This window comes from Poecilia reticulata, chromosome 12, assembly GCF_904066995.2.
Source record: "Poecilia reticulata chromosome 12, P_reticulata-male-v2, whole genome shotgun sequence".
NCBI classification, from domain to species: domain Eukaryota; kingdom Metazoa; phylum Chordata; class Actinopteri; order Cyprinodontiformes; family Poeciliidae; genus Poecilia; species Poecilia reticulata.
Window position 1 is genome coordinate 19,517,063 of NC_088841.1, and position 144,179 is coordinate 19,661,241.

The following is a 144,179-nucleotide window of genomic DNA, read 5'->3' on the forward strand; positions in this document are numbered from 1 at the left end:
CTATCAAGGCTGGATTATCCAATGATCATTGTGGGCACAGGTAGGGCGGTAGGGAAGCTTTAGTATGTTACTTTTATTAAAAAAAGAATGTTTCTTTCATATTTGTTAAAATTATCATTATGCCTGACAGTATAAGAGATAACCTGTGAAAAAAAAATAAATAAAAATAATAAAAAAAATTTGATCCTCTGTCTTTTCCCAGTGTTAACTTCGCCTTGACAACACCCTGAAATATTAGCTTGAGCTCTAAAAGCACAGCACATTTATTAGCGGGCTGCCGAATATGATTGCCCCCACGAGTAGTTAACTCGTGGGGGCAATCACAACACTCTCTGAAAGCTTTCACAGTTTAGCTTAGGTGTGTGAGCAGTTCTAAATGTGATTCTTATAAATTGCTTTATTTATGCATGAACTTCCTGAACCCGCTGCAGGAAGTTCATTGATGTTCTGTGGAGACAGGAGGCCAGAAGCTCATTTGCAGTAAAACCGGAAAACTCCTGACCTTTCTTGAGTTCCTCTAACACACACACACACACACAGATTATGGAACCACTTGCTGCCGTAAGTGATAGTGAACTTGTTTTTTGGTGGAGTGCTTCTGAGGGGTTCCTGGTGAATCTGGGCAGCTGCGCAGGCAGAACTCAGCAGCTCAGGGAAGATGAATGAGACAATTAAACAGAGCTTGATGGCACTTCTGTGACTAATGGTTTCCTTTGCTGCCTGTCTGAGCACAGACTAACATTAAATAAGGAGCAAAGCAGTATTTTTGTGTCCTTTGAGGTTTTTTTTTTTAATGAATTCATTGCATACACAGGGGGACTTTTCTTTGTTAGTAGGTCACAGAAGTAAGAAAAACAGATTTTTATGTTGTGACTTGTCTCACTGCAGTAACTGGTAAACTATATAAAGTACTCACCCCCATTTATGTTTTACTTATTTTATTGCTTTCGGTATAAATTAGTTTTTGAGCACAATTTATACCGGAAACAATCTTTTTATACCTTTTTTCAAAATCAGGTTAATTTATTGAATTTATCAAAACATCCTGTGCTTAATGAAATTTGAAGAATTTTTTTTCTTTTTTAGGCAGAACAGAGGTTCCCAACCTGCGACTCCACATGCGACTCTTTGGACCTAATGGCACTTAGTACCTTTGGCTAAAATTTAAAAGGAACTAGTTCGCATTTTTAAGTACAGATATAATAATAAATACAGGTTTTAACCGTTTTAATTTCTTTTCCTGCAATACCTATGTGATTTAAAAAAAAATCATCCTCTTATTTTTATCTTTATTTTAAACTAGGCCTTAACACATTTTTAGAGACAATAAATTTCACCAGTTATTGATGAACATCAACTGTTACCAGTTTACAGTCATATTTTCATATTGGCTTGAAAATATGATGCAAGTTGCCTTCTCAAAGACTCATAAACTTTCATTTTGTAAAGAGTACTTCACTCTGGACCTGGGAGATATTTTAAATATCCAAAATAAAACCAAAAATAGCAAACAAAATGGAAATAAAAGCTACTTGCAACCGAAACCATAAATGAAATAGAAATCTATAAACACAATTGCTCTTCAAAAAATATTATAGATCAGAAAGGAAATTATTGACCTCATTTTAATTTATAATGCTTATTGCGACAGATTTATTTTAAATCCTTGAAAATAGAAATAAAACGCTGGCTCTTTAAATATTACAAGAAATTTTGCGAGAGTATACTTCATCTGAAAATATCTCTTTTTCAGAAAGTTGTGATATTTAAATACGTTTTGACCTTCCTAAAAGTAAAATGACTCTTTAAGTTGTAAAGTTTAAAGAGTCTGGATTTCTCCATGTTATCTAAACTCAACACAGCTTATATAACATGATAGCATATTTCTGCACCCGTTATTGTACAGAAATATGCATCAATTGACACAGTGAAGGGGCATCTCTCTGCTGCACCTCCTGTTGTGAATACTCCGTCTGTTTTGAGGGCCTCGTTTACCTTGACTGCATGTTGGAGTTTGTTAGCTGAACAGGGGTACCTGCTGTTTTTCTGTCCAAACATGTGTCGCACTTGCAGGGGGTATGGTGCACTTCGTTCGCTTCCTGTTGTACACACCATAACGGTCTATCAGTCCACTGCGAGTGGACCGACAGAGCGGTCATGTGGTAATTAACTTTGCTCATTAAACCCGACCTCAGGCTTTGTTCTGCCATCTGGATCCAGCATTCGTCCTCCTGTGTGCGAGACTGACTGACAAACTCTTGTTTTTCTCAAATATAAAGGACAGAAAATGACCCCTGGTGCATTATTCTGTTTATTTTTTCAGCTTTTCCGACATTTAATTAGAGATGTGGGATTTTATAAATAATCATGCTGCTGAAAAACAATGAGTCCTTAGTTTTTACCTCTGCACATTTAGCCTAATGCATTTTTTTTCTGCTGTAGCCTCCTACACACTACTTACATACGAATGACGCACACAGTGCAATGTATTACAGGATCCCTATCTACATAATGAATGCCATAATGAATGCTAAGGCTTTAGCCTACTTCTCAATGAGTTGCACTTCATTGTAATCTGCACACACTTCTGCTCAGCACATTCCTAAAATGCACTCAATGCGAAATTCAAAAGGATATTGTTAAGACCGCACAGGCGTCTTATTTACAAATGCGGCTGATTATGTGAAGAGGTGGTCTGGCATGCTCATTCCAAGTCAACTAAATTCCTATGTAATTATGTGAAAAGGCTCAAGGATAATAAAAATGATTTGAAGCCATTACCAAGTACAGGTACTTCTTATTCCTTCTCTGCAGAAATCAAAAAGCGAAAAAAAAAAAAAAAGGATATAGCCAAATAAAACAGAGCCATGTGCTCCTATGCATAAGATTCACTATGAGTCATTTTGCCTGTCCCAAACAGTTGCTAACAGAAGCTTTAGCTGACAGCCAAGTCCAGGAGGAACAATGAGTCATACCAGCCTCGCTCACAAGAACCCCATTTTCTGCCAGATCCTATGTGATGTATGTCCGCGAGTGTGTGCACACGAGAAACAGAGACACACTGACAACTCAGAGATGCGAGCAAGGCAGGCATGGATACAGTCTTTACCGTGGAGTGTGTGTGCTGCAGAGAGAACAGGGGGTTTGTTGTGTGGTGGACCGCGTGACAAATAAAATGTTCCTGAGATCGATAAGGGATCACACCGCCTACAGAGATCAACATGAACATACCGTTACAGCTCTTCATTGTGAAATAACATGGCATCTAATAGCTTAAGGAATATCAAAGTTATGTTATTAGTATTTTTCTAGATTGTACTTCTTACTCATGCAAAATTTAGGACAGTCTATGAAAACCTGCATGCTTTTCTGATATACGGTGGAAATTTGAACAATTGCAGATTTCTGCAAATCAAAGGGAGTTGTGGTCACATTTTGTGGCGAATAGCTGCGAAAATCAACTCTAATGGAAACAGGAATTCTGCTCTCTACCGGAAGAACCTCAAAACTAATTCACTGGACTGCCTTAACCTTAAGTTTAGACTCACAGAAGACAAGAGTGGTATACTCAAACACTCAAACATCTGATTGAAGACAAATCTAAATAAGATGATGTGAAACATCATTAAGCCGGTTGCTGAAGCTCAAAAACTTTTAAATATGGCTGAAATAAAACAACTGTGCATAAAAGAGTGGGCCAAAATCTTTTCAAAGCAATGTAAAAAAAAACATCCATTTTTGATAAGTGTTGTACAGCCAAGGTTTAGGGGATAAAAAATGTTTCCTATAGAGTTGAGTTACTTCAGATAGCTTTTTCCCCCATTTGATAAATAAAATAATCATTAAAGAGCTACATTTTCTATTCACCCAGGTTATTTGCTACTAAATTGAGTTTGATCTGAAACAATTAAGAGCAAAAAAAAAGAATAGAAAATAAAAGAAATGCCTAAACAGTATATTCTTTTATTTTTTCAGGCAATTCAAAATATAAGCAAGAATAGTGTGTGCGCGCGCGTGTGTGCGTGTGTGTGTGTGTATTTGTGTGAGACATGCATACTAAAAGGAAGCAAGATAGGATCTGTATGATGAACTGTTGCTAAGCAGTGGTTGTTGCTAGGTGGGGTGGAGGGGTAAGAAGTGGGTTCAGGTTTGCAGGCAGTGATGGAATCTGAGGGTTTACCCATGTTCCCGTGTGACACATGACGTGCGATCCTCTGGAATGAAGCGACATGAATACTAATGCTACAGAGTTTCTGCTTCAGACACGCACACCTCCACTCAGAAACATCAAGGCTTATCCCAAACTGAACAGCAATCGAGGCAGATTGCAGTTTTTAAAAACAAGACTTGCATCTGAGTGAATTCGTAGTTTAAAAAATATATCTATAACATTTCTGAGTCTGTTTCAGATTCCACAATAGAAGAATGACTCATCTGTACTGCCTTCGCTTGCAGAGCAATCAAGGAACGCTGCAGAATATCTGGCAGAGGAACAGATAAAGCACAACCAGCACCCCCCCCAGCTTTCCCTGGCACGATTACAAGGTTATGCACAGGAGGGGGAAAGCCTTGCAGTTTGCCGGCATCCCTCCTTCACATCTCCAGACATTCCCCCAGCATGCAAGGCACACATGTTTGTTCAATAAAACACAGCCGGAGGCTACGTGTCCCCGGCGTAATCTCATTCTGATACGGTTTGATCCAATCGGGTGAAGGACACACTGGGAAGGTTGGCGGGGCGGGACACAGGCAGCCATTTGTACTGAAAGTCCTGCGACGGAGGATCCAAACACCAGTCGTATTTCTTTAGCAGGTATCTGCAAACTTCCTGAAATATAAAAGCAGAGAGTGTTTTCTATTTTCAGTGTGTGTTTACTGCTGAGCGAAAACAAAGAGTTTAACCGAGCCAAAGCTTTTTAGGTTTTCGACGTGCAAAACAACAGCCCCCCACAATACTTTGATTCCAAGTCTGAAATACCAAAGTGGCCCCTTTTAGCTGCCACGCTTTAACACGTCAACTGTTTTGGACTGAGAAGGTAGCAACAAACCTCATATTTGAATACAGACCCATCATTTTCGTATCTACTTTAGTTTTCAAGCCTCCTCGGATTCTGATGTCATTCCCAGCATTTCTCATTGGCTTATCCTGCGGCTGCTGAGCCGACCAATCGCGTCTCCCCTACCCTTCACTTTATGAATGAGGATTTTCCTGATGTTGGGGGAGGAGCAGGATGAATGAATGGGGAGGAAAGTGATGAGGGAACCGAGGAAAGATGCTGAGGGCGGGGAGGGGGGAGTTGGGGCAGGAGGAGCGCAGGGGGGAAGGATGAAGGAAAAGAGCGATGAGTCACATCTCTGACCTAGATCCCCACAGACTCCTTGTTACTCTGATTATATCCTCCTCAGTGTGTGAGCAGAAAATGGTCATCCTGTTAAAAACCAGTCAAATGCAACGGATTACCAGTCAGATCTGCATTCGTAATAAAACAAAATTGTTGCTTTTCTCTTGAGCTAAGTTGAATACGTTTCTGGGTGTTGCCTGCAGGAGAACCTCCACAGTTATTGGCTCCACTGTAGCAGATCTGTAAACAGTCTTAAAATTAGCCATTCTTTTACTGCAGAAGCATAATTTTAACAATTACTGGGGGTTGAATATTTATTTACCTCGCTGTGAACTTGTCTTGCTTGTTATGGATCTTTAATAGAAACTGTTTGGTCGGATCACAAACATTGCAAGGTTTGGCATAAAACAAACAAAAAAAAGAATGACGTGAAAGAGCAATACATGTCCTCTGTCGGGTACGGTAGAGCAGTGGTCCCCAACCCCCGGTCCATGGACTGGTACCGGTCTGTGGACCAATTGGTACCGGGCCGCGCAAGAAATAGTGAAATATTTCCGTTTTATGTATTATTTGAGTCTGGAGGATCTTTTATTTTGAAAATCCTTTAACCGGATTCTCTCGGTTACTTGCGCGCCATTACTGAAGCCAGCAGCAAAATGAGTAAGAAACGGATCAGATGTCTTTGGAAAGTTTCTTTGCGAAGGGAAAAAGGCCAGACAAGAGACAGGAGAATGGATTTATCCCAGTCCGGTAGGTGAGTCCCACATTACAAGCCCGCTCTGCATAACATGCGGCGAGCGGCTGCTAATGAGGCAACGAAGCCTTCAAGCTGCTTCGCCACGTAGAGACCAAGCAGGCTGTGGATATAAGCAACACTTCGGGTGTCATTGTCTCTCATCACTCCCAGATGGGACCGTCTGGTTGCAGAGAAACAAGCTCAGGACTTCCGTTAGTCAGTATCGGGAGTTAAAATTTTCACAAAAGTAAAATGTTCATTTTTGTGGCACTTCTGTTGTGGCGCTTCTGTATCTTATTTTGAAGGGATATATAAATGTTACCATAGCGACCAGAGTCAGAGCATTTGGGCTGCGGTCGTGAGTCTTAAGTCTGGTTTAGACGGAAAGATTTAAGAATGTCGGCCGATTCTCCAAACCCCTGTGACCACAGAGCTGATAAAAGAACAACAGGTTTGATCGGTTTGTGTGTCCAAGGCAGGAGCAACACGACCCGATTCCAGTCACGAATATCCCCATTCCAGAGGATAATCCAGTAAAACCCCCAACATAGCGGGAATTTAGAATAACCAAACACGGATGACGATGTAGAAGCAATAGTGATATTTGTGGAGTCATTTTAAGAGATAAAAGATGTAACAAAAAGAAAAGGCGGTGGATAAAAGACGATGGGAGCAGCCGCTCTATTTGCTGCACTATGATTTGGAGGTGAATATGTTTGTTCATAGTTAACATTTTTAACTGAATAAACATAATAATGACCTTTAGATTTAATAATAAACATTTCCACATATCATCTCCGATATCCACCAGACTCTCAGTTGCGCGATATGTCAGCTGTTTGGGATTCCCCTCTGTTCTTACGTCACCGCGCTTTTTGATTGGCTACCCGTCACATTCAGGAGGTTGTATATTCTCATTCCCAGACAGGAAAAACCCCACAGGTTGCGATAAAAACTCCAAGACAACCCAAATTAGGTATATTCAGGATTTAGCGGGAACACCAACACCGGGACCACTGCGTTAGAGGATCGGAGATGTTGTGGGCCTGTACATGGCATCATGAATATGAGGGCAATTTATATGAAAAAAGTCAACATGGAAAAGTAACCAGATCTAAACTGTATAGAAAGCCTGTGAAGTCATTACGCATGAGGAGACCCAGGAGAGAGCTCCAAAGGATCAACAGAGACTGTTTAAACAGAAAAGGTCAAAGGTCTCTCTAACCTCTGCTAAAGGAAAATTTTTCAGATTAATTCCAGCAGAGTGTCAATAAATGTAGCAATTTTGATTATTAAAACAACTACTTTTAGTCCCCTTTTGGGATTATAAGCTTGTTTGTGAAAACTTATGAGTTCAGATCCAATTTTCTTAATGGGGACAAAAATGTTCAGAAAGCAGGTTATCCTGCTCCAACTAAAAATATTATGTGTTTAGGCTTTCAGGATTGGCAGCTTGTTTCTTTAATTAGTGTTTAAAATTAAATGATATACTTCCAAGCTGTCCAAATATTTTTCCATATCCAAAAAAGAAAGTATGACTTCAGAGGAAATCGCATGTTTGTGAAGGCAAAAATTATATACATCTAAAAAAAAATACCAAAAAAGGTGTGTTTAAATTGCATAAGTTAATTTGTGCAATTAATTCAATAATTTAAATCATTTGTAAATTAAGTAAGTCCTATAAAAGGAAAAATATACATTTCAATAAGAATGTTTTGTTGTTTTTTTTGTTCTTCATTATTTGATCCAAATTTACAAGAATGCACATATTATAAACTTATAGAGGTGTTAAGATTTTTCTGCCAACCTGGGACCAGTTTCAAGAAATAAATGGATAAATGGCAGGTGAAGCAGACATTACTTTAAAATACACCTTTTCTTCTGATTTATGTTTCATGACGAATAAGGAAAACTAACAAATTACCAAAATAGAAATGAAATGACAAATGGCTAACATTTCTTTGATTTCTGTTTAGTGAGAAGAGATCTCTGGTAATGACATCATAATTTTAAGCCAGCCAATAGATGAGAAGGTTGCATTTACTGCTGCCATGTTGATGTATTGACAAGTTATAAAAGAAAACATTGAAGCATGAGTTTTTTTAGCAGAAGTTTTATCTCGACTCAAAGACTAAAGCTGATGTTGGGGGGGGGGAGAAACTCTCTATGTGGACATCCCTATATCCGGCTTGATTGACTCATATGTGATATATATGTGTGTGCAGGGTGTAGGTGTGTTGAGTCACTTCTTGGAGCTGCATTTCAGACAGCTTGAGATACCACCCACCAGCGAGTTGCATTTTTTAATGTAGGACATGTCAGTTCTGTCAAGGTAAATATAATCTACTTACGCACGTCAAATAACACGCTTTAATTGTATTAGTTAAAAATTATATACATTAGATGTGCATTTCAGCACCTGGAAAACATTTTAGTTTGTTTAGTCATAAGCACAAGTCAAGCTGCATGAATTTATTCTTCTTGTTATTCCCATACAGATTGTTGTAAAGAAGGACTGATGTGCTAGAAGTTATTGTCTTTGTGTGTTTGTTGAGGTTACTTTCACTCACTCATTGCAAAACTGGTTGATTGTATGAATAAACAACGGATTAAAACAGTAACACAGCAGAAGAGATGACTTGTCTAAGAAAATAAACGTCGCATGCACTTCCTTTTCTTGAACGCTCCCCAGCCTGACTGCGTGCGTGTGAGCTTTGTGGCTATGGTGAGTGCTGCTTTGGCGACTGGGCTGCCGTGGTTACGGCTCTGTGTTCTTCTTTAGGTAAATCGAACAAGCAGCCAGGTATTCCCATGACCATTGATCTGTTTACAGGATGACTGGTGGTGGTTTTAATGTTGCACAGAACCTTCCTGACAACAGCCACTACAGTTTTAATATGTGCATTTTTTTCAGAGTACAAAATATCTAACGAGAGAATTACAAAAATATCACAATCCATTATTAGCTGCACAAAAACCTTAAATATAATGTCTTCAATTGAATGGGGGTAAAACCTAAATATACACAAGGCAGAATAAGCTACTCCTATTGGTCCAATTCAAACTCAAGCTACTGTGATCTTTATTTTTGTTGGTTTGTGTATCTTGAAACCCTTTTTGTGTGTCCTAATGTAATAAAATGAGAAACACACGATAAACCACCTTTATGACATGGAGCCTCATCATCTATGTTGGTGAGCTACTTAGAATTGCAAAACAAATTAGTAAGACACATTAGTAAACATCTAATGTTTACTAATGTGCCAAGATCCAGGATCAGCTACCTGTCTGCTCATATAGATGTTTTAACTAAAAAAAAACAATAAAAAATTCTAAATGAATTATATATTTTTCAGTTTTATAACTTCTCACTTCTTTGTTCTACCTATTTTCTTGTTTTTGTTGTTTGTCCTTTTTTTTTTTTTTTACAAATAGGTTTATCACTCATCAGGAACTACACAAGACAACTTTAATAGGACCTTTAATGAAAAGCAGTCATATTAAAACTAAGGATGTGGCTGAAGGTTTTGAGCTCACCTTAATAAAGATCTCAGTAAGAGTCGAACCAATGCAGCTTCTGGGCCCATTGCCAAAAGAACACAGCAAATGCTCCTGGCCTGCATTCCTGAAGAAAACCAGAGAATACAAGAAATTTCAAAGAAAATGTTGAGTATTCTCAAATTTTCTATTTCAGGTTTCACAGATATTCAGGGAAGTTTCTCTCTTACTAATAAAAGCCAGTAGAAAACTGCGAGGTGAGTTACAGACGGTGCCAAAAGAAAAAAAATAACAACCTGAAAATAGACATTAATTGTCCAAAGTTGTTTGTCTGTCTCCCTCTGTCGTACCTGGAAATGTCCAAAAGAGAAATACATGCTGGTAGTTTTCCATCCTCTAGTCAATAACCTGTCCATTCAGGCCATCTCCTGTGTCTAATGTATCCTGTCTTCCTGAAACCTGAGCTCTGATTAAAGGCAAACAGGAAGCATTAGAGATGTGCAGAGTCTGGAAGCAGTTTGCCAGATGGTTGGTGTGTGTGTGAGCGGGGAGATTATTAGTGTTCTCGCTGCTATATTTCTAACAATTTAATGTACTATTAGGGAACATCCTAGAACATTAAAATGATTGCCGCACAGCGGAGTCCTGTAATGCTGAGAGCCGGAGAGAGAAGAAGCGCTACAGCAAAAGAACATGTCAAATATGATGAATGGAAGGAAAATGAGTCCAATCTTGAGTGTAATACGGTGGACAATATAATTCATTTAACTGCGTAAAAGTACAATGAGCGAGAAGTCCAGGACTCCATGACCCAGACTCCAAATGTACGAACATAATGTCATATTGGTAATAGATATATTAGATATAAATTGTTAGAAAAGAAACCAGTTCATGAAAAATGCTTTTAGATTAGGGAAGCTGTGATCACATTCAAAATATCGGTTCCCAGTCAAGTTTTTTTTTTTTAATAATTCACCTAGAAGTCCATTAATAAACTCAACTCAATACTTGTTGACAGTCAACTGACTTTGATTTTATGTTCGCTCAACCCATTGTGTTTGTTGTGTGGATGAGGTATCCACGTTTTGTTTTTAAAATGATTTATTATACCAATTGTTTCGTTGATGGAACACATCTGGGTTTTCCCTAATAACCTTTAAATCATGTTCACATGAAAACAGAGTGTGCTGGCTGCTGCAGTTCACAGTTTGAATCAAGTTACTGGATCTTTGCACAGAGTTGAGAGAGCAGCTGAAACACCAGTTACCAGTTATGACGTTCCAAGAAAAAGGGGGGACATTTTAGAACAGGAGAACAACTCTTTTCTTAAATTATTTTTACAAATGATTATGTTTGCTCCCTGATGGATCTGTTTTGCTTGAAATGTTTTGTCACACCTAAACATTTTAGACCACCAAACAATTTTTTTAAATTTTTTATTTGCACCATTGCATTGGCATTTGCACGTTCTGAGCAGTGCAAAAATAATTACATTTCCCTTAGCAGTTCTGTGTTTTAAAAGGCTACATCTACAATAAAAAGATTTAGATTTACATTACAACCCTTAAGAAAAACATCTTCTGAAATAATTCAGGAGTTGAGTTTAATGCAAAAGCCAGATAAGCTATAAAGCCGCTCTGCTCCCAAATTCGAACTCACTCCCACCTGATCTCCGTAACATCGAATCTTTGCAATATTTTAAGTCCAAACACAAAACCCATTTGTTTGAACTAGCATACAACCTTTAATTGTCTTTGTACTGTCTTATAAATCTTGTTTTGTTTTTTTTTGTTGTTGGTTTTTGTTGTTGTTGTTGTTTTTATTACCGGTATGTATTTTATAATTCGCTTGCTTTTATGTCAAGGTGGCCTTGGGTGTCCAGAAAGGCGCCTACAAACAAAATGTATTATTATTATTATTATTATTATTATTATAAATACTAACAAATGTTTTCATAGACAAGAAAAAATGTTCCTGATCTAAAATTCCTATAAAAGCCGCTCTAATATCTGCTGCCGTCGCTGAGATTCCTATCTGACTTGGTAACATTTCCGATTATTTGGGGTCGAAGCATGTGTGGGCGTTTGGCGAATGGGATGTTAGCTTGCCTGTTCACTTCCTTCCGAAAGAGCAAAGACACATGAATGCATAAATGTACACCATGACAATATACAGTGGGACCATGTCCAAAAGAAATACACAAAAAAAACAAGGACAGATGAAACTGTGATGATTGTAGGTGGGCTTGTTATATAACAGGACTGCAGTCATTAAATTAAAGAGCCAGGTGGCTTGAAAATAAGGCTGGAAACTATCACGGCAGACAGTAAAGCAGTTTCCGGATAAGCTGACAGATGGAGAAGCAAGGTGAGAGGCAGATAGAAGAAAGGGGAAAACAGACTGGATGATGAAGGAAACCTAAGAGAAAAAAAACAGCAAAAGGCACAAGCAGACACACGGTCAGCAATCTTTGTGAATCTTGTTGCAGAAACTCAGTAGCAAGGAGGAAATAATGTTTAATTGTTTACCTCCATTTTTTTCAGCCCTACTAGTTTCTGCAAAAGACAAAAACCTTAAGTTCTAAATAGTGTAATGTATAGGGAAGGTCACAAAATATCAATGAAGGCAGGAAAATGCAAGATGCAAGTTTTTTAATAAATCATGTGGCTGAGATGTTTTCCCAGTATCTCTATGGAAGCCTCAAAATCTGGAAACAATGGTCACAATTAAGGCAAATTGAAAAAAAAAGTAAAACTGTGTTGTAAAGTATGTGTTTATTTAGTGCATGTAACACATTCATTGTGATATTTACCAACATTTTACATATTGCATATATAACTGATATGGTTGAGTTTAAATAATAACGGTTTTTAAATGATGTCATTAGTGCAGGACACAACAATTTGGTAATGAAAAAGCTAAGAAAAATGTGGCAGGTTGTTGTATAATTATAGATGAAAATAATGACAAAAGTCAACTGTTGTTCCTATTTATGTACAAACTAGCAATAGCAGCTTAGCTAGCGGCAGGTTGCCAATGTTTTTATCCACCTTGCTACTCTGCCTTTATACACTAGTATGTTTTTTTTATTTATTGTAAAGTGTGATTAAGGTACATGTGTTAGCAGGAAATGTTTTTTTTGAGCAACTATTCATCAATCTATGGTTTACAGAAACTCACACATACATTATTTAAATATTGTACTGCATAAATACGCCTGTAAAAAGGCAACTCTGTACCAACAATGTTTGATGAAAAACGATTTTCTTGCATTTGTTGCATGTGCCAAACATACTGACTAATGTCTTAAGGTCTTGCTTGCCCAAAGCTGGGAATCATTCAACGATTGAATGCATTTTTAGACAGAAAACAGACGCATTTACAAATTAGTTGCAATGACATTTATAGATGATAAAGACAGTATAATACTCCATCTTTTGTCAAACCCCAGGTATTTAATCAGTCTGGGTGACTCACCACATAGATTCATACCCCATTTTCTTTCATCTGTTTTTTTTAGCTTTATTTATTTATTTATTTATTTTGCACCTTTTACGTCACTGTTGCAAGGAAAATCTCTTCTGACTCATTCTTTAACCCTGCCCCAATCTGCACGATGCACGAAGGAAATCCCTGTTGGTAAAAATAGGTGTGGAGGCAGAGGGACAGTTACTAAGGTAGCAGCTTCCTGTCTGCTCATATAGATGTTTTTTTTCTTAGTTCAATTGTCAAAATACATTCTTGAAATGACAATAATAAATCAAATGAAGTTGAATTATTCATTCATTTAAAACTGAATTCAATACATCTAGTTAAGCATATTATCAAGAACTACATTGATCAAGCAGGTGTAAGATATCTTTGAACTACTTGGTTTTTTTGGGGGGGGTTGGACCTGCCTATTTCTCCCTGTCCAATGATTTCTGATGAAACTGACAAAATGTAATAAAGCATCAAGGTTTTGTCTGAAAACCTAAATCTTTTCCCACAAAAATCCTGCAGTTGCAAGTCAACCCTCTCCAGTCACTTCATTAGAAACACCTGTTCAGATGATTGTCAACACAAATAGCAAATTGTCCAATCCGATTCCAGCATCAGAACGAGCGTCAAAATGGGGAAGAAATGTGGCATTGTTGTTGGAACCCGGCGGGTTTCTCTGAGTGGCAGAAAGCTCACACATAGAAAAAAAAAACAACAAAAAAAAACAACTCCTGGCTTTACAGGAAATGGTCTAAGAAAATTGAAAAATAACAGGAAAGAGGCTGCAATTCACAGAGGCTGAGAAAAAATAATAGCTTGGAAACAATTTTTTATGTCTGATGAGAACCAATTTCAGCAGCCATTTTCAGATGGGCACACGTTGGCTCCATTAGTACCTTTAGTAACTTTTTCCGCAATCAGCATTTACTAATTCGTCCTTCCCAAAAGGTGCCAACTAATTTACATTATTTGAAAGTCAAAATGATGGCAATAAGTATGAAGCTATTTTTTGGCTTTGAACAAAGTAAGAGTCGTTATTACGCCATCGACGCAAACTGCGTCAGTATTGTGAACGACAGCTAATGTTCCAGTGTTGAACTGCTGAGGGGGGAGACTGTGTGTTTGCAGCTCCGCAGCACTGCTGTGAAAAGCTCCAAGTCAACAAGCGGAGGTGAAAATGGCTTTGCCAGAATCAGTGCTGCAACTAATGAGCTTCTAATCAGATAGTTTTAGTACAGATTACAACCTGAATATTGATATTCTTCTCTTTTGGATACCCGACAGTGTATATTAAGGCATGCAGAGAATGCTTAAAGACAAAGATAGGTGAATAGTTTCCATAGCAACGGATGCATACATTACCAGGGCATTAATAAGCATGAATGAGAATAAACATGTGAATTGAGCAGGTGAATGAAAACAGAAAAGGGTCGACTGGGAGAGGAAACAGGTGAATGGCCCCAGATGAGGTTTTATTTGTCCAGAGAAGTTGCTAACATTTTTTTTAGGCTCACATTTCAACACTACTCAGTTATTCTCAATACTGAGAATACTCTGCATCCATTAAACATAATGGATGCAGAGTATAAATACTATAATATAATATTTATAATATATAATATACTCCAGCTTCCTCCCATAGTCCAAAAACATGACTGTCAGGTTAATTGGCCTCTCCAAATTGCCCCTAGGTGTGAGTGTGTGTGCATGGTTGTGTGTCTCTGTGTTGCCCTGCAACAGACTGGCGACCTGTCCAGAGTGACCCCCGCCTCTCGCCCGGAACGTTAGCTGGGGATAGGCACCAGCACCCCTCCCGACCCCATTAAGGGACAAGGGTGTAAAGAAAATGGATAGATGGATGGAATATAATATTTAAAGAAGACCTCCACAGTAATGTTTGGGGTGTTTTTGACAAATGTTCGTTTTTTCACATCACAATCTTCTCCTCAAACCATCTGGCCTTCTGTTAGTCTTTCAAGTACTGAAATGCAATTTCACAGCTTATTCAGTTTTTCCAACCAAAAGTGATGCCCTTGATTACAACAACAACAACAATAAAAAAAAACCTTGTTGCTGAAAGAAATAATTCTTTAATTTCCTTTCCTTTGTAAATGTTTTCCGGAGCGTGAAAAAAAAAAGACTATGTGCTGAAAGAATACCTAGACAAAACTGCAACCTTTTATTCTCTTGCCATTTTAATGAAAAAAGCTCATTATGACACATTTCCTCAACATCCTTAATGTGTTACAATAACGGAAAGCTTCCTGTCTCTTTCTGCTCTAATGGTCAGTAAATGTGAGGAAGTGGTTGTTACAGCATTAAGCCACAGCAGATTAGCACTGGAATCAAACTTTGAGTGATGGTGCAATAGGTAATGCTCTGTATGGTTCTTGAACACAGGTGAATGTATAAACTTCACCTATTCTGGTAAAATACAAATCATTCAGAGTAAATACTCATATACTGGTATAACTATTCTGGAAGTAAACCTAAGAAAACTGTGTCACCTGTCAAACAAGATGCCGTTTGTACAAAGTTGATGAAATAACGAAGAACAAGGACTAGCTTCTCATTCTTCACAAATCAACAACTTGGCAATTGAAAGTGTGATATCATAGTGCTTCAGCATCACTGCATTCAGGACAACGATTCTGAATGCACAGGAAAACTGCTTTTAGAGGATAAAGCGTTCTGAAATTACTTTCCCAAAGCTCAATCTTCAACTGCACTGAAAATCATGGAATATATTTAAAATCCAAGTCTGTAAACCAACTAATTTAAATGCAATTTAATAATTAAATGTCAAAGAAGCAGTCATAATTATGTTTATTTTTAAACTGTTTTTACTTAAGAAAACATTCACAACTAATTGATTCCCTTTAATAAATCACTAAAGACCAAAATGATTATGCTAATTAATTTTATTATTATATGCTGAAAAAAACGATGTGCTTGATTGAACCTCTAAGATTTCAAAGCTCATAATAAAAAGAACATGCGCCTTGAAAATACATATCTTAACACCATGTGTGCGATGCACTGGTCAAATCTGGTTTTAAATTCAAATTGTCCTCAAATTGCATCAGATTAGAAGTATTCAGCTCTGATGTATCAACAAAGCGACTGAACGTCTCCATGCCACCCCTGTTGATGGATATGCAAAGTGGTCTAAATCTACTACGGTGAAAGTCAACTAGGAGAACTAAAGACTTTACCTCCCACTCCATCTTTCTGGCAGGAAGCTATCGGGCTGCTGGAACACCTCTGGGTCACGGTGGATGAAGTAGCTGACATACACTGCGCCATAATCTTTAGGAACACAGAAGTCTGCGAGGGTGGATTCCTGGAAACATAAGAGCTTTTAAAATATTGAATGGAGATCTTTCCATGAGTCTCTATAGAAGCTCCGTGTTAAAAGAAACAATTATACATTTTAAAAGGGCTTGATGTTTTTCTCTTACATCTTAGGTTTGACGACTTTTACTTCTCGACTCAAATTTGCTCAGCAGTAACTCGTTTTCAGAGTATAAATGTAAAGTTGATCATAAATGGAGTTTCCCAAACCATCTTACTACAGGTGTATGGAAGCACATCTAGTTCTTGATGGAAGATACCTTTGCCCTCCCTGACTAACCCAATTAGGTAGCATATTTTAGTTCCACCTGATGGAGTCCCCAGTTTTTTTTTCCACCTGACCGTGAATATCAATGAGTTCCAGCACACTTTTCCACAAGCATAAACATCCTGCCACATCATTTTTAGAACAAACTCATTATTATCTATGCTCAAAGTTGCTATGTATTTTTATTTTATACATATAGAACATATTTTTTTTTTATCTTGTCAAATGGAAAACAGTTGAGAAAAGATTAAGTCTATTTTTATGCTTTTGCTAAACTAAGAAGACTTATAAAAAATACATTTTGACCTGTGTGTGGTGACACCGATTTTATACTTTACTCATTTATTAAATACAAACTTGGACAGGATGGAAGGCTGTGAGTAAAAAAACAGAAAGCTAAACTTTTTTACTCCCATGTGGGAAAGTACCAGTCAGGTGATACTATTCATTACCATGAAGTACAACCACTTCTGTTTTAAACACCCATATATCATAAAGAGCTCTAAGATCCCCTTTGTACCAAAAATAGAATTTTACAATTCAACCAGACATACCAGAGACTCTCCCCTGATAACAGCAAATATATCACCCTAAATATGTCACTTCCTTCTAATATTATCTAAGACTTCCCCACATCATGAACCCACCAAGGCCACCAGGATCAGAATGTTCTGCTGCACAACCTAATAGAATCAAAATTTTCCACTTCAAAGCATCACTGGCACACATCTGCCCCACCGGAGACCCTGACCTCCCCCACTTGCTTCCTTCCGGGTCAGCCAATCAATCACACAGACAGATCAATGCCTCCCATCGGCCTGTTGCATAACACTGTTTGATGAGGTCATAACGATCATGGAGAGCTGTAGCGGGAAGAGGCTGGGAGGAGTGTCCTTGCGCTTTGCACATTAATGTACTTTAAAAATTGAGCTAAAAAGTGACAAGTCATTAAATAGGCACATTTATTGAGTTTTAGAAAATAAGAAACTGGTGTTTATAATCTTACTGAAGTCCTATGTGACATCTCAAAAGCAGAAATCTTTCCATAACTTGTAATTTTTTGCCGTTTCTCTACACTTTAAGTGGAAAATTCAACAACGCCCCACTTTGCTGACCCAGATTCCCAATGCCAGATGACTCTCACTCCAAGTCGCTGCATCTAGCGGTCCTAGCCCCGATATTTTAAAGCAGAGCGTTCTGCTCAACTCTAAGCAGCATGTAGGCCACATTAGAAAGGACACGAGTCGTTTTCTCTCTCGTCACCTGGCGCCATCTGGTGGAAGAAAGAGCTGCACAAAAGCTCTAGTTTTTAGATTCAAAGCTTACCACGTGAACTTATGCAGCTCACCTTTTCAGCTATTCTGCGTCCACCAATGAAGGGCGGCCACAGTCTCTGCACCTCCAGGAGAACTCTGTGAAGGTGGTCAGGGTTACGGATGGCTTCTTGACGACTTTCCCTCTGAGTTGTGAAGCATAACTGCTTTTATTTTCAGATGGAATTTATTTTACATGTCGTACTATTAACAGTATTAACATCACATGCTTTATGCTGCCAACATCTGGAAGGTTTAACAACAAACATTTACAGAAATCTCTGCTTCTTTTTCGTCTTTCTGGCTAACAGGATACTTGCATTCCTCTTTTGTTTCAAGTGCCTGTCTTTGCGTACCTGTTCAGGTCCTCCAAGAGCCAGAGTGAAGGAGGTGAGCAGCGATGCCAGAGCTTTAGGAATGAGAGCTGAGATGAGCAGGAGGAGATGTTGAGCAGCAGAACCAGCGTTGGGAAATGGCAGGGAACCCAAAGCGCCGACAAAACTGGATTTACATTGAAGTCATGATCAGGATAGTTACAAAAAATCTTTTGTTTTATTTTTTTGTTGGGAAACAGCAGAGGCCTCAATTAGGCTCCAATTCTTTCATTTTGAGATTTTGGGTGCATAAATTGTTAGATGCCAATTAATCTAACAAACATGCTCAACATTTTGGAAAATTTGTTATTGCTGAATATCTCTAAATGGAAAAGAAATTACATTAGAAAGCTAGAGAAAGAAGTGAAAAGAAGCAGAAGAGGCCTTTTTTCACTCCTTCTACCACATCGAGGTAACCTGAGCAGCCTCACCCCTCTGTATCATTCTCTAATTTGTCTTTGATGATCTCCATCAGTTTGCTTCTGGCATCCAGAGCTTTGGCGAAACCCGATGTCCACAAAGGTACCTTCACAGTTACTGGAACCGAGATCAAACCTGCCAGCACAACGATACCCAGTGTCTAAAGCAGGCAAAATGAAGCAGTGAGCTAATCTAAAAAGAGGAGAAGAATGCATTTGTGTTGTAAATACATTTTTAAGAATAATCTGTTTGGGAAAAAAAATCTGACATTAGATGCAATCCTTTCACGGTTGCTTTTAAAAAATTGCTTGTGTTTTGTTTGGTTGAAGACTGCTTAAGAAATAGTTATCCATCTAATTTTTATAAATGTCAAGAAAGAAGAAAATCACATATACAGTGGGGCAAAAAAGTATTTAGTCAGCCACCAATTGTGCAAGTTCTCCCACTTAAAAAGATGAGAGAGGCCTGTAATTTTCATCATAGATATATACCTCAACTATGAGACAAAAGGAGAAAAAAAATCCAGAAAATCACATTTTCTGATTTTTAAAGAATTTATTGGCAATATATGGTGGAAAATAAGTATTTGGTCAGCTACAAACAAGCAAGATTTCAGGCTCTCACAGCCATGTAACTTCTTCTGTATGAGGCTCCTCTGGCCTCCACTTGTTATCTGTATTAATGGCACCTATTTGAACTCGTTATCAGTATAAAACACACCTATCCACAACCTCAAACAGTCACACTCTAAACTCCACCATGGCCAAAACTAGAGAGCTGTCAAAGGACACCCGAAACAAAATTATAAACCTGCACCTAGCTGGGAATACTGAATCTGCAATAGGTAAACATCTTGGTGTAAAGAAATCAACTGTGGGATCAATTATTAGAAAATGGAACACATACAAGACCACTGATAATCTCCCTCGATCTGGGGCTCCACGCAAGATCACACCCCGTGGGGTCAAAATGATCACAAGAACGGTGAGCAAAAATCCAGAACCACACGGGGGAACCTAGTGAATGACCTGCAGAGAGCTGGGACCAAAGTAACAAAGGCTACCATCAGTAACACACTACGCCGCCAGGGACTCAAACCTGCAGTGCCAGACGTGTCCCCCTGCTTAAGACAGTACATCTCAAGGCCCGTCTCAAGTTTGCTAGAGAGCATTTGGATGATCCAGAAGATGACTGGGAGAATATCATATGGTCAGATGAAACCAAAGTAGAACTTTTTGGTCAAAACTCTATTCGTCGTGTTTGGAGGAGAATGAATGCTGAGTTGCATCCAAAGAACACCATGCCTACTGTGAAGCATGGGGGTGGAAACATCATGCTTTAGGGCTGTTTTTCTGCTAAGGGACCAGGACGACTAATCCGTGTAAAGGAAAGAATGAATGGGGCCATGCATCGTCACATTTTGAGTGAAAACCTCCTTCCATCAACAAGGGCATTGAAGGTGAAACGTGGCTGGGTCTTTCAGCAGGACGATGATCCCAAACACACCACCCGGGTAACGAAGGAGTGGCTTCGTAAGAAGCATTTCAAGGTCCTGGAGTGGCCTAACCAGTCTCCAGATGTCAACCTCATAGAAAATCTGTGGAGGGAGTTGAAAGTCTGTGTTGCCCAGCGACAGCCCCAGAACATCACAGCTCTAGAGAAGATCTGCATGGAGGAATGGGCCAAAATACCACCAACAGTGTGTGAGAACCTTGTGAAGACTTACAGAAAACGTTTGATCTCTGTCATTGCCAACAAAGGGTATATAGCAAAGTATTGAGATGAACTTTTGTTATTGACCAAATACTTATTTTCCACCATATTTTGCAAATAAATTCTTTAAAAATCAGAAAATGTGATTTTCTGGATTTTTTTTCTCCTTTTGTCTCTCATAGTTGAGGTACATCTATGATGAAAATTACAGGCCTCTCTCATCTTTTTAAGTGGGAGAACTTGCACAATTGGTGGCTGACTAAATACTTTTTTGCCCCACTGTATACTCAAATGGAAGTTAGATTTTTCACATTTTTGAAGCATGACGTTATGTTATTGCAATAGAACCTTAATTTATTTTAAGATATTTTGCACATCTTCGCCGCAGGTGCCAATATGTGCCTTTTTCTTACACCTCCTACTAACTTCTTATGCACACCTCCAACCTCACTCCCCCCACGTCGCCCTGGGCAGGTGCCCAGGTTGCCCATATAAAGACACTGGTGCCAATAAATGTTGATGATGCTTTATCTGTGTGAATCTACCGTGCCAATGTTCTGTGCAGAGCTCCATGATTTCCTGGAAAACCTCAGGCTGATCCTCGGCTCGTACATTCAGGAAAAGACCCAACACCAACTCCGCCCCCAGACGTTTAAAGATGGAGTAAACAGACTGTGGCTGCTCACTAAACACACATAAACACACATTTGGTTAGATCAAACTGAAAATTAAACAGAGAATTCCTGCATCCATGTGATATACAATTGGGGGAAAAAATTGGTGCTTGTTTCCTTAGCTTATTGTGTTGATGTCACTTAAGGAAACTGAAATACATTTTGGTAAAATATGGAATTTGCACAACTTCAAGGTGTTAAATAGCTAATAGTGTTAACAATAGCACACAGGGTTTACATAACCTGATTGAGAGATTCTTTAAGCAGTGATCACATACACTGTGAAGAAAAAGAGTATATGTCATTTTAAAATTTCACAAAAAAAATTTTTTTCTTAATTGAAACTTCTGAGTGCATAACAGATCAATTAAAGGCCAACACTGTTCTTACCTGGACATGTAGTTACTTGAGGATTCCAGACATGTTCCTGTAAACAAGTGGTTGAGAGACAGACGGAGGAGGCAGGCCTCCTCACCTGAAACATAAACACAACCGGAGGTTCATTTCAGCACATGTACAAAGTACATGGACGGCATCGACATGAGGGACTGTATCTACATGCTTACCATTCATGGTGACAACAGTGTCTCCATATACGTTTGTCATAAAATCAGTTGGGTCCTTCAGAAATATGTTAGACTTTTCTAAAACACATCACATAACCATATAACTTTAACAACGAAGCTTAGAACATCAAGACAGCATTTGGGGATGTGCAAAAGACAAAGCATATAACCAGGAAAGTCACTTTATTGTAACAGGAGTCAAGTACAATAATAGGTATATAAATATCAGTATCATCTTTGTTTAAATATAGCCTCAAGAGTCCAGATTCACAATACTGTACATTCAAAGCAACCTATGTTGAACTGAAAATATTTATTTTATAAGAATTCATAAAATAAATATTTATTTTATACAGTCACATTTGTAATGAAAATCAGCAATTAGAAATGTGGCAAATTATAGTTCAAAAATGCATTTTGCAAGACAAAAAATAATTATTAAACTACATTTAGTTATTTATTTATTTTTGGTCAGGGAAAGCATCCTAGCGTCTAATGCGTTTTTTTTTAAATATGTATAACGTATTTTGATCACAGCTAGGTCTCCAGCACCAAGTCTTAGGTTATTGATTAATTTTGTTTGTTGTGTAGCCTAGGATAATTTGCAGTTTTTATCTAGAGAGGGCTAACACGCCATTCGACTAAAAAGAGAAAACACCTGTGCCTAAAAACCGTCATTTCCTGTGAGGAACACCTACAAACATACCACAGAGCAGCTCTCGCATCCCCTCGACAGAGCAGATAAAGACGGTCGGTTTGTTTATTAAGCGGCATAGGAACACTCTGCTGCTGTGTTTTTCAATTCTCTGCCGGCAGAAGATCACCGGATCCCGGTAGAAGTCCAAGGTCTTGTCACCAAGCAACGAGACACCTGCATTTCCTGGTAGTTTAGACATTCTGGACCGAGACCTATGCGCTTTTATCTCTAAAGTGTAAACTGAATACGTTCCTCAAAAAAAGAAATTGCAGTTAGACCGCATTCAGCCTGCTAGTGATAATACGAAGTTTTAACTAAACAGAACCGACTTCTGTATCAAGTTAGTAGAAACCAGCTAGCAATGAATGTTCGCCTGACCGACGTCCGACGCGTCAAAATGAATCGGGAGCGCGCACTGTTTTACCGAGTAACCAGACCTGCCTCTCTGGCTGCAGTGCGCACTCCCGACACGGGGGGCGTAGAGGGAGCTGGGGTGGGGTGGGGGAGGGAACATATTTTCTCAAGGGAACAAAATTTCGCACAACGTGAGCAGACAAACGTCGGTCAAATTTCGAAGGGACTTATATTAATGGCATTAAAGACTACAGAGTCAAAAGTAATGATTAAAAGTCCCACCTCTACTATATGAATATAAGAAACAGTATCAATAATAATTTCATTTGAAAAATGTAGTACAGCGCATTAATTTTTATGTATTTTTTTTAATCTGCGAAAACGTCAGTATTTTAAAATATCCAATTCTTAGAAGAATATAGGATCAAAAGTGTAGAGCACCCAAAATTTGTACTCAAGTAACAGTAGAACTACTTCAATATATTTTTACATAGAGAATAGAGAATTTTCACTGAGAATAGCGGCGATGTAACAACTAAATAAATTATTCTATTTCATTACATTTTGAGGCCACTAGATGGCAGCACCGACCACATTCTCCCTGTCCAGGTGTGCCCTCTCTCTCTCCGCGGCACGAGACGCTCTATCACAGCGTATGCCTCTCAGTGTCACTCATCTGCAGCTCGTGCGGATCAGGCTCCATGGGCACGCGGCAGTTTAGTAATTTCTACACTGAAGTGGGAATATGAGAGGGAACTAAATCCTATTTGCTCCTGTTTTATCTGGATTTAAAAGGCGACGAGCCTTTAGCAGGTGGGGTAAGATTTTAAAAAGTTGGACATGTATTTTGTATTGTTTTTTTTTTTGTTTTTTTACAGTACTAGTTTGAATTCACTAAAGACGTGTTGTAATTTGTGTGACTTAATTTGTCATGGGTGCAGGATTATTAGTGTGTGAATGGCTGTAAATTGTTTATAATAATTATTATAATTCGTCCTTTAGTGCAATTTCAAAATTTTCTTTAATTTTTTATTAGGGATAGGTTGTTCACTGTAGAGGTGGTGACCTGAAAGCTGGAACTAGAGCTTTGAAACTTTCATTGAAACCTCCTGTAGTTCTGAAGTTCAGTCATTTTACGATATGGCTACTCATATATTATTTGAGCTTGAGGTGTGTCTACTTCACAATATGGATTCTTAAACACACGGTAGTCATAGCTGACCTGTGATAGGACTGGTAATAAGAGGGGATCCACAGGCATCCGGTCATTCTTTTGCTTGAGAAACATGCAGTAAAATACAAGTGCGTCAGTAGGCATTTACTGCCTGTAGTGTAGCCATTTGTTTAGACAAACAGAACAATGTCAGTAATATGTCATTGCACACATGTGGCTGTTTCACTGCTTTTCCCTGAAGCTTTGTCTGTTTTGCTGGTCTGTAGTTTCACACAGCATCAGGATGTCTGCAATTTCTTACTCAAGTTTAGAGAAAAAGTGTAACATGTAGCAAAGACACTTTCACTATAAATCAGTTAGTCTCACAATCTATCAACGATTTAATTTGAAGGATTTATTGCACAACTTGCTACTAAGTGACCTACATTGCCTCTTTAGGAAGGCACAGATTTCTGTACATTTGAATTTAAGATTCAAGACTTAGTCAATCAGATATAAATATCTATAAAACACAGGAAAAAACAAAAGGAAATCTTGTTATGGCTTTGTATAACAATAGACCAACATAGTCTAGAGCAGTGGTCCCCAACCCCCGGTCCGTGGACCGGTACCGGTCCGTGGACCAATTGGTACATCAAACATCAAAAACATTGGTACATCAAAAAACAAAGAACACTACTAATACCTTATTATTTAAGTGTTGCATTTCATGCTATACTTTTATCTAGCTAGCTTTTGTAAAAACAACCAAGGCCAACACATATGTCAACAATAGATGGTGGTTATTGAATTCGAAGTACATCTGAGTGGTGATGCAGTTTTGGCTTTGATGCAACGGCCCAGATCTAACACTCTGAAGCTACAATAAGTATTTAACTCATTTATTTCTTGTTTATGTCAATTGACATATTTATTTAGCCATAATAACACACTCATGTGATAGTGCATTGCTTTTGAGTCTTTTTTTGGGGGGTGGGGTGAGGGGGGGCAAGTTGGAGTCTGCTGTGTCTTTAGAGTTTCTGATAGATTGTAATTTTTTCCAAGTTATAACTATTTTTTCATCAGTTTATTAGTTGTGGTATGAGTACATATTTTGATGAATTGTGGATATAAACACCAATAAAAATGCTAAAATCTCACCATTTATGTGTATTATTTATTTTCTAAAAGTTTGAAATTGCTTGCCATTTACTGATGGTGGTCCCGGTCCCTTTTATGTTCAGCTATCTAACAAAATATGACTGATTTTGACCCCTGATCAAGGCAAAATAACTCTGTAGCCTTCAGGGAGTAGATATTATTCATTTAAGTCACCTTTATGCTCCAATATGACAAAAGGTGATGAGCATAGAAAAGCACTTCAAATGATTGGTCAGCAAAACTAAAGTGAAATGCTGCCCTCCTAAAATGTTAACAGAGAGTTGGTACAAAACATCCTCTGAAAAATCATGGCCTTTCAGAACTGAAAAATGGACAAGAGGCAAAATTGCCAGTACACGATTGGTTCCTACATATGATAGTTTTATGTTTCAGTCGGTTTGTCTGTGGTGCTATTTGTCTAATCTTCCCTGACCTGCCTTTTCTGTTTTCTCTTTTGGGTCCTTCCTCAATTTTCCTTCACCATATTCATAATGTATAGATTCTATAAAATGTGTGTGTTTTGAATATAATGGGTATTAGATCCTAATAAAGTGGTTTCATCAATCTGGACTTTGCACAATATTGTCAATTACTGTAAGCCTGAATTGGATGGAATATTTTAAAATTCTTATCTAAAAACCCTTTTTTTATTTAAAAAAACTTTATAGTTACATGACTGTACCATGTTAGTCTGTTTTTTTTATTATTAGCAATTTTCTCCTTGATCAGCTCTGATCATTGTTCAGACGGTCAACTACTGAAAAATTGGATTTTCCTCACTGAAACAAAACTTAAAATTCTCTCTTCATGTACGTTCTGTTTTGAACTTTTTAAAGTTAGAAAAAGACTAAGGACATGCAGTGCGCTCAACAATAATTATCTTTATGAGGTGTAAGCACTCTTATAAATGTATCTGTTGTGTTAGACACATATATTGAAACATTAAGAAAAGTTTAACATTTAAGTTTGAGTGAAATAGTTGGCTTTACATACAAAGTTTTAAACTTCTGCATCATATGTATCATCAACCAATAAGTAAATAAAAAGTGGTTTATAGGTGCTGAAAGTGTCTAGGAACTTTTCAATGGATTCCTTTATTTATTGTTTTTCTAGCATATAAATATTGTACGACTGACAATTTCCCTTAGGCAATCTTCAAAATGGGAACACCAACAAACATTGTCATTGAAGTAACTCATGTATGTGTTGATTTTGATGCTCTAAACTTGGCCACAGCAACAATAGAGCAATATTTTTTTTTTTAACTGAAAATGCAAACTGCAACCAACAAGACTGAACATGTTTTCTAGCCACGGCCACACAAAGAGAAGGCTGGTAAGGGAGGAGCAAACGTGTTCTAAAGTTGACTGGTAGAAAACTGCAGCATAAAGATGAATATTCAGGTCAACCAGTCTCCATAAAGTCATTTATTTTAAGGCCTTTGTATGGCTCTTCACTGGGGCAGACAGTCATTTTGTAGGTCGCTGCATGCAAAAAAGAAGGAATGCAATGGACCTCTATCATTTGCAGTTCTGTATTTGCGGATTCACCTGTCCAAGGACTTCCTTGTGGAATATAACTCAAAAGTATTCATGAAAATGTGTCAATTTCCGCATTTCTTTCAAAAATATGCCACACAAAATATCACATTTGTTTTTTAGAAGTTTTCTAAGAAGTTGGAAAACAAATGTGCTACTTGACCCACGTTGTTTACAAGGCAGCCAATCCACGAGTCATTTTCCTTTGCACTGATAGGCTGTACCCCTAAGGGCAGAGGTGGACTGTCAATGTTAACTTCTGCAGTAGTGCTATGACTTCCATAGTGCTTGGGAAAGCATGTTAAAATGTATTTATTGCTTGAGCTAATAAAACAGAGACTTTTTATAGAGTTTCAAGTATTCATTTTGACTTTGGGTCCACTATATGTTAAATTAATGAGTTTGTAGATGGTAAAGTCAAAGTAAAGCAAGGAATAAGCTAAACTCAAAATCAGACTTTTAAAAAAATTAAATTTCTATTAAGCTTAATCAGAAAACCCACCTATCTGGATTTTGACATGGAAATTTGAAGGAACATGAGCCACAATGAACTCCATATTCAATATGACAGCCTGTGCATATAAAATGGTGGCCAAGTTGCAGGTATTAAGTATTAACTTTCTGTTTACATTTCTACTAGTTGGCATCAATTTAACCCACTGACACACATGATGTTAACTTAGTATTTATATCAATAGAGGATCCAGTTGACATTTCGGGGGCTTTTGATCAAAAAACAAATATTTTGCCTAGAAATTTGTTGAACATTTATAATTTTGTGTTGTCAGGCAGGTCAACACAAAATGGGCAGCTGGATTAAAAACACAAACATGAAGGCTTACATTTTTATTTGCTACTCGCATAAAACTGGTCACACCAAAACCTCAGTGAGGCGTTTTTATTGTAGATGCGCCATCTTTTTTACTGTGGGAAAATCCGTGTCAACAATAGATTTTAAGTGTAGTTTTGTAAATCATTGGAGGACTTAATGAGACCCACATTTTATTTTTTATGACGCAAGAATTAAACTAGAAAGAGTTTCTGAAATCCTTTTTAATGGTCTAAGTTAAAACTTCTTCCTGTTTTAAAAAACAGTTCTGAATTTTAAAACGTAGTGAGATCTCGCTCATCTTCTTAAGATTTTAACCTGAAAAGAAATCAAGCAGCGTTGCTCCTCTGGTAATAAATCCTGGTTGCTGCCTTCCAGGAAAACTTATATAAACCAGCTTTACATTGCCAAGATATTTGTCCTTATCCACATGGGTGAAACATTTTACAGAGTCAAATCCATGAACACATTGGACTGATCCAGTTCTGATGACGTGAGCCACTAGATCCTCATCTTTTCGTGTATCCTCTTATTTTTCCAAGAAAAGAGCAGTATTATTCCCTTTCTTAAGTTCTTATGTGAATTTATCATCTTAGATTATAATAATCCCTCCGTGCATCATGAAGAAATTGAAAGCCTAAGAATGGCATGCATCCAGTTCTGGACAGCAGCTAGCAGAATTCAAACCCTGTAAAAGTTCCCAAGTATCTGGAGATGAACCGGTCAACCAGGTAAAATAAGGGAATTTTGTGAACAGCTGAGTATAATACAGTAACCTCACCTGCTATAAAACAGAAATAAAGAGTTAAAGTGGCTGTTTCAGGCATCAGGCTCTTTGCCGTCCTTTTTTAGCCATTCCCTGCAGACGTTTAAGAGAGACAAACTGCCTTCAGGCTAATTTTGAGCCATCTGTACCAACGCCAACTCATTAGCCTGATTTTTTCCGAGCCAGCCAGAACTTATTCATTATCATCGTCACCTCACCCACATATGTCTACTCAGTTAATGGCAGCAACGTCTTTAAAAGCTCTTTGTTTTCTTGTCTTGATGCAGAAAGACAGATTAGGTAATCACTGCACCCACTGTTTTGTCTTCAATGTGGAGAATATATTATGTCATCACAAGTCCCACCTCCACCTTTTAACTCCCAAACTTAACACCACTTTACACTTAAATCTCCATTCATCTGGTGGATTAGGCAGTCTTACTTAGAAACATTCACTCATTATGAGTGGTATCCCATCAAGCCAAAGGATTTTTCCATCTATTGATACCTAATGAGAAGAAACCTAAAATATCACATTTCCAGTAAATTCAGCCTTGTTGATTCCATTGGAGTAATAAAATTACACGTTAGCTGACCATTAGCAAAACGGGATTTGTGGTAGTTTGCTGGTCTGGAGCACACAGGTGTGTGCGTTGGCGTAGCAGAGTTTTATTTTAACAACATTATTGATGTGAAGTTCGTCAAAATGTGTTTATTTTTCAATTTGATTTTGTTTAGTCAAGAAGTTGTTTCTCCAGACATTTGTGGTGCGTTCACACCAGACGCGTCTTGAGCGTCAGGTGCGCCTGGTTTACATTCAAAGTCTTTGTCGACGCACGTCGAGGGCCGTTACAGCGCGTTTCGAGCGCCTAGCGCGGCGCGATTTGAACCGTTTGGACCGTTAGACGCGTCGAGAGCGTCCAACGGTCCACATAGACTCTGAATGTAAACCAGACGCGCCTGACGTTCAAAAAGCGTTTGGTGTTGAACGCACCGTTGTTATTATTAAGGTATTAAGTTCTGTTATTTTGCTCTTAACAGTCGGTGGTTACCACAGCAACCAGTATCTGACCGCTCATCCGCTTTTTCTGTTGCCGTCTGTAACTCTGGTATTAGCTCAGTGTTTTCATTACAAGTACTATATTTAACACATTTTTCACAAATCTAATCATATACAGTGTTTTATGTGTAAGTTTGTATACGTTTTTAACTGTTATTATTAACGTTGTGCGCATTTTAGCTATGTTTAAACTGTTAACTGCTGCTAACTGCTGCCATCTGCCCATTGGGATCTATTGCTCTGTAGTTTGTTTCGGTTTTTTTATTGTATTTTATTTCATCTTTAGGGGAAGAAGTTGCTGGACGGATGTTAACCACCAACTGGATTTCCTCTTTTGTAAGGTATGTTTTAATTTTTGATGTGAAGTAATGTTTCAGTTATCAATTGTCTGATAAGTTACAAGTGCATTATGCGAGTGAGCAGATCTATGGCATTGCCCCTCAGATCAAGACCAACTTTCATTATGAGCTTGTTGAGCTTTTCCAAGTCGCTGATTCTGATGCGGTTACTCCAGTAGATGCTGGCAGAAGATATTGCACCCTAGACAGGAGACATAGATGACATGTAGTGTTTTGTAGCAATCCAACTAGGGAATAACTGAAAATGATAGCAATCTGATGCAATGGCCTATTCAAAGTGAAAACCTTTGCCTGATGGACATGATGTTGCTGCAGGGTCTTTGCAAATTTTTTGCAAACCTCATTAGGCTGAACAAACAAGTACGGGAAAGCTGACCGAAGTCCCTCCACAATGACTTGAGAGGGTGGCTAGATGAGACAGGACACATCTATTTATCTCTAAGTGATTTCTGCAAAAGATGGCAACTGAATTATGCAGTATACATATTTATTCAACAACTGGATTTCATTGAAATTCTTTTATCTCTGATGAAAGTAGCTTTTTATTATGAGAAAGCATGATATGATGGTATGATATGTGGACTTGAATTTCAAATTCTCCAATTTAAGAAAAATGAGTCAAGCTGACTAATTCTGTTGGCACCCACCCAATACGTCCAATATAAGGTACATCAGCTGTCGAGCAGCATAATATGAGCCTTTCCAGTATTACACTTGTATCATTGATCAGTGTTTATATTACACTTGTATCATTGATCAGTGTTTATATTACACTTGTATCATTGATCAGTGTTTATATTACACTTGTATCATTGATCAGTGTTTATATTTGGTTACATATGTCGTTGTCCAACAGATAAGCTGAATGAGTGCATTTATCTTGTGCAACTAACTGAAAGTTAGTTTGTAACGCTTGATGACCAATAACAAATTTTGGTTAAATATTATCAGTAAAAAAAATTCAGGAACAGGAACTCTTTGCAGAGTTACTGGTTCGGTTTGAATAAACTGACCTTCTTTGTAGAAACATGCAAAACATTAAGTGAAACATTATGTTCCTGACTTAAAGAAGGATTCACATTTGAAGCATTTGTTGCTTTTTAATCAGGCTTATTACAACATGCATATTTTATTAAGTTAAGCACAATTTAAGGAACAGTTGACGGCGTGTTTTGACATGTGCAACTGTGCTAAGATAAAGTGTGAACCACAACAGAATTAACTTAATCCACAGGGAGGCACACAAAAGGCCAAGGCTGTAGCCTTTCCTGTTTTCTGCTTTTATCCATACATGGCTTTGTATGAAAGTGTGCACAAAGGTTTTGTGTAGAGCCAGATACTGGGAGTGATTTCAGATCTAGATGCAGGGCTGTGAAATGTTAAGTTCCAGAATTTGGTGGTAGAATTGATAGGTTTAGATTCTGTGCTAAATTCACAGATTAATTTTGCTGAGCCATTCATTATGCATATATAAAAGCTTTTCAGAATGGAAAAATTTTGATTTAAATCCTGAAATGCCTCACTATCAGTCAGTCTGAGAATATGTCTTGCCTTCCTACAAGTGGCACTTTTTCTGGCATTCTTGACTAAGCCTAAGTTGTTTTGCTTTCACGCTGGATGTTTGAATAATTTAGTAATATCCTGTTTTATTTGAGCCGCCAAATAGCATCTTTTAGCAATAAAAAAGGACACAAAATATTGCCTAAATGCCAAGAGGCTATTTAAGGGTTTACTGCACTGACCTTTCCATAATTTGCATGCCATATTCACCACAATAAGATAAGGGGTAATATCGGAAACATCCTGTTTTGCAGCAATTAGATTTTTCTGAGCCAACCCTATCTATCCAATCAGAATTAAGCTATTTAATTTTTGCAATTAACTGAAGTTCAGCTGAATGTCAAACTGAGATTTTTTGCTGCTTAGAAATCCTTTGTTTTTGGGAAAAGTTTTCAAATGTATAAAAGTGTAAAACCAAAAGAGGATTACATATATTCTTATCACTTTCATTGAAGTCAATATAGATTCACATTTTGTATATCTAATAGTATTTAAATAATCCAAATGAATTAAAAATATAATATTTAAATTCATTGATCGTACTCATGTTGACTTTGTCTATGTTAGCTATTTTGTGTGCTTGGCTATTAAGAATATTTAAAGTCTTGAATTTTAATTAAGTCTTCAGATTTTTTAAAATTTATTTAAAAATCACAGAAAAGTTCAAAATATTGATACCAAAACAAAAGCTACAGTTACACAATAATGGCTTAGTTATAACCCAACAATAAACACTGAAATGCAAATGTGTGTTCAAAATATGTGTTCTGGTTTTAGTATCAGTTTGATATTCTGCAGTGAGATTCTTACTTTGAACCAACAAATGACAATTTAAAGACAATCTCACAGAACCTGTAGGCTGCAATGTAATGGACTACTGTGGTGAAGCTAGCTGTATTAGCTGGATTCAGTTTGGTTCTATGATGGTACTTTCACAAATGGATATTTTTGATTTTTTTTTTAGAAAAAATCTAATAAAAAAAATGTTTGAATGTTGAACTCTAACACGTGTTTTTTGAATGCATTAAAGTTTGCACTCACAGCATTTGTTGCTTTGGGTGCAACAAATGCTTGCAAATGGTGCAGAGTATTTGCACCATTGTTTGCTTTATTCAGACTTAGCCTGATAAGTATGAACACACCCTTTATAAAAAGCTATTTATAAGTTCTTATGACTTCCTGTTAGTTTGTTACAGTTTGAGGTTTGGCTTATTGGTGTTCTACTCAGAAGTTGGAGGTATGGGCTGGGAACCTCTACTACAATAAGCTTTTTATAACTTTCCCCTGTTCAGTTTTTTTCACAAAGTGCAGAAATCCAAATGTATTTGTGAAAAGCCGCAACCACTCTTTCATGTTTTTAATTTAAATTAGAATATCCAGGAAATACCTCCCAATTATTGGCGCTTTTATGTCCAGCTTTGTTTCCTACAGTATTTAGTAGAGAATGTTGGATAATATGTGACTTTCCCTTACTCAGTATAAAGATCATCATTTACTGTGGAAATGATAGAGCTAAAGACAAAAACATTGAGCTTTTAGGATTACCTCTACCACAAGAGGGTTTCTGGCCTTTCTTACCAAACTCTAGTTCTGAACAAGGCTTCTGTGCTGCATAATTTTATTCTGAGACTGCTGTGCGTACCAAACAAGTGTCTCTTCCCATCATTTCCTGCTGTTTCTGTCACTTGACATAACACAGTAAAAGCTTCATTGTAAAACGGGCTAGTTTTTTTTTTTTTTTTTTAAGTTTTGGCAAATCTCCATCCATCCATCCATTTTCTTCCGCTTATCCGGGGTCGGGTCGCGGGGGCAGCAGCTTCAGAAGGGAGGCCCAGACTTCCCTCTCCCCAGCCACTTCTTCCAGCTCCTCCGGGGGAATCCCAAGGTGTTCCCAGGCCAGCCGAGAGACGTAATCCCTCCAGCGTGTCCTGGGTCTTCGCCGAGGCCTCCTCCCGGTGGGACGTGCCCAGAACACCTCACCAGGGAGGCGTCCAGGAGGCATCCTTACCAGATGCCCGAGCCACCTCAACTGGCTCCTCTCGACGTGGAGGAGCAGCGGCTCTACTCTGAGTCCCTCCCGGATGACCGAGCTTCTCACCCTATCTCTAAGGGAGAGCCCAGCCACCCTGCGGAGGAAACCCATTTCGGCCGCTTGTACCCGTGATCTCGTTTTTTCGGTCATGACCCAAAGCTCATGACCATAGATGAGGGTGGGAACGTAGATCGACCGGTAAATCGAGAGCTTCGCTTTTTGGCTCAGCTCTCTCTTCACCACGACGGACCGGTACAGTGCCCGCTTCACAGTAGACGCTGCCCCAATCCGCCTGTCGATCTCCTGTTCCCTTCTTCCCTCATTCGTGAACAAGATCCCCAGATACTTAAACTCCTCCACTTGAGGCAGGACGACCCCCCCTGACCCGGAGAAGGCAAATTTTGGCAAATCTTTGCAGAGTTAAACTGACAGAAGGTCTGCTTTGTGTTTGACATGCCTAAGCGCGTTTAAGATTCTGCTTTTACATCATAATCAGACTTTTTCCACCAGCAATGAGTTGGGTGAGATTTAGAGCTTTGTAACTCTAGAGCAGGGGATCATAAAGTCTTCATAATGTTGCAGCACAAGTTCTTTGTTTTGGACGTGTTCTGTGTGTTTTTGGATAATTGTGGGTGACGTTGCTAAGATCACAGCATGCCAATGATTTTCATAATTGGTTTAAATGTCAACTGTTTTGTGAACATATAAAACAATCGGGTTTCAGAGCACTCGTACGAAGCCTGGATGATGTCTTTACTCTTGTATGTTCTTGTTTTAGAGACAACCTTGCTGATTTTATTCAGGATTTAAGCTGAGCTCTTTTATCACACTTACATCTCCATCTCTCCACGGGTTGACTTCTCTCTGCAGAAACAGTCAGCCAGGCCGCCTTGCAGGCTCCTGCCATCAATCACAGTGATTGCTCTGGAGCAATTGTCATAAAAGCCTGGAACCTAATAACCGACTTGAGTCCAGATAAGGCTTCAGATGAGTCTGGATCCAGACTGTGAAAGACACAGACCACATTAGCGTTATTATGCATATTCCTAAAGAGGACGGTTGACTGAGAATGAGGTTGAAATTTTAGATCTGTTTAAGTTCTCATTTTTATTAATATTGATGCAAGATGTTGAACCCATGTCTGCTCTTGTTAAGTAACTTCATGCCATCTATCTGTTGGTCCGTCCATCCCTTTTTCCAGTCTGTGGTTTCTGGATGTCCATTTTTAAAGCTTCACTCACTATTGTGTAAATATCTGCAATATTTTTTTCCTGTTTTGTACTCCTGAAATGTCTAAAAAGTCTCGAAATCTGTAGAACTTGGAGAAAAAAAAAAAGGTGTAGGAACCCTAAATTACCTGCAGAATCTTTTTTTTTTTTTAATTTGCAACAATTATCACTCATAGCTTTTTTATATTTTTGTGTTGCCTATATGAACTCACTTAAAAATGATATTATTAACAAGAGCAAACCCTAATAAATGGCATCCTAAAATGCCCATTACTAACTTTAGAAACTAACACAGATCCAAGTTCACTTTCTCCAGGCCGGAGATGACTCTTCGTTGAGTTTGATAAGCAAAAGAAATTCCCTTCAATAACCTTCGCAGACGTTACCAGTGCAGGACCTAATCTGAAGAGTGCATTTTTGGGAGCTATTTTAAGCCTCTGATTTGGGGCATCATCGTGATCTACACGGGACTGAGTCAAAGTCAACTCTCTGTGTTTATGATGTGGTGGGAACATGTAATCCGGTGCAGCTGCACGGTTTATTAATGACATAGAATCTGTTGATGCTCTTGGTTTCTTTTTGAGGCTAACAGTAAGAAGTCGGGTCAGACATTACACACAGTGTGCAGCGAAGCTTCAGGTGAGCCCATCTGTCTGCAAGGTAGTTATTGCTTTGCTAAGTATTTGAAATTAGCAGAGGATAGAATGGAAATTATGATTTATCCCTTTGGCAACAGTATCCTCCTCCTGCAGCCAGTCCACACACAATCTCACACAAACACACAGATCAGCCTGCTCATAATCTGAGGTGTGAGAATATGTGAGTGAGAAGTATTTATTTACGTCCTACGTAGCCAGAAAGCAAGTGAATGTTGGAGCCGTTTAATTAGCTGCAGTTTTCAGCAGCACAGTGGCCACAAGACAGAGTATGTAGTTTTCTGTGTTGCTGCTTCATGCTTTAGAATAAATCTTTGTAAGCTCATTCAGGCAGTGTGAAGCATCACCGGGTTTTAAGAATACTCAGTTATAGGTTGCGCATTCAAGATGGAAGATTCAAATGTGGTGTAAAGGACAGGAGTTGAGTCACACGTGAAAAAATGTATTAATTATAAAGGAGGGAAGCAATTTTACAAAGGCTTGTAAAGCATGTATGCAGTTTCTGTGTGACAGTTAATCTATTATCTTTTCCTTTATCTTTTTTACAGTCATAGTTAGATAAATGCTTCAAAATAGATTCAAACTGGATTGCAAAAATCCCTGCTAACGGTACAGTTTTTGGTTATTCTTTATTTTGGACAGCTTGACTGAGAAGCATCTTGTTATCCCCACAAAGTCAGCAGCAGTAGCAGTTTCTGCCATGCTGCAGTTGTTTCTTAGGATTAAGTGACCCCCCACTGATAATCTGAACAACTCCACTCCTCTCCACCTCACTGCTCCACTGATGTGTCTGTTAAACGTTGTTTGTACAGGTTATATTTATGTACACAGGGGCGGGACATGAAACAGTGTTGCACAATAAAAAAGCACCTATTGCTGTTCAAGTACAGGCAACGTAAGAAGCATAGATTATGGTTTAGGTCATATTCAAAACATTGATTTTTTTTTATTGGGGGAAGATATTTTTCTCTATATTTGCCAGTCTAGCAAACACCTGAAAGTTTTCAGATAAAATTGACTTGGAACTTTTCATTTCCATCACTTTTACTAAAAGTAAGCCTGTAGTATGATACTGCCACTACTAAGGCAGCACAATACAAATATACGTCTATGGTAAGCAAGGATAGTTGGGAATCCTGCAATGATGATAAATAAACAAATAGTAGTGTTAAAGTCTTTCTGATTTCCGTTTAGACCCGAGATAATGAGCATCGCAGCCCGAGCCACCAACATGTTTTTGTGTGGGTAGTAATTTGGAAAAGTGTCCAGTTCTTGAAATTTCACACTTTAAAAAAAAAAATAAAATTATAACTGTGTGATTTCAATTACTTAAAGCAAATTGTCACACAGATGTCTATTAAATATTTGCTTGGCATGTATACCACTTTGAAAACATGCATTTACTTTGTAATTTCTGTCAACTTATGCATCTTCTGGCCCATCAAAAAGCAACGTTCACATGAATTGTGCAGCTTTGCTTTGAAAAGTCAGTGCAAGAAACAGTGGCTGATACAGGAGAGAAGGAGGAGAAGCAACAGTGGCACCCTACCTGGGATTAATTGCCACATTATTTACCAAAAACTGCAAAGGGGCAAGATGTTCTGCACATGTGGCAGGAAACAAAAAAGGAAACTTAATGTCAAATGTATTTATATAGCTCTTTAATACAGGTATAAAACTGCACCAAAGTGCTGTACAAGAACAACAACACAAATGACAAAACAGAGCACAAAACAATACATAAATGAAATGCCAAAGAGTGAAAATGAGTTTTAAGAAGCGATTTAAAATGATCCAGGCTGTTGGCAGTTCTAATCTGGAAAGGTACGTTATTCCATAAAACAGGAGCAGCAACAGAAAAAGCTCGATCTCCTTTCCTCTTGAGTCGAGTCCGAGGAACTGTCAGTATTAACTGATTATTTGATCGTAGGGTTCTGGACACAGACCGGAAATTTAAAAGGTCCCAAAGATAAGGGGGGGGCTAACCCATTTAAAATTTTATAAGTTAACAAAAGAATCTTAAAATCTATTCGATAAAAGACAGGCAGCCAGTGTAAAGATGCCAGAGTTGGCCTTATAGGATATGGAGTCAGAATCCAAATTATTCCCACACAAACTAACAGACATGAATAAAAAACACATTATGTCCAAAACTTGCTACTCAGCGGACTCTGCGACACAACAAATCTGTTCAGCCACAGAGTTGAACAGATTTATTGCTTCGTTATTCAGAGTGCTAATTATGCATCTAATACAGATTGTTCAAAGCAACTCCCAGTTCTTCAAGTGCTGTAAATGCACCGTTTTCCTGAACTCAATGAATAATTTCCTATAATCAACCTGCTCTACATACAACTTTACAATACTGTAAAGTTTGATGGCTGTGTTTTATTCAAAATGAAAAGTTTTGGATATTTTGAATCCTTCTCCTGAGTGATATTTTTGTACAATGAGATTTTTTCCCCCATGTCTTTACAAACTCTTTGCAAACTTAAGCTTTATTCCAACTTTGAAATTTTATTGAAAAATATAGCTTAAATTAGAGTTTTAACCCTCCACTTGGTAAAAAAAAAAAAAAAGCTCATTTTTATAAGTGAGATTTGCAAAAAAAAAAAACTGGTAGCAGTGTTACTCAGTTTCCTCCCTAATTAGTAACTTTGAAACTGCCAATTAAATGTAAAGTTTAACCTGCGATTGTATTGTGCTTGAGTGCAGACGTGCAAAGAAGCAATTAGTTTCCCACACCTCCACTAAAGCAAATTTATCCAGTCAAAATAACTGCAATGAAGTGCATTTATTTGTAGACGTAAAAGCAGCATTAACGTATGTTTAAAGTTAGGTATTCAGTGTCTGTTGGCAGTGATGGTATTAATAATAAAAACTGTTTGCCGTACAGCCAATACAAAACAGACATAAAAATCTGCCTAACCTTTTCCTGCCCCTGCTTTACAAAGTTTATTTTGTTCAGCTCAGCTCTGTGTCAGTCAGTTGTGAAATGAAATCGGTGAGCTGTGAAAACACGCCTCCTTGGATGGAAATCACACACAAAAAAATTGCAGCCGCCACTCAGAAATTCTTTTCCTTCCTTTCCTCAGCCTCTGGATTCTCTCTGTCCTTTGTCCTTACTTCAAATTTTCTTATTTATATCTTTATAATTTAGTTTAGTGAGAGTAAATGAGTAATCGAGAAGCAGGAAGACAAAACGACAAATTAGCAATTTTCAAAAAGAATTGCAGATGAAGGGACTGTGTAGGGATTTTTAAGCTTGAAGTGAAAATCTTATGAATAGTATTCAGAGCTTTTTATATAATTAATGTTTTCAGATGATTGTGCTGCTATTCCTCTTCACTGCAATGATTAAATTATGACCGTTAGTTAAAAAAGGAAAGAAGGACACAGTCTCTGAAGGGATTTTACCTCAGAGATCTCAGCGAGACATTCTAAAAATATATTACCTCAATCTAGGAAAATACAACCCAGATTTCCAGTGTGTTCCCTTAGCTTAGCTTATGATAAACGTATGCATTCTGTTTGAGAAGGAATATATTTGTATTCAGTAATGGTAAAAACATTTAAAATAAGTTATGATCAAGTCACCCAAAGTTCATACAAACCTGCCAGCACTAGAAAGAAGAGAATCCAATAGATAACCTAATTACAGAAAATAAATTGGAAACAAAACACATGACTTAAAATTCACCAACATTTTTCAACTATGAACTTTTCTGAATTTTCTATGATGCAAAATGTTTGATTAGATTTTGGTGACAAATTGAACTGTGCAATATCTGGAAAAGGGTAAGAATAACACTAATAACTAACTAATAACTCTGTTTCTTGTCGGTCGGTGTATCACTCTGCTTGCTACAGACAGCAGATAAAATATAGAATATACTACTTATTATACGAATAAGCTATTCCTAAAATAAATTGATAAAAAAAAAACAAATCTTACCCTAGTAAATAGCAGAAGAGCTGGTAAATGCTTGTGTTGCAGATTTTTCAGATTGCACTACGACTCATTGTTCTGCTTTAAGGCTGCGAAGATGATGTAAAAAAAAAAAGTTTTAAAAATTTTTAGTAAAATTAAGATTCAATGTACTGTTTTTGAGTTTGCTGCATGCTCCTTATTATCCATCCAGTGTTTTCCCTTAGCATGGAGCCAATCCCCTTTTATCCTTCGCCCAGACAAGGCTGTGCAGGAAGTATGTGATCATCCCTTTTGTCTTATGAAAGCTAGAGCATTTTCTTTTCCTGACAGATTTAGAGTGCAAAAGAGCCGTTTATGCTGTTTGTATTTTTAAAAAATACTCCGTGGGCGCTTGATTGAAAGATTAGGTCACTGAGGATCACAGGATGAAAAGAAGCTCCTCTCTAATCCTCACATGGTCTTCATGTGTTCAGAGAACTGTCTCTTAAGTACTGCTGGTATGTAGTGTGCAGTGGGAGTGTACTCAAGCCAAACACAGGGCGACTGTGGTGCATCCTGGGTCAAGTTATTTCATTGCTCTCCTCCATCTGATCATTTGACAAAAAAGATACGTCAGAAAGTGATGCAAGTCTGCGATATTTGTGCTATGAAAGCTACCCATATGATTTCCTTGCCTTTTAAAATCCTATTTATATGTCTACATAAAAACATATTCAGAAACATCCTCAGTTCGTTCTCTCATAGCAGTGTTGACACAAGAGTCTTAAGCCTGCAGATGAGCCCTAGAGAAATGAAACTTAGATAATGTGTCTTCAGGAAGTAGGTGTTGTTGACAAGGTCGCCTCCTTCCAGTCCATCAGGTGTCGATACGGACCCTCGAGCGAGATAAAACCAGAGAGTCGCCATAAAACGGGAGAGACAATGATGTTGTAATAGGTGCTTAAAGCTGATAAGATTCCCACAAGCCAGTCAAACAAGCCCTCGCTGCTGTTCCTCACGAACAGACGCTTAATGTAACATGATAATCCTTTCTACAAAGGATGCTATTATAGCTTTAGTATTTTTCCAATATGGATATAAGTGATGAGGCATTTTTTGAAATGTTGCAGGAGACAAATTTTACAGGAAACAAAAGTTGCTGCTGTCACAATATTTCTGTTGCTGATAATTTGACACAAAATATAATGAAAATGTTGAAGGGTTTTAAATATATGTTACATTTTATGGCAGGTTTACTGTTGGCATAAACATGTAATTACTGTGTACCTTGTAAGTTAGACTCAAGGGATGTTATGCATCATAATTATTCTTTACAAATTAAACACAGTTATTAAGATTTGTATGGTATGTAAAAATAAGTAACAAGTGGACATCATTACAGTGGAGTTATTACTATTATCACATTTATTTTCTCACAGTGTACATATTTTTTTCCAGTGAAAGTCTTAAAATATGTTTCACTCTGTCAAACTGAATCTTTGAATGCTTTCTCTAGTGTCGTGTGTATTTTAAGGCATCCAAATTATGAACTTGCACAACATTTAGTCAATAAATGGATCAAAAACAGTATCCAGCCTCCGCACTTATTTTGAGTTTATTTAAAAAAAAAATAAAAAAATAAAAAATCAGACAAATGTTATCTTATACTTTGTACATAAATGAGGGTTGTCTGAAAAGATATCAGATATCAGATAACTCATAGATTTTATTGATTGTTTGATTTTGGTATGTTTTACATATCCCAAAGCACATTTCACCTTGTGCTTTTGGTCTGGTTAGCACGTTTTGTTTCTTTCTTTTAGAATTTTGCTTTTATTTTTGGTTAGAAACAGATCAATAAGCTAAACTAATGTTCGATTTAAAAACACACAGTGGCAAATCGCTAGACAAAACCAAGATTTGTACTGATAAATGAGGTCAGCGTCAGTGAAAAGTAGAACAAAAATAAAAGCTGCTTCTTTAAAACACATTCAGGTTTGACCTCAGGTTTATAAATACATCCTGACCTCAGCTACTTTTGAATCAACTAAATGACTTCTCGTCATGCTTAAATTAATTTTTAAAGCCTGAATAAATAGTTACGAGACTCATTGCCATATTATTCCTTTATGGGAAAAAGTCCTGGACTGTAGATGAAGTCTGGTGATCTACAGCAAATCTATTTGAGAAAAATAAACTGTTTCCAGGTGAGAGATGATATAGATACTCTGTGTCTAAACATATGTTGTTATAAGCTGTTAAAATTCCCCATTTGTGGCAGATTTCTGACTTTTGACCTTTGGTGGCACAGGAATGAGGAAGGAAGGATTTTTTCCTTCATGACACTTTTTAAAGCACTGCCCTATTAAATTATCAGGCTATTAATATGACCTCTAAAGAGAAGCTAACAGGTTGATTTATTCTGGCGGACACAGCTGCTGCTTTTCACAGTCTAAATACCCTATAAACATCACACATTATAAAGCTGTGATCCCGCTTCTTATTTTTAGCTGCAAATGTTACATTTTTAACTTCTTTATGCTGCCACAAGACGGACACACAAGAAGAGCAAGACATTCAGCCAGTTTACAGATGCACGCTGGCTGCTATTTGCAGGAAAAATGCAGACCTGTAGCAGGAGCCAACACAATTACTGTCTGGCTGTGTGTGTGTATGGTGTGTGTACCATCAGGGCCGTAGCATGGGGTGATGAGGACTCTCCTCGGCTGACCTCGGTGCAGATGACTAGGGATGGCCACAGCATCACCTCAGCAGTAAGTCTAAAAAGATCCAACTGGATCCAGTGGATTTTGATTATTTCACACACACATTTATTGATTCACATGACTAATTATTGCTAACTTATCAGTTAGATTTGCTTTACATATTTTCAGGTTAAGAACAAAACTTAGCTGTATTTTATCGGCTCACGATTAGATTGGGATTGTAAAGTGAAAGAATAATGAGATAGGTTTTATTTAACTATTTTTTTACGGATTAAAATCTGAAAAGTGTGTCACAGATATGCATTCAGCTTCCTCGAGCCAATACTTTCACAAAGCACATGCAGTAACAGCAGCAGGTTTTTTTTTAGTGGATGCCTCCATATGCGTCAAACATCCATAGAATAAGATTTGGTTCCATTCTTCTTGTGCGTGAACATCGGTTTTTCAAGTCTTGCCACAGATTCTCTAATTAGATTTCAGTCTAGATTGCCTGGGAAATTCAATCACATGAAAATACTTAGCACTAATCCATCCTTGTGGATCACATTTATTGGAACTATTGGAATGCTTGTTGTTAATACTTTTTACTCGCTCCTTTTACCAAAATCCACGTCGTACAATCCAATTCTGTCATTGTAGAGAAATTTTTTTTTGTTACAAATCATGCTGATGCTTCATCCTGATGCGTCTGCATTTTAAAATGTTTTATTTTGTCACTTCTTATTCCTCTCGCAGTTTTTTGGACGACGTGATAAATAATGGACAGCAGGAGCAGCAAGGATTCCTGAGCTCTTGGGAGACCATTTTTCTCACCATCTTCCTTTCCGTCATCATTATTTTGACTGTGTTTGGCAACCTGTTGGTTATGGTTGCTCTCTGCAAGGACAGGCACCTGAGGTGAGGTTGTTTTGGGTTGTTGTTTGGTTCCTGAAGTGGAAGAAGCGTTGAAGTTCTCAAGTAAATAAGTAAAGTCAGCCTGCAGCTGGTAGGATGCGAACAGCAGTTAGACACCTTCATATCTGTTTTTAATTAGATACAAAAATTTGTTTGGAAAATGTCTGGAATTTAAGAGAAAAGTACCTGGTAAAGAAAAGTATTTGTACTTGAATTATTTATTCTCTGTCCCAATGTCTAAGACTTGTGTCTATCCATTCTCAAATCGATCCGACGATTTGAGATCCAAACTTCACACACTTTGGAAAGTGTGACGTTTTGGCCTGCTGTACCTTCCTCAGGAAGAGCGCTGAGGAACCCTGGCAAAGAACTAGAACTGATATTTATTCTTCATGTTCCTGAGTAGGCTTTCCTGTTTTGTTGTTTCCTCTTAGGCGAAAAAAGACCAGCTTCTTCATCGTCTCTCTGGCGTTCGCTGACCTGCTGGTTGCGCTGTTTGTGATGCCCCTTGCTGCCATCGAGCTAACCACCGGCCAGTGGCACTTTGGAGAAATTTTCTGCCTGGTGCGAACCTCTCTGGATGTTTTATTGACCACAGCATCCATCCTTCACCTCTGCTGCATTGCACTGGACAGGTCTGTGTCTGCGACAAGGACACAACACAGGAGAATTGAAACACATGTTTTCTTCTAAAACTCCAACATGCTGGATGGTTTTTGAGGGGAGGAATCATTAATGGCACTGTTGATGCCATTAATTTTGTGTACGCTTGTTTTTTTTTTGCCAACCAAGTACTTTTGTCATTTGCAATGTTTCTCTTTAGCACAAAGAAAATGAAATATTCATTATTCTAACTATTCTAATTTCTTTCATTCGTTTCTCTTTCAAAGGAAGGTACAGCAGGCCCAGATATTCTGTGTAGAGCGGTGTCTCTTTCTTTGAACACATCATTGATGGAGCTATTGCCACCATTTGCTTTTTGAACAATTCATGTTTTTCTTTCCTAGAATGTCCTCCAAGCTCCCTGTCTTTCTTTACCAGGTAGTGCTATTAGTAGAGCTCATGGTGCCATTAATTCTGTGTATTCTTTCTCATAGAAAGTACTCCTTCCCATGTGCTGACAGAGCTGATGCTATTAACTTTGTTTTCTCTTCCTGTTTTTTGTTATAGAAAGGATGCCTGGCCCTGTAGCCTTTTGCTAGCTGCCTCTTTTATCTGGTCAGAGCTATTAATGGTGTATACATGGCCATGAACTATGTGTACTGATTTTTATTTTCTTTCCCATAAAAAGTACACGTGTTTATGTTTAGCTGTGTTTCTTGTTTTTTTTTTTTACACTGGCTCTGGTTCTGCTGGTGGTTTCTTCCTGTTACAAGCAGGTAATTCCTTTCCATTCGGTTCCTCGGGATGAAGAACTGGTGAAAAGTCAAAGAAACGTCTTAATCTACTCACTTTGGCTTACTCAGATATGCTTTTACTAACTGACAGTGAATTATGAAGCAAATTTGACTTAATTGTATTACTCAATGCGACTACATGTAAGTTGTTCCAAATCTGTATAATTGGATTTTATTTGAATGAATTGAACTGATTTTAAATCAATTCTCTCGAAAGGACGAGTATGAATGCATCATACAGAATAACGTCCCGTAGCTCAGTTTGTCACCATGGAAACAACTGATCCACAGCTTTGGGACTCTAAACTTTAGCTCCAGTTTTACAACTTAAAAAAATGTAGTTGTCTGCCTCCACCCCATTTTGCTAGTTAGCACCACATTTTGAAAACCAATGTTCATATTATTAAATGAGTTCTATGTGTAAATTGCATTCAATGTTGATCAATGCCTGTTTAACACAGTGTAAAATGTGCAAATCTGTGTTTGTTTTTCTAGATACTACGCCATCTGCTGCCAGCCGCTGGTCTACAGATCTAAGATGACCCCAGTCCGAGTGGCACTTATGCTCATCGGTTGCTGGGTCATCCCCACATTTATCTCCTTCCTACCCATCATGCAAAAGTGGAACACTATTGGGATAGAGAACATTGTGAGTTCCCAGTAGCTAAGATCGGAAATGTTGAAAAGGTGTTGAAAATAGTGATTATCTTGCCTTTGCTGTTAAGATTGGCGACAACAATAATTTCTGTGCTTTGGCATGTCACAGATTGCCAAAGGCAGACGCATGAGCCAGATCATTGGCTCATATTCAGTTTTTCTTTGACTTGTTGTCTTTACTTCCTTCTGCGATGAGACAGGAATGCTGTAGTCAAAAAATTAAAGCCACATGTGTGAATACAAATGCACCCTGTGATTTTCAGATTATTAAAAAAATATATATCTCTGTGTCATATTTCTTCTTTGTTATTATCCACTACATTTGGAATATCTTGGAAAATTCCAGACAACTAAACTGAGGCTTGTCAAAATGCCAAAAAATGACAGAGTTGTGAATAATTTGCCTAGAAACCATGGATTATATTAAATTGTTTTTACATATTGAGGATCTGCTCCACCTGTGCATTTTTTATTTATCCCTTGTTGTTTCTTAGCAGTTTCAGGGCAACTTGCCAGACAGACTAAACCTTTTTTAGTTGAAAAGGATATTACTAAGTACTTTTTTATTATGGCTTTTAACATAACTGTTTCTTCAGGCTGTTTGGAATAAATGATGGAAACTGTCAGCGTGGGTCTCTCCAGAGTTCCTGTGTTTATTCTTAGCTAAACTAATCCTCTCCATATAGAATATATCACGATTATTTCTTTGTCTCCTGTCAGATTGAAGAGAAACAATCCCTTTCGGGAGGCTCCAACACAAGTTGTGTGTTTCTGGTCAACCAGCCATACGCCTTGATCTGCTCTGCCGTTGCCTTCTACATACCCCTGGCCCTCATGGTTTTGGCCTATCACCGCATCTATGTCACCGCCATGGTCCACGTCAGGCAGATAGAGACTCTGCAACGTGCCGGCTCCGTCCCGATTACATGTTCGGACCACGTCTTAACCATACGGTCTTCCACCTCCTCGGGTCCGCTGAATCACTACGGCCTGAGGACAGCGACTGTGTCCTTGTCCTCAGAACAGGCTCAAGGAAGACACAGACGCATGCGCATTGAGACGAGGGCAGCAAAGACACTGGCGATCATAATGGGCTGCTTCTCCCTGTGCTGGGCGCCATTTTTCATCACGAACGTGGTGGACCCCTTCATTAATTACTCTGTACCCTGGCAGGTGTGGACAGCCTGGCTGTGGCTGGGATACATTAACTCAGGACTGAACCCCTTCCTGTACGCCTACCTGAACCAGGCTTTTCGAAGGGCGTTCCTGGCGATTCTCTGCTGCGGAGACGAACGTTACACTCAGCAGGGGATCTGCTCCAATGGGCTCAGCAGGGCCTCCGTCCCGTCGGTCAATGGGACCTCCATGGCTCTGAGGTAAAACACAGGAAAAAAAACAACACCACCACCACATTTAAAGATTCTGGGTTCCAGCTGTACTCAGAGTTGGAAAAGTCCTACTTCCCAGTCAGAAAATTATATTGCGTAGCCTTCCAAAGTTGAATTTGCGTTTCATTATGGTCGCATCTCACATGAACAGCAGTAAGACGTAGTGGAAACGTGTGCATTTTACAAGACACGCATATAAAAGTGAATCTAAAATCAATGTTGCCTGCAGCCCCTGAAACTCTAAACTGAACAAATTGAAAGTTGTGTTTGCTTACTGAAGCAAAGCTTAAAATTATGTTTGTAAGAGTCATTGCGAACAATGTTTGTAGGTGTCACCGTGTTGAATTTCCGACTTCTTGACTAAAACAGTTACCTTGGATCCGGCAGTGAATCCAGTTCCAAGTTCCCAATTCCCAGATAACTGGAACGCAGCATGAGGCTGCATTTCTGAAATATAATTGCACATCAAGTTTATTGTCAGAGCAGTAATTATGTGTGTGAGAGGAAAGGTGTAAATGGGCTTGTTAGAGTGAGCATCTGCATGTGGGTGTCTGTCTCCTACAGGCCTGTGGCAAAGAGAAAATAATTTCTTCCTTCAATCAGAAACAAATCTAAACATCACGTTCATCAAGGCAACACAAGTATATTATTGTAAAGTAAATAGTACCTAAAACTATTCACCCCAATCATGATCAATGAAATTTGGCTTTTTCAATAATAAAATTTTAAGCTAAAACTGAGTTCTACAAAATAATAAATGAAAGTCAAATAGATATTTACCCCCTTCCAGTTTGTATTTAGTAGACCCACTTTTAGCTGCAGTGACATCACAGAGTCTTTGTGGACAGGCCTTAATCAGGCTTGAACATCTGGATGCTGTAATTTTACTCCATTTCTCCTCACAAAGCCATTCACAATCTTATGTTTCGTAGGAATTGGCTGTGAGCAGCACTTTTTAAGTCCTCCAACAAATTGTATTGGACTGACGTCTGGGTTTTGACTGGTGTCCACCAAACACAGTATCTGGTCTGATGGCCAAAAAGCTCAATTTTGGTCTCATCAGACTAAAGAACTTTCTTCTTCTTGACCATGGAGTCTGCATGTCTTTTGCAGACTCTATGCAAGTCTGCAAAAGACAGACTTGCATAGTCTGTCTTTTGCAGACATTTATGTGCGCGTCATAAATGTATATTAGCAATTAGCAATCATTTAAGACATATCGACTGCAGTCAGGTGATCTGTATTCCATTCATTGTTGGACTACAAGCACAAAGGGCTGGACTTGTATAGAATTAGGTGAGTCACCTAGGGGATGAATATTTATGTAATCACCAATTATACATTAGATATTTTTGCCATTTTTTTGTTGCAGAAGCTGGTTTTAAATTTGATGTATACAGTAGCTGTAATTGCAACATTAGGTGTTTCTGCATAGGGGTGGGCTGAACACAGATGGACGCAAAGCTTTTCTGTTTGATATGTGGAAATGATTTTTAAAACCACGTGCACAGTTCCTTTTCTAAATTATGCATAATTTATTTTTGGTCTGTCACGTTAAAATTAAGTCAATCTACTTTGGTGTTTCTGGTTACGTGGTGACAAAATAGGATAGAGGTCAAGTAATTTTATCTCGAGTGCATCATGACAAATGGAATCACTGTGCGCGTCATAAATGTTTATTAGCAAATACCTTTATGAATCACACCTCCTGTATAGCTGATTTTCCACAGCAGGATCTGTGATAATGCTGGTGATTTAGCTGAAGGCTGAGTTTAGCTTTTCTGCTTCTTCGAGTCGGGTGGATGATGAAGGAGTCGGCCTTTATGTGTCTGCACTGTCTAACATTTTTACAAGTGCTTCACGCTCAGAGAGAAACAAAGGCGAGCGCATGATCACTTATAGTCACACACTGATGACAGATTCACTGAACACGTGTGCAGGGTACAGAAATGTGTGCTACACTAATATCCAATTCAGTCTATTTATATTATTTGAAAACAATAAAAGCTTGACCAGAGTACTGCATAAGTAAAAAATAAAAAAGTAAATTATATATATATATATATATATATATATATATATATATATATATATATATATATATATATATATATATATATAATAAAACAGACATATAAACAATGTTGGACAATGTTGGACAACACAAAAACTCATACAGAAGAACAAACAGCTCACTTTGGGATCCTGTGGACTTCATAAAGTTGTGTAAAAGTACAGGCTGTTTACCAAACTAGCTCTGGCTATAAATGTTAGTGTTTACTCTTATTTTTACGTTGCTTATCTTTTCACTGGAATGTAGACTTGACAGTAATCAGCATAACAATGGAAATTAATTCAAAATTTCCTCAAAAATAAATCCCAAAAGAAAAGGAGAAGTCCTAGTACAGACACCTGAGGCTTCCCACAGCCAAAAGAGCATCTTGAAGTATCATTCTGACACTTTACATTTTTAGTTTAGTAATTATTAAACCTATTTATGTAATTCCCTCTCATATTTTTCCTTCAGCTGTCATTGTGAGTGTATATATACACAGCGGCAGAGCCGATATCTCTGCTCTAGTCTTAGAACTTTTACCTGAAATACCTATTTTGTGTGGGCTTATGCTTCTCCACCGTCTCTGTACACATTTCCTTGGGCTCTTCATCTGTGTGTAGAAAACAGTAAAGACAACCAGCCTTATCTCCAGCCTGATGTCGTCTCTTAAAATCCGTCCGTGATGGAAAACGAACTCAATCAGATTACTGCCGACATGACACTGGAAAGTCAAATTACAGGAATACTGTCGTGTTTTATCAGGGAGCTTTAGGCCTTTAAGGCAGGCTTGGAGTGCTGAGGGTCTGTTGAGTCAGCTTGGTGTTTTTCCATCTATTTCTTGTCACTGCAAAGGAACAGAAGTGTTTTCATTACCTTTTTGCCTGTAGGCAGATTTTAAAAGTTGATAGGCTTGTGCTAATGTCATTAGAATACACAAATAGTTAAGTTTACTTGTCCTGATGATAGTATTTCTTTGTTTGTGGTTCGCACAGAGTGAGACATTTGGTTGTGTACTCTGAAATGCTGACATACAGTGTGTATTGTAAAAAGTATTCATACCTCTTGAATCTTTCTGCATTTTGCTACGTACAACCCCAAACTTTATTGTTTTGGGGGATTTTATGTGATGGACCATTACATTAAAATACAAAAAATGATCCACAGTTTTCACATATTGTGTTGAACCTGAATCTTGTATCCAGGTTCAATACTTTGTAGAAACATGTCCCTGAAACTGCAGCTGCTAGTTTAAGGATGAGTTTCTATCCGTTTTGATCATTTCCAGACAGAAATTTGCCAAGTAGCTCAAACTAAGTCAGACTGAATGGAGAGCATCTCCGAGCAACATTTTCAAGCTTTGCCCCAAACAGTTAATTAGATTTTAGAGTGGAATTTGACTCGGCCAGTCTAACACATAGTCATATGTTAGAATGACCCAGAATCACAACTTTGATCCAAATCCCTCCATTGTGTGTGGTAAGTGTCCTGCTGGAATGTGAAGTTCTGCCACACTTGTGTTTTTGAGCCTTCTAGCCCGTTTTCTTCCTGGTCCGGCCCGAATTTAGCTCCCATCCATCTTCTCCGTCTCTATTAAAGAAGAGCTTTCCCACAGCATGAGGCTGCCACCACCACGTCTCTGGGGATTGTCTGTTTTAGAGACTTTGATTTTGAGGTCAGCTCTACGAAGGACAGTTTTTTTTTTTAATTCAGAGAATAAAGTTGTAATACTACAAGAATACAGTTGTAGTAAAACAAGAATAGTTGTAGGTCAAGGAAGTCGAAATCATGGGAGAAGAAGGCGTTAATGTTACCAGAATAAAGTTGTAGTACTAGGAGAAAAATAGTCATTTTATGAGAATGCCAACATGGAAATAAAAGAAATAAACAGAAATGTTGAGCATCTTGTCAAATTATATTCACCAAATATGAAACTTTTGAAGGCAAATAGTTGCACTAGATTTATTAGAGGTATTGGGCTGCAGAGGCCCAATACCTGCAGAGGCCCAATAGTCTGTAGACTATTGGGCCTCTGCAGGTAAGGTAGTTTGACTTGTTGGCATTGCTAATGAACTTGATACAATGCTTGAACGCAAAAGACTGGACAAAAAGGGGGAGGTAGAGCGGAAAAGATAAACAGAAAAGGAAAAGAGGGAGCAGTGAGGACACGAGAGAAGGCAGAGAGCTGGAAGAAATGACTAAGAGAGGAAGATGAGGATGGAACAGAGAGAGAGAAAGACCAGGAACATGGAAATATGGAAGGAAACGTCAGACAAAGAAAGGGAGACAGATGATCACACTGCAGGCTCTTATGACGTGTTTTTATACACTGTCCTCATAAATTCCAGCACGTGTGTGTGTGCACACTTGTTAGCCCTGTGATGGACTGGCGACCTGTCCAGGATGCATCCGAACTCTGCTGCTGATGTAATCTATTTTCCTACCTCCCGACAGAAAAATGAGACTTTCAAACTCCTTGGCACAAAAAAGGCTTGGCACAACTTTTTGCGTGTGCATATACAGCATGTAGTTTTCAGTTTCTGTTAATTTAACGTATACATTGGCTGTCAGAGCTCGAGGGCAGGCTGAAACATCCAGAGAGGAAGAATGTGCTATGCTCTGATAAAACCAAACTGGAACCTTTCAGAAGTTATGGTTAAACATGAATACCACGCTTGCAGTGAAATAGAGCAGTTTCTGTCACCAGTCAGAGCTGACATTTTCAATTCATCGGTCAACATTACAGTGAGCCCAAGCTTACATCCAAATCATCAACTGCAGCAACTTACCAGAGCCCAGAACCGCATCTTACAGAAAATGTATTAAGAGTTTGATCTCTCAATCAAACACATTTGGAAACCTTTCGTCAGGGAGTCTGGGCAAATATTGCTAAGTCAGCATGTCAGTCAAACAAAGACAGCTAAAATTATGCTTTCAACAAACCATTAGTTTAAGGGTGTGCACACTTATGCAACAAGGTTCAAGGTTTAAAAAACATCTCCCCAAGGATCGGTCTTTTATCTACACTCTACACTGCACATTTCTGATTAAAGAGTATAAAAGTCTGTGCTTAATTCATTGGGGTCCCATAATTTTACATCAGACATTTGAGCAGCTCTGAGGACACTTTTGAGTTGGGGGTTAAGGTAGAATTATTGAAAGGTTAATTTTGAGTATTAAATATCAAAGGCGGCCTGCAGTTTTTCTCTGTTTCTGTAACAAGTAATTCTATCAATTTTGGGGGAATTTCATAATCTGCTTTGTGTTTCAGTTTTGCAGTTCCCCTCTTAGTTTAATGACATACGAGGTTATCCTCGATTTCTCTCAAATGGCTTCTGTACACTCACCCTTCACGTCTTTATCTCCGTCAGAGAAGCTAAATTTAGCACTTTGAATGTATGCCAACATCATAAATTAAAACATTGTGAAAAGAAAGCATGCTTTACATTAACCTACATAATCGTAACCCTTACCAGTTTTGCAATTTGTTTGCCTGAGAAAGTGTGTAATTCTTGTGGTTTGGACATTGGAGAAAGAGAAACAGACATGATAATTTGTCTCTCCGAGTGTCAGATGAGCGAGAAAAATACCAAGCGTCAAATCAAGACTGTCAAATTGTTCCAGTAACAGGATCTTTGTGATTCTCTGCAAGTTCCCCTTCAGCTCTGACTCAAATAACTGTTATCTAAAAATTTAAAAAAAAAAGTATTACTAACTTTTCTATAGTTTTTGAACAGAAGGTACCAGAGTACAGAAGCCATGTAACTTGGAAACTAAATTCTTAAACTCTCTTTGTAGGAATTCTTCTCTTTCCAAAAATGTTATGTTTCATAATTCTTAAGAGCAGGAGAAGCTGAGCTTCATGCTGCAAAGAAATTGAAGAGCTGTTCAGGAATGGGCAAAATCTAAACTCAGGAAACCAGACGGAATCATTCTTTAATGGATAGCCCTCAAAAGGATAAGTGTGGATATTTATTTGAACATTTACTGTTCAATTGTAAAATAAATAAAAAGCATGCAGAATTTATTTCATTGGTTGTATTTATGTAATTTCAGACCTGTTGAGACATGGATCAACATGTCTGAAAATCTCTTTGCACTTATCTCCCCCCTGTTTCCAGGGAAAAGAGAATTTAAACAAAAAGGGATAAGAACATTTTGTGCTGAATGTGAATATGGCTCAGATTGAGAGAGAAGTCTCACTTGAAAATTTGGAGTATGAAGTGCAAACACTAACGAGGGGTTAAGGTAAATGTATTGAACTGTCACAGTATAGACATTTGTGTGTAAAGTAGAAAGTTATACATACCACTGTCACTTAAAAGAAGGCATGCACTGATCAATGTGTTTCATTATGTGTGATAGCAGAAAATGTACTGATTAAGCTAGAATATAAAGAGCACTCCACACCAAACTACTGCAGTAACAGCTAGTAATAAAACAGATGTCTGCTTAATTTTAATTTGCAGAGTTCAGGTTGCTATGATACTTGATCTGTAACAGCAGTGGGAATCAGTTGGCTGCTTTCTGGCTTTTTGGCTTAAATCAATTGTAGTGACAGGGCTGGTACTACATCCTTAATCGAGCAGAACATTTTCAATAAAAGCACCAGTAGACGCTTAAGTTCTTATAAAGTGCCATCTAGAGTTCAAATAGTATTACGCAAATGAGAACCAATAGCAGTATTGATGTAAGCCGGTCATCATTACTGCACACAATCTATAGAGCATACAAGTTCCCTAACCTCTCAGGACTTTCTGTAAACATTTTCATAGATTTCTTATTAATAATCCCAAAACTGCGCTGGAAATTAAAGTGTCCTGTAATATCAGACTATTGATTCTTACTGGACACTGCACATTTGGTAACTTCAAATAGACTAGATTCCATTTTTTATGATGAATCAATGCAAACAGGAAACACTAAAGATCTTCCACTTTTTTCATTCCTCCCAGTTTGTTGAACTCCAAACAATCACAACTGTATTTCAGTGGTGCACACAGGGGTCACTAGTGAATCTTTAACCATTCAGCCTATTTTAGCTTCAGGTGAAGTACATACTTTACATTTCTCAGTCTGCACAAAAAAGTCTGTAACTGTGGGCATCTGAAGCTGACGAGTGAAGGGCTCAGTTTAAATCTGACAAAAATACAGGCACTGAGCCTGTGCACTCGGTGCAGCCGCAGTTTATTTTCAGTTTAAATTTCAGACATTCTTAAGATTTATTTAGTTTATTTCATGTTTTGTCTCTCTGATCATGTTTTTTTTTTTTTTTATTTAAACCTTCAGCAGGAGAAACTTTCCCCTCGGAAGCAGATAAAATGCAGAGCAGTTCAGTTCAGTTCTGTTGAATGCAGGCGAAATGTTTTTGAGGAAATTGATCATTGTGCTCCCAGTTCAGTAAAGTCTACCTGCATGCCAAAGCAAATATGAGTTTAATTTTGGGGCATTGTGCTGGCAGCACTCCGAGTGAGTTATTGTAGCACTCCAGCCACCACAGCTCTCAAGTATACCACATGCTGCCACAGCTCTAGCTTCTGATAAATGAACGGCTTTAGCCACGTTGCTGGTACAGAAAACAGTGCACTCCAAAATATACCATGCCATGCATAACGCAGGGTTTCATTGGTGGTTCTTGCATGAACAGTGCTTAAGGGACCCCGTCCTACTGTTGCCCCTCAACCAATTAAAATGCAAGAATGTATCTGAGATTGTGGTGGCCCAAACTCAAGTTCAACCTGGAAGAAAGCATATGTTACCTAGTCTCCTGATCATCCTCGATCTGACCCCACATTTATGTCAGATCTTCATCTCATTCATAAAATCCATTGAAAACTTGTTTAGGGTACAACTAACTGGCAAGTTATATTTTATTATCTGATGTTAATGCACCACCGGGGGCAACTAACCACAGCAAAAAAAAAATCTATAGACATTATTAAAAAAAGTAGGGCTAAAAATGTACTCCTCTTGGTGAAGATGCGTACACGCCTCCAAATTGTGTCCAGCTACGCTGTGATGTTTGTTTGGCAATCTGAATTAAGCTGTGTGCGTTTTCAGGCAGTAGTTCAAATGCAAAGTCTACCTATCAGATTCTACTGAGGCCCATAAAAATCAGCTGTAGGTTTCTAGGAGTCTATAGTTTCACACGTTTAAAAATCCTGTGTCGTTCTTGCTTTAACACATGCTCACAGAGCAGCTCGTATTGTCTGAAAAATATGTAGCTTATTTCAGATAATTGTGTAGATACTCAGAGACCTTTCAGATGTCAGGATAATCACCACACCACATTCCAACATAAATCTACACATGAAAACAAATTGATATTTAAGAAGCAGAATTATGGCCAGCGGTGTTCTGGTCTAACAAAACCAGATGAAGTTTGGATCCACACAAATAGGACCCAGACATCTTATCTTGAAAAAAAAAATCTTCCAATGGGTGAACGACGGACACCTTTGAGCTGGCAGACCGGCTCGATCCAGCCTTGATTTTGCTTTTCTGCACGTTTTTCTGAGACTGGTATAAGGTGCAGACAGCTTCTAATAAGTTTCAGCTTTTTCCAAGAGATGGTATCAGGACAGGCCGGTTTTTCACACATTGGTTAGAAAGCCTGATTGGTGCATAGGCATGTAGCTTATTAATATTTAGCACTGGTTTAGCTTTTTAATCTGCAACATCAAGCTTAAACTTACAAAACTCCAAAGCACTTTTCTAAATGATTACCTGTCACCTGTTTTAATGATGTAAGCAACACTTGCAGGGATAAATGATAGCTGTCCAATGACTGAGATCAAAGTACTACAACAGAGCCTGAGTGCTTTTTCCAGTAATGTGCAGTGAGTGTGAAGTTAAACTAGGTAAAATTTAAGCCCAAATGTGAAGAAAATTGAGAATGATTGAACAAATGCAAATAAGATCAACCATCGGTTCAATGCCCTTATGTAGAATCTTTTGTACATCGAAATGCCACAAAAAAAAAATCTCTAAAGGATTTTGCTTGTTATCGAGTTGTCCATCTATAAGCAGGAAGTGAGTTGGTAGTGGAATGGGAGAGGATCAAGAAGAAAATCCTGGCAGATAAAATCGTTTTTTGGCCTTATCTGAGCACACCAGGCCTGTTTGGAGAAAGGAGCGGCTTTTCTTTTGATCTCTGACAGGAGACACAGCCGAGAACAGGGATATGGACAAAAGTAACTTTAAACTGTAGAAAATTTAAACTTTTTTTTTTTTTTTTAATGATCCACATTTCCATACATTAATTTTTAGAATGACAAAAACAGGTATGAGGGAATGGAAAACAAACAAATGTCAAAGCATTTTTTTAATGATGATGGTGTGCAATGATTGTAGGCTTTTTAGATTATATTGATTTACTAGCAAGTTTAGCTGAATTCTTTTAAAGTAATTTGAAGCAAACAATAATAAAGCTGTTATTGACGCTGGAAAGACGCTTGTGATCTGTCCAGAGACTTTTCTGCCCCAGAAACCCAGAAACCAGTGCGGACTGATAAATTATTCTGTTTATAGTTTTGTTGGTCATTGTTGAAGTTTCCTTTCCATGAAGAATTTGAGCTACAACCTTTTCCAGACTTGCTTTTCCTTTTGAGAGCAGTCCCAGTTAGGCCAGTGTTGCATGTGCAAAAAGCATTTTTGATTTGTTTAGCTGCAAAAAATTGTGCCAGTGTGTGTTGTGACACATAAATAATTCTATGCAAGTGGTCTTTTTTAGATTCTTCTGCAGTCTATCTATAATAATGCGCTTATTAAAAATATTAAAGAGAATCAAAAGTATATGTGGATATGTTTTCCTCTTATTCCCAAGTTAATGGGCAAGTTAACTTCCACAGCATATTTTGATGACTTACCCTTAACTTTTATAACCCAGCTGTGTTCAGATTTGTTTTTTGTGATGTTTATAGAGAAACTTTGAAATCGTTCACACCTAACGGCAGCATTAACTGCCCACAGTGGCGAGCAATAACTTTTTATAGCTACACACGTGATGCCAACTGACTTCCTGAAAATTTTACATTTAAACGTGCATCACGTATTGCAGCTGAGGGAAATGCAACTAAAATCTAGTATGAGAGACTTCTGTCTGAATTTATGAACTGAGAGATGATTGCATTTCTATGCATAATATAAATTATGTTAAGGCAGACTTGTGTGCTCTTTTATTTAAAGGAGCAGTATGAAGGATTTCGTGACATCTAGTGGTGAAGTTTTAAACTACTAATCTACTCTATCATGCTCCTCCGTTTTATTTTGGCATGCGTAATAAATATGACATTTATACAAGTGTTGTTGCAAGATGATTGGACCGCAGCTTATTGACCTTCTTACCCTCTCTTCTTAAAAGTACTTTGGATTATTTGGTACAATACAAGATATAAAGCAATAACCCTAAAAAAAAAAATAAAAAAATCACTGACACATAAACCTTGCATACAAGAACCCGACTTCAGCAAAAAACAAACAGAAATCTCAGTCAATGAAATTCATAAACTGCACTGAACCCTGTTATTTGAAATGCACTTATGATTATGTTCACTGTTTAGAGTTAGCAACAATGTTTAAAAAGAAACTTTAAAGCATGGTTCCTAAGAATAATATTTTGTGACCTGCTTTTTTTGCTATCATTTTAGTTGAACAGTAAACAGGACTACAACCGACTTTTACTCAAAATCAGTCTTGGGTGCACCCTTACGATGTTAGTATCTACTTGGGATACTTCATTATCCAAGCCTTCTTGAAGGAAGAGTGGTTATTTTCTGTTCTTGTTGCCAAGACTAGAGAGAAAAAAACATCCTGATGATAACAGGTTGTTATCTCAGTAGCCATCTTCCAATCTCTGTTTTTCTGTGTGGTAGAGGCAAGTTTAGGGGGGGAAAAAAGTTACAAAACATTTTGTTATATTACTGTCATGTCAGTATGTAAAAATATTAGCGTTGTGCTTTTACACAAGCTAGTTTAGTGAAAAAGGTATTTCCCAAACATAAGTGATATATGTTTTGCATGCAACTGCAAAGACTGTTAAAAAGGCCACCTACTCATCATGCTTAGGCCTGCTTTTATTCTGCTAAACTGCTTCTCTGTTCTTGTGGGAAAACACAACTTGTCTCCTTTTATTTCCCCATCAACCCACCGCCACGTCTATCCCGTCTCATTGCCTCAGCATTAAAAGATGATGAGACACAATTTGATTATTTAATGTTCCCAAACCATAGTGGGACAAAATTAAAGGAACACAAAGCTCCCCTCTTATCTCGTCTTGATCTCCTTCAAAGGTCACATAACAGATCAGTTGATGTTTTGTTCACAAACGACAGAAATGTTGATGTTTTCAGTGTAAAGACATGAACAATTATTTCATTTGAAGTATCTGGATTCCCAACAACTTTTGGCTTTTACTGCAAAGAAAAATGTTGTTTTTTTTTTGTTTGTTTTGTTTTAAACCAACAGATTGCACAAATATTACAATTTATAATGCCTTAAACTCAGTAGGATGAAAGAATTCTCCGCATTTGCAATTTTAGGCTGTCTAAAAGGGCTCAAAGAGGACGTTTTCTACATTACTATTAGAATTTTAAGAGCCCTTTTCTTCCCATGAGACAAATTAATGAAATACCACAAGGGCAAAGATTCTCCCGTTTCTCACTGCCAGTAAAAGAGCGTAGAAAGCAGCCTCAGCTGTTCTGCATAAATCTGAATTTGTACAGCAAGTGACAGCTGGCACGTCACAAACAACATAAAGTGATTTAAAATTACAAAAACGTGCTGCGAGACAAGTCACCACCATGTTAAGTGAACTCCCAGGATATAGTCAGCCATGCTTTTTTTCATAAACTGATGCTGACACATTTGATTCGGAAAATTCCTGTCCCCTGTTCATTTTTTTAAAAGTACAAATGTTCTCTTTTGATGTGGATGACAGATACTTTTGGGCCACAAATAAAACTCACAGAACTGACTTTATACTGCCTTCAACTGTCCCATATTTTAACCCATGTCTCAGTAGGACTTGCATCTTATAGCGATAGGACAATCATTATTAAATGCAATTTCTGCTGAGATTCGATTTTATTTTTTTAGGAAAAGAAAAAAAAAGTGTCATGTTTAATCTGATTTAATGTCAGGTAGTGAGAAAAAGTAGATTATCTTTAGTAAATGTCCGTTTGAAATTATATACAAGTACTTTGAAAATGTCAATGCTTGACCTTTTAGATTAGCTTGTTGACCCATATTAGCATCCGGCTCAAAAAGAGTTTCGTCTGAATCATTTTGTTTTTATATTTCTGATGCAGACATTCAAACAAAGCTTTTAAAATAAACATCATGATTGTTGTGTTGTGACTGTGAAATGCAAGTCTGTCTTTTAATTTTTTTAATGAATGATTATATGTTTGGACATTTTGAATACACAGGCAACTGCAACTCTTATTTACGTTCCTTTCTCTTCAAGAATGTGGTAAAAAAAAATAAAAAAATTAAGAAACTACATTTTGTCTTGGTTGTGTGAAGCAACCAAAGTCTGCTTTTGTTTTACTGATTGGACACTTGTGACATCGTCTCCCTGCAAGAGTGCTGACTCGGCAAAAGAGAGACAGAAACCAAGAAGGAGAATCCCAATTGAACCTAAACAAAACATGACCAACTTGACAGATTTGGGTCACGATAAACGTTTTGTTTGCATCATCTTCTTTGCTACTTTTGTTTGTGAGAAATGTTTTGTCTGTTTTCTCCAAGTGGAACCTTGACATGAGTCCATTTTGGTCATTACGTTTCAATAACTTCATTTGTTTCTTTTATCCTTAAAGCCACATCAAGACATTTCTGTGCACCAGCTCAACTATTATAACGTCATTGAGTTATTTTCTACATTAATAACCGCATCAATGATGCACATATTTTAGAGTGCGACTCAAACACACCGTCTACCTGTTTACCTTTGGTCTATTTGTTTTGGCATTAGGTTTACTTTTGTGGACTGTCTCTTTTAAACAACCTAGTTAATAAATAACTTATGTAGCTTCCTTTCTGAGAAAGCAGGGCATGTGTGGTTTATATGTTAGTTTTCAGATCCTAACAGATTTTTCACATTTTATCGTCAAGACCCTTCTTAAAATATATCTAGTTTTCTATTTTTACTCTATTAAAAATAAAAGACTGAATCATAGCCTTAAAAGTATCCAGGAGGTCAAACATAAAGTGGGCTTCTGACTAATGGGCACGATGTTTTGGCGCTACAACTAGGATCAAATGTAATTCCAAGAAAGTGTTCATGTAACCGTTTGAAAAAAATATTAATGTTAGTTTTTTTTTAACTAACAGATGGCTGGATGATCGTGTTCTTTGCATCTCTTGTGGAGGGTAGCAGATTTGAGCTCTGTTTTCAGTTTGCTGATCTGGAGTATAAAGATGTGGAAATGTCCCTACTGTACGACGCTATTTCTATTTTAAAGACGGCAAAAATAATGTCTAGAGAAGAGAAATGGTTGTTAGTTTCTTTCTGGGAAGAAAAAAAATAAAGGTACATTTTAAACTTTCTCAAGTTAGTTAATAAAGTTAGAAAAATTATTCGCAACTAGGAAATTTTAAAGGAATTTTTCAGTTTTCCCGGGAGTAGTCCAAAATGTGAACTTAAACTCAGTGCAATCTACAGAAAAATTAGAAAAAATCCAGGAGTTTCCTCTCAGACCCAACATGCCTCAGGCTGACCAGTGAAATACTACATTTCCATGACTGGACCATTAGAGAAGGGATGGAGAAGAATGTATCAGTTGGAAGGAGTGTCAGGAGAAAGCCTCTTCTCTCTAAGACAAACATGGGTTCATGACTCCGGAGTGTCATGTTGCATCCGATTTAATCACAAGACCTCTGGAAGAATGTCCTTTAACAACAAGTGAGACCATATTGGAGATGTTTAACCAATTATAGGGAGCCATGTTTGGAGAAAACCAAAGAGTTTTGGGGTCAAGTGTGAGGCCATCTCTGTTGAAGCTTCATCCAAACTGAATCATTCAACCAATAACAGCAATGCTGTGGAAATGAGTGTGTCAAAATTTACCCACAATAGCTGAGAATAATAAAGGCATGCAGAAAATGGAAAACTCAAGATAAATCTGCTAAAGGTGGTTCTGCTAAATGTGTCAGTAATTCCCAGCGAGTTTGATTCGACTTCCCATGACTTCTCCCCATTACTGTTCCCAGTTCCATTCCTACCAAGATCTCTACGACAGTAGTTTATAGAAATCAAAATTTCCAGAACTCTACAATAACTGGAAGGGTTTTCTTGAAAGGTGTTTATAACTTAAAGCCTACTTTCTTGCATTAAGACTTGGTTAATGTGGACTAACAAAGTTTTTTGTCTCTTTCAGACTGTCCTTCCTGCCAAACAGAAGCTACAGCGATAATGGCCAGACAATCCTTGCCAACGAACAAGAGTCTCAGGACTCTCTTGGGACCCTATGAGGATAACTTTATGGGAACAGAACTGTGAACTGCTCATCAGATTTGGGGGACATTTAACTCCAATGTCTTGGCGTCTGTGATCTTAAACAGTGTACTTTAATGCTAGCTGACTTTCCATAGAGATGCAGTTCACTCATGATCCTTGGCTGTTTCATAATAGCTCAGTGAAGATGAACTCTGCTTACAGAATGTGACATACAAAGACAACTGCTGCTACTCTAAAAAATCTGTTTAATAAAACAAAAAAGTATGATATAAGTGCATTTTTGAGGCACGCATAAAGCATATTAAGGTTGAAATGGAGATCAGATGTTACGCTTTCCTTTTATATTTTGAAATGTACAAACTCAATGTGATTTTTGAGCACTAGATGGCAGTAAAGCAACCATTGATCTCCTTCTTCCTAAATGGGAAGGCAGAATATGATATTTCAATTAATAATTGACAGTGAAAAACTGATGAATGAATGTATCTTAGCAATAACAAGGGTTTACCTCCGCTAGGTTTTTGATGTCTGGTTGAACTCCGACTGTCTCCCTCCCACAAAACATCTCCCAAATTATGAATTTTAAGGTGCATAAAAAGCAATCCATTGATTCATGCCAGTTTTTTCTTTATTCTTCAACTCTCATCTCACTTTTTCCATTGGACTCCATCTACAAGGCAGGAAAAGCCTTAGCTCCTACAATCACAAACCAAACGCTGCTGCAAGACACAACTTTAACTGAAACTATGTGGCGTAGTCAAATGATACCAAGATTGACATTTATTTTCTCCTAGCAAACACTCCAGGTGAGTCTCCATGAAAAAGGAGTAACATGTGGGGATGCTACCTGTTAGGTGTCGTAGAGGTTCTGCTTCTCTTCCAAAGGCGATATGTTAAGAGTACATAGTGTCTGGAAATTTTCAAATCCTCGGAGGTTCTAAATAAAAATCCAGTGACTTCTGCCAGAAAACTGAAAATGGATTGCTATTAGGTCTTTCAGCAGGATGATTGTGGTCAAATCAAGACAAATGACTCACCACACTCGGTAGCAACGTTTTTCCACGGTCATGTCAGTCTTCAGAAAGGAAGAACTGAAGAGAATGGAGATTGCAAAGAGGAACTGTCAAAACTTTTCTCAAAAATTGATTTTAATTCAAAATGAAGAGAGCAGCAGTGATAAAATATTTTTTAACTGATTTCCCGATTGGAAATAACCCAGAGCCTTCTTGCAATCATACATCAGAAGAAGGAATGCATTACCCTTCTAAAAACATTTCACTCCTGCACACTTTGATGTGTCTTATCTCAATACTAAGGCTTTGTCTCACAGTCCCACAGAGCTAGTGCTTTATTTTGGTTTTTACTCTAAGGTGGTGCTAATAAGAGAAAGATATTTTTAACCATACAAAACACAAAGCCAATAGTTTGTCCTTTTAAGGACCGAAGGAAGCCAGTAGTGTTGCTATTTTGGTGAGAACCACGACCTAGCTGCCTTTTCTTTCAACAAATCGGTCCACTGAGAGGGGAAAAATGTCTCTTATTTAATTCAACACATTAAGAGGTCAGGCGGCTGAACTACAGCTTTAAAACAAGAGTTGTCTTATTTTGTTTGAGAAATATGCATGTGAGCAGTGGCTGCCATGTGAAACAGAATGTTTCCCAAATCAATCAAAATTTTTAGCCATTTATTTGCTCTTCTGTTCAAAAAAAAAAGAAGAAAACTGATCTTTAAAAGTAGTTAAAACAACTGACTACAGTGTCATGTTTGCCATTGAGGAGTCAGGGGGGATAGAAAACTTACAAAACATGGGGGAGTCACAGGAGCCAGGGAAAGATCAACCATAGAAACCAGTAGAGAAGAGCATTACATGAGAAACTGGGGAATGTGATTACTGGCGTGAAAGTAGGTGAGCTTAATTAGCAGAATGAATGTCAGCTGTGACATCCTGACACTGCGTTTCCATTAAAAATTTGCTCTGCACTTTGTTGATATTCTGCTAAATATCGAAAAACACAATTTAGAAACTTAATTAAAATCCCACGTTAATAAGTTTGTTAATACAATTAGTCATTAAAAAACTTGCCATCACCTTCCTTCAACTTCCTGTTATCGTTTCCGCCTGTATCCGGTTGTTGATCACGTGACTCGTGTGGTTCAAAAGAACAACAGTTTTCAGATTCTGATACACCTTTTATCGTGAGTTTTTTTCTAATTTGGCGTATTTTCATTAAGCTAATTTATTTTCGTAATTCCAATTTGTGCAATTATATTCAAGCTTAGCCACGTTTTTGGACGGTGGCCTGGGAGAAGGCCAGAGTGGCTGGAGAGAATACACACAGTTCCTGAAAAACTTTCAAAAATAAAACAAGAACTAAGATTTATAACCATAACTAAACACTGTGACTCACAACAGAAAATAAATACACGTACAGCACAAAAACGTGCTCACGGAAATATGATAAACAGTGACAGTTCAGACGGAAAGGAGACATTCAGGATGAGTTGTTGAAATTATTTCTCAAGCTTGAACTAACAGCATCCTGAGTGCTGTTCATCTTAAGTCAATTTTTTTTCTTTCTTTTTTTTAACTGTCATTAAAAATGTTTGTTTATGGAAATTGTAGAGAGCACAGGCTGGGGAATAAAAGAAAAAACACGTTTAAGTCTAGCCACTAGGTGTAGCTGCAGCACCGGAAACTGGGATGGTCCTGTGTTGATAAAAGTCTGTACATGAGAACTTATGTCTGCTTATTAACAACAAAAATCTACAATAATAAAAACAGCAAAAACATAGTCAATGACATCACCTGATTTCCATTGTTATTATATGAGGAACAAACTTCAATATCGACCAAATACTTACTCTTGCAAATTAAAATGCAAACAGACGGACCTTTTGAAAGTAAAAAAAGGTTTTCAGTATGTATACCTCAATCAGAAGAGGTTAAATATGATTGACAAAGTAGTAAATGTTATTGTTGTTTCTGGAATTACCAAGTGAGAATCTGTGAAAACATTTACCCTTATTAAAATCATTAATGTTTTTCTTTTTTGCCCCTGTTCCATCTTAGATCAGGGTTTTTACTGGGTTTGTGGTTTTCAAACTTTTACAGCAGAAAAGCTGAGATCATATGAACTTTTTCAAACTGAACCAAAGGCAACAAAGGTAATAAGCAATTATTTAAACAATCTGTGTGTAGTACACAATAATTCAGTACATGTGTGGCAATTTTTATGAGAATGATTTACAGTGACCTAAATTGGTATAGATGGCGAAGACAAGGATAAAAAAGTAAAATGGCTTTTACCAGCCGACAAAATCAGAGTTTAAGTTCAGCATTGTAATGATTCATTTATCAAACGTATAAATAATTAAGCCAAACTAGATATTTTGCACTAGATTGTGTTCAAAATTAGATGCAATATGTGTAACAAAATGATGTGCTAAATAATGCTGATAAGTTCCTTAAACCCAGGAATCCAGTTAAAGGAATAGGAAACCTCCCTGTAAAAAAAAAATCTGAGAGCAAGTTTTTAAGCTTGTGGTTTTGTCAGCACATTAGGATATGCATGCAACTTTTGAACTAAATCTCAGTTACTACGTGTACCATCAAGAGAAATGTTTTTTTGTAATGGATAACGTCTTTCTTGATCCCCACAGTGCCTCCGAACTCTGCACACTATGTCAGAGAAGACTCGTCTGGAGCACTTGTACTTCTGAAGCATACAACTGTACTCTGTATATTACACTAAAGTGATATTAGTGAATTATAAACAGCCGATAAGCCTTTAATAAGTGCTTATTGGCTTGTATAAGTTTTTTAACCTACTTCCTGTTGTTAGTCAGGCGTGTCTGGCAGGAGCGAAAATGTCCCAAAAATGCTAAGACTTTAACAAGACTTGGCATTGTGACCTGTACATAATGATTTACAGGTAAATCCTCATTTAACAAGGGGTGTGATTACTTTTTGTCAAAGTGCCAGGTTGGTTTTATTACTTCAAGAAATGAAATCAGCATTTGAAAATGTTGGGTTGTATTTCCACAAACTGCCTTTGTCTGATGTATTATTGTTATTTACTTGATGATCTGAAGATTAATATGTGACTAAAAAGGGAAAAACTGAAAATATTTGCAAGGTTACTATTTTTTCCAGGGTAAGGCAGATTTTTTTTGCTGCCGCTGTTATGAACCCATGCGTTATCAAGCTCTTACAGACAGACTGCATATCATTTGCACAGCACAAATACACTAGGACTTGCAGGAATTTAGTCACCATGGCAACCCTCATCCACAGGCACCGGCCCCTCCTCCTTCTCCTTTTGCATCCCTTGTCCTCTCTCCCCCCGTCCAATCCACATACAGAAACGATACAACGGCTGCTGCTCCCGTCATGCTTTGCAGTAGGAAACAGGAAGAAGCAAGTAGACACACCGCCAGCAGCCAGCACAGTGGGGAGCAGCATAGGCTCTAAGTCCAGACCGATGGTGGATGAGGAGGCACCACACGTGGAGGCATGGCTGATGTCGCCTCCTCAAGCTGCTGCTTCTTTGGTGAGTTCAACCCTCCTTTGAGCTGTTTTTCAACACAAATCACGCAATGGCATGCAGAAAGGCCAGCAGACCTGCAGACAGATGGATGCTGCCGGTGGATTTAAAGCTACAGTGCGGTAATCCTCTCAAATGGGAAAGGATGAGGCGGTTTTGGGGTCTCTTGGCAAAAAGGTGATAAGGAAGGTAGGCAGAAACACTTCACATCTTTAGATTCTTCATCTTTTTTCTTTTTTTTTTACTTTTTTTTTCGAGCAGGAAAAAGCTGCTTTGTACTTTAAGTTTCAACAATGTGTTAAAATTATGATGCAATCTCACCAATTAAATTAACATTGAACATTAACATTAACAGTACATTAGAGGAACACGAAGAAAGTAAGCAGCCGCGTCTTCCACCCTGACAATGATGGCATTGAGTGCAGCACTCATAGATAAACCCACATGCAAATCCACACACAGACCCTCACTGTCTCACATCCAGTCCATTTCATCTGGATTTATTCCTCCTCATTCGCTCTCTGACATGATTTGTTCTATGCATTCAGTGGTTAGACTCTGGAGGTCAAATATGCCAAAGTAAAATACAAAGAAAACGTGATAAAAAAAATAAATACATTTTGATATGTCAGTATTTCACCAGGATACAAAAAAGGCACTTGGTAACTGCACACATCTAAGAATAAATACTTAATTATGTAATTTATTAACTGAAAATCCAAATGAAAGCAATTATTACATCAAATAAATGTAAAATAAATGTGAAATAAAGTGAAATGATACACTGAAATATACTTTTATTCATTTATGTTGTTATCAAAATTAACCTTAATTTCTGATTGTTGAGTGGGTTGTGGACAAAATTTTATTTGGACACAATTTTTAGAGGTTGTGTGGAATTTATTTTCTTTTTCCATTCATACATTTATTAATGACTAACTTTATTTATTAAATTAGGGGTGTTAAAATATGTAGAATTTGACATTAACAAAAGGAGTATTGGTTAAATTTAATGCAATAATCAAAACACATGACTCACCTTCATAACTCAGGCTGATCCAAAGACAATAACACAACCTCGTTCCTTCAATGTGCTTTTAATTATGTATTCGTTTTACTTGCAAACACAAATTAAACGTGTTGAATTCTGCAAAAACACGAGACTGGGTTAATGGTTTACCTGCCGGCAGGATAACGACCGTTAACATAAAACGAGATCTACAATAAAAAGGTTTTGAATGAAGTAAATCTCTTTTTGTCTTCTGCCAAAATCTGTGAAAAAAAATGTAAAAGAAAATCTACAGACGCCCTCCAGACACTGAACTATCTTGAAAAGAAAGATTTCAATGTCTAGGTTAGCAGAGCAAATAGAGACACAAAAGACCTAAGAATGTTTTTTTTTGTGCAACAAAACATATTAAGGGATTTTGCTGTAACATTACAAATCAATAAAGAATGGTTTCAGGGGGATGTAAACTAATTTGTATATTTGGGTAAAATGGGGGCTGCATTGTGGCACAGTTGGTAGAGCTGTTGCCTTGCAGCAAGAAGGTTCTGGGTTCGATTCCCGGCCCCGGTCCTTCTGCATGGAGTTTGCATGTTCTCCCTGTGCATGCGTGGGTTTTCTCCAGGTACTCTGGATTCCTCCCACAGTCCAAAAACATGACTGTCAGATTAATTGGCCTCTCCAAATTGTCCCTAGGTGTGAGTGTGTGTGTGTGCATAGTTGTTTGTCCTGTGTGTTTCTGTGTTGCCCTACGACAGACTGGCCACCTGTCCAGGGTGACCCCGCCTCTCGCCCGGAACATTAGCTGGAGATGGGCACCAGCACCTTCCAACACCACTAAGTGACAAGGGTGTAAAGAAAATGGATGGATGGATGGATTAAATGGTGTTTTTGTCCTGGTCTTGTGATGGAGGTTGAGCAGTGGTGTGCCAAGGGCAGATTGGGTTAAACCAACTCTAATTGAACAGGATATTTATTGTGTGGTCCTTCAAAGTGACGGGAGGAGATATCATTTGTGTTGCCTATATTACCTTCAAGAAAATTGTTGAGCCTGTCAGAGAGACATCAGCAAGATTAATGTTCTAATTGTAACAAAATGAGATAAAGCAAGGCTGATTAGATTTAGATGGTGGTAGGTTGACATTAAATGAAAACTAATCTAGTGCAATAAAAAATTAGTTAAAGCAGAGCAGGATGCCAAGTCCAGGATACTTCCTGTATGATCTGCAGGGAAGTCGACATATTTCTCTGATTTCCAATACTCCAATAACGTGTGTCATACTTAGAACGTTGGACCAGACTAATATATATAGATCTATTTTTTTCCTGCTCGAAAAATATATATATATATATATATATATATATATATATATATATATATATATATATATATATAACAGAATAAAATTCATAAATAAGACCAAAGAAAAAACTTTTTTTTTGTTTTTTTTACTGATGTATTGAAGTATATGAAGATGAATTCTTTTGGGGCTGCATGATAAAGCACTCAGAAAAAAACTACTACATTTATAAATGAAGTCTGTAAAAATGCAAACAACCCAGAATAAATGCATTGTGGAAAGTCAAATAACTTTATGAAACAACTTATTTTATAAAACTGTTGAATAAAATCACCTTTTTAACATAGCTGTTTACCATGATAGCTTACTTGAGAGCAAAGAGAATATATATTGCTAAAATGCATAGAAGGCAAAAAGTCAAACTGACTACAAATAGTCTCTACAATTCCAACAAGATTTACATTTTCTGGCAAACCCCTAAAAGCAATTACATTTTTATTGCAGTAGCATATCCTCACACAAGAAACACGTAGTAAAACGTATTTTCTAAAACTTTTTATTTGAATACGTGCGTAACGCTGCAGAAAAAAATACTGCATTTTACAAATATAGCTTTTTTTAAACAACATACCACACCTACATGTCCCTTTATTATTCTATTTAGGTACATTTCTTTCAATTTAAAGTTTCTACTTCACTTTCAACTAATGAAACTTGAGGAAAAACCTTTGCATATTCTGCTGCGCTTGCAGCAGAATAGTTAATATTTGTGCTACACATAATTTTAGGTCAATGTGCAATTTTTTTGAAGTGACATTTGCTGTTTGGCTCCTCATTTCCTTCCTCCTATTTTGAAATCTCAGCAGCAGAGGATTACTACTTCACTGACCTTCTCAAGTGGCCACAACATTTCTGGTACCAAAATCCAAAGACCTTATCTCGTTTGATTTCGTGTATGTGACTAAACTTGCCACTAGGTGGAAATGACATTACATGACATGGCATTTTTAAAAGCTATGAAACTGCATCGTCTAATTCAGGTGGCATGACAGTGTAAGAGCAAAAAAGTATCACATTTCAGACGGCTCAGACATTCAGAACTCGCTCTGATTCCCTTCACTTCAGTCTGTTAATGGTTCAACCTGCTGTGGTAACACTCGGCCCTGTGCAAACACCGGCCCCTCCTCAAGCATCGCTGCTGCACTCATTTATCAGCATGTTTTTAAGACGACATAGTAAAATCGCATTGAGATAGATTTAGGTTTAGTCATCACTTCAACTCAATTATTTTGGGAATTGTCATTCAATGAATTCTTGAGTCCAAATATTTTATAAATGACCGACCCAATGGAAGTCAGATCTTTAAGAAGACAATATTATTCTTCTCGCTCTAAATCAGACTAAACTTCTCCTGTTTTAGGTCAGTTGGGCTCACCTAAAATATTTCTACTTGTCAAATGCCAGAGTGATGAGCGAGAGTTCACACACACACGCACACACACACCTTTTCCCTTCTGCCCAGGGGTTTGTAACTGTTTTGGAGGTATTCAGGTCTGAGTCGTTACTTTTTTCTACTTGACGTTCTGTCCTCGCGCTGCCGTCTATTTTGTGAAGTTCAACAGTCCATCCTGCAGCAGAAAGATCAACAATTTTTTTCTAGATGTCATAACTTTCTTTAGGCCCAACTCTTTAGTTTAAACTAATATCAGATTTTAAGGGGAATAAGAGTTGTGCGTGTGTCTGTCCTGCTGAGTATAAATTTATGGTTTCAACTTTAAGTAAATATCAGATGTGTTTTAAAATTCTGCAACTGCAATTTTTGGTTTGCAACAAACATTCTAGGCAGTATCCAACTTTGTGTTTATGTCTCTTACATTATCTTTTGATGTATTTCGTTTGCAAGCCAATCAAATTAGTGTGCATCTTGAACTTTGTCTAACAAGAAACATTTTCCCATTACTTTAAATAAGGGAAGTGAAAAAAATTATTCAAAGTTATTATCAAGGATCAGGTGGTAAAAAATGTTCCCGCAATTTCTTTTTTCCTAATCAGAAGCAGAAATTACACGTCTTAATCACTGGGATAAACCATTACATGTTTATTTTGCATTATGCAAACACTCATTTTCTCACATTTGCTTTATATGCATTACACACCCTTTTCCATTTACATAAATCAAAGCACCGTCTCTCCACTGGTTTGTTTTATCTTTTGTTTGCCATGCAATTCACTCTGTCCACAGGATGTATTTAAACAGTATGACATGTTGACACATAGAGCTGTTCACCGTTTCTTTTTTTTTCTTTCTTTCTTTCTGCAATCACTATTGCCGACCCAAACATCCAACAGGAAAGATAAACACCGCTATCCAGTAAAAAATTGACTATATTTAACCTCTTCTCTAGAGCAACATGAGGTCACACCCACTGCACGGGGATCAAGCCAATAGGAAGCAGCGCAAGGGTGAGCAAAGGGCTCGTTCTTATCTTGATATAAATTCTGAAAGAGATTGTAACCCTCATCTACTGAGTCTGAACGCTCAGATGACGAAGCAGCAGCTGAAGTCACGCAGGGAGCAAAACAAAGAGAGAAACAGGTTTAAAAAAGGAACTGCCAACTCAGATTGAGACAGAAAAACTTCTGGTCGTCCATAAAGCAGTGACTCTACAAGTGAGTGCATCATTACTGATGAGATTGTTCGCATAAATTAATGCCTGTAAGTGTTTTTATTGCCTGCTTAATGTTTTATTATTATTATTATTATTATTATTATTATTATTATTATTATTATACTGTTTCAAGCTTGTAAGGCTGAATAAGTAGCATTAAAAACTTTAAGTGGTTTTTTAAAAATATTAATGCAGTAATTAACGGGGGTTTTTTTCCCACTTGCTCTTCTTGGCTTTATAGTCTGAGAAACTCAAAACTTGAGAAAATAAGTTTGTTTTTCAAGCATTTCATTTTAGATTAAGGTCACCATGATTTAAAAGAAAGGAATTCAAAGGAGGAGCTGTTACTTTGACTGCCACGCTGCTGTTGAAATGATTTGTTACACCTTCAGCATAATTCAGCATTTTTGTCTTTGGCAAAGCGTTGCCGCTTGTTTATCTCATAATTTCAAACTGTGCTGATAAACTGTATCCTTGAGCATGTAGATCAATAAAATGACACCCTGAAACGCTCGGCTCCTCAACTCATACCTTTAATAAACGTGGTTTAATTGCACCTTTAATAATCTTCCTTTTAAAGAGTGTTAATGCTGTTGTCAAGGTCAGAATCGAGACCAGAGATAAAGACCACAGCTACTAACCTGCAGCCAAATGTTCCTGCTTCTCTGATACAGAGACAGGCCACATGGCTTTATTTAAAGAAAATTGTCTTTTTAAAAAATATATATAATTAACCATGTGTTCTTATAAAATGTTTTTATTTCAACTCTGTAGACTTTACACCTGATTAAATTAATTATTTCTGTGAATTAATAAAACAAAAACAAAGACAGGATCGGCCCTTTGATTTATCCTCTAAGCAGGAGCAGTTTGCTATTATGTCGGGTGATAAAAAAAGAAGGAGAGCGGTGATTAGAAACGGCTGGCAGAAACACCTTTAATCAGCCGCTTCCACTGTTCTGAGCTGACACTCTGATTCATTTTATTTGTCTGGTCCCCAAAGCCCCTTGGTGGGATTCCAGCAGTGATCAACAGTTAATAAAAGCTTTTTTTCCAAGCTGTCGGTGAGAGCGAACTACCTCACAATCCAGTTTGTAAAAAAAAAGAAAAAGGCTCATTATTCGTCTTCTGTCATCTAAAAACGTCAGGTGAGATTTACAGGACCCATCTCCACAGAGGTTGATCTTTGTATCCGCTTCTTTAAAGTGAACATTGCAAGGCAAACTGAGCTCTCCGTTAACTCAAGGTCAAAACGTCTCTAAATACGGAGATTTTAACCTAAAAGTAAAGAGAATACAAATTCAATTCCTGATTAAAATACTTTGCAAAAAAGAGTTTGGTTTTTCTTTTATCTTAAAGTAAACAGAGAAGCAAGTCATCCTTGTTTCACGTCATATCTGTTCCTGCGCCGCCTCAGGAAGTCTAAATCACAACACATACCAGTATTGTGATGGCCCAGGCAGATTACATGTCAATTAGAGAGCTTTATGGTTTCTGACACATGGTTTCTGCTGCTACTCAACGGACAGTAACCTTGTTGAAAAAGCCTTCAAATAATCACAAGTTTTATTCGTGGGTGTCCTGCATGTGCAGATCACTTGACCAACGAGTCTTTTGGCAAAGAATATCATTTCAGGATGTAAAAGTCAAGAAAGCGTTTCTCGTTAAATAACTCTCTGCAAAAATAACCCCAAAACTAAGGATTTCTGAGACAAGCATCAAAATGAAAAAATATTTCTCATAAACAGTGTTTCTTTTACTAAGCCAGTGCTATTTTTGACAGTTGTTTTTTTCTCCATGTCTATACGATTCTCACAATAGTAATCAGAATTTCAGCCCTCTGATAGGCATTAATAAACGAGACTTAAATAAAATTTTTCAATCATAATTCATAGACAGCAGCTGGAAATAACACCCTAACGGTGTTTATAACCTCTGCTGCAGTTTACAAAGCTGCATTTTATAAGTGGTGCTTATAAACACTACTGCAGACAGGAGATACACACACACTGTTTTTAATCAGGATTTATATAAAAAAGCAGTGGGTTACATAAAAAATATAATAAAATAAATACTGCAGAGAGGAGTTACACAGAGCATTTCAACCGTTGTTGAAATGATGCAGGACCAATAGTGAGTCTGCACCCACATTTACTTCATTATAAACAATGCTACAATAACACTTTATCTTATTGATTGAATTTCATTTTTGTTTTTGACATTTAGCAAACTAAAAGCAAAGTTTTGATGTAGTTCATTTGAACGTCGACAGGAAATTCCAATAAGCTCACTTCACATTAGCGCCGGGGGGATGAAAATTCAGAAGATTGCCAAAACAATATGAATTGTTTAAAGTCCATCAGTTCAGTAATTAATGCTGCATTTCTCTGTTGACGTACAGTCGGACCCATAACTGCTTTTTAAATTTGTTTTCCTGTCCATTTTTAGTTCTGACTTCTTGACCAGCACTTTTGGGTTGTTTTATTGTCCTTATATAAAGATACTCTTCGTTTTCTCGTTGCGGTTGCATACTTGCCTTTAACTCAACCCTGACAAAGATATCCAAACACACAACGTCAGCACATAGTAAAGACGACAAACAAGGAAACGCGTATCTGTACTTTTGATCGTGCAACTGCTTTCATTACCATTAAAGCATGAGTAACAGCTATTAGTTTGGCTTTTAGTATTATGACATAACCGAAATACCTGGATTTAGCTCAGTAACATGGGGAAGTTAATCTGCACATCAATGATGCTACGTTGTGCTCTCACGAAACTAATTATTTGTTGACTCACTGTTGGTCCATTGTCTTCGTCCAAGGCTACAACTGTACAGTTAATGTGTAATTTTGAGTGATTCATCGCCTTAGATGGATCATTCTGAGACGTTTACAGCATGATTTGCCATAAAGGATTTATCTAAACGAAATGGGACTGTGGCCTGCTGTAACCCCAGAAAAATGTATCCGGTACCTGGATATTATGGACTGATCTCTACAGGTGAAATAAATGCCTGTGCACGAAATTCCCAGTAGATCTGCAGTTTCCCAACCAACAATCACGTTTAAAGCCTCTTTCTTCAACATTCTCTGATGCCTCGATTTTATAATATAAGTGCCTAAATGAATTGAGTGATTAGCCGAGTTGCTGTTTGTGTTGACAAGTAACTGTACAGGTGCACCTGATAAGTTATACAGCTCTGGAAAAAATTAAGAGACCACTGCATTGAACGCCATTGAAAACCTCACCGTCATTCCACCAAATATTGACTTTTGAACTCTTTGAGTGAAAATATTAGCATTGTTGTTTCTAAATGAATATGAACTTGTTTTCTTTGCATTATTTGAGGTCTGAAAGCACTGCATCTTTTTTGTGATTATGACCATTTCTCATTTTCTGCAAAAGCTAAATCAGAGAAACTGATTATTTTAAGGGGTCTCTTAACTTTTTCCAGAGCTGAATATGTTTTTGCAGAATACAAATATCTCCAAACTTTTGTGACAGACTTTAAAGATATTGTACTCAATAGTCCTGTGTTTCTGATCTAGGAGCACAGCTGACAGCTTCTGGATCTTCTCCTTCCTCTCTCTGTGCTGCCTCCTCTTCTTCAACGAGATCATGGAGGAGGTTTCTCCAGACACGGAAACCCCGTTGGCCCCCCAACCGCCCCGGCTCCTGGAGCGGCGGGTTCGCCAGCAACAGCCGGCAGCCGCCGTCCTCAAATCAAAGCTGAAAAATGGTTTGACCTGCTCTGGACCGAAGGTCCGGTCCACGCTTATTGGATTTTTCCCCGTGGTGCGCTGGCTACCAAAGTACAAGCTTAAAGAGTACATCTGGGGCGATGTCATATCTGGGCTCATTATTGGGATCATTCTGGTTCCGCAGGCCATCGCGTACTGCCTGTTAGCTGGAGTGCCGCCCATTTATGGTCTGTACACCTCATTTTACGCTAATATCATCTACTTTCTCATGGGGACGTCCAGACATGTGTCCGTTGGGATCTTCAGCCTCATGAGTCTCATGGTGGGACAGGTAAACCACTGCTTTAGAGGAATTTGTTCCTAAAGAGTTACAACCATTGTCACTTTTATCACGTTTTAAATATTTGCTGTTGATGCTGTCTCTGTAGGTGGTGGTTAGGGAGGTTTTCGAGGCTGGTTTTGATCTCAATGAGGACTCCACACCATCTCCTTATGAACTATTTAATGACTCGCTGGACTTGAACTTCACTGGTAAACCCGAGCTCACCGTGGAGCTGATGGGCATGCAGCTGGGGAAAGATTCCTACGCCATCGCCGTCGCAGCTGCTGTTACATTTCTGGCTGGTGTCTATCAGGTAAAGGAATGGGGTTGATTTTAAATATACTTGTACCAAAGCTATAGCCAGTTAAATACACCCATTCAAAATGAAAATGTATTATAAGATCCTGTTTTCTTTTGCAAAGCAAAAAATCAACAGTTAACAGGATTAAATTATGCTATAATAACTATTATTATAAGTTCAGTCATAGATTTATGAAAAAATAGAAAGACAAACTGAATTACACCAATAACACGGAAAGGTGGCAGCTTTTAGACAAAGCAGAGGCAGTGATATGACAACATATCTGCAAGAATTCTCTTAGCAAAACCTTAATTTGGTTCTTGAATGTAAGGTTTTGACACCTTATTCATTAATAATTCTTGAGGTTGTTTTAGCAGTGGAATCAATAACCTTGTATAGGTAAATATACAAAAGCAGCTTCAACTTTGTTTTTAAGCACATATTTTGTAAAAACTGCAATTCTTTGACTTGTAAGCCTCAAGGATGAAAGACTGCTCAGAACGTCTGCTGTTTTTGTCTCCCCTCTATCAGATTTTGATGGCGGTGTTTCGGCTGGGCTTCGTCTCTGTCTACCTCTCGGCCCCCATGCTCGACGGGTTTGCCACGGGAGCTTCTGTCACCATCCTGACTGTGCAGGCGAAATACCTGTTGGGTCTAAAGATTCCTCGTCATCAGGGCTACGGGACAGTAGTCGTTACCTGGTTTAACATCTTCGCCAACATTCACAAGACCAACCTGTGTGACCTCATCACAAGTGCCATCTGCATTGCAATTTTAGGTCATTCATCTGTTCTCGCATCTCCAAATCTCAGGGTTCTTGTTGTACTTTACTCTCACATGGTATAATACTAAATATTTTCATTACAGTTGCTGCGAAAGAGATCCAGGACCGCTATAAGGACCGCCTAAAGATGCCCTTACCTACAGAGTTGGTAGTCGTAGCAGGAGCTACGCTTGCTAGCCACTTTGGGGAGTTCAATACCCGATACCACTCCAGTGTGTCCGGTCACATTCCCACAGGATTTATTCCACCTCAGGTCCCCGCTTTCAGTATTATGCCACGAGTGGCACTGGATGCCATTCCTTTGGCAGTCATTAGGTAAGGTGTGACCAAACTAGAAGCATGTTTGACATTAAAACGTCTCTTATCTTGTCTTTACGGACACAATCTAGTGGTTTTATTAATTTCCAAATAAAGCAAATGTTCTACTCAATGATTTAAGTACATTTTTTGAAATACACAAATCCAGAATTATATAAAAAATTGCAAATCTTCTTATTTTGATATTATACTTAGATTAAATGTTTAATCCACCAATAAATAATAAGGTGTTGAGAGAATGTGGTGACACCACCTGGACGTCACATTAGCTCAAATATTTGTGTTGGTTTCTCATTCAAAAACTAAAGTTGAGCAAAAGGTTTTTGCTGGAGTGTCATTAAGTGACCAGGAATATCTAAAATACAGTGAATTCCAGCTGCATTCTGCCAGTACATTTCTCCAAAGAGTCAGTGGAGTCCATTGGGGTTCAGGGTTTGCCTGATTTCACCTACCCCAGCCTCAGCAGCAACTTATTGTTTGACTTTTTTCTTTCAACTCTAGGATTACTTGCTGAAATACTTTTTCACAATTACTGAGCAGTTTTACTCAAATGCCTGAGAGGAAAAATAATCTTACCCTCCATTTTTAATGGGATTTCTTGCAGTTTTGCCTTCACCGTGTCGCTGTCTGAGATGTTTGCAAAGAAACACGGATATTCAGTTCGTCCCAACCAGGAGATGGTCGCCATTGGACTCTGTAATGTCGTCCCCTCCTTCTTTCACTGTTTCACCACAAGTGCTGCGCTGGCAAAAACGATGGTGAAGGACTCAACTGGCTGCCAGACTCAGGTGAGTTTCAGGCCATGAAAAAAAGACAAGCCTAACGTGAATTTTGATCAAGACCTACACGCTAAGCCTTCTAAGTCAATAAAACCACAAACTGAATGCTGTGAAATCAATCAAATGGCTTGGATCCAAATTTAGAATAAAGAACATCAAATATTTAATTGAAAGTAGATATTTCCATACATCCAGCAAAAATACTAAATTTTCCCTGCTGCTTGGCATTTAATCGCTTATAAATGTTTTGAGTTTTAGCTTATTTTGAATTTCCAACATTTTTTGTGTTTGCTGTCAGATTGAGAGAGATTTTTTTTCTCCTAAAATTCAGAAGTGTTTTCGAACTATGAAAATTGCTCCTGATTCAGTAACACCAGCTCAGGCCACAATTTAAGGAAAAATATTGGTAAAACGGTTAAGTGTATCTCTGTAGTTTGTTGGACTGCTCTTTCCTCTGTCCATTGTGAAGAGCTGCTGCTTTGACCCTTGTTTAATGTTTTATCTGCTTGGTGTTTTGAGATGTAATGTCAATATCTCCACATATTGCTCTTTCCTCATGATGCAATTAGTTATACTGACATGGTATTGAGATACTGCCACTCCATTGTCAGAGCATATTGTTTTTAATTGTTTGTCTCTTATATTTTGACTTTTTCAGGTATCAAGTCTGATCAGTGCCCTTGTCGTCCTTCTTGTCCTCCTCTTCTTTGCTCCATACTTTCGAGCACTTCAGAAATGTGTCCTTGCCTGCATCATCATTGTGAGCCTTCGGGGAGCACTGAGGAAGTTCAGGGATGTGCCAGCCAAGTGGCGAGCCAGTCGAATGGACGCCATTGTTTGGCTGGTTGCCATGTCAGCCACAGCTCTGATCAGTGTGGAGCTAGGCTTGCTCATTGGCATTGTCTTTTCAATGAGCTGCATCATCTATAAAACCCAGAACCCAAAGGTTAGTAAACTGATAGAAATCCTAGAACATCCAGGAACTTTTAGATGTTTCTGAACCTCAATCAAGTGATTGGGTCAATAGTTTGACTGCATGCCAAGAAGGTAGTTCAGATTATTTGATTTAGATGTGTAGGACAAGGAATGCTTCTTAAAGTTGTTGAACATTGACTGGAGTTTGAAAACCTTGTGCTAAACATCAAAGATGACACGCTTACAAAATGATACCACAACTGCCACAATCTAATGTTTGTTCTCAGGTCTCTCTCCTTGGCCGGGTCGATGACATCGATCTGTATGAGGATGTGGAGGAGTACAAGAATCTAACAGCTCCAAGTCGGGTTAAGATCTTCCGTTTCCAGGCTCCTCTGTACTTTGCCAATAAGAACTCTTTCCTCAAGTCCCTCTACAAAGCTGTCGGGGTCGAACCTTTCTTGGAGCTGACAAAGAAGAAAAAGGCAGAGAAGAAAGAAAAAGACAAGTCCAAGAAGCAAGCCAAGAGAAATGGAGAGACAACCAACTTTGATGTCTTTGTGGGGCTTGTCCAAAAAGAATTAGAGTTCCACACTATAGTTTTAGACTGCTCCGCCATCCCTTTCATTGACTCAACAGGCATGGCCATTTTCAAGGCGCTGGTCAAGGACTATGAAGAGATCGGCGTTAGTGTGCTTCTTGCATGCTGCAACACCTCAGTCATCGATGCTCTCCAGAAGGGAGAGTTCTTTGGGAAGAACAACAAAGACATAAGTAGCCTGTTGTTTTATACAGTTCATGCTGCTGTTCTTCATGCAAACAGAGCAGCAGAAGAAAAGAAGGCCGAGGACTCTGCGGTGTAGCTTGACAGGAGGAAATGGTTATTTTCCTTTCGTCTACGTGCTTAAAAGTGATTTTAGGCCACAATAAGGGGTGTACTGGGTAGCGCTGAAAGAATAACAGGCAAACTTTGTTCATAAAACAAAGAGGTACGAAGAGTAGACTTAGCAAAATGAAGAATGTGTGCATATAATTGTATCCTCTGGAGTAATGATGGATTATGCTTTTTTTGGGATAAATTTGAAGGTCCAAAGAACTGGTTAGTAAAAAGCCAGCAAATATATATGCTGATGAACAAATTGTGTTTGAGAAATTTCTCTCAATGTTAAATTTCTATTTTTCTAAAATTTGACTAAAGGTTGGAAGGGTAAGTGATTAAAATCATTTCACTAGTAGCAATTAAATCTGTCAGTGTGTTTTGGTTCACCAGGTTTTGACTTGTGCTCTCCTTTTTTCTGCACTGTTACAGATTTTAACCTATTACCTACACAAAGGACTGAGTCATTGATGGAAAATTATGTTGCTTTCTCCTTCCTTCCTTTCTGCACAAGGAAAAGGAACTCAACTAAAGGCCAAGCCACCCACTAAAGGCCAATACACCCACGGCTTTATACCCAAGAGAGTGCCTGTGCATTATTTTTAGTTGTCAAGTGTAGATGTGTTCTACATTTTTATGAAGTCTGACTAGACGTATTTTGGGATTGCTTTAGGAATCTTGTCAGAGCATTAAAAGAGGTATTAAACAGATATAGCACTCTTGAATTTCTGAAGGAAAGCTTGTTTAACCTAACTGGGTCATTGTTAGAAACATATTCAGGTAGGAATGAGTGGCTTTCGTTATTGATTCATGAGTGTGCCACAAACACTTGTGGAAAAATAAAAGCGATTTAGAGAGAACATACAAAGTCCATGTAGTCTTTACTACACACCTTCAGAGTCCAGACTTGTAAATTTAGCCACCATTTCCTTACGTGCCAACTTTCGCCTTTGCTATAAATCATTTCTTAAAGACTGGTTAAACTCTTCCTGACTAGCGGAAGCGAACAAGGACTTTGCTCGTCCAGAGAACCTTGCATTTAGAAAACGGGTCAGTAGAGCACATGCTCTGTTCTGAACAGTCGGCAGGAGCTATAAAGAAGGGTTTGAGTATTACATCTTTTGGTGCTTTAAAAATGTTTTGAATTTTTACTAAAGAATCCAGTGGCAGCAGGTGATGTCGCCAGTGTATTTTGTAAAAATCTTTTTAAACTTTTTGGGTTTTTTAAATAAAAAACTTTGTGACTAGTGAATAAGCTCAAACTGCTGTGTTTTTTGTTGTTAAACTACTGTTTTTCATTGTCTCTTATCCTGTTGAGATCAAGACTGATATCACGTCTAAATGTACGATGTGAAAAACCTTACAATAACATGTAGACATGATCGTAAGTATGAACTGCATTACTATTTATATAAATTAATTAGTAAACTCTTCCACGCATTAATTTGTGTTTAGATGTCTCTGTGTGTAAATGCAACTTCTTTTTTTTTTTTTAGCATAGCCATTCAGCATTCAGAAAATGTTTTTTAATATTCAGAACTTGGAATAAAATGTGTCTTTAGTGAAGCAAGTGTATGAGTATTGGCTCTTTTTTTTAAAGGGGGTTCCTTAGTATGTTGCAGTTTGGATCCAACATGGGGGCAACTGGTATTTCCATTGTCAGTACGGCAAGTTTGCAAATTTCGAGCATATCTGATATATATTTATTTGTGTAGTTTACTCACTGCTCACTGGATGATATTCCTTTTTCAAAACACTCTCTGTGAGCCCGAGAAATGCTTGAGAGTGAAAAAGCTAGTCGATCCTAAAATACTTGGTCCGGTCCGTTTGGCACCAACAGCCATGCCATCTTCAAAGTCACTTAAATCCCCTGTGTGACGCTCAGTTTAACATCAACAAGTCATGTTTAGATGCCTAAATGCTTGATCTGCTGCAGTCTTACTTTAGTATTACAGAAATAAACAAATTAAACCTCAAGATAATAACTAGGAAGGAAAATGCCACACATCGACAGTCTTTCCCATAATGCATTTAAAAGCAGTCAGCTGTGCATAAGTAGCCATTAGGTGCCGAGTTAACAACATAATCATCATACTTTTAAACACTGAAGTCACGTCTGGTAAAAAATAATTCCTCCTAACCACTACCTTTTCTGACTTCAAATGATAGGTGAAACTTTAGAAAGCGTGATCCTCCAAACAGAAACCGCATACCTGTTTACAGTTTATTGACCCCAAGTATGCAGAGATTATCCAAGAGGTTCATCTTTTACTTTTTAACAGTAAACAAGCTGAGAATAAACTCATTGTGCACCCTGGCGGTCAATGATTGATATGCCTACGTGCCAATGTATAGCCGGCATAATTACAGCGACACACAGATGTAGTGAGAGCCCCAACATGTTTACCAAGACGAGACAGGATTGGTTATGATTAACAAAACGGTACCGCGCTGAGTTACATACACGCTAATGTTTCTGGTCACGGTTGTGTCAAATTGTTCTAATAACAATGACATAATTTCAATCTGACGTTTGGTATTTTAATGATTTATTTGAGTTTCTGGTAACAACTTAAACAAAATAATTCCATGTTTTTAAAACTAGAATGTGTTGTGGATTTTCTACAACTTCTTTGACTACAAGTTTTTGTAGCCATCAACAAGATTCTGGCATAACTCCGGTAGAAACAGTGGAGGTTCTTTAATAAATCTGGTTTTAGGAATGGTCAGCACATTTTTGTTTATTGTTTATCAATTTTAAAACTATTCAGTGTGTGTTTTGGATTAATGTACATTGATCTATACCAGTGTTTTTCAACCACTGTTCCGCGGCACACTAGTGTGCCGTGAGTGATCGTCAGGTGTGCCGTGGAAATTATTCAATTTCACTATGGTACCGTATTTTCCGGACTAAAAGCTGCTACTTTTTTTCCTTAACTTTGAACCATGCGGATTGTAGCCCGATGTAGCTTTTCTGTGTATTTTCTTCAACCACCAGGGGGCTCTCTAGCAGGAAGTGAATCATTAGAAGTCAAAATTGTAAATCAAAGAAGAACGGCTAATTTTCATTTAGAACAAGCACATGGTAGCAGCAGGCAAGACGGAGAAATGTTTTCAAACTCGTATCATGCAGCTTTTAAGTTGAGGGCTGTTGATCTGGCTCTACAGGAGGGAAATAGAGCCGCTGCACTTATAAGCTTGGTGTGAACGAAACCATGGTTCGGCTTTGGAGACGGAGTGCTGCGTCCTTACAGCAGATTTATTAGGACGAGGCATTCTGCTGGGTCCTAATGGAAAACCGAGAGCAGCTTCCAGTTTTTATTTTATTTTATTTTTTTTAATTGAGGGTGCTAGTATGGTGCGCTGTATAGTCTGAAAAATACGGTAATTGGTATTAAAAGATTTTTTGAAAATGAATTGTCTGCAAATAATGCCATCTTCGAGTATCTGCTGTAGTAGTAGCAGCGGCGTAATCATGTAATGTTCTTACCACTAGATGGCAGTAGGTACAGAGCATTTTACATTAAAACGAGAATTAGTGATGCACGAATGTTACAGGTAGCGGTGAGAGCACTGAATCTAGAAAGACTGTGATGACAGTGATGGAAAAGACAGTGAAGCTCAGCAGTAGTTGGAAAGAGCATGAGTCCATTTCCCACAACATATCTGTGTGAAGTGAGCTTCTCTAGTCTGGTTACTATAAAAACTAAAAACAGAGACAGATGTTGAGGAAGAGCTTTGTCTTTCTTCAATTTCTGCCAGGAAATCAAATCTGTTTTCATCCAAACATGCACATGTTTCACACTAGGTGGGTAAAATACACAGATATTGACATTTTGTACATGCAACTCTTCATAACAGTGAATATGAAGTGAAATGTTTCCCAAATATTATTGCTTCTTTCAGAATAAAAATTATTTTCTGTATTCTGGCTATAAGATGCTTGTGGATTAGTTTGTAAAACACTTTGACGTTTTCTACAACTTCTTTAAATTTAACACCACAGTGTTGTGACACTGTTCAGGTGTATTTTTGAAGTGGATATGTTAAGTGTAATTTGAAATAAGAAATGTAAAATGTGATAATACATTTTTGTGTTTATTTGATTCCTATTCAAGAGACTTTGATAAGAATGACTATATATAGGCGGCTACAGAGTATCTTTATTTCCATTTTTAGTTGGTGGTGTGCCTCGGGATTTTTTCAATTAAAACAGTGTACCTTGACTCAAAAAAGGTTGAAAAACACTGATCTATACATCAACTATATTGTGTTTCAACCATCTAACCCAAATGTCCTCATCCTGTGTCGTCCTCCATACTGAAGCCTGTAATGAAATGGAAACTACAGAAACACCAGGGTCGTTGTTCATAATTACAGTTTTACCCCTCCACTGACTAGAGAGGGTGGTGACAGCTTCAAGTTTGACTGAAGTGTGTAACTCCCCACATAGACAAGTCAAACACCTTCTGCAGAAACTCAGACCAAGTTTGGGCTATTTGCCAAGATTACAAGAACTGTCTGCAAAACGCAAAACCAAGCTTTTGAAATGAAGGACACTGTACAAACTGTCAAGCACAGTGTTGGTCACGTCATAATGTGGACTAAAAGAACAATTTAAAGGAACCCTACTATTTATTTCCTAAAAGAAAAGTGGTCAAATATCCAGCCAGTGTTGCTCAGTGACAGCATAAAGATGTTGTCACAGTGACACCTGCTAAATGAAATTTAATCACACACTTGTGAAAGTGTGTGTATAACTTGAACCTTTTTGAGAATGACTAGATTACACAAAATCCTCAAATAAATTCAAATGTCCACCTAATTCTTCTTTTTAAAAATTAATTAAAGTTGTAGAGTCATTCCACCCCGGAAATGGAAACATGTGATACGAGGTTAAATCAGCCATGTAGTGCAGAAGCCCATGTGTTTAAGATGCATGAAGGGAGCTGGTGGTCAGTTGATAAGATAAAGACATACATAATTCACAGTTTGACCTTCCGCCTAAGGCTATGAAACATGGGGAAATTAAGTTTTTGTCATCAAGTAGTAACCCTTGGACCCAACTGTGCTTATAAACAAAGACGGATAACTTTATTCCTAGTGAATCAAATTAGGAACAGTATAAATAACATGCTGAATTCATTCTAGATACAATAAACTGTGCTTCAGTTGTGTGTTTATTTGAGCATGATTGAGGTAAAACTATTTCTCTTGGACAAAGGTAGTGACAATGACTCTGTCCAGGTAATTCACTGAAGATGACGGAGCTTCCAGCCCTTCTGCTAAGACTGAGACCAACCACCAAAGAAATGAAGCTCATTTCAGTCACTTGTATCTGGCATCTTGTTCTTTTGGTCATGATCCATATCTCCAGACCATAGATAAGGGCTGGAATGTAGATGAACTGGTAAACTGAGACCTGAAGTTGATAACTGAGATCCTACCTTACAGTGACAGAGCACATTACCACAGACAAAACCCTAATCTGTCTAGCAATCGTCTGTTTTACGCTTCCATCACTGGCGCATAAAATACTGAGATACTGGAATGACTTCGATTGCATGAGAGACTGAGAAGTCTACCGTTTTTCAGTTGAGTACCAGGAGTTCAAACTTGGAAGAGTTTACAGTCATTCTGGCTGAAAAACACTCCAGAGCAGACTTGATGTTATGACTCTAGACGCAAAGAGAAATGCATCATCTGCAAAACATGACTATGATTTGAGATCCTGTCTATAAATATCTCAAACAGGATCTCTGACGTTCGAGAGTACAAGTCACCAAAAAAGCCAGATTGTGGCCCAGACATATTCCTGTTTAAGTTATTTATTAAAACTTTAAGTAAAACAAACCAGTAAAAAAAAAAAGCAAAAATGTGGAGTCGCCATGCAAATAACAGTTTAATCCTTATTGGTTCCGACAAAATAAGTGGGAGAATGTCTCTAAAACTAAAGCGCTTGCAGTTTCTGGACCATATAGAGTATAACTAAATTTAAGGCCAATGTAGGAAACATCAGCAATAACGCGCAACTCTTAAAACACTGCTTTGGTATTTTAACATTGCTTTAGTTGATTAGAACTTATAGAACATATTTCGAGTTCTGTCGTTCATCTTTAGCATCTTTACATCGTTTTGAGATTCAATCTTTTAAACAAGCGAAGAACATTTTCTGGTCTCAAACTGTGTCTGTGAGAACTTTCAGAGTCTAGTACATGTGAATGTTTAGTGGAACTGAGGGGAAATTAATGTTTTTCCACAGTGAAATTTTAAGATTTTTGGGACCTGTGTTTAACATCCATATATTTTGCAAATATTTAAACGCATTGCTGAAGTTGGCACCACAGTTCAGCAGTGAGCTAAAAGGCTATTTTACAGCTTTTTTTGGTATCAGAAACTTTTGAGAAACTTTTCATCCTCCTGAGATTCCCTCAGTTCTTCATGGTTTAATCTATTTTAGAGACTTATCTTTACAAAGATTTACTCTTCAATTTCTAAAGGAGACACATACATTTTTCTAAGTACCTCGTAACTTGAAGTAACTCTTTATAATGTGAATCTTTAGGTAAAGAATTCCAAATATGTTAAAAAGTTCAAACCTGAAGTCACACGTTTCAGTTCTGCCCTCTGCTGTTCAACAACGGAGCCACACTCTTGTCTAAACCAACAATAAGGTGGAAGATTTATTTTATTTGATCTATTTTTTATTTTTATTTTACTTAGACAAAAGAACAGTTCTGAGACCCATACTTTAGTTCTTTAACACTTTATTTGTTCGAAATGTTCAAAAATATCTTTTCACAGATGAACTGAAACAAATGTTCATCTCATCTCATTGGTCAGTGCTTTTTTCATCATAATACCACAAGGAAAACACAAACACACAAGAGAACATCCAAGAAAAAAATTAGAATTGTACAGGGAAACGGTGATTTATTTTGGTACCTGTCCATGAATTCAGTTCTGCAGTCTGCGGCAGCAAGAGCTTTTTATAATGCATTCAGTTTCATGTTTTTGAAATTAAAGAAAGATTTTGTTCTAGTTTGTGAGAAACAGTAAAAATACAGTACAGTTACTCAAAGATAAGGCAAACAGGGCGAAAATGTGCAAAAATAAAAACATTTGATGTTAAGTTCCTTGTTATTCTAATAACAAATCTCATTTTGTGCAAGAACAAAAATATAATGAACATAGGTAGTTTCCATTTTCCACTGGCCTCATTCAAGCAGCAATAAGAAAACAAACAAGTTTTATAAAGGGGAAACTAAAGAATTTTAGAGGCTGTAAGGTAAATTCAATTATCTTTAAAAGGTCCATATTATTACAGTTTTTACCAATCGGCCTATAACTGGTGCTTGCAAAAGCAAACAGGTTCTTACTTGTCTTCTGGGCTCCATTTACCTTGCAGATGAACACATAAATAAGCTGCTGGAGACACAAGACATGCTGATCTTTTTGATTTTGTCTGTATTTTGATTAAGATGCATTTGCATTTTTGTTTAACAGTGAAAACTCCTGAGATTTAAATCAACAAAACCTCCATCAGCTTTTCAAACGGAGTAAAGATTTCAATGCCGTTCTCCACTGGTATATTTATGTGTTAATCTTAAATACTATAATGATTGGTTGTTTACATTCATAATCTGTTACTTCAGTAATCTTGATAAAACTTGAACCGATTATAAAAAAATATTCAGTTTTTAACTTAAACGCAAAAGGATGGACAGCTAAGATGCATGCATAGACATAATTGAACTGCACTTAAAGTGCAAACATGCAATTAAAATAACATTTTTGAAGTTATCCAACCTGCACAGTTGTCATTAAAGGTTGATATTGTACATTCCTCCATGCACACACAATCCAGAGGATATTACATCAACATATACTTGGCAGTAGAGAAAAATAAAAAATAGACTTTTATCATCATGCCCTGCTTATAGACTGAGTTAGTCTCATAATGTCATGTTTAAGTGATTGTTGTGTTGTTTAGGTTACAGCTGAATTGTGAAAAGAAAAAAAAAAAAAAACATTAAGCAAAAATTACAGCATCAGTCTGGTTTGATTACCGGTGATCGTTCTGCTCTGTGATTGATTCTGTTGCTCGTGATTTAGCCTAAGGAGGTAGGACTAAGAATAAAAACAAGAACAGCAACTAAAACAACGCTTTCAGATATAATGCCGTCACACATAATTTGTTTTTCCACAGGGAAAATATGAGACACACAACAAAAGAAAAAAACAAAACACAAAAAATCCCCACATTTTTGACGTTTTAAGAGGACATGTGCAGCCATCCTTCACTGATAAATCAATTTCTGCTCTCAATAGGAGCAGACATTTGTGATTGTAAGTTTCTCACAACAAGCGAATAGGAACGGGTACTCTCACGTATTGTTACTGTTATCGCCACCTATTGGCACTTTATGGGTATTTCAGCAGTTTGGCTGAAAATGTTTAATCCATGTGAATTGAGATCGTTTTATTTTTTAGAAATTGAAGTAAAATAGTAGAACAGTCTGGAACGACGTCATTTTTTTTTTAACATCTTCACCAGAAAAAGGTCTCAAAACTGTAAAACAGCTGAAACACTGGGTACCGTTAAATCTCAACTTAAAACCCACCTGTTTGTAGTTGCTTATGGCTAAATTAGGATTAGAGTGCAGGTTTTGATGTCTATCTTTTTATCCTTTTTAATTTTTCTTTTTCTTTTTAAAAAGAAATCTTTCTCTTTCTCACTCTTCATTCAGTGTCACACGCTGTTTTTTATTTTAATTATGTAGAGCAATTTGAAATGCCTTGCTGCTGAAATGTGCTATACAAATAAAATTTGATTGATTGATTGTTTGATTGATTTGGAATATGCAATGAGTTGTGTGAAATGTCACAGTCTTTATCAATTCACAAAAGAAATAGCTCCAGTTGATTCAGAGCAGAACAGGACAACTGCAAATAAATTAGACCAGTGATTCTTGAGAATAGGGACAAAACAGATCCTATGGATAAAGCACAAAATTTGAATAAAATATACACAAAATATAATTTTTTCAAATATCTGACTAAACTAACCTGGGTCATGTAAGCACAACAATGTATATTTTCCAGGTGTTTGCAGAATATTTTTTTTATTTTAAACATTGTAGTCGGTGGATGATGCCTGTAAAACCTCTTGTCCAGGAGCAGAACTCAATACATTATAATAGTTTAAAACAATTAAAGAAATACTAAAATTATATATTATGACAATTAAGTGTAAGTAGTCATATAAATAATTATAAAAGTATCAATAAATTAAATTTAAAAATCCTTTTTATATATTTTCCAACTCCATTGAAATTTGTCGCTAGTTTTTGTCAACACTGTCAGAAATGAAAAGAATGTAAAAAAATTAGGTATTATTATTTTCTTCTTTTTATTCCTAAGTTGTTTGTCACAACCATGATGTGTCAACACCATAACTGACAATTTACAAAACTTTTATGACATTTTGTTAAATAAAAGCTTAATTTTGGTATAATGTAAAGATTTCATGGACCCGATGAGCCACAATATGGCCTCCTTCAGAATAACATCACATAAATTGAGGTAGTTTAGCTTTTTGTCAACACCGTCAGATGTCAACTCCATCAAAGTTTTTCTGACTCTTTCAGTGAAATTGTTGTCAAATCTCACTTAAATTTGCAATTAATTCATTTTAATGTATTTTACATAAATTACATTACTTCACATGTATGAAGTTTTTCATTTTACTCACTAGTTTGTCACCACCTTCAGTTCTGTGTCAACTCCGTCATGCAGTGTCAAGTCCGTCAGATGGACTTTTTGTTGTTTTTTGTTTTAAATAATATTTATTTTGTTTCTTGAGAAGCATCTGTCTGTAAAATGAGTAAAAATATCACTAAGAGGGTCATTAAAAAATATTTTTTATTTATTTTTGTCAGATGGTGATGACAACGTTATAGGTCAGGTTGATTAAAAATGTCTTTTTTTTTTTTAAATGTTGCAACTGGGAGCCTGTACCTTAGCATCTGTACATTTCCAAAACATTATTTGTCATATTTGCATACATAAGGTTGAGAAATAACAAAAAAAAAATTATGGGAAAATTAAAACCCATTTTGTCCCTATTCTCAAGAATCACTGAGACATAAAATAAGGTTTAGAGGTAAAATATTGCTGTGTATGTGAATGCCAAAGATAGAGATGAAAACAAATTCTGTTCAGATGTTAAACCAATATTTCTATTTTTCCTCCAAAAGTTCTTATAAAAACATAAGAAGTACACAAGAGTTAAAAAATGCAGGCAAAAGAAGGCAGACTTCATGCAGTTACAGTTACATTTGATTCAAATAATCCTCTGTAAATACTTCTGCACAAAAAACAGACCTAATCAAATGCAAAATATGAAGTCACTTAAAAACATCAAAGTTGAGTTTGTTTCTACAAAACAATGAACATTTCAGCTCCATGCATTGATCTAATAGTCAATTTTATGTTCGCTGCTGTGAAAACAGAAGGTGCCATCACTTATTTTGCAACGCCACAGTCATAAAACTCTAAAGAGCTTTTAATATTGGTCAATGTCTACCACTCAGCATCAACACCACAGGCGTCTCGCACTTACAGCAAGAAAAGGCGAAGGCAACAACTGAAGATTGTTTTAATGTAATGTGACGTTTTGAGGAAAGGTTCACTTATCTGCCGCCGGTCCGGCTGAGACAAGGCCGGCTGTGTCTGAAGCCCATGATGTTTACGGCCGTCTGGTGCCACCAGTAAAACATCACCACCACCAGTACGTGCCACAGCTGGTGGCTGGCGCCGATGTAGTTCACCTGACCTGGAGAGGAAGGGAAAAAAAGAGATATACATTTAAAAAATTCTACTGAAAATAAAGAAATTAAGTTTATAATCAAGAGTTGTTTATATATATTATTATTATTATTATTATTATTATTATTATTATTATTATTTTATTTCCTCTAAAGTTTACTTGTGTATAATCATGTCTGAACACTGTAATATTGAAATAAACATTTTTGCTTGGGCACACAAGTATGCTCTATGAAGCTGATTCTGAAAACTGTTTCCAACCAAATGTCAAAAAGGAAAAAAAAAAAAAAAAAAAGGATAAAGAAAAAAGTAAAATATATTACTGATTCTTTTAGTCAATTCTTTGTGGAAATTTGCAATTATTCTATCACAAAATTGAAAAAAAAAATCTTAAAGCTGTATTTGGTCATATATTTATATTTAAAAACATTAGTTGGTTCTTTATTGCTTTTTGTAAAAGTTATAAACAGCCACTACGAAAGTTTCAAAGAGCCGCAGGTTGCAGAAAAACTATAATGCTTTAAAATCAAATAACGTTTCTTGCTTCTTAGACATAAATTAATGGCATAAAGTCTGGTCTGTTCTGGAATTTAAATTTAAGTTGGCATTTCCCACTGAAACACAAGGACTTCATTCAGTTCATATTGCACCAATTTACAGTGAAAGTCATCTCCAGACACTCAGCAGATTACTTTAATAGATCACGGCCATGGATGATGTTATTGGAAAGATTTTTTTTAAATCAGACACAGTCCTGGGTTCGCTTTTTAGGTGCAATTGAGATAATAAGTCTCAGTTAGTGATACTTGGGAAATTCAGATGCAGGTAGTTTCATGACTGAATGGCTTTTTCATCAGATCTTGGAAATCACAGCACAGAGAGAGACGAGTGAAAGACAAAATAAAATCTCACCAGGAAAATATCGCTCAGGAATTTTGGTGGCGTAGAACAGGAACGCAGATCCAGCTATCAGGTACATTACAATCACACGAGGCAGAAACAGCTGCAAAATAAATGGATTGCAAGATTTAATTTTTGGTTTTCATCTCGATTTCTTACGACGCCGACTTTCCTTCCGCACCTGCACAATCTCCGACGCGAACCCTTCACTCAGCCAGATCCAGTGGCAGGCAGGAATCACACCGACGCCCGCCACGCAGCAGAAGATCGTCATCCTGATCATTTTCCAGTCGTTGCTGAGGTAACGAGGGTGAACCTGAGCGCAGAAGATGGCCAGGATCAAGGAGAGCACCGTCAGCAGGTAGACCTGTCGCCAAAACTGGAGGGGCGGGGGAGATGAGGCATAGTCCAAGTCTTCAGTAAGCGGATATCTTTCAAGAGAAATAATCCTTGGATTTGTTGAGAAGCAGCTGCTAAAAGTCTTCACTCACAGCATTACAGTAGAAAGCGTAGAAGATCCCAGGAACGTAGCAGCCCAGGATCCCGATGGAAATGCCGGCGTAGTCCAGCGCCAGCCAGCGGCGGCACGTCTTTTCCAGACGGTGGCATGAGAACATGTGGTATCCCACTGAACACAGCATGCAGACCTGGAGGGAAAACAGTTCAACTTTAATTTATGTAGAGAGCAATAAACGAGCTGCAGAGCTACTACCAGCAACTAGATTACTTTTGGTATCGTAATCACAAGTTTCTGCATCTACAACATGTAAATGTATCATTTCAAGACAAACACAGAATATACAGAGGAGTAGCTATGCAAAACGTAACATGTAAACAGAACCATTCGAAGCCACTGGTTTAAGTCAGAGGTTGCTGATTTAATTACTGGTTTCTGCACAAACTGACAAAAACACACAGCTAACAGTTATTTATGTCAACTTCACTAAGATGAACTACTATTCATCTACACACACCTGTTAAACGATACTGCCGTGATGCATATTTTTGGTTTTGCTCTAGATGAATATTACACATCCTTTCACCAGGTTTTGGGATATTTTAGCTGCTATATGAATAGTCTTTTTTCTACATTTCTTTTTACAAAAAAGTGTTTTTTGTTCTGTTGCTGTTTGCAGATATTCTCAGGAAGGTCACTTGCACTATAAAGGCCTCATGTTGCTACATAAAGTACATCAAAAAAATTATTGATAAAGTTTGTTTTTATTGTTACTTTCCTTTATGTTTAAATTTAGACTTGTGTAATACTATTAAAAAAAACACATCAGCAACACATTTCAGCAACTGATGTCAAGATAATCATTATCCACCTTCAAAAACTTGTATTGGTTGATTTCTAATGGTTCTCAGTTAAATAAAAACACTTGCTTCATTATGTATTGTGGTGAAAATAGCATTTTGCCTTGACACAGTGGTGTTTTACTCAAAGTTACCCAAAGGAAACCTTTACTCAAATGACTTCAAAAGATGTTCCAACCGGGTATTAATTTGAGGGTGTGCACAACTATGCAACCAGGTTACGGCTCTTTTATACGTTTATATTCAAGTTGTACTGCACATGTCACTTTAGAGATGGAAAAAGTTCCTAAATGAGCTAATTTAGTTGACTTTAAACAGGGTTGTGTACATGTTTTTAATCCACCGTGACTCCACTGTCGATACACACCTGAGAGGGTGCAGCTGACTGAACCTGCAGCAGGAAAAGTAACCCTACATGAGTCAGTTTGTTAAACCAAACAATGAAGGAAGCAATCAGCTCACCACTGATGGACAAACAAAGAAAATCCTCTGGAAAAAAAATAAAAAATCAACAAGCAGCAGACTACAGCAGCTGTTACCTGGAAGCAGAAGAGTCCTATAGTGTAGATGACGTAGTCTTCTCTGTTTGCTCCAGAGGCTGGTAGTACTGAGGAGAGGTCATTGACCCCAAGAGAGAAAAAAAGCAGAAAACCCAGAAGGTGGCTCCAGATATTCACAGTCTCATTGGACAGAATAAATATACTGTAGGGAAAAGAAAGCAGGAAACCATAAGAACCATGTAGAATATTGCAAAAGGTTACTTTACATGTTATGTTTATTAAATAAAATATGCAGCTGTTTTATTTCCTAAACATTTGAAAAAAACTGATATATCTATTTTAGCATTTGAGTCGATTAAGAAAACATATCAATTTGTTTTCTTGAGGACTTATATCATGTAGGGATCTGCAAATGATAATGGTCTATTTAATCCGATTTCACCTGTTTCAACGACTGCTGAGCTGTGGAAAAACTTTTTTTTAGGTGAGTTCTTTGTGATATAAATTCATGGAGAGCCTATCGTACTTCTCACCTCTTCAGGCAGAGTTTGGAGGTCAGGTGTGCCCTGTAGCCGTCTGTGATGTAGGGGTTTTCTTTGAGGAAGAGGGGGATTTGTTCGTAGGTGTACAACCGAATCCTGTGCGGCAGCAGCACCGGCCAGTGCTGGTAGCTGCTCAGCTCTATGTAGTGGGCAGTTTTCAGCAGCTTCTTCGGCATCTTCAGCAGCATCTTGTTCTGGGCTCCACGGACACGGCAAAGCAAGCTGGAGACGTTAAGGCTGCGGAGTAAATAAACAGGAAAACGCAACGATCAAAAATCTAGCGACGTATAAACAAATAGGACAAACTAAGCAATAATTCCAACAAAAGAAAAAAAAATGATGAATTAGACCTTAAATGTTACGGCTCCAAGTTCTGACAATAAGCTCTGAAACCAGCGAAACAAGCATGTTCAGTTTTTTTTCTTCTTCTTTTTTGCTAAACTGGTTTGTTGATGTCGCCCAGCAGGCTAAACCTAAGATGCTAATGCTAACAGGTTGATAAACTTGTATAAAAATAACCGGAAGCTCACCATTATCAGTCCGACTGTCCTCGAACAGGTATTTCAGCCATATCCGGACGGCTGTTGGTTTGACGCGGTGGTAAAACAGAATCACATTTTGGTAAATGTACACATTTTAATACGCTAACGGATAGTATAAGTGTAGAACCTTTCAGCAGCATCAAACCTGTTTGTTTTGATAGGAAATATGGAAGCTATACGTTACTGCCACCTACTGATGAGGGTACAGCATTACCTCTGGAGCCATTAAACGTTAAAAATAGAAAAATGCATTATATTACTGTTAAGTTACATTTACATTGAATGGAATTTGGCACCTGCCATAATTTAAATAATAATAATTATTATTATTATAATATTATAGCAGTTGTGGTAGTTATAATACCACACAATAATAATAATAATAATAATAATAATAATAATAATAATAATAATAATAATAATAATAATAATTTTATATTTATATATTTATACACACACACACACACAAACAAAATACACATTCCCATAGAAACTTTTTTATCCAAACTATTGCAGAGTTATTACAACTGTGAACAAACAACTTTGTGGTTTATCATTAATTTAATTGAACAGTTTGTAATTTGGTCTAAATCTGATCACATAATTGGACTGTACTGGAATCGCTTGAATTAACCTGAATTTATTTTGTACTACTAGATTCTGTACATTTGGATTTATGTTGGACCTGTCTGTCCTGTAAAGTGTCTTGAGTTGGCAGTTGATGTTGTGAGTTATGTGAATAAATAATCACATGTACTAATACCCATTCGCACACGGACCCACAAATTCAATTATATGTTAAAAACAACATAATTGGAGCAACGTTTTCCTGGAGCCTTGGCACAAGAAATGGTAGGTCAGTAAATAACCAGTAAACCATGCTTTGTGTTTGTTTAGAGCCTTTAAAGTAAATTGCAGGTATGTATGTCTTTTTGAGAATATTTCTTTAATCTTAATTTATTTTCTATAGGCTAAAAATTAAACACCAGTTCACATCTTGAGGGTTGCTATTATAAAAAATTCCAGTTATGCAATTGACGACAGTGTAATTAAAACACAGCTTGCTGTCTGACCTCTTGAGGCTAAAAGTCTTGCTTTGTTTGTTTATTTAATAGGCCAGGCTTATGACCACGGAGACAGTTTTGTTTTTTTTACACTGTGATAGACTGCAGGGATTAACTGTGGTCACAATATTTCTCTCTGGGTTTTCAGCTGTGGCAACAAGCATTCCTTCATTCTTTGTACTATTAACTGCACATTTGCCCACTATTCCTCAATCAGCAGGGTAATTGTCAGCCTTCCCTGTTATAAGGAACTCATCCTGTTTCTGCTTTTCTAATTTGCAAATAATAAAAATAATTTTTTAGCCTTTTGTTTTGAAATTTAATATAAAAGAAGAAACAACCACACCCCCAAAAAAAAACAACAGAGATCGCATCATCCATTTTGAGGGAGGGGGATTCATTATGCTGTGTTATTTTATGAGGCGTTTGCTGTCATGACTTCATTCAAACGGTTTGCTGAGCTGAAAACCAACTTGGAATCCACATTGCATCCTTGCACGCTCCACAATGAAATATGTAATTACAGGGCTGCTGCATCACCAAAGGACAGACAGGAATGAAGCCAACATCTCAGCCTGATGAGGTCTGATAAAGTTCAGCTTTGTGACAAGAAATTGGTCTTCTTGCTCCAGAAGGACTTGAAAGGCATATAAATTATGAGTTAATCAATATGTTGATGGCGCAAACCCTGACTCGTCGCATGGTGATCACTGTAATTCACCATTTGGGAAATCACGTTTTGGATAAGCTTTGAGCATACGGTCTGAAGAGCGTATTCAGTTACATTTCCATCTGCAGTGGATTAACACAATAATGATGCACTTGTTTAAACATTTTGGATAAAAACACATTGTGTAGCTTATTTACAGGACTGTCAAAGTTGTAGAGCATAACAATTTTAATAAGCCACTGGGTTGATCTCACACAAAGTGACATGTTTGGCTAATTCTTAAAGTCAGTGGGACATTATTTAGCTTCTTATCCTAAATAAGATAATAAGCTAAAGTCTCATAAAAAAAATTTAATTATTTATTTTGGTCACGTGTTGGTTAACTCTGTGTTTTTCTACTGTGGCATTGTTATCTATTTAGTCAGCTGATCTTGTAGAAGGCACAGGAAGAGAATGATGTATCTTCAAAATAAAAGTCCATACCAAATATGTCCATGTTTTTCTGGCAATCCCAGTGTTAATAATTTGTTCTATAGATTTCACATTATTAAAAAAAAAAAAGTCAGAAATAAACAAATGGTATGTTGTATCTCTATCTCTGGAACAGTCTGTGTAAGGAAACCAGGAGCAAGGAGAGTACAGTAGATACTATATATATATATATATATATATATATATATATATATATATATTTTTTTTTTTTTTTTTTTTAAAGAAAACAATAACATATATTCTATCAATATTGACTCATGAGAGTGTTGTAGCATTACAAAAATATATCTTGTTTTCTTTATTATTATTATTATATGCATTTCCTGTTTTGTGATGAATGATGTATATGGATAATTGATTGATGTTTTGTTGCTTATGCAGAAATGTATTACCCTTGAAAGAAGGGGTCTATATGAGATGCTTTTTTCTTCAAACTGCTCCTTTTCATTTTAAACGTTTGTTTAAATATCAGCCTGTGACATGTTTGAAATGTAAATTATTGAAATAAACACAAATGGGACAACTAATTTGTCATTTTCAATGGTAAAAAGAAAAACTGTAAAAATGATATTGTTGTATTTATTTTAATGTCGGAGGCACCACTAGTGGAAAAATCTCAGTTAATTCTCAATTTTGGATTATTGTCCACAGAAAGAAACGTACTCAAATGGACTTTTGTAAATTTGCAATGTCACAGGTGTCAGTAAAAGTAAAAGACACTGAATAGGCCACAAATTGTGCCCTGCATATATGTATTTATATCCTCTATCTTTATTCCAAACCTATTTGTATAATAAATTTTTTACCTTCAACTAAGTAACAATTTAAACAAGACTCAACAAATGTGTGAGTTATTTTTTTTTTTATGTTTTAAACACGAGTTTATTGGTGACCCTGTCTTTCTTAAATAAAAACCTGAATTGGTCGGCATAATAGTGGGGTTCTTTAATCCTGGCAGGAAGTCGGCAGGCCGGAAGTTCTTTGTTTTCATCGTGGGACATTTGACGGTGGTGCCTGCAGCTGCGCGCGCCCTGCCCCTCTCGCCACTCTCAGCCTGCTGCTGCCTTCCTTTCCTTTGCCTCTGCGCACACATGCATAGTCAAAACAGCACTGATTCAACATGTGAGCAGCCGACCAGAAGCCATTCTAACAGTAGTGGCTCGTTTCTCTAATCCTCCCTTGAATCAACCGGGTGCTGATATGTAACGCATGGACCATGGATCGGATCTGGACGCGGTGCCAAATCCTGCTGCTGGTTCTGCGCGTTTGCTCCATGAGTTCAACGCTCCCTGAGGAAGGCGCGTCCTGCGATGGAGCGTTTGATATTTATTTTGTTTTGGACAGGTGAGTTATGGTGGCTTACTGCGTGCTGTTAATTGAAATGGTGTTAGTTTCTACAGGAGAGGCTGCCTTAATCTCAGTTTTGTCCATGTATGGACAAAACTGGTTTCCCTTGTCCCACCAAATGCAAAACACTCCTGGTCTTATATCAAACATCCCTGACCCGGGCTTAGTTTATTCATTTTCATTATATATTATTTTTTATAACGTCTTAATATTTTTTTTTGCAATATATGCATATTTTTACTTTACAAATAAAACATAACTGCTGCTCTAATCTCGGATTTATGCAGGCATCATGGAGAACCACAGCTGCTCTTAATTCTCCTAGTTTAGTTTTAACTGTATTAAAACCTGCTTTTTCTGTCAAGTTATGGGTCTCTACAAAGTATTATAGAAATATATGTTGGCTTACAAAGTAGCTTTTTAAATAAAAAAAATTAAAACCACAACCCCAAAGTGTTTTATTTGAATCTTTATATTGTAGTCCATACTTGTAAAGTGAAAGGAAACCTATATTTTTGAATTGCAAATAAAAAACTGAAAAGTGTGGCATTTGTGTTCAGCCTCCATGAGGCAAACCGCTATATTTTCGGGGTATTCCTCCACCAGTTTTGCACTTCCAGAGACTATTTGCAAGCCAGCTGAACCTCGGTCAGATTGTTATGGAAAGTGTTAGTAAATAGTTTTCTGCTCATGTGAAATATTGCATCACGTTTCCAGTTGAACTTTGACTGGGCCATTCTAACTCATAAATTGTTGTCAGGGTTTTTGTCCTGAAGGAAGGTGAACTTTCACCCCAGTCTCAGTCTTTTTTCTTTCGTTGACAGGGTTTCTGTCAAGATTTGCTTGTATTCAACTTTCTTCAAACCGTGTTGCGTTTTCTATGTGTTGTGCAAGGATAATTTTCCCACACTCGTACCATTTTGCATGGACAAAACACCAGCCGTGTGTACCCAAGATGTCGTGTGGCCAGCTGTTGATCTGTCACATAAAATCCAAAATAAATTCAGGTTTGTTACACAATGTTCAACGTTTAAAGTGTTTGTGTGTTTTTTTTTTCTTTTCTTTTCTGTTTTTATAGGTCAGGCAGTGTTTCTAAACACTGGAACGAGATCTATGGCTTTGTGGAGCAACTCACCAGCAGGTTTGTCAGGTAATCCAAATAAAGGTTTTGCACATTATTCCTCCTCTTTTTTTTTTTACTATCGAGGGAGAAACAAATATCCTTCTCCTGCAGATTCAAGAAAACAAACTTTTACGAGTCACGCATTCAGAAACAGACATTAACACGGAGCAAACCAAAACTATTTAAGTAGTGGCTAGTCTTTAAATAAATATAGTCCAACAAAAGAGGGTAAAGAGAAGTGGGGCACGGCTATTTGAGGTTGCAGACGTCACACAAAGCCAACAACTGCTCCAGAACTCCTCTGGGTAATGGTGTGTGGTATCTTTAGTTCTAATAGCAGGGTGGGTAAAACTGGACGTTAGCATGCAACAGATGTTAAATCTCGTTCTGACCTCTGCAGCCACTACCCCCACTTTAAAAAGCAAAAGCAGCAGAATGAGTAGAAGTACATGTTTAGCTCAAGCTTTCGGGAAACGTTCAACACATTCAATGTTTGACAATGCTTGGTAATGTGATGTGCTTCAGCCCCAGGATGAGGGTCTCCTACATCGTCTTCTCATCCAATGCGTATGTAATACTCCCTCTAACAGGAGACAGGTATGTTTTCACCTATTTTTATAAAAAAAAAATTTTTGCTCTGTTTTACAACGCATCTTTTTATTTTCTAACTAAAAACAATGCACAAGAAATGTACATTTTTCCCAAACTCATGTTGGTTTGTGATTTTCTCCAACAGGTTTAAAATAGAGGAGGGTCTAGACACGCTGAAACAAATCAAACCTTCTGGTGAAACATACATGCACGAAGGCTTAAAAGCGGTAAGCTGTTAATCATAATCTCATAAAACTCTTTTGTTGTTTGGTCACAGGAATACATCTAACCTCAGCAATGCCATATATTTTACTTGGCGTGTTCCACAGCAAGTTGCACCTCAACCTCTCACTTTTTATAGCCCTTAATAAGCTTCTGCGATAATTCTGTCTGGATATTTGACCACCTCTTGATGGCAGAAGTAGCGGAGTTCAATTAAAATAATTGTTTTCCTGGAACAGATCTGGCATTTGAGCGCAGTCCACAGTAGGGTTGAGGTTTGGATTTGGCCAGTCAATTCCAAAAAGCTTGATATAGTTGGCTTAGGGTTATCGAAAGGGTTTGGATATGTGATTTGGTTTATTGGCCTATACAAGAATATCCAACGGTGTTCAAGGTTTTTATTGAGTTAAGTTAAAGAAATGTGAGGAAGTCCCCCAACACTGTTCCGTTTACTTCTGTGACAAAGACTTGGTTTGTGCAGAGTTAGTCCAGTGTTCCTAGCTTTGAAAGCCTAGACTCTCCTGAACATATTTCTTATTTTTATGGCTGAACCGCTCAGTTTTTGTGTTTACAGACTGTAAAAACATTTCTTCAGATCATACATGACAAGTCTGAGATTCAAAGTGTTCATGCTGGAGCAAGAGCTTCTTGTTTGGTTCTCGGTTCTCAGCTTTTAACTCGTGACAGTTTTTGTAAACCAGGTAATATTGCCTTGTCGTCTGAACAACTTGAATTTAATGATTCAGATAAATGAATGAAATATTTCGCCTGTCAGGTGTCAGAACAGATGAAGACCCAAACTTCACTGTCATCCAGTATCATCATTGTTCTGACTGATGGCAAGCTGGACATCTACCTGTATGAAATGAGTGTGAAGGAGGTAAAACACACACACACACGCATACAGAAGCACAAGCTGCTGAAAATAAGTCTTAATAGAGGATGTGGGTGTGGGGAAGGTTTGAAGTAATCCCCACTTCATTTTTTTCCCCAGCTGGACTATATTTATGTATAAACCAATGAGGAACATAGCTGGAAAAGAACTTAATCTAATTTGACCAAAACAGGTTTATTTTTAAGGCTTTTGTCAGTGCTGACTTCTGCCTGAACTAAGAGTTACTTTGAGCTAGTTACCTTTTTTTTTGTAGTAACTTTCATCTGCTCTGATCTCGTAAACTGTGCTGTTTGAAGCAGAATTCCCCTTCCTGTGTTGTGATTCCCAGGCGGACAAAGCCAGAGGATTTGGAGCCAGAGTGTACTGTGTCGGGGTCATGGACTTTGATCACAAACAGGTAGGAGGTACCTCTCTTCTTTTACTATTCATTCATATGAAGCCATCTAGAACCGTGAGAGCAAAGCAGCTTGTTTAAATATTGACTTTTTATTTGCCTTTCGGTCTGGGTAATTCTGTGTTAGACTGTAAGAGGGACTCACAGAAAACCCTGCTGTTTCTGCCCCACTCACCCTCCTTGACACTGTTGTTTAGTCTGAGGTCAACCGAACCCTTCCGGGATATGAAAAGTAAGCAGCTGGCAGGTGTTTGGAGATCTGGGTTTATAAGTTTTTGACTCGTCTCAGAGAAGCCAATGTGCAGTTTTAAGAATGCATCCTCACGTCTGAGCAGGACAAACATGAATATCCTTTGTTGACTGTAAGAACCATCGGGGGAATAAAGCCACATACATTAAAACCCCACAGTGATTGAGAATCACTCCTCTGCTGTGACATGTGGTCTTTTCCACAGTCTGCAGTGCCTCATTACTCCTAATGAGATTTGGAAGGCAAAGGAAAACACTGTAATTACATTGGAGAAATGATATACCGCATCGTTGCATCTTGTTGTGTATCTTGGAGTTGTGTCAGCATCAATGGTGCTATCAGTATGTGTGAAAAATAATATCAAATATGATGCTAAGATGCTCCTCCCCCTAAATGTCCCTTGAAGTCTTCAGTGCGAGCGATCTTCTGCCCAGTTTCAGACCCACAGCTCTCACTGGCCTACAGAGGAAGTAATTACATCACTCTCTAATGATATAATGCCAGAGAAACTTCCTGCTTTGCTATCATTAGCTGGAGGCTGCAGACAGCTGTCCGGAGCTTTCATCTCCTAGGAACAGACTTGCCCTCCTTAAATGTTGCTGAAGCAAAGAGCATCGCATCATCACAGGGGACAGACCTCCCTGAAAGGCGTCAGGATGAACTTGCAGAGCTTCGCTTCAAATTCCCTCCAAATGTTTTCATTATCTTTGGACTTAAAATCCCGACAGTCAACTTTCAGCAGGTTCTTTTTTCTTCAGAAATACCATCCACTTGGACCCCTTCAACTCTCTATGATAATCTGACTACCTTTCCTCTCTCCGATGTAGAAAGGCGTCACCACGGCATAATCCATGGTGACTATTTGGTTTCCAGGGTGCCGTGTGGGCTTTCCACCACACATTTAAACCAGAGCAATATTTATGTCCCCTAAATGGCTTGAAAACTAGGCTTCTTATGGCTTTTTTCTTGCAATGACTTTATGCATGTCAAGTGTCCATAAAGACTCGATTTGTTAAATGCATGACTAGTAGACAGTCAGTCATCTACTGTGCATCTCTGCAGCTCCTCCAGGGTTACCATGGGCATTGTGGCTTGGATTAAACTGTTCAAATCTTGGGCTGTTTATTCTGAATGCAACTTAGTGCTACTTATGGGGATCAGAGTACACTGAATATAAATACAAGTTGCACTTTTCAGATTTTTATTTGTAAAAGAAATAAAAAAATGACTTGAACATCAATTTTTCTTTTACGTCACAGTTTTGCTCTGTTTTATGTTGGTGTGTCACATCAGATACTGAGATCTTATGTGATAGATATTGAAGCTTGGGACAACAATGTGCGTGGACAGAAACTGAACTGATCCAGTCAAAACTACAGCTACAAACTAGTGATCAGAACAAAAACCTGGGTGCAGTGATGGACTCAGACCTGAATATTCAGAGTCACATAAAGACAGTTACCAAGTCTTCCTTCTATCACCTAAAGAACAACGCCAAGATTAAAAGACCAATGTCTCAGCAAGATCCAAAGACACTCAAACAATTCATTTACCTTCAGTTGCATTGCTTACTGCAACAGTGAATGCTGCTGTTGGCGTTCTCACTAAAAACAAGAAGATGGAGCCCATAACCCTAACCCTGGCTCCCTGTAGTTCAACCAGTGTATGATATAAAGCACTTTTAACTGCCTTGTTTCTTAAATGTGCGATACAAATAAACTTGTATTGTATTAAAAACATTTTCTACTTTGGTCACAGCTTGCAGAGATAGCAGACGGCACAGAACAAGTGTTTCCGGTTCTTTCCGGATTTCATGCCCTCAAAGACGTTGTCAGCAAGGTAAGTTTGTGTTGTAAAATTCGATCCGGAATATCTGCACAAACGGGTGCAAACGGCACGTCAGTCTTGTCTGGTATCGTCTTTGTGCTTCGCAGGTCCTGAAACAGTCGTGCAGCGACGTGTTCACAATAGAGCCGTCCAGCGTCTGTGTGAACGGTAGGTTTGTTTTGAGGACTTTGTGTTGTCTGTAAGGTTGTCCCAAAAAGTCAAATAATTGTTAATGACTGTGTCGGTATGTGGAGTAACCTCTTTGTTTTTGCTATTTATAGTTCTGTCATGATAACAAATTTTCCTGGACAATAAATTCTCATGAAAATGATTGTGATAATCGAAAGCATTGTTGTTTTAAGACCGTTTACAAGTGGTATGTTTATAAGGGCGTAATAATGCCAGTTTGCCCTCTCTAGAACCAATAAACTTTAACTTTGTAAAGAACCATTCAGATTCAAACTGGAAGATATTTCAAATAACCAAAATAAAACACAACCAAACACAACAAATAAAACATAAATAAAAACCACATCCAACAGAAACCAGAAATAAAATGGATGTGTAAACAAAATTTCCCTTTAAAAAAAATATGAATCACCAGAATGGAAATTATTGAGCTCATATTAATTCACCATGTGATTAATTAGTTCATTGCTTTATACATTTTTAGTTAGATTTATAATTTTTTTTTCTGGATGATTTAGCCTGGGAGTGTCTTAAATTTCTAAAAGATTCATTTGGAAAACATTTTAAGATGTTTTGGTCACCAGTGACTCCAGACCTAAACAATAAAACAAATCCTTTGGAGAAAACTTCTCTCAACTACATAATGTCCCCAAAACTGTTGCAGAAGTTGGATAGGGTGAGGCTAGTTTGCTGGTGTGTTTTGCGAATTCAACTTGGCAATGTGTTGCTGAGGCGGACTTGTGTAATCAAAACGTTTGACTGTTCTTTGCTTTTGGCCATGGAGTTTCATTCCAAAAGCTGCAGGTCACTGAACATCTGAAGATGCCGTTCCCTGACCACAGACCAAACACGAGAGTTGATTTAGTCATGTTAGCATTGACTGGTTTCTCCTCTACTTGGCTTAATATTTTACTGAAGGGTTGTTTTCTACTCTTATCTGTCCAGATATGTTTGATTTAAACTCTGACTGGGACATGCAAAGACCTTCACAGTCTGCTCCTGAAACTTCTCCTTTCGTTATCTCGACTGTGTGTTTTGGTTCATCATTGTGTTGGAAGACAAATTACAGGCCTGATTGTTGAAATGCATTGGGGGAAACCTTCTGGATGGGTTTCAGATCTACTGGGGGAACATCAGATCTCCACCTAACAATCATTATGGTTCTTTTGTCTATTACTCATATTTGGTCCCAACCCCAAATCATAACGTCATACATCTTCTGATATTTTCTTATGACTTATGGGGCTCTGTAGAAACGTGAGCATGTAGTTGTTTATGTATAACTAAATGATGCCATGAGGAAGAGGAAAACTCCACCTACAGATAAACATAGAGGGGATCCTATCTTGCTATGAATAAGTAATTTTCAGATGACAAACTTCAGAGATTCTTTTCAGAACGACAGAAATTTGATGTTGTGACGGTTTTAAGCCGACAAGCCTTTGCAAACTTTAATTCAGTTTAGAATATTTGGGATAAACTAGAAGGTAAAAGTTAGGAGAAAAGCTGCTTGAAGTGCTCATTGTTTTGATCCGCTTTGATATTTTCCTCTCTATCCGCCTCAGAAATCGAAGATCTGCCACGAAATTCCTAGAATAACTACAACTGTGAAGATTAAAGTGTGTTAAAAGTGGAAGAATGGCAGGTTGAAGAAACTTCCAGATGGCTGAAAAAGGATTTATTATCGCCAGTGATTCTGCAGTCAAGTCCGTTTTATTTGACATTGTATAAAAGTAACAAATGAAGCTTGAGCTACCATCTGATGGTGGCATATGTTACATAAGGTCCTATTAATTAAATTTAAGTTAATGAAAAAATGCAGATCTGAACATGAGATTTGGAGCTACTCTGTAATTCACATTTATAGTTTGGCTATTTGGATATAAACCTATGAGGTTATTTTATGGGGGTTTTTTCTTTCATGCTACTGTCTTTTTTGTTTGTTTGTTTGTTTTGCATTATCAGACAAAATATGAATCTGACCAAATGTTTTTGGCTATGCGGTTTTAAAAAAAAATAGAGTTTTGTAAACTTTATTGGGACTTTAACTGGAACCGGTGCTTCTGTTCAGCTCTTCAAACAATGAAGCTGCATCTGGTCCAAGACAAGGATGTAAACGTGGAAAAGTATGGTGGAGAATCTGTGATGCTGTGGGCCTGCTGCACAAATTTCACTTGGTTTTAGATTTTGTTCCCTCCACTAAATGAATTTACTGAAATTCAAGATCAGACAGATTTGATATTTTGATAATAAAAGCTGACACACACTATTTAAAGTCTTGAAGTGTATTGAAAAGTCACTCAATAAGTGTTCTTGTCATTCCCGTTTTGTTATCTTCCAGAGTCTTTCAACGTGGTTTTAAAGGGGACCGGATTTAGCGGAACCAAGAGGATCGACAACCTTCTCTGCTCTCTCACTGCCAATCAAGTGACTTATTGTAAATGACACACTCACGACATTTCATACCCGTTTGTGGTTTTAGAAACTGTTACTTGCTGCTGCTGCTGCTGCTGCTGTAAACCATCCGAGGGAATCTGTTTGCACCAATGCTTCATGGAACATCGACATGGCGCCATATCGCTCACGGAGGGAAAAACTATCAAGTGCCACTTGGGACAGTGTGCAGATATCTGAGCTGCAACGGAAAATCAGGAGTCATGGCAGAGAGAAACAAACAGTAGCTGCCTTTTATCAGTTGTGGCGCGAGAACAGAGGAGACATTATGAGGCTGAGCAGAGGGAGGGAAGAGATGCTCCCTGCCCATTAGTCTATTAGCAGATCGATGGCATGAGCCGCGCTGAGGTCAGTGTCACTGAGAGGACGAGCGCACGCAGCATGTGATTCCTGTTGAGCTGCTGTAGGATGCAGGGAAAGTGTTTACTTAACTCCCAACTTCCCCTGTGGTTTGTATAAAAAAAAAATCAACTTAAACAGAAAATCTAACAAAGATGCTTAACTTTTTAAAATGATTTTACCTCTAAAGTTAAATGTCAAAGCAACAAACACTGCATTTCATTAGTGTACAATATCTCCAGCTTTGTACAACGTGCCCTTTTTTTGGGATTTATTCCGTTTCTGTGTTTTTCCTCTCAGATGAGAAGCCGACAGTTGTCCAAGATGGCTACCTGCTGTGTCCAGCTCCTCGTCTGTATGAGGTTGGACAGTAAGTCTGCAAACTAATACAACTATTAATGAGATGTACATAAAAACAATAGCCTTACAATCAAAGATTGATTAGATTGTGACAGTAAAATACAAAAACTTTTTTCAGAGTATAATTGCACAGTAAAGCAGGTTTGTCATGTATCCATAATTTCAAACTTTTTGATAATTGCTGGAGATATTATCATGTTGATTAAATATTACCTCGTAGCCATTTCCTGTCTTGTGTAGATCAGTGTACGTCTGCCTTGTATGAATGAATTGAACAAAATCTGTGTCACGTGATCCAAGTGAAGGAGGAAATAATTTCACATTTCTTTTGCACTCTAATTGACTTCTTAGAAAATTAAATACAAATTACATAAAAATAGTTCCCAATAACTGTGGCATCTATTTCATCATTTTCAATATTTTCCCCCACTTTGTTAAATTAAATATTAGAGTTTTCAATTTTTTATTTTTTATTTTTGCATTTTCACCAGTAATTTAGCTAATTGTAGAGGTAGTTGTGTTTTTTTTACATTGGTTGTTTTGTTACTCATATGTTCCTTGGAATCCTTAATTATGACTTTTAGAAATGTTTTTTTTTTTTTAATGAAATGCTTCTGAGTGTGTTAAAAGATAAACCAGTACAGAGTTTGTGTAAAGCTGTCTGCAGGATTTGGATAAAGCAAAGTGAGTTTGGCCTGGATATCTCTGGGATTTAATGAGCCAAAGTCAATTTGACCGTATGGACCGCAAACAGATCCATAGATACAAAAAATCTCTACAAACTGCCGAAATCTTTGGGTTTTCTCAGATCAGAGCATCTGAATTTCTGCATAATCTACAGCAGTGAGTAAGAAAATCTAGTCCAAGCATAATTACAAAAAAAGCTTTTTGTTTTTGTTTTTTTCCCTCGAGTCCTTCATTATCTCCTGGTGTAACTTAATTTGATATCTGGGTACCTCGGTACTTTTGTCTTCTCGTTTTGGACTCGGCAGTTTATGTCATAACAACGGGTGTTTTCCTGGGAGATGCTGTTGGAGTAATGTTTCTTCTTCTTCTTCTGATGATTTTTTCAGTGCCTCTGTTTGTTGATTACAGATCAGTTGAAGTGCTGATTAGCCTGAACAATGGACAGTCGTACATCTCCGCTCCCGTCGCCATATACGCCACCTCATGCGTGGGTATCAATTTAAACTCTGTTGTGCTAAATAAAACAACCTTTCTGTTGGTGCTGGAGAAAATCTGAGAGAGGGTGTAGGCAGCACTGCTGTTTTTATTTTATGTTTTATACATAAATAATCATATTTGCACAGTTAGTGGGGATCACACATTTTGTGCCTTGTTTGCTGCAGTCAGATGGGATCTGGGTGCTGTGGCTGCTGCTGGCCTTGTTGCTGTTACTGGCTCTTGGTTTATTCTGGTGGTTCTGGCCTCTCTGCTGCACTGTGGTAAGTTTACCTTTCTTTTATTTCCATATTCTTTTGTTTATCAGGCTTTTTTTTGTAAAATACCAACCACACAACACCCTGTGTTTCCTTTAAGTCACATCTCAGATAACCAAATAGAGTTAGACGTTGGTGTGCTCAAAAAGTAAAGTAAATTCTCTTGGAAGTGTAAGCCAGTGTAGCTATATAAGCAACAGCTAAGAAAGCTTATTTAGCAACCTGCTCCCTAGCCAGCATATGGCACTACTTAGTACTATATATGTACTGATATATGTACTATATGGACTGAGGTACATGCTTTCAAAAGTGCTAATTACTGTCAAAGACTGGACAAATTACTAAATTCTACCCATGAGGCAGCCACATTGGAAACTGGGTGAGAAACCTCCTTCATACGGTCAGAGATGGCGCCAGAGTCACGTGTGAAGGAGGAATTGTCACAGAACACTAAGGTGGCCAACCTAAGTTTCTATCTATTTCTAAGTCGGTTTAAAGGTTTTACATGTTTGTGACAGAGATGAAACTTTTGACAGGCAAATATAAACAAGGTAAACAGACGTTGCTGTGCTTTACAGAAGTCATATTGGATTTAGGGTTTCACTTGGTGACTAATGGAGCACACACAAAAACAAAAGTGAGCCTATAATTACATGACATACAGATAATAATATATTGCTAAATATATATAACGTAGCATTTTCAAGCAGTCTCAGACAGAAAACATACAATTAATATTAAAAATGTTAAAATTCTTAGAAATCCAGTGTCCCATATAGCTAAAACTAGTCTGGATTATTCCAGTTGATTTATTTGATTTGAAGCCCATAAATGTTTGATATTGTTTTCACACAGGTCATCAGGGACCCACCTCCCTCTCGTCCTCCTCCGCCACCTCCTGTTTTTGTAAGTAAAAAAGTCTTTTCTGAAGAACCTCCATGTTTTTGGGCGGTATACCTCACGCTGCCATCTTGGCAGAGGTGATTGAGAGAAGATCTAATTTTGGGTGAACACAGAAGGAGCGTCGGTGGAGCTTGGGAGGCTGACAGAGAAATGCTTTGGCAGAGTTCATTTTTTGAGCTCTAGTGAGAAAACTGAATCCCTTATATTTCTGTCATGGTGGAGATTAACTTCTAGCCTGACTAACATGTCACAGTTGCAAGTTAGTGTTTGTTGACTTGGACTAGATCATATTAGATTTAAAAAAATGAATATAAAAGTCCAAATTTGAAGGCATAAACTTGTGTATATTTATTTTACTCCCTAATTTTATTGTAAAGTATATTTTGATGTTTTTTTCACTCAGGAACCAGAAGAGGATCCTCTGCCCAAACACAAGTGGCCTACAGTAGATGCTTCGTACTACGGAGGCAGAGGTCCTGGAGGAATCAGACGCATGGAGGTGAACATTTTAAAGTGTGAGCTGGAGAACCTTTTCAGGATTTATTTTTGTAAAGTTTGTGTGCGCCCACTTCCTGTAGGTGAAATGGGGCCAGATGGGATCCACAGAGGAAGGGTCGCGACTGGAAAAAGCCAAAAATGCTACTATCACTATGCCAGAGGAAGTGGAGGAACCCATCATTCCTCGGCCTCCGCCAAGACCTCCACCTGTTTACCACTCCCCGACCCAAACCAAATGGTACACTCCCATCAAGGTGAGATCATAGGATCCAACGTATCCATACGGTCTGTGAAACAAATGACATTTAGGCAATTTAATACAAATTTTCTTCATACAAAAATTACACGTTGATGTCCTCTTCAGGGGCGTATTGATGCGCTGCTGGCTTTACTGAGAAGGCAGTACGACAGAGTGGCAATCATGAGACCAACACCTCAGGACAAGGCAAGGAACTGCCCCGATACTTCACCACAAAACCAAATACAAATGTATCTGATCATTATCAATTATAGATTATTACCTTTAGGTTCTTTAGAAGAGCAGAAATGTTTTCCAGAACAGGTTTTCACATATCCATTTTCTTTTAAAATAAATAAACATATTTAATTTGATAAAAACGTATTTGGCGTTAAACTTAGTTATTATCACCCAGACCAATAGATAACAGCTTTCTGCACTTAGCTTACTGTAATTAGTAGTATTTGATGAAATTGATGAATTTGATGGAATTGGTTGTTTATAGCGTTTGGGTAATTACTTGTTTTTGTTTATTTTCTGGAGTTCTTCTACCTAAATTTGAGATATTAATGGAACCAGATAATACATAGAAGTACATTATAAAATAGAAAAGATAAGTAATTTAGCAAATATGTATCATGACTTTATTTGAAAGCCTAATTTGGGTTTTAAATTTGTCAAATTGCTTCCACAACCACATTCAAATAAACCAATAAAATGGTGTGTAGGTCCCCATTTAGAGTTGTGGATGATCTTTTTATGTTTACTTGAAAAGTATGACTTAACAAGAAACATGCATAAAAGACATATTATCTAATACAATAGTGCTTTTTAAGACTTATTCTTGGTCATGTTCATCAACACTATCCACCTTTCTGTTGTCTTTTAGGGCCGCTGCATCAACTTCACCAGAGTTCGTTCTCGCTGAAGTGGATCAACTTTCACTCTCTAGTCTAGTTTTTTTTTTCCGCCAAAGATCTCCAACACCTACTTCCAGAAGTTAATGTCTAAATTTCTGTGCGTTGTAAATAAACGTCTTGATAGTTAAAACGGATGGTGTTGCAACAAAATGCGCATGTAAAAGTGTTTGTGTGTCTAAGGAAAAACAAAGAAACCAAATACTGATATTCTGTTTATTCAAAAGAGAAAATGTCTCTTCCACACAAAAAAAAAAAATCTTTCGTACGAGTACCCCCTGATAACATGAAAGACGCACAAGAATCTTTAAAAAAATATATAACAAAATGACACACAGACGGTGTGCCTTTTAAAAAACATGAAAAATTAAAGGTTCTCTCGCACAAATCTGCAAGCGGGATAAGAGGGGCTGGATCATCTCTATACACACACAGATACAGATTTTACTTCACTCTAGACAAATACTTGTTTTTAACATAATACATGAACTGGTGTTGTAAAAGCTTACCATCACAGAGCCAGCCAACCTGCAACAAGCTCATCGTGAAACTCAAAAGAAAACAAAAACACTTTTTAAGCTTCTGATACAAAATACATGATTAGAAAGAATACGATGACTCGTGTGAGCTGGAGTCACAGAATACTATGATGCACGGCACAGGGACACACACTCAGGTGCGTTTTGTTCGCATGACGCTGCTGTCACTTACACAATGTAGCTTTACATGGAGCCACATTGCAGATAATAGTGATCACATGACTTTACTGTCCAAATTGAGATGGATCAGTTGAAGGTACAGCCGCATCACCGTGTAGAAGCAACTTAAAGGCTGTAATTTATGACACAAATTAATTCATCATGGCTCTTTCTGTCCATAACTCTTATTCGGCAGCTGTAAACATGTTGAACGTCCGTTCACTGGTACTTAGGAATACAAATCCATGCACATTTTTGCCTGTTGTCCTTTTAGTGTGTTTAGATGCTTTTTGTTTTTTCTTAAAAAAAAAAAAATCCGAGCTTCACGATGGAGTTATGTTTCTGGCACTTAAGTTTTTCTTTATGTAAAATTACTGGCACTCGTTGTAGTCCCAAAGGGTTGAAAAGAACTTCTTTATTGTTGATGATGCTTAAGCTGCATCTGTTGTTCTGCAGGAGCACGCTTAGATCCAGAATGTAAACTTTGGCCTTGGGAATATAAATGGAAAGTAGAGAAAACGTCTTAAGAGCGGTTTTCTCGATGGAGAAGGGAAGATCTGGAAGTTAAAACAAAGAAAAAGTTATTATTTTCCATGTTGGCTTACTTCCCTATATGAATTATTTATCAAAAATGTTCCTGCACCCACCTCAGAGACCTGCGGCTGTCTTTCTCCATGTTGTTTTCTGGTCCTTCGCTCTCATAGGAGGCCAGGTGCAGCTCTGCAACAATAACACAAATTGAGCTTCGTTTCCCCGTGGCTTACAAAATTGATAGTTGATGTGAAAGTGTTCTAATTTGTACTGACCGTCTTCGGTGTAAACGGACGTGGTGACCAGATACTGAAGAATGCGGCGGTCTCTGTCGAATGGACAAATCACCTGGCGCCAAACCAGAAACTCGCTCACTTGCTTCGCCAACTCCCACAGTTTCTGTAAAAATGTCGCGAAAACAATAATTGTGATGATACGCATCTGTTCGGGTTTCTAAAGCCAGGAAATCTGTCCAGTTTCCACACATTCTAAAGGTTCAAATTCTGAAGTTTTCCAGACACAAATTTTCAGAAGAAGAAAGAACAAAAATTCCCATAAGTTAAAATGTTTTGTTTCACTGGCAGATTATTTCACTTATAACAAGTGCTTTCTCCATAAATATTAAGTAATTCTCTTAAAACAAGCTCCTACTTCTTGCTGAAGTTTCTTATAAGTTAGTTTTGTCTTATAATTTGCACTAGTTACTAGACTGTTTCTCGTGCGATTCAATAGCTCCTCCACAAGGGGGAGCTGTTGGTCTGCGTGAGAAAGTCACTTCTCCAGTTTTTAATTTTGAAAAATGCTTTGAACTGACCTCAAAGTTGATGTGTCCGTTTGACAGCCTGTTGGCGCAGCCTTCATTCAGGAAGTAGATGTCTTTAATGAGGAGGCTGAAGAACGGAATCACAATCTGCAGGAAGGAGATTTAGTTATTTTAAATGTAGAAGAAGAAGGTTTTTCTTTTTCAATGAGCAGCACGCTCCGGGCTCCCTCACCTTCTCCTGGCTGCTATGTGCGGTCTCGGACCTCTGGGTGGCGCCGCGGAGCGCCGTGCGGTAGTTGCTGAAGTTACTAGAAGGGTCCATCTGGTGCTGGATGAGATCAAACACATCAGACGTCAGCAAACAAAACCATTGCTGGCGTTTCTAAGATCGGATCTACAGCTGAGCTGAAAACTAGAGCATCTAATCTGCGAACTGCTGACGTGCGTGTGTGTGAATAATTCTGACCTCCAGGATTTCAAACTTGTCTGTGTTGACTTTATTCCAGGTTTTCTTCAGTCTGGCGACCGGACTCATGTTCATCCCAGCTGAGAGACACAGGAGAAAGCGTTTAGAGACGAAGCGCAGCCTGCAGAGCTCCAGGCCTCCGCTAACTGAGTTTAGACTCCCCTAAACTGATTAAAGTCAGCCTAAACTCCAGCTGGCACTGCATTTGTTGGCTTTTGTCAATTCAGTGGCTCTGCTCTACAAAGACACCAAGGGAGCAACGGTTGATATTTATTTTTTTCTTTCTCCTTGCCGTATTTTACAGCAAAAATAACCGAAAATTACAGGAAACTGGTACAGATTCTTAATAAAAACGGATCAAATACTCACTGATGATCGCCATGAGAGAGTTAAAGTTGCCGATGTTGAAACACTCCTGAGCCACATCGATGAAGAACTCTATGATCCGCGCTCGGTGTTTCTTCTTCGCTGGCTTGAATAAAAAGAAAAAATTTAAAATCTGCTTCTAAATATAGGAAGAGCTTAAACGCCATTTAAATTTACAGCATGTTTACGTGCATACACTTTTCTTTGTTAGGCACTGTCGAGTTGTTTCGGTTATTTAAGTTTACTACTTGCATTAAAATTGTGCAACTATAAGAACTAGAGATTATTCTCCAACAACTAATCTGCTTGTTTGTGTGAAACATACCATGCAGATCTCTGTTGCCACCAAGTAGCTGAGCCTGTTGAACCAGCTGACGTAGGCCTCCAGGTTACTGGTTTTACGTTTCCGGAAGAAACCCTGGAGGAGAAACGGAAGAAGAGAAAGACGCAATGAAACCAATGAACTGTTGGTAAACATTTCAAGAAGGAAGAAACTCTTCTAGAACCAGACCAAGTAATTGCCTGCATAAATACTAAACTAACCTTACTGGCAGTGAATTATCTTTGTTTTAGTACTTCATTTTATTTTGTCAGAATAACAACAACAGAGTAGCTACATTGCAAAAACAAAACAAAAAAAACGTGAGATTTTTAGCTGTTTCCATTCACTGCTGCTGTGTTATATTTGCTTGGTTGCTAATTTAAGTATCATGTTGACAGGGTTTGAAAATAATTAGATTCTTTGGGCGTGGTGGTGAAAATGTCATGATATTATGTATAACAAGTTATTTGATGTCTGATAGTCTTTGGCAACTTCTCACTTGTTCTCAATTTCATTCTTTTAGACTTTTGTACATATTTCTCACCTTCAGACATTAAAATGAATTTCACTGCTGTGATCTTAACAGCTTAAGTGTAATAAAAGGGATGATGCATGCTCTGTAGTGAATAGTCCTCAACTAATCTCACACAGAATAAAATTTTTGCTTCACTCTAATGAGATAAAATCTCACATGATGCGCCACATCTGCTTATTTCTTAAAGCTGCTGCTCTTCCGTAACTTTCTCCCTTAATACATCCTGTCGGCTTTTCACACCCACACAATCTGCCACCGTCACACTCCGACGCGTCTCTTTTTACGTACATATGCTTTCTGGGTCCCCTGGCTTTTCCATTAAACACGTGGTTTCTAATGTGGCAAACCTGTTTTCCAAAGGTCCTCTTACATAAATAAACATTATAAAAGCTGTGTATAAATAAACTGGACTCGGCCGTGATGATGCAATCCCAGAGGTTTGAGGCGCCACTAAAAGCTTACACAACACCGGCATCCCACTCCACTCCAAACTTCCCCCTCTCTACACCTCGGGACCCCTTTTTTTAGTGACTCAACTGCTCTTTTACACAATAGGGGCTCTTATGTAACTGCAGCAAAGCAGGTGGGAGCACGGCAGCGGCAAACGCCGACTGAGAGCGACCCTTCAGCTGATTTCTAGGATCTCTCACCGTGGAAAAGAACCTTCTCTCCGACGAACTGAGACACGCAACACAGCAAAGGCTCTTTTTGTTCTCTTCCAGACGTTTTCAAGAGCTCAGATAAAAGCAAAGCAGAAAGCCGAACAAGTCCCCTTCTATCTGCCGCGAGGCTCTTTCATGTGGTATCTGTGGCAAATAAACTCAAACTGGAGATGTCCACAACACTCAAAGCAGGCCCAGAACACAATCAAAAATCAAAAATCATATCAAACGGCTTAAAAATAGCAACAATGTGCGGTTCATCTGGGTCGGGACTTTGATGTAGATAATTATGAACAGGTTATTTTGCTGTGTTTTCAGGCTTTCTTGAGAATAAAGCAACCCTAACCCTAACCTATCATTGTCTCATGCTGAAACTGAAAACAAAAGGAAGCTGCTCTGGGCTGTCTGGGCTAAAATATGTGAAAATTTAACAAGACTGGATGAGAAATCACACTTGTGTGAAATATTTAGCCAGAAGCACACCACGGCTCAATGCCTTGCAAAAATATACCCAACCTTTAGTACATTTTATCACCTTTCAAATACAAGCTTTAATGTATTTCATCTGGATTTGATTTGATGAACCCAAACTAGAAAATAAAATCTGTATTTTTTTTTCCCTTCCGTTGCACAAATTAAAAACAACTTGTGCTGGTCAGTCACATAATTGTTTCCACTCAGCTTTACCTTGTGGTTTTCCAGAGGATCCTTCATTGCAAATGACTGAATAAACTCCTCAGGACCAATGAAGCTCAGTCTATCCTAAAGGCAAAACATCAGGCAGAGAAACGTCAGAAAAAATGACAGTTGATGTAAAATATGGTAAATCTATTCTAACTATTTTATGTGTCTGCTGTGTTAAAAACAGATAAAACACCAGAGTGACCGTCTGGCACCAAGCCCTACAACAGAACTGCTAAAAGTAACCTAATTCTTATTTAACCTTTCGTTATCTGACCTCTTACCAGTTCAATGTGTGTCAGCTGCTGAGCGAGGATGAAAGGATCGTCGCAAGCGCTCAGTATGTCGGCCCTTTGAGCTGAAGCCTGTTTGGTCTTCAGCGAAGCGGGACGTTCCTGCGCCGCAGCGTTGAGCGCAGCCACCGCTTCCTCATACTGACCGAGGGCGGACAGGCGCTTGATGAGACGCTGGGTCATCTGCTGCATGGCCCGCCAAGAATACTAGAGACACACATGAAGACACAAATGAACTAAACAATGACACTAATCTAGGTGTTGTTCCTACAGATAGATGGATGGATAGAATAGTTGATGGCTGGACGGATAGAAGAAATTCAAGATGGGTGGATGAATGTGTCCACCAATGGTTGGTTTGTTGGGTGGATTGGTGGATTGATGGTTGGTTGGTTGGTTGTTTGGATGGTTTGATGGATGGGTGGGTGGTTGTGTGGTTGGAGGACTGACCAACCATCCATCAGTTGGATGGCTGGTTGGATGCTTACCTCATCCCCTCGAGCCACGTGGAGCGTCATGTCCTTCAGGCATCGCATCATGCGGTCGTCTCTGAAGTCATATGGAAAGGTTTCTGTCCACTCCGTCAGCAGCTGCACCAGTTTCGGCGCCACCTCACGGAAACGGATCTGAACATGTCGCAGACGGCACAGAGTCAGTCTAATTATCTAATGATGTCATGACGATAATTTAAAATCTGTTATGTGTGACTATGACTTCTTCTTTCTGGTATCTGAATTTGGCGTAAATCCCTGCTGCACTGCAGTTGAGATCTCTTTCTTTCTTTATTCTCCTGGATTTGGGGGTTTGTTAGTGGGAGTGAAATTGTGTGGGACTAAGTGAGAGTGACAGTGCGTGAAATAAATACACCTGCACATGTCTGTGCCTTTGTTTGTGTGTGTGTGTGTGTGTGTGTGTGTGTGTGTGTGCGTGTGTGAAGGTCCACCCACCTTATCCAGCAGGGCATCTCCGGACCGCTGCTGCTCCACACACAAGTGACAAACCCTGGTCATGAGCTCGTATGGGTGCAGGAAGAGGCGCGAACTCAGCAGGAAGGTGAAGACATACGACCTCTGAAGATCAGGAAGCAGAAATAAGTTGGGATTCTTTCACACTACAGAATTTACCGCATAATCCTTAAAAAAGTAGAACGGCTACATACATCGGGGTAATAATCCACAGTGGGAACCAGATGCTGGATCAGCGCCTCAAGAGAAGCTGAAACCAAGCTGTTGTCGTGGTAACACATCTCCCCATAACTGGTGGCGACGCCGTTACCGTAGAGCCGAGCTTTCGCTGCAGCTCCGTTGCTCCGGCAGGAGTGTTCGCTGCTGCAGCTGCTGCTCGTGTGGCGGTACGCTCGGCCCGGACAGGAAGTGCTGTGCTGGCGAGGGCTGTGGGGCTGTGGCGAAGAGTACGGGTTCTCCGAAATGGTACAGCTGCTGCCGTAATGGTGCTCCTTGGCGCTCACGGAGGAGACGGAGGTGGTCCGATACGCGCTGTGAGGCTGCGGCACATCGTAAGGGTTTTCGGTTGGGGAGTAAGGGCCGTTGTAGATGTTGTCTCTGGACGGTTTCGGAGCGGAGCCGCTGTGGTACGGGCTCGGAGGCTGAACGTGGTTGTTGTTGTTGCTGTACGACGGGCAGGAGTTGAACTTTCCTGCGTATGGGGTTGTTGGGGGCATGATCACCTTTAAAAGAAAAGAATAAACACAAATATGAAGATTTTAGAGGTGAGCACGCATACTGAGCATGGATCTGCTGCTGAAAAGCTGGGGTTAGTTTCCACTTTCACCACATGCTCGCTCAGGATAAAATATCTCCATACAGTTAGCTGGGCTTCCATAGATAGACAGCTTTAAGCCAAGTGGCATTTAATTTAAATGTACACTATTAAATTAAGACTGAATTTGACTGTAAGTACCTGGATCTGAGCTTGGATCTTTTTAAACCTGTTTGTCTTTTAGGCCGCATTCTAGATTAAAGCTAGAGGTTGCTTTAATCAACCTCTAGTTCCTTTGCCTAGAAAGTCCGGTTTGCTTGGGGAAATGTGAATCGAACTCCGATAAGGACCAAAAAAGCAAAATCTGGTCTGCCTAAAAACCTCGGTCTCCGTTTGGTTGAAGTGAACTCTGGCACGGTTCGAATTAATATGAGAATGCAAGCGGACTAGCAACTGCTCCAAAAACAGGGTGTGGACTACAGCGCAGGGCATTCTGGGTAAATATAACCAAAACAAACGCATGACTCTAGCCATGGCGGGAGAGATTCTACACCAGTTAAAATCTAACACTACTCCATTTGTTTACAAAAGAGGAAGTTGCGCTCATGTCTTCTTCACAGGTTTTCATTTTGCTTTCTTCTTTGTGCAGCGCCACCACAAGCAAGGAGGGGAACGGGTTCTTAAAAGGGTTTGATTCGCAGTGTGAAAGAGAACCACACCAGCTGAAAATGTAACAAATGTTGCAATCTTGGCCACCAACTGAGCAGAGTGTACAGAGCTATCAGGTGTGAAAACACCCTACAGATGGTTAAAGAGCATTGAGGTCACATTTGTTGTAAAGTGGAGCTGTACAAAAGAAAATAATTGAATTTACTTAAACATGATAAATTAAATTTCATATCTGCATTTTCTGCCCCAGATATGTTTAGTGAGTTTTTGTTTTTAGAACCATGTTGTAAAAACATCTAATCTCACACTTTATGCTATGTTAGAAATACATGAGCAAAAAGGGGAACCAAGCCTGCATTGTGAAGCCGTGTACAGTCCTCGCCCTATTTTTTTTTCAATGTGTGGATATGTTGTGGGTGGAAGGGTGGAGTATATTTAAAAAAAAAATAATTAGCAGTCATTTTCAAACACTGTTTCAGTGTAAAATATCCATAATCAATATAAACTGAACCAGACAAGTTTCAAAGAGGTGTTGAATGAAGCAAATTTACTTCAACTAATTCCCTTTATATCCAAAACCATCATATTTCTTTTTTATGGTGAACCATTTCCTCAAAAGCCACTGCTGCCGTTTTAAATTATGGGTTTTTTTTAGGTTTAAGACTGGCTTAATTGCAGTAAGGCAGAGTTATAATAACACGTTCTCACCACATCATTTAATCCAGCTTTATTTAATGTATTACTTTTGTAGTTAGCTGACTACCCTTCAGTCAACATGAAGACAAAGCTATATCTCCTGCAGTGCTGTAGATTTCCTGGTGTTACAGTATCCCTGTCCACCTCATGCCCTGGGAATGTGGTTGATGTTTAAACTGCGTTCAGCTATTGTGAAAATATCTCACTCTGTCTCTCAAAGCCGAGACTCAGCAAGTGTCTGTGACGATAATCGCACCTAATCGCTTAATTTTAGATCTCCTCTATTTTTTATTTGGTGTTGTCAACGCTTTACAAATCCATCATTTTTGGAAATGATTCTCCAACGAGTCCATTTGTTGGGAATTTTACAAATGAGCTCGTAAGAAATGTCTGCTCCACCCTATTTCACTGTATCGTTTACCACATTCTTGAAGTGAACTTGTTGGCAGTAGTGCAGCATGTGGGCGGAAAACATCATGACAAATGGATGATCTCTCAAGTCAGAAATTATTTTTCTGTCTTAACAGTTAAAATAATTGGATCGGAGGTCGGTAAGCTGATCCCAGATCACCAGTGGAGTGTGCTTTAGCACTGGAGCCATCTTTATCCTACTCCTGTCCATGAATCCCATGCATATATACGTCTGGAACGTTTGGTGCACACACACGCGTGTGCCAGAAAACAGAAAACCCCGCAGGAATCCAGCAGAATTTTGTTTGTCCATTCCTGCGCCAACTGTGGAGTCTGTTTCAGCCAACATCTTACACACTCTCTCACACACCCTCGTCCACCATGGCGCCTTGCCCCGATGGCAGCATAATCCAGACTCGTATGCACAAGTCACACACAAACGCAAGACGGGAGGAGCAATACAAACATGCAGACACACACACAGTCACAAGGATACCGCAGCTTCTGGCATCCTGCCTGAGGAGGCCTGTCCAACACTACACTCTGTGATCTCAGCCTGCTGTTAACCTTCTGACTCGGTTAAAAGATCACAGCGTTTTTACCGAAAAACAAAGTCAAAGGCGTTAAAAGTTGAGATAAGAGTCCAATGGATAATATTTCCTCTGTGTCTCTGTGTTTATGTTTTCAGAGGGGTAGCACGTCTCGGAATTCGAAACCAGTGGCGATTTTTCCAGACCCACTTCCTGAATAGTTGACCCCGTTTTGGGTTGTTGTGGCTTCCACGCTGCGGTGCTGAAATTGCACTCTTTCTAAATCATAGGTTGGATTCCCTTTCGGACGGATTAAAAATGGCATCGGCAAAATAGTTTCATATTAAAGGGGATTGTTTGCATTCGCTCGCTTGCAAACTTTGAAACTGCAGCCTTATGGGTCGGTTTGATGTGGGTAGACAGAAATGCAGAAAACTTTCCTCAAGTACTGGAAACGCACCAATCATTGTTTTGTGGGAAATTTCCGATGACCCTTTTTTTTCGTAAATCTTTGATCTGTCGATAGTGACTGAAAACAATCCAGATTTTTCTGTATTCTTATAGCCTCCTGCCTCAGTCACACATTAATTGTTTATATTTTGGAAGAAGAGGCGATCTCACAAAGTTTACTGTTCAACTAAATTTTGAGTACATTCTAAATAAAGAAGAAAATATAAAATTTTCAACTGTCTTAGCATCTTTGTTGTTAGCATAGTTAGCATTAACCAGCAGAAGATGGAGATTTCCCAAAAAATTCCAACATTTCCAAATAGAGTGTGCCCCATCATGCACATATTTTGAAAACATCACTTTGGTTTGTTCAGCCTTCCTGTTATCAGCTGGAATTCTTGCTCTCTTTCATAAGAAGTCAATTTTTCACACCGATACTGAATGAGTCTTCTTCTCTAGATAACTGCATTGATACCAAAGAGTTTTGTTTTTACTGATAGAAAACAGTTCCGACCAGTCAGCAATCCTCAAGTTAAAAATCAACATCTTGTCAAAAGCTACTTTCTCACTAAATCTCTTCATACAGACCTAAAATGGTTAGCATGCTTTTTGAAGTCAGTTTTGATCGATTCAAACAGTTTGGTGCTTTTTTGTTGTTTTCCTAATGTTTTGCATACCTTTTTCTTCTGATGCACCATCTTTAAAGTTTCCACGTTCCGCGTGGTTTCAAAACAAGCACAGTTCGTTGCAGAGACCAACGAGATGGTGGGGGTTCTAAAACAATAGAGGCATTATCTCTCCTGTCATGGCATTAACAAAAACACAAAGACCCCTAGGAGGAGATCAGAAGAGATCAGAGCACATTGGACACACACAGCAGCTTTTGCACACTCTGGCTCCTAGGATCATTTTTCAATCAGTCGTACGAGTAAACCTTAGTTTGAGCCAGAAAGTCATAATCTACTCTTAATGTTTAGGTGAAAATGTAAATGTCTGTGTGCTCTTGGGAAGAGGAGCACCTTCAGACCAACATGTTGACTTACAGTAAGTGTTTCATAAACCTCAAGGACAGACAGCAGCAACTCCAAAAATTGTGCAAAACAGACTTTGTGGTTTCACATTTATGCACACACAGCACTGACCGACAGCAAAACTTTGCACTCATAAAAAATAGCATGTAAACAGTCTGCGGCTAGCTCGGTCATTCTGTCTTCAAATCGACTGTACATGCTGACCAAAAACAAAAGCAAAAAAACTGTTTGCACAGATATTCAAAAGACTTCCAGTCAAATTAAAATAGAAAACAACTCTCATCCTTTGAACCACTTGTGAAGCTCTACACAGTCTGGATGTTTATCTGAAAGTGGAATACAGTTTAATTAGTACAATAGAAACCTGTGCTCATTAAGGCTGAAGTCCAGCATGAAGCAAAGGTTAACACACAGCGAACATTTGGGAGGTTTCTGGGACTGAAGGAACAACCTGCATCTGATAAGAGTAGCTGTAAAACAGTTTGTCAGAGTGGAAATGGGCCAATGTAGAGACCTGCTATCTCTGCTGAACTCTGCACCTCATGTACTTTGACACCAATAAGACAACAACAGGTATAAGGTGTGAGCAAGGAATGCATTCAAGACTGAAGGACATTCCTAAGTCAGACTTGTTAACCTGGACTTAGTTGACATGAATCCTTCGTCCTCCATATTACGAATGATGGTTTTACATGTGCTGCACAAGTATCCAGAAAACAGAAGGGAGCTAAAGTTTCACTTTGAAATTTCTCTAATATCACTGTCTGTCATGGGTGACATTCAGGTTATGTGAAGAAAGACTAAAGTGCACAGTGATGTGATTAGTTTCCATTTAAATACTTTTGGTTACACCCAGATATGCTCTCAACCTCTAACAGATTCATATGTATATTTAATGAGATCTGATTAAAGCCAACAGAACTGCTAAATTAAGTTATTTCGAGTAGAAAATGAAACCAAGAAAAGATCTCAGTAAGGTCAAAAGAAAAGCTCAGAGGTCAAAACTCATACATTTTCTTGTTTAGCAAGTTCTTCCTGCTACTCCTGATTTTGGCTTTGCACTCACAGCAACTCTGTTGAGTTAAGTTAAAAAGTTAAAATCAGGAGTAACCTTCCAAGGTTTTGGTTGCATTCTAACAACTGATGCACTAAACAATCAGCCAGTGATCAAAATCAGCCATTTTTTTCTTGTATTAGCAGGTTGGATATTGAGATTCTGGCTTTTTATATAATTTTTATTACACTTCTGGTTTAATAAAAGCTTACTTTTAATTGAAAAGACACACACTTTCAATGCAAGTCATTTAAAACAAACATTAAATACACTAAATAAAAAAATTAAAAAGTTCAGTATGGATTGATGAAATCTGTTATGCATAAAGTGAAAACTCACCTTTTTGTCTTTAAACACATAATCAAGTAGCATGTTCATTAGTAAACTAGTTCTAGTTTCATGACTAACAAATAAAGGTGAGGAACTTGTGACTGGGTGCACGGTAGTTCTATCCTCAAACAAAGCCAAAAATTGGTAGCGACCAATAAATGGTGCATTTTTAGTTCTAACACAACATAAAACATAAAATAAGGTGAGCTTCACAGAAGCTGGCATATTTTAGCATTTTTCTCATGCCAGTTGAAAAGGATAATCAACCACTTACTTCCACTTAACACATTTGTGTGCTTGAGGGTGACTGAATGTTGCTTTAACAGCCCTGGTAACGCTCACAGCCAATTCATCATGCAGCTTTCCCACGTCATTCACGTAGCGGGAAAAGTGCTCCACTAACATAACGAGGAAACAGCCCAGAGCCCAAACAAACGCTTGAGGAAGCGTGCGGGTCAGAAGGGGGATCCTGCAGCCACTTTAGGCAGACCCAGTGACCATTACAACAATCTGATAAAGGAACTAGAGCCCACACCAGATTCACTGATAAACCGGTTATCCGGCAGTGCATTGAAGCAAGGGATACCTCGTGGTTTCATGTTTGTGTCACACACACACCTGCTGCTTGGATCATTTGGTAGGCTAGTACAGTATTAACCCAGAGACAAAAAAGGATAAAGACACTTTATCTCCTCAGCTGGAGGGCTCTAAGCTCTCACACACACAGTTTCTCTTGTCTACAAACCTAATTCAGTGCTCCTAAAAATAATTAGAAAGAAATCTAGCTTTACGCTGGGATTTCTGTAACTTTCTTGGCATTTGCGTGCAAAACATCCATTTGGTTGGGGCTTGTATGTTCAACAAATGATGAAATTTGCTTCACATTTAGCAGTGTGGTCATTTTATTGCTTTTTTGTTATATGTAAAAAAGCTTAAAAACCAAAACAATCAATGAATTGGACAAGAAGTTATCTCAGACTAAAGACAGAGGACAGCATCCAAATAAATCAGTGTAAAAAGCCCCTTATGCAGACAGGAGGATCGTTTCTTTTTTTTAAATTATTTGTTATATAATAGAATAAGGACTAGTGTCTGAAAACATTCAAATTCTGTATTTTTCCAGACTTTTCAAGACTCTAGGAACACCTCAGACCATTGGTCACAAAGGTTTTTAAAAGCTTGTTGACATTTTCCATAATACCATTCCTACTTCGTTTAATGAGTTCTGGAGTGACCAGAGTTTTGTTTACAGTATGGACCACACACACACAGCACAGACCCTCCCCCCCCTTGTTTCTGCACATTGCCAGAAAAGCTAAAATATTCTACACAATAAGCACCTGAGGGGTATTATTTACTTCATTCTATTTTCATTTCTGCTTAAGTCTTTACATTAAAATAGACGTTACATAAAACTGGAATCCTGTATTTTATATTACTTTTATAGATTATACTGTTTTTCTGCAACATTTCGCAGGGTAAATTTAAAATTTTTTAAAATACATATGCTTTTATTTAATTTCAACGTGAATTACATAAAATAACAACACTTTTATGTAAAAACACCAATTACTACATGGAACGTTGCAACTTTATTTCATTTTCAAATCAGATATTCTCGCTTCTGTAGTAACAATAACTAAGATTAACCAATAATTTGAGATGGTAGTTATGCTGCCTGGAGAGAAAATGCTTGGAAGGTGCCAGATTACAGCCAATGAAGGGAGGAATAAAGCCTTTAAAAAATAAATAAATAAATAAATAAAAAATAAAAAAGCAGCCTGGCCAAATATCAAGCTTCACACACATTTTCCCATTCTTTCCCTACAGACACACACACACTCAAAATCTGTAAGTTTCTCCCTCACACAGCAGACCACACGCCTGTTCCACATTATGAGCTTCTTACTGAGTCATAACACAGTTAAAAAAAAGTAGAGGCTGACTGTAGAGAAACCATGCTGTGCAACCACAGGTGCTGGGTGAGTAATGTTTGCTTCTATCTGACTGCCAGCCTAATTATAAACTCACATGGGCGGTAAACAATAACAACAACAAATGCAGTGACTCCACAGGGAAGAAATTGGACGTTATTATTGTCACCTAGCGAGGCTAAACTTTGCATTTGTCTTTCAAAGAACCAAAAACTGTTTGAAGCCTATTGACATCACGCTGGGTTTTTGTTTTTTTTTAGGATGTTCAGTCTTTTCGTGATACTTAATATTATTAAAATGAACGCAAGTACATTATCTAAGAAAAAGAAATATCAAGTGAAAACTATTATGCGGTAGGTGCAGCTAAATGTAGACACAACGCTTAAGCAAAAAGAAAAAACTTACCTCTTACTTACGGCGCTCAAAGTCCGAATAAAAGCGCTTTAACTCGAATAAGAGCTATGTCTATCTAAACTATCTGTAGAGTCTTCCACACTATCGCTAAAAAGATAAGTCTATCAGCAATGTGTCCGTATGGCACTCTCCTTCATTGTGTGTCTCCGCTCCTGATATTTGAGTCAATTATTTGAACCAGCAGGGCTGTGTTGACTGAGCCCCACAAAGCGAAACGTATTCAAATGACTTCACTAGAGCCGGGAAAACTAGCCAATCAGCGGGCAGGGGCGGCAGCCTCAAAGGAATACTCTGACCAATACTTGGAGAGCTGGCACAAAAATCGAAATCTACAAAGATTCTGATTGGCTGAGCCTCTCCTCGGTTAGTTCTGTGTTTTCAGGGCTTGCAAGAGGAGCTGGTGTTTTTGTTGGAGAGCTGAAATATGGAAGGTGTAAGGTTTCCCCCCAGGAATGCGTTTCTGTGTGTGGATGTGTGGTGGTCTCGGTGGCTTACGAGTCAAAAGGCTGTAAATGAAGCAGCCTATAAAGAGACAGACCATCAAAAAGTACTGCTTAACTGTAAAACAGAAGAACAAAGATGTTTACAAAATAAATATTTCAAAGTAATGTGGATTGTATGTAGCCCCTCACCCCCTTTGAGTATTTTCTGGAACCACCTTTTTTTCAAAGCTGTTTTTATTAATTTTCCATTTTAATGAAAAAACATTTTTAAACATATTAACATTCAAATAATAAGACAAAAACGGAAACAAAAGACCCTCCACCCTATCAATAAGAAATGGTAAATACTGTAGATAGACTGAAATACAAATTATAATACCAGTATATGCTTCACACATCTTTCATCATAAGTCTTCGTGGTCCATTTTATTTAATCTCTACTTGTACTTCACAATACTAATAGTCTTTTCATGGAACTATCTGAAAGTGAGGATCACGTTTTACTGCAATTACAGCTGCATGTCTTGTAGTTTTGCCTTGACCAGGTAAAAAAAGTCTGTATAAAAGTTAACGAGGACGTGTAAAAACATTATGGTCTCTATTGAACACACCTTAGATGACCATAAGTTTCCCCTCACTGTTTTCTGCAGGGCTGTGTTGCTAATGGAGTGAATTGCATCCAGATTTCAGAGCAATTTTCTGCATAAAGGTGCTTTTTACTTCTGAACTTTGCAATCAGTGGAGCAGCTGTTAAAAGGCAAATGTGCTAATTTTCTGTGTTTCTCCACAGTTCATACTCTGTACCTGAAGCTAATTTTATTTATATTGACATCACTTACCTCCACTCTAACCTGAAACAGCTGAAAAAGTCAAGACCAGCTTAAACTCACCCAGCCTGAATGAAGCTCAAATATAACCTGTGGTTTGAGCAGATTACCCCATGTGAATGCCTGCGTGTTGTTTTAAAGAACCAGTGTGTAGATTTAAGGCTTTGAGTCTTTGACTGCTTGAGCTCATATCTGACACAAGCAGGCCCATTTTTATACATATTTGGGGCCATTCAACATTTCAACATGTTTTTAGTTGTCTCATGGACTGAGATATGTGGTATAAGGAATTATATATATCTGAAGGTTTACTTTTGATAACAATCAGTTACAAAAAAATGTGGCTCATAAACTACACTACAATTTAATTTGTCTTATTTTAGTGAACCTTCTTTAATGGGGTTTTTTGGGCACCTCATTTTTCCAATAAAAATTTAACAGGATTGCAGTGTGTAGGCAAAATAGCTTAATTAATATGCTAATTGGCAACAAAAAGTTCCTACTTTTGATGTCGATATTAGCAATTGTGTCCTTGATGAGCAGAGGTGCAATTAAAAGAGGGATTCATTATGGTTTTAAACTCTAACATAAAAGATTTCAAAGGAAATTTACAACCTTTTGGTTATCTTGATTCTACTTTTAATCAAAAATGTTTGAGAGTGTAGGATTGTAAACACGTTTTATTTTTTACTTTATTTGATCACTTTCCCACAACATGTGCTTTGAGAACTCTATAAAGCCAGTCATACAAATGGAGTATGGTTTAGCAGCAGGGCCACGCCTCAACCCCCCATCTAACTACCCTGCAGTCTGGGTAATTAAAGGTGTGGTTGCATTTATATGTCTTTTATACTCAACTCTCCTGCAAAGCATTGTCCACCCTCCGTTACTACCAGACGTTTCTTTTTCAACCCTTGTCAATCAATTCAACCTCTTTCAACTCTTATCCATCATCCCAACCTCATTCATCCCCTATCCTATTCTCATCAATCCACTATCCCTTCATTATTCATCCTGTATTCCTGCTTCATTCTTTTCCTATCTAGACCTCATTAAGCCCTCATCCTTCATCCAAATCTCTATCATCCCTCATCCATTTTCCCATTGCTCTACTGTCGTCATCTGTTAGTCCTGGTTCCTCATCCATCATTCCTACCTCGCTTATCCTTTCATCCTTCATTCATACCTGCCTCATCCATAGATCCTTCATCTCTCATTCTTCCTCCCTACCTCAGTCACTCCTCATTCCTACCTTCTTCTTTCCTCATCTGTTTCTTCATTATCCACCATCCACACCTCTTACATTCGTCTCACACATTTTTCCACGATTGATTCTTTTAATTCCTTATCCCTACTTTCTTCATTATGCTTCCTGTACTCCTTCTTTCTTCATCCCAACGTCCTTCAACCTGCATCACTACCTCATTTCCTTTATATGATTAATTCTTTCAGCCCCTCATTTAACTCAATTCAGTTCATTTAAATAGTGCCTGTTCACAACACATGCCATGTCCAGGCACGGTACAAAAAAGTACTTTTACGTTAGAGAAAAGTAAGAAGTGAATGGCAGTGGCAGCTCCTTTAGTGACTTCATCTTGGAGAAAAATGCAACTAAACAGATGATCTCTGAGCTGGTTTTAAAAGCTAGTTAGTCACAACCAAACCTCAGCCAATAAACTTGTCTAGAAACACTGAAATACAGGACCAAGTGAGTCATCTACTGCAGGAGGAAGGTGTCACAACTAAACAGAACGCCAGACGTGATGCAGCTTCTATGAAGAGACAAAAACAAAAGGAAAAGGTTGAAAATTGAAATAACAGCAAATAAAGAGAAGAACGTAGCAAAGGACTCCGTTCTTCTTTCATCCCTCGTTGCCGCCATCTTTCGTTCATACCTCTGTCATCCCTCTCATCTCTACTTCCTTCATCCCTCATTTTCTGTAACCTCTCACCCACTTGACATATTTGTTCACTCCTGCCCTAACATCTGGGAGGGTCCTTATTTGGCCTTTAGGAGTCAATGTACTGAGACAGAACCAACAATCTTGAGTCTCCAACTCCAGCAGCAATTCTACCTACATGATTCCATCAAATTTGCTTCTCCAACAACATCCACAAATCTCTCCCAGAAATCTTTTAAGCTGTGTATTGTGGCGTGGTTCTTGCCAGTAAATTGCTTATGCTGCAGCTCTCCTAAGCCATTTAATTGCACCTGATTTGTGTAAATATGTAATCTCAGTTGTTGACTCTCAGTGGGAGTATAATCCCTACTCCCAGGGAACCAAAGGGATTTCATCATCCCACAACCTAAGAGACGTCATTCAACTCATAACAAAGTTTTGCCTGAATTAGAGAGAAATTCGAGAGATCATGGCAACAACGGTCTCGGAAAACAACAGCAATACAACATTTACATTTTTTTTACTGGGGTTTTAGGGTATGTCCATGTAGACACCACTGAAGTTGGACAGATTGAACTTTTCACTTAGTATGACTGTACAAACACATTTCATACACCTCATCTTCTTTTCTAAATGTTTAGAGCATACTGTAAATATATATATGTAACGCTCCTTCCCACGTTCTAATTTCACTTAATGCATGGCAATTAAAGCAAGATGGCTGCACATGCACCCGCCCCCTCAATTACCACCATCCACCTCATCCAGGCAGATCTTTTTCTCCCTTGCATAAATGTCAAATTACATAAACACCGATTTAGTCTTGCAGCATACCCGGGTTCTGAGGTTGTAGGCGGCACTCGGTTTCTCTGATCACAGACGCCTCTTACATTCTGACACATCACCATTCAGGCAAAAATAGCTGATTTCTGACTTGTTCGGGGCTGCGGGGTCTTCTCATTTAAATAATCCGACTCCTACGCTCCCACGCCAGGCACCCTTAGCACACAGCTTCCGGCTGTGGTCATCTATTCATGGATCTGAAGCACTTTGAGACAAAAGCACTCCAATGCAGGCAGAGACTTGCAGGCACTTGCATCTTTCACTGGTAGTAATTGACGTTCGACAGGGTCTATGAATACTTTTAAAGACTTGTCTCCTTTTGTGAATGGTTCACATCGCCGGCTGCCAAAAATGTTGATGAAGATTTCCTGTTACAAATGAAGTCAAAGCTGCTATTGTAAATGTGATAAAACCCAGCTCACACCATCATATTTTCAACATCTGTTTGTATTGTTGTCTACTGGATATGACATCACACTCTTTATGTTTGGCACTACCTGCATTTATAAAAGATAGGCCTTTATCAAATATTTGTTGATGACAGTAGACTAGTTAGGTAGTGTCTTGCCCAACAAGGTGTAACCATGACCTCTGTAGTGGAGGGTGATTGAGGTGTCACCTTAAATCAGGATGACATTTAATTACATTTGTTATGCGTTGATAACATATTTATGTTCTGATAACATAAATATGCAAGGTATAATAAATATATCTTTTACTGGTTAATACCCAGCTGGGAATTGTCAATATTCTTCTCAATATGAATAAAAAAAAGTTAAAATTTATTTTAATTCCTTGGTTCTTCTTGAAAACGTTTGGTGTTTTCCACAAGTAGAATATATATTGTGGCTTTATAGACACATATTTCTTCTTTTTGTTTTCTACTCATAAAGTTTGACCTCCTTTTCAAATATTAAACTCTCCAAACTTGATGGGTTGATGAAATTTTGGTCCATGATGGTAGCTGATTTCCACCACTGTTAGAAGAACATAAAAGGTTTGGATCAACTCACAAAAGCTGCGACTGAAATGCAGCAAAAATCTAAGAGAAATGCTCGACGTAACTGTTTTGACTTAAATACATGTTTCCTGGTTAAAGTAGAGTCTTTCTGGGAATAACCACATTTTTCACACCCTAGTGTTTTCTTTCCTTGGCACAAATACATTTATGTATGAAGTAATGCCAAAAGGTTTTAGTAAAAAAAAAAAAAAAAACTATGATCTTCCCTTAAGATTAGTTGTGGCACATTCTAACGCTCAAATTTATTGGTGAAATTTTTTCAATTTCAAACTTCAAAGCTTTATCAGGAATAACAATGAGAGCAAATTCCTTTTCATTGACTCAGTAAGGGTCCTCATTCGGTACACATGCTTGTTGACATGTGGGCATTTTGTACCAACCATGCAGAAAATCTGCCTGGGGGACATTTTGTACCAGCTTTGACAACCTATCTACCGTTTGTATAGTTCGGCAAAGCACCCACAATTAAATAATATTAGTTTCTCTTTTGGTTCGAATTGGAGGTTTTTAATTAAATTTTATCGAAGTGCCCTAATGGAGGTAATTCTTTTTTTTGCATTTGAGCATTTTTGTGATAATTTGTCTAAAAAATTTGCAAAACCCTTAAGATAAGAGGGAAACAAGTCAAGTTTTATTTTTATGTTTGGATAAAATGGCAACACAAATGTAACGGATGTAGTCATACGTTGCCAGCATCTCAATGAGTTCAATGCCAATGTGAATTATACTGACACCAAAACAATTAATTGCACATACGCTACAATATATTTGCATATTTAGAAGGACTCAGAACATTGTAAAACTCTGCAGGATTTACATTTTCAAATGAAATTATGTTTGTTTCCAATTTTTTATTGTTAAAATTGGTTCAAATGATGAAGAGTGTTCTCTGCAGAATTATACAAGTTGCAACATTTAATTCAAAAATCTTTGACTTCCAGTGAATTTTGGATTTCAGGGAAATTGTGACACACACAAAACAAGTAGTGTAAGCCGCCAGCAGCAGGGGTAATGCATGCTGCCATGAGTGTGGATGGGATTACACAGTGACAGCTGTGTGAGATCATTACAGTTCGGGAAAAGAGGGGAAAGAATGGGGGCGGGGGGCTGAACCCGAGAATCAGGGAATGGAGTGGGCTATTATGAGACTTAGGAGCACAGGGGTGGGGCGTTTGGCAGTACCGCTTCTTACTGTGAGGAATTCCTCTAAGTGTTGCATTTAGAATCTGTGATACAGGATATCATTAAATGTGATCATTTAGGCTAATATTTCTGCGTCATGTTAGCCAAGTGATGAGAAACAGAAGCCCGATATGTGGGATAAACAGAGGGGTGTGGGTGAGGAGAGAAACAGGGAAAGGGAAGATGGGTGACGCAGGCAGGCCTTCCAGTAAGAGGTCTGACTCAGCGCCTGGAAGCCCCCTGACCTTCTCTGGAGACAATATGGGGGCAATAATCTGTGTTTTCACTTTGCAGAACAGAAAGGTCACTGAAAGACTGCAGCTAGAAAACATGTACACCACGCAGCCTCGACTGGGTTGAGATCATGTTTTTTTTTTCTTTCACTTTCATCAGCTTTTATCAACCATGATAAGGTATCAGATTAAATTGAGTGATGTTTTGACTGCAAAAATAATATCTGTGAACGGCATGCGCCTTTATCGTCCCTCGCTTTCCAAAATAAACAATCCATAGTCAATCATAAAGACAATGTTTTTATTTCGTTGAAGTAACTGTTTTTCTGTTAAACCTCATTAATCTATTATGTCACTCTCTGTCTATGAGTTAGTTTGGTGATTATGGATACAACCTCCACAGCACAAAAAAAAAATCCCTTTTTCAGCATGTTGTAGCCTTTATATGGTGAAACAACAGGGGGAATGCAGGTGTTTGATTATGCAATCGGTGACTAAGGTTTCAAACGTCAGTCGTCATCTGCGCGCGCTTTCTCCTGCTGTCAGCCTTGAGCGGGCTTCGAACCAGCAGAGAGGATCTGTTTGAGTATCAGATGAAAACAGTTGTCCCTTTCTTCTCCTCATCACTGGCTTGGCAGGGACGGAGTTCTCACTCCTACAGAACGATAACGCAGCACAACAGGAAACAAGGGCCGGCCGATGTTGTTACCTGGTTATATAATCCAGACTAAAAGAGGAAACCAAAGTGCAGAATCCATTTTCCAAATGACTTAACTTTTCTAGGACCTAAAGGAACCATTGCATCTACTTTTTCTAGTCATTTACTCTGTTCAGACACTATTTTCACAAGTTCACTGTTCAAAGCAGAATGTTGCAAACCACAAGATTAACTAATAATCCCAGCAATTGTACAACATCTATAATTTGCATGCAACCTTACCTAACTAAGGATTCCTCAACTGTTTTTTTTTCCTTGAGTATACACTACTTTGTGCTGTTCTCTTATGCAAAATCCTAATAAAATACCTTGCAGTTATAACACTGACAAAATCAGTGGATACCTTTCGAGGCACTGTGCCTCTTCCAGTTTTATGTGTGATTTGGCGTGGCACGCCAATGATGGATGATAGTAAGACAGACGGCCTGTTTCCTGCATGCACCCCTCACTTCCATGTCACACACACAGATATCCTTTGAGGATGGGAGGTATATAACAACTTGACGTGCATGGCCCACATTTACACACACAGATAGACCCACCTAACATCCTCTTTGGGGAGAAAAAAAAACCGCTGGACATTTTGTGCTAACCTGCACACCTAAAAAAGAGAAAAGTAGGATTTACTAGGTCAGCCAAAAGGTTCTGCCAAAAAGTACAGACTGCTCTTCCGCTGATGAAAAACATCTGAATCACTGGGAGTTTTTCTTTTTGGTTTTTATAGTTGTGACTTGCACTTCTTTAGAAATGTGCGCAATCTTGAATGAGTGAGAATACAACTCATGCTATCATGTGGATATAATATAAAAGTCAGGACCTTTGCAAAGGAGTAGACCACATCTGTCATCTCCCTCTTTCTCCCCAGACCTCTTACATTCTTAATTACACCTCCACTCCCCAATCATATTCACTTTCTAATTGAAACTGACAGTCCATGCAAAGTAAATATTTACAAGGAGTCAGTGAAACACACATGCATGTATAACCTTCTCTTTTAAAGGCACAGTGTCGGCACGGCCTTCCTTGTAGTCTCATCCTCCGTATCTGCATGAAATGCCCACTCTGCTGCCTCTCCAGTCCAAGCAGTAAAGTGTTAAGCCAACAGAGGTTTGAGGTGGGATGTGGGCTGCCCACGCTCCTGCTAAAAACAAAAGTATAAAGATACATCTGGGATTGAGCACAGACTGAGAGTGTTTTGATTTACTTCTGTAATTTCTCTGTAGCTCCGGTGGTTTTACTGTAAACCACTCCTACACCGTCTGCAGATGTGGCATCGGATCCAGTGGGAGGGGATGGATTTGTGTAGCTGTGTGCTTGTGTGTGCTTCTGCTCCCTGCTACATGTCCAAATTAAAATAGGGGTTTGTCGGCATTCTCCAGTCAAATTTCCGCCATTGCAATATTTTGCTCAGAATGATAAAGTATAAAGTATTTCTGCAGAGATCATTGGCTCATCATTGGCTTTTTTTTTTTTTGGTTGAATGTGGAAGAAAATGAAAATAGCAAAGTAGAAAAGGTGCAGCATGCCTTAAAAATGTTTAAAGCATAAAAAGTCTATCTATAAATTATATTGTTAGGCAAAAGCATCTAACAAATATATTTAGAAATGCCCCATTCTTGAAGTGTTTATGTCTGCATGATTCATTTCTCCTTTTAAACCCAATTTCATATGAGTCCAAAAGCAAAGACCAATTTTTAAATTGCTTATTTTTTTATTTTTCACACAAAACTAGCTCTTCGCTTAATGAATTCTGTTTTTTAATGTTTAAGAGATCAACAGCTCTGAGTTTTTTGGTGATTATGATTTAAGAACAATTGCTGAAGTAAATTTGGTTTCACAAAAATGTAATACAAGGAGGTGGAAGAAGGTGTTCTGGTCGAATCAAATGTATTTTTTGCTTACATATATTCACCTTGTAAAAGGGAACGCTAACCCAGCAAATCACCTGCTTCACTGTGGCATGTTGGTGGCAGCACCATGGTGAGGGAATGATTTTTTAAGCAGGATCTAAATCACGCCTTGGTGCGGTTATGAAATCTAATTCAAGTATTGGATGATTTATGCATTAATTTCATGATTAAATCAAATGTCTTTTGTTCTAAAGCCTTTTGTGTTAGTCAGTTGTGGCCAAAGGAAACAGAAAAACTAGACAAGTTTGGACAGGGTCAGACTGGACTTGAACTCAGGTCAGTCATTATGACAGCCAGAAGATAAGCACATCCAGTCATACCCAAAGAAATGTACTTCCAAATGTTTCTGCGAATGAAGTGATATATATCAAATCTTTAAATCAAATCTTGTCATATTTTTTCATTATATTTTTACATAATTCTTGTGTTTTATTTATATTTGCTCTCAGGAATATTGTCCACGTCGTTCCTTTCATCTCTGACCCACTATCCTTATTTTTAAGATTGGAAGATCTGTTCACATTCCTCCCATTCTTCTGCATAATGGGATAGATATAATATCTATATTCACCTCTGTGAATAAGTGTGAGCTGTCAACATGTAACGCAAAGAATGCAAAGGAATAAAAGGGCATCCTGGACTTTCTATTGTCTAACCGTGTCAATAGTCGGTGGAAAAACAAACGTATTTTCACCAAGGAGCTGCATTGTTTTCCATATACAGTTTGCTGCTGTGGCCCTGATGAAATCAGCGTCCAGTCGAGTGGCAAACAGCTGAGATTGTTTGTGCTGCTCCGAGGCTGCAGGTGCACAATCAAACCCGAGGGAAGGAAGCAAACGAGGAGGGGCTTGAATGTGACACAAACAGGAAGCAAGCAGAGTGTTCTCTCTCCTGTTCAGCGGCGCACACAAAAGCTTCATTCTAAATTTTGTTCTGGTACAAATTGTTTTTGAGGCCTTTTAGGCACTTACATAACATGGTGTTATGAAAGATATTGACTTGCTTAATTTGCCACATTTTTTTCCCCCCTAAACTTTCTTTTTTTTTTTTTTTTAAGATCTCGGTCTCCTTTCCCCTTTTTGTTTCCAGACTTTAATGTGAGAACAAATTTGAGTCAGGGAGGGCTCTGGGCAGAGGGCCACTCCAAGTTCAGGACTTGGCTCTTGGACTTGAACGAGTTTTGCCAAAGAAAATCTCCTACTTTTATGAAGTCTGTTTCATTTCCTTTTTAAAATCAGACAGTCTGGGGTTACAGTCTTATCCCATAAAGATTTGTGATCGCTCAACTCTTTATAAGAACACAAAGTTACAATTCATACTTTGACTTCTTTGAAAACACATTTTCAAGAAAAAATAACTTTAAAACACTAATAACACAACTACATTTGAGCAGTTTCTGGAAAATTTGACCCAAGCTACTGATTTGATAGGTTTTCAAGTTTACAACTTAGAAAGCATGTTATTTTTCAGACATTGCACAGGGAGAAGGGGCCTTCCATGTAAACAAAACCGGAATAAGTGAAAAGAGACAATATTGATATTTACTCTTTTATTTTTACATTTTGACACCTAGACAAGGTTTTGATTCTATATGCATAGCTTAGACTTTTTCATTAAAATCTTATAATAAAGCTGCATGTTGGAAAGGAATTATATTTTTCTTAGTAATCAATTGAAAAATCTTTATTGACAATACACTTTTTTCTGCATATTTCCACTGCTTTGACTATCTGGTGATGGGCTCTAATGTATTACTCTAACTTTAGCTTTCTCCATCAGATTCACATCAGAGCTGTGGCTGAGTCACTCCGAAACAATAATATTACTTCCTGGCTGATTTAAACCCAAACCACGTCTGTTTCATTTCCAGTTCTGCAACCTTAATCAGGTTGCAGAACTGACTGATGTTCCTATATATTTGAATTTATAATACAGAGGGTAGCTGTTATTTTCTCTAATTTATCAATGTATGTTACTTCTGTAATTTTATTCTTTGTGTTTTTGTACAATGGTTTTCTGTGAAAGCCATGAAAAAAGTTATTAGTAATAATAATTCATTAAAAAAATGAGCAATCATGCATTAAATCAAGGTTTAATGAATTCATTCCAGCATCAGAAAAACCAAAATAACTTTTATTATGCGTTTACGTTATGTGCACGTAGAATAGTACAACATTATTATTGTCTGCATGCAAATTGTGAGGTTTGCGTGCGTGTCATTGAGGGTTGACCTGCACACTGTGGGAACAGATCCTTTATCCATACAAGGAGCAACAGAAGCTTTGGAGAAGAGGGGAGGAAACGGTCCGGGAGGCTGGTGGGGTGGGAGGTCGCCTTTTCAGGGAAGGACGGAAACGAAAAGAGAACACCCTCTCTGTCTCACAACAAAACCCCTCCCTCCGGCGGCCCTTTCCTCCCCCCAACAAGTGCACATAGTGCCCCTCTCCCACAATGAGAACGCTGCAGCGTGGCACAACAACAAATAGTGCGTCACTAACGAGTCACGGCAGACATTACCGGTCGTCTGCGTCTGCGTGGCTTCTACTGAGTCCCGCCACTTCAAATGTGTTTGGAGACGTTCTGTTATGGGAGGGGTCCTGTCTGTGTTTACCTCTCGTTCTGAATCCCTTTAGAGGCTCTCTTCGCTCACTCTTGTGTGGTTGATTGTATAGTAATCATGGGATTACTTTAAATCAGCTTGGTTTGAGTTTAAACTGCATGTGATGCTCAGAGTTTTCCAAAACCATTGGCATTTGCAGCTTATTTATGTAACACAGAAGTGCAGAAGTGCACAGAAGTGAATGTGCTGAGATAGTACTGTAAAGCTTTAAAAAGTTTTCTCTGAAAGAAATGTCTGGCCAGATGTCGACGATCTCCAAGTTTTTCTGATTTGATTTGAAAGTGTTTTTATAAGATAGAGGGAGATGAGCTTCAAATCTTATCTTGATTCAGCAAAATATGAGCACAACCAGGCCGAGGGTTTACTTAATAAAGCAGCAACAGTTTCTCACTTAAATCTGGGCAGCAACCCACTCTTCAGTAAACACTAAAAGGGAGGGAACAGTTTGCTTGTTTTTAAAGCGAAGTGCTCTTCCAGCTCCACTCATGAGAGTGATTCATGTTCCTGTTGCAAAACAGAGAAACAATAGGGAAGAGAGGTTGAAAAGAGAGCAGGAAAACCGAGTAATAATGCTTTATGTTTTCTAAAAGGTCCATCAAAGGTGAAGCGAACACATTAAAAAAGAGAAGCGCCTGTTATTGTGGCCTCTCACTGGAAACGCCAGGTTTGTTTACACCTCTCAAGCACTCAGCCCTGGTACCATTTATCAGCTCATCCTTAAATGTTTTTTGCGCTTGTTTTCGGGCACAGCAGCTACAGCTGATACCAGAGGTTTACGTTCGCCAAATAAAAAGATACATGCATCGTTTTTGCCACTGTCTGAAGTTAAATCAAACCGAACGTATCTTGTTTTAGGCCAGTTAGAATTACCAAAAATTATTTCCATTTGCTGAATGCTGCAGCAATCAGAAAGAATCTGTCAGTTTCTCCAGAGGTAAAATATTCCCACAACATGACGCTGCTGTCAGAGTTGGGATTGTTGCCACCAGGCTAACAAGCATTTCCCTCTTTCCTCCAAATGTAACAATTGCAGCCTACATGCATGCCACTATGTAGTAGACCATTAACAGGTCACCTTGAACCCACCGTCATCATGGTAAAGCGATATGATGGCTGGGTCGTCCTTCGAAGTTGCTTTCTTTAACAGGGGAAGCTGGTGAGCACATGAAACATTTTCATTCTGTAGAAATGCAAAGCTAGTCGAGTCAGAGACCAAGGCGACGTGTTTCTGCAAAATGCTGACTCTGAAGAGCTAGAAAAACAAAGACACACAGCAATTTTCAGATTTTTTTCAGGGAAAAAAACCTTATAAGCTGCCTTTCATTTCACAAATATGTTTTACTTTGTTGGTCTATCACATAAAATTGAATACCCAGAGATTGGCATATAAGATTGTCACAGTGCAAAATGTGTCTCTACTTATTGAAATCACTGACTGAAAAAGTAGTAAAGTTCATGAAGTTAAAACTCCCAACTAACCGTTTTTTCAGAGCAGCTTAAACCAAAAACAGCAAAATGAACAATTCAAAGAATCTGATTAGTTTCTATCTCACTTCACCACTGGGTTTCAGTTTAACCTTTTGACCCCCAATTTTTTTTTTGTCTGTGATTCTCAGTCACGGACTCCTAATTGCTGTCGTTACAATTGGCCCTTTCATATAATGCACACAACCTCTCTGCCTTCCCAGGCCAATGAATGTCTTTTTTAAAAATACAACACACTGTTGCACTTGTGAGACTTGTAGTGCTTGTGAAGCTCGAAGGGCTGCAAAAAATTAGAATATTAAACAGCCCGAGGGCGTGGGTTTGCATTTGATATATGGTTAGTAAATTATGCACACTTCGCACAAAGTTTATTAACCATGATGTTTGTTATTTGCAGTCGTGCTGAGCAGTAAGCATGCTTCTCTGTTCTTGTTCCAAGAAGCAAAGAAAAAGGAAGCATTCACAGACTTCAGCTAAAAAGCTAAGTAAATGTAATACTGATAAACTACGTCACCATAGAAAACGCAATTAGTTGCTGCATGGGAAAAGGCAAGAAAGCTCCATGAAAAGGAACTTGAAATTTGCTTTGGGTGTAGCACGGGAATTGTAACATCTTTCATGCTTTTAACTTCACTAACAAGTCTGACTGCATGTATTCTTAAGGCTGGCAGATGGGAACTCAGTAATGACTGAACTCTAATCAGCCTCCAAGTTGTGACAGAAGATCTTTTCACTTAACCTACCGTGACCTGCACACGTCAGCGACCTCATGTATGACTGCTCTGTTGCTGTAAACGTGTCCAGTTTACAGGGAGTGAGCACAGGACTTGTTTTGTTTCAAAGTCTGTATATTGAGCTAAGCTGTCTGATATGTTGCAGGGTCAGATGGTTTGGAGGTGAGTCAGGCAGCCAGCTGCTGACAGCCTTTGTGTTTGCAGACTGACCTTTATCACAGAGATGGAGTGGAGCAGTACTGATGAACGAAAAAAACAAAACAATCTTATGATAAACCGGTGGCATTATGTTTTAGCAACAAGCTACTATAAGTGTAATTTGTGACTTGTATATTTACTCAAAGGTACAAGAAAGTACGCCCTTTGTCAGTTCTACGGTTGTACAAATCAGGACACAATAAAAGTCATCTGGGCGTTTGCCAGGTTCTAAAATCTTTTAAATCTAACCTCATGTGAGCAAAAACCCACAACAGAGTTAATGACGCGTCATGACACATGTGTGTGTATATGTGTGTGTTTGTGTGTGTGAGCTAAAAAAACTTTGCTTCATCATACATGTTTGAAGAATTTTCCTCAGTGACAATCGCCTGTTTCTCTTGTTTTGATGGAGCTGAGTTTTGAAAAAGCAGATGAAGACCTCCCAGTGCATTTCCATTTCTTCAGCTTCCTTACCCTTCTTGTAAGATTGTTTCCTCCAGTCATCTCCCAGACTTCCTCCACTCCATTTCCATTTTCCGTTTCTCATCAGGATGAGTGCTGATCCTGCAGATGCATCTTTGTTTTTGCAACGTTTTTCTTTTGACCCTTTTTGGCTTGAAGCCTTAAAATAACCGCAAGACTCAAACGGTTGGTTGGGATATGAGATAGTGGATGCAAATCCCATCGGTTTTTCCCAAAGTTACACACGTTTATATTAACTGTGTTAAAGTGACTTAAAGATTTAATTTTGAAAATGATGAGATACAGATCTGGTGAATTGTGTCCAATAAATTTGATTTAATTTCAGCTCTGATCTACTTATGTTTGTGTTTTGAGCTTATGAGCAAATGAGTTATAACACGCATTTAACTGAACTTTATATGAATATCTGCTTCACTCAAGTTTTTCTTTTCTCAGTAACATTTCACTCAGTCATACATATGTTGTATAGAAATTACATCCTGTTGCGTTTGTCTTCAGCCAATCAAAGTTTTTCCGCCATACTGGCTCTAATCTTATTTATCTTAGACAAGGGAAGCAGCTTTCAGTTCACTCATACAACAAAACACACGGAGGAATGGAAACAAGTTGGTTCTGCTGAGAAATGAATAGAAATAGAAGATTCTAGGTGTAATCACAAAATATTCACAGTAGATGATGCACTATTCACTGGGAGCAAAACTGCCAGCAAAACTGAATACAAATGTAAAATCCAGACGGGCTAAAAACCAAAGCAACAACATTTATTGGTGTAATGATTTTGTGTTTAACGCATTTAGTGGATCTGAAGTTTAGAGAGGAATGCCTCGAGCTTTGAAGCTCAATTAATACATTATGAGAGAGAACATTTTAGTCCTGAGGGTAACTTCATGTCGGTATCAGAATGAATATCTTCAAACACTCTTTTGATCAGAGTGATACATTGAGCTGGATTTATTGAGTTCATAGCAGCTTGAAGTCCAAAACAAAAAAAACTTTTCTTTAGCACAAATCCCATCTGTGCTAATGGAATCAGCAGTAGTTCTCGGAATGACTGTCAATGAAATATATTATCTCAGATTCTGGGACATGTGTGCGCCGACCTCCTTGACTGCATATTCATAAAAAAAGATAAACTATTTCAAGGCACAACCTACAGATGAGTTAGTTTTTCATTGAATCCGCCTTCTGATGACATGTAATGAGTGACCCCAACATGTCACTTTTCCGCAAGAGGCAAGTAACAGGAGACTTTTATGCACTCCCTTACCATCCTCTTCACTCTTGATGTTGGCAACACATATTTGAGGTTTTCCTCTCACAGTTCACGTTATTTAAGGTTTTGAATTAGTCATTTGACTGTAGATGTTTAGGCGAGTAGGTATTGTCTAGGAGCCATTACCTGGCCTTAGATGAATGGCATGTCTCTTTCCCGTTTTGTAAGCTAAAAAGAAAAAAGAAAGTCAAGTTTTACCAGTGAAAAAATAATGAGTATAAAAATATGTGAGAATTTATCCAAATGTGTATTCTTTTCAGGAAAGATAATAAAGCAGTTTCAGTCATTAGAAAAAAACTGTCAGGATCAAATTGCAAATAATTGGCCCACATCTTCAGTGAGTCATTAATTTAAATGAACCTGTAATCGAAAAAATGCCATCATACTTTAATGTCATGCTGATCGCTCAAATTGTTGTTCATGCTCATTTTTGTAATCTTTCCAGTGAATATCAGATCATTTTCTTTCAGCAACTGAGCTAAATAATCCTAAATAATCCCTGAGACTCAATGTGACTCACACTTTCATCACTTTGCACAAACACATATTCACAAAGCCTCTGAGGTGTCCCCAGGGCAAAAGTGACAGCTGCTCTCATATTCACGTATCCTATTTTGGCAAAGAAATATCAAATTTATTCAAAGCTACATGCACACACGTGCTCTTCCGAGCAAACTACGCTATTATGAAGCAGCTAAAAAAAGCATCCAAATTAAAAGAAAACAAGCAAGCTTCAGTTTATTCCCACATAGAAACTCAAATGTTCACAGATCTCATCACGTTCAGAAAACAACTCTCCATCTTCCCGTTTCTCACTCTGACCTTTCACTACATCACCTTTCTTTCTGTGTTGTTATGCAACCGTAGCTCACCAATACAAAATGGATGTGCCACTCAGTTATTGTATTCATAGATGAAATAGACAACAGGCTTGAGAGCGTCCTTCCATTAACCTGCATGACTCATTCAGTCCATCTGCACAGGTGCTTAATGCCACAGCATTTCTGTTCTTTTAATAGTTTGTTTAGTAGCTTAAAAATCAATAGACGCAATCTCTGTTCTCCCTCTGAAAACTGAAACCATTCCACAGTCAGGCTTGAGCAAATATGCCCAAAGTTTAGGACACAAAAGGTGAGAGCGGAAGGATGGAGAGCTGGGAACGGATGCCAAAGGAGGCTGGCATCCGTTCATTTTCCAGAGAGGAAAGCGGCGGGTTTGACTCAATGTTTTCCTAACATGTTTGCTTGAACATGCAAAAAAAAAAATGGAGGGAGGGAGGGAGGGAGAAGCAGAGACTCTTCAGACAGCTCCATCCACATGTTTGGTGTGTTTTTGTTGTTTTAGCTGCTGCTGGAGTCACATCAGTCCCAATCCATTATCTCTTCCTGCTCGGTTCAGTTGGCCTGATCCTTAGCCAGGTGGTTCCTGTCTTCTACCTTCCAGACTCAGGCTGTGGGTGGAGCTCCCACAGAGTCAGTAAGCTTTTCTATAGCACATGAATTGTTTGTGGTTAGATTTTTATTAACAACTAGAACTGTTTTTGCTGTGGACTTTCTGCTTAGCTGCTTTTCTGGCTGCTTTTTGCATTTTTTGGCTGGTTTTACCAAGCAGTGTGCTCTGTCCCAGGCTTTTAATTAATCCCAGCAGTTTTATTGAGACAGTTTACAGAAATGTAAATCCCCACTGAGCTCAGTTATCAAAACCAGAAATGTGAAAGTGAAAACCAAACACACAACACATGTTAAGCAATGTAAAATCACATTTTTTACCACTGTGATTTAGAAGTAATTTCAACAAACTGATGATATTTGCAGGAATGTTTTATTTATGCAGTTTGGTTTCCATAAGCAACAACACTGTGACCTTTAATCAGCATTTTTTACAGTGCATTTGTCACGAGCAGCTTCAGTTCTCACACAAATATGGGTCAATAAATTAGCCTGGCGTGTTGATAGTCATAATTTCTCCAACAGTGAACTTTTTGACATGTACTCACTTCCCTTATCATCCACCTCACTGGTGTGTGGTCACATGATAAACTTCTCCCAGCTGTTTTATCCTTGCTAGTTATTGATTTGACTGTAGATTGATGCTAGTTTAGGCAATTAGCTTTTTTCTGCAGTCCTGTCAATTTTTTGTTGGTCAATGCAAATCTGGTTTATTTAAATTACATGTTCTCTTGTCTTTCCCATTTTGAAGAATGACTGAAAAAAATAGACCTTGTGTCATGTTTAAACAACAGGAAACAAGACTTTAGAGGCTCGATACAATGATCAATAAAAAAACATGAGTACAAAGTACCGTACTCATAATGTACATTGTTAATGTTGTGTTCTTTTTTTTCCAAGGTATTTTTGTGATTTTATAGTGCTATGTTGTAGCTTATTGACTTATTTGACATGTCAACTTTACCCAATGGGTGGGTAACATGATTGGTCTGCAGTTGAATTGTTATAGGTGTTAACCAATCAGAAGTTAGGATGCATCTAGTGAACCACAGAAGGATTATTTTCTAGTGGAATGAACCACAGAAAATGGGAAATAATTTAATAATTAAATAATCTTAAGATTTAAACACACAACAAATGCAACTTTTTAAAGTGGAATTTATGGTCTTATAATTTGTATCTGTAAACAGGAATGTTTTTTTTTAATATATGCAATATATTTATTATAATCTTATAATATTCATACATATAAACTTTTATTTTCTTCTTAACAGTCAATAACAAGCCAGCAGTTTGTAAAAAACTGTTATTTCTTTGCACTGGATGTTTGTCCCCAAATTAAAAGTTGGATTTTTCAGAAAAAAAATTAATTCAACAGAAGGTTATGCTACTACAATAATATTTTAAATGTTTATACACACTCAACCATGGATGACAATGATTGTGTGAGGAGCTGTAAAATAGAGGATTTCAGCCATTTTTGCAGGTTGTGCTCTTAGGATTTTCCAGGCCAGGGAACAGCACTGTAATCCTCTCAGCGTGGGATTCAGGCTCATTAAAGCACACCGACCCTCTCACCCTTAAAGGATCCATCACCAGCTGAACTGTGACCTATATTTTGGGTGTGACTCTTTCTTTTTCAGAGACTTGGTCCCACAGTCTTTTATTCAACATCCTGGGAACAAAACCTAAAATTCTGCACTTATCCAAAGCGCCAGCCAGGTCAGTTTGAAAGCACTCCAACTCACAGATTCCCATTCATCTAAACATCTTATAAGTAAAACCACTTATCCTTTTTTTTCCAGGGTCAGTGGGGGAGCTGGAGCATGTCCCAGTTTACATTAGAGGTGAGACACTGTATCCTGGATTATCCCAGCGCTTTGTGAGAGTTTTTCCTCACCAAGAAGGAAATTAAGTGTCTGATGTGTTTTGTTTATTTTTGGCTGTCTCCTAGCAATACAATCCAGCAGGTTGAACTACATAAACATTGGTGGAAAGGTGGAAAGGACCAATATAATGTGCCGTGAAGCCCAAAAGACTTTCATTACAGCTGGGAAGTAAAACATCTGCCAACAGCAGTTTACTTTAATACTGACTAAAAAAGAAACATAAAACACCCTGGAGCAGTCCTGAATTATACTTTTAGCTAACAAGAAAAAAGTGATTTATAGTTGTAGAGGGCTGCATAGTGGAGCAGTTGGTAGAGCTGTTGCCTTGCAGCAAGAAGGGTCTGGGTTTGATTCCCGGCCTGGGGTCTTTCTGCATGGAGTTTGCATGTTCTGCCTGTGCATGCGTGGGTTTTCTCCGGGTACTCCGGTTTCCTCCCACAGTCCAAAAACATGACTGTCAGGTTAATTGGCCTCTCCAAATTGCCCCTAGGTGTGAGTGTGTGTGTGCATGATTGTGTGTCTCTGTGTTGCCCTGCGACAGACTGGCGTTCTGTCCAGGGTGACCCCCGCCTTTATTAGGTTAGCTGGAGATAGGCACCAGCAACCCTCCTGACCCCACTAAGGGACAAGGGTGTAAAGAAGATGGATGGATAGTTGTAGAGAATATAATATGGTGTCTTGCAAAACTTTTCATATGGCTTGAAGTATTTAAAGGGGCAGTATTATGTTTTCCAGCCACATAGTATCAGTTTGTACCTGAAACAAGAAATTACCTTCATTTGTTATAAAAATGCAGTATATATCAAATTGACTTAAAAGTAATTTAATTTAACACCTTGAAATTGGGCCTGTCTCTTTAAGAAAGTTCTGCTCTTTCTGGCACGCCACCTTCAGAATGTCCTTTATTAAACCTTTAGCAATGTTTTTACCAGCTTTTCACTGATAAGTAGCCTGTATAATGAGCTCAGCAGATGCTCACTTCCACAAGGTGTTTGCTAATTGCTGCTGGCTAGTCTGAAGGAGCTGAGAGAGGAAGCTGTGTCTTGAAGGCGGCTGTTGGTCCCTCCAAACGTTTTGCACAGCTGAATGGTTGCCAAGTGAGATCAAAGGATTTCTGAAACATGCATGAAAGAATCAAAGTAGCACTCCAGGTGTGTTTTTGATGGGGAAATTATACCATAATGTAAAGCTCAAAACAGTTGATTTTACATAATACTGCCCTTTTAACATTTTGCCAGTGGATTTAATTGGGATTTTGTGTGACAGACTATTACAAAGGAATGCATAATTACATATTGGAAGTAAAATTGCACTTGCTTTTTAGAATTTCTTACAATTAAAATTAGAAAAAATATTGTTTATTTTTTTCTTTATACATGTTCTCTGCATTCATGCAATATATAAGCACCTTTGTTTTTCTTGGTTTGATCCAAAT

At 38.1% G+C, this 144,179-nt stretch overlaps 6 protein-coding genes and 1 long non-coding RNA gene across 16 annotated transcripts; 3 read left to right on the forward strand and 4 right to left on the reverse strand.

Annotated features, from left to right (window-relative positions):
- Nucleotides 1-763: 763 nt before the first annotated feature.
- Nucleotides 764-22,860, reverse strand: LOC103473563 (putative cytochrome P450 120). 3 transcript variants are annotated; one of them, XM_008423891.3, is made up of 11 exons: nt 22,445-22,859; nt 21,739-21,816; nt 21,563-21,647; nt 21,416-21,451; nt 21,044-21,183; nt 18,797-18,920; nt 18,348-18,492; nt 18,027-18,137; nt 16,272-16,399; nt 9,616-9,703; nt 764-4,828 (listed from the first exon to the last, which is right to left on the reverse strand). In XM_008423891.3, the coding sequence occupies exons 1-11, from the start codon at nt 22,632-22,634 to the stop codon at nt 4,682-4,684; spliced, it is 1,272 nt and encodes a 423-aa protein (XP_008422113.1). In that variant the 5' UTR covers nt 22,635-22,859; the 3' UTR covers nt 764-4,681. The 3 variants fall into 3 exon arrangements, with proteins under 3 accessions (XP_008422113.1, XP_008422115.1, XP_008422114.1); XM_008423893.3 differs by lacking the exon at nt 9,616-9,703 and having other exon boundaries at nt 22,445-22,860; XM_008423892.3 differs by lacking the exon at nt 21,739-21,816.
- A 17,774-nt stretch (nt 22,861-40,634) lies between these two features.
- On the reverse strand, nt 40,635-62,521 carry LOC145554084 (uncharacterized). Of its 3 annotated transcripts, XR_014090116.1 has the most exons (8): nt 62,419-62,521; nt 61,655-61,708; nt 61,465-61,587; nt 48,899-49,004; nt 48,701-48,770; nt 46,478-46,551; nt 45,956-46,087; nt 40,635-43,305 (listed from the first exon to the last, which is right to left on the reverse strand). It is a non-coding gene; the product is annotated as an uncharacterized LOC145554084 (long non-coding RNA). The 3 variants fall into 3 exon arrangements; XR_014090115.1 differs by having other exon boundaries at nt 48,701-49,004; XR_014090117.1 differs by lacking the exons at nt 48,701-48,770; nt 48,899-49,004.
- On the forward strand, nt 41,735-61,219 carry LOC103473561 (5-hydroxytryptamine receptor 4). Its single transcript, XM_008423890.3, has 6 exons — nt 41,735-41,816; nt 42,504-42,665; nt 43,097-43,297; nt 44,555-44,708; nt 45,437-46,092; nt 60,538-61,219. The coding sequence occupies exons 1-6, from the start codon at nt 41,794-41,796 to the stop codon at nt 60,629-60,631; spliced, it is 1,290 nt and encodes a 429-aa protein (XP_008422112.2). The 5' UTR covers nt 41,735-41,793; the 3' UTR covers nt 60,632-61,219.
- Nucleotides 62,522-62,786: 265 nt separating the features above from the next.
- On the forward strand, nt 62,787-79,709 carry slc26a1 (solute carrier family 26 member 1). 6 transcript variants are annotated; one of them, XM_081613388.1, is made up of 9 exons: nt 62,787-65,168; nt 69,875-70,139; nt 73,690-74,173; nt 74,271-74,477; nt 74,997-75,243; nt 75,333-75,564; nt 76,172-76,355; nt 77,005-77,292; nt 77,549-79,709. In XM_081613388.1, exons 3-9 carry the CDS (start codon nt 73,760-73,762, stop codon nt 78,122-78,124), a joined length of 2,148 nt encoding a protein of 715 aa, XP_081469514.1. In that variant the 5' UTR covers nt 62,787-65,168; nt 69,875-70,139; nt 73,690-73,759; the 3' UTR covers nt 78,125-79,709. The 6 variants fall into 6 exon arrangements, with proteins under 6 accessions (XP_081469514.1, XP_081469518.1, XP_008422103.2 ...); XM_081613392.1 differs by having other exon boundaries at nt 69,875-69,932; XM_008423881.3 differs by lacking the exon at nt 69,875-70,139.
- Nucleotides 79,710-84,888: 5,179 nt separating this feature from the next.
- LOC103473559 (progestin and adipoQ receptor family member 3-like) lies at nt 84,889-92,992 on the reverse strand. The gene is made up of 7 exons (XM_008423879.3): nt 92,758-92,992; nt 92,219-92,464; nt 91,725-91,887; nt 90,360-90,515; nt 90,050-90,247; nt 89,881-89,971; nt 84,889-88,975 (listed from the first exon to the last, which is right to left on the reverse strand). Exons 2-7 carry the CDS (start codon nt 92,413-92,415, stop codon nt 88,833-88,835), a joined length of 948 nt encoding a protein of 315 aa, XP_008422101.2. The 5' UTR covers nt 92,416-92,464; nt 92,758-92,992; the 3' UTR covers nt 84,889-88,832.
- A 2,945-nt stretch (nt 92,993-95,937) lies between these two features.
- On the forward strand, nt 95,938-109,118 carry antxr2b (ANTXR cell adhesion molecule 2b). Its single transcript, XM_008423876.3, has 17 exons — nt 95,938-96,339; nt 97,421-97,492; nt 97,991-98,062; nt 98,202-98,283; nt 99,054-99,158; nt 99,502-99,570; nt 101,576-101,656; nt 101,752-101,812; nt 104,175-104,270; nt 104,927-104,996; nt 106,082-106,160; nt 106,336-106,431; nt 107,281-107,331; nt 107,732-107,827; nt 107,907-108,080; nt 108,191-108,271; nt 108,954-109,118. The coding sequence occupies exons 1-17, from the start codon at nt 96,212-96,214 to the stop codon at nt 108,990-108,992; spliced, it is 1,452 nt and encodes a 483-aa protein (XP_008422098.2). The 5' UTR covers nt 95,938-96,211; the 3' UTR covers nt 108,993-109,118.
- Nucleotides 109,119-109,183: 65 nt separating this feature from the next.
- Nucleotides 109,184-123,737, reverse strand: LOC103473558 (ras-GEF domain-containing family member 1B-B-like). The gene is made up of 14 exons (XM_008423877.3): nt 123,528-123,737; nt 115,458-115,985; nt 115,246-115,368; nt 114,787-114,924; nt 114,290-114,505; nt 114,012-114,086; nt 112,131-112,223; nt 111,809-111,911; nt 111,440-111,519; nt 111,206-111,301; nt 111,025-111,120; nt 110,486-110,609; nt 110,327-110,399; nt 109,184-110,236 (listed from the first exon to the last, which is right to left on the reverse strand). The coding sequence occupies exons 2-14, from the start codon at nt 115,977-115,979 to the stop codon at nt 110,203-110,205; spliced, it is 1,773 nt and encodes a 590-aa protein (XP_008422099.1). The 5' UTR covers nt 115,980-115,985; nt 123,528-123,737; the 3' UTR covers nt 109,184-110,202.
- Nucleotides 123,738-144,179: the final 20,442 nt, after the last annotated feature.

What these genes read in the sequence shown, in the direction of transcription:
- LOC103473563 (XM_008423891.3), bottom strand. Translation starts at nt 22,634, where the DNA reads ATGTCTAAACTACCAGGAAATGCAGGTGTCTCGTTGCTTGGTGACAAG. An exon ending in CACTGTTGTCACCATGAATG is followed by an intron (nt 21,648 to 21,738) that starts GTAAGCATGTAG and finishes TTTATGTTTCAG; the next exon opens with GTGAGGAGGCCTGCCTCCTC. An exon ending in CTCTTGGAGGACCTGAACAG is followed by an intron (nt 18,138 to 18,347) that starts GTACGCAAAGAC and finishes TTCACAACTCAG; the next exon opens with AGGGAAAGTCGTCAAGAAGC.
- LOC103473561 (XM_008423890.3), top strand. Translation starts at nt 41,794, where the DNA reads ATGGCCACAGCATCACCTCAGCA. An exon ending in TGCAAGGACAGGCACCTGAG is followed by an intron (nt 42,666 to 43,096) that starts GTGAGGTTGTTT and finishes GTTTCCTCTTAG; the next exon opens with GCGAAAAAAGACCAGCTTCT. An exon ending in CTATTGGGATAGAGAACATT is followed by an intron (nt 44,709 to 45,436) that starts GTGAGTTCCCAG and finishes GTCTCCTGTCAG; the next exon opens with ATTGAAGAGAAACAATCCCT.
- slc26a1 (XM_081613388.1), top strand. Translation starts at nt 73,760, where the DNA reads ATGGAGGAGGTTTCTCCAGACACGGAAACCCCGTTGGCCCCCCAACCG. An exon ending in TGAGTCTCATGGTGGGACAG is followed by an intron (nt 74,174 to 74,270) that starts GTAAACCACTGC and finishes CTGTCTCTGTAG; the next exon opens with GTGGTGGTTAGGGAGGTTTT. An exon ending in CAACTGGCTGCCAGACTCAG is followed by an intron (nt 76,356 to 77,004) that starts GTGAGTTTCAGG and finishes TGACTTTTTCAG; the next exon opens with GTATCAAGTCTGATCAGTGC.
- LOC103473559 (XM_008423879.3), bottom strand. Translation starts at nt 92,415, where the DNA reads ATGCTGCTGAAGATGCCGAAGAAGCTGCTGAAAACTGCCCACTACATA. An exon ending in TAGGACTCTTCTGCTTCCAG is followed by an intron (nt 90,516 to 91,724) that starts GTAACAGCTGCT and finishes TTTTCCCTCCAG; the next exon opens with GTCTGCATGCTGTGTTCAGT. An exon ending in TCCTGAGCGATATTTTCCTG is followed by an intron (nt 88,976 to 89,880) that starts GTGAGATTTTAT and finishes CTTCCTCTCCAG; the next exon opens with GTCAGGTGAACTACATCGGC.
- antxr2b (XM_008423876.3), top strand. Translation starts at nt 96,212, where the DNA reads ATGGATCGGATCTGGACGCGGTGCCAAATCCTGCTGCTGGTTCTGCGC. An exon ending in ATTTATTTTGTTTTGGACAG is followed by an intron (nt 96,340 to 97,420) that starts GTGAGTTATGGT and finishes CTGTTTTTATAG; the next exon opens with GTCAGGCAGTGTTTCTAAAC. An exon ending in CTCCGCCACCTCCTGTTTTT is followed by an intron (nt 107,332 to 107,731) that starts GTAAGTAAAAAA and finishes TTTTTCACTCAG; the next exon opens with GAACCAGAAGAGGATCCTCT.
- LOC103473558 (XM_008423877.3), bottom strand. Translation starts at nt 115,979, where the DNA reads ATGCCCCCAACAACCCCATACGCAGGAAAGTTCAACTCCTGCCCGTCG. An exon ending in CACATAGCAGCCAGGAGAAG is followed by an intron (nt 111,121 to 111,205) that starts GTGAGGGAGCCC and finishes TCCTTCCTGCAG; the next exon opens with ATTGTGATTCCGTTCTTCAG. An exon ending in ACGGACACATCAACTTTGAG is followed by an intron (nt 110,610 to 111,024) that starts GTCAGTTCAAAG and finishes ACATTTTTACAG; the next exon opens with AAACTGTGGGAGTTGGCGAA.